We start from the raw sequence: 144,179 nt of genomic DNA, 5'->3' as shown, positions 1-144,179 counted from the left end.
CATAAGAGCCAAGTCACTTTTGAAACTTGAATGGGGCTTATCATACATATATGTATATGACTTCCGCAACTTATGATAACAGTAAAATCTAAAAAAAGGGGGAAATGGGCCCACCCTAATATATAACCTAACATAAGTTTTATGGAAATACCTTTGATTTAATTTTGTGCCCACTTTAGTAAACGTGTACATATTTTGACCCACTTTTATTTTACGGTTGGAAGTGAAGCCTCTCTACAAACTAGCCATCGAGTCCGTCCGTCCGTCATGTCCACAACTGACGTCCATCACACTGGACTTTAATGCCTTGCATACTATATAAACATTATTTGTTGGAATTCTGTTTTATAACTTATGAATATAAATTTTAAGAATATTCTGAGTTGTTTCATCCATTATCAAGTCCAAAACTATAACTTTAATACATTTTTATAACAATTTTTATCCGAGTAAATCTAAACAAATGTTTGTACTTGATATTTTTAATATTTAAGCGAAGCCATTCTTTAATTGTAGCACAAAAGTCTGTATATTTATCATTGATATGGCCAGTATTCAAAGTCCATAATATGAGCATTACTGACAAACCTACAAGAACATCTAAAGAGCAGTTTTACTATTGAAAATACTAACTTTATTTGTAAATGTTTTTAAAACATTCACATTGAATTCAATGTTCTCTCTCTCTCTCTTTATATCTATCTTTTCAGTAAATTTTTAATATGATTACATCATGAATCAAACATATGAAACAAGAATAAACTCTATGTCTAAACTCTATATTATGTTTTAACCCCCTCCTATTGTAGAAATCCTTCCTTTCGATTAAAAACGCTTTACCTACCTATCATTAAAAGTCGTTATTATATAAATAATGCTACGGTCAGAACAAGGACTTCAAACATTAAATTTTGAAGAGGTAAATGATATCAATAGAGAAGTAATTGAATTTCAATTCAGAGGCCTTTATCTCCCCATAGGAAATCCTTAACACCTTGCTAAATCCTCATTTTAAAAATCAAATTAATTGTGTTGAAATGGTTAGAAAAAAAAACATGTCTAGAATGCAATGGACACACAGCAATTTGATGTATCAGATTTTTAGATCATTACAGACGTACGGATGAACACAAGAATGTAGAAAAGCTTCGCTTCTAGTCATATATAATGTAAACTAAAATATTGAAGCTACATGTTATTACATAAACCCACTTCAATTCATATTTTATTTCAAACCATTCATTTTTTTTGAAATTTCGAAGATTTTTAATAAAAATCATCTTTGATATTTAATTCCCTAATGAAAGTCTTAAATATTTGAAGTTATTTTTAGATTCCTATGTAATTGACGCAAATGTTTAGTTAGGGTGGTGAAAAGTGTGGATATTCTGTTTTTAACTCAATTTTATTTAACCCTATTCCGGCGGGCGTCCAAAAATTACCATTTGGGGGGGGGGGGGTAGAGAGTTTGTAATTTTAAGTTCTGTTATTATGTTAGTGATGATTTACGGGTATACCATTATATACAGTAGAGATTCTAAAATTTGACACAAAAAAATTAATAACCTTATAATTTCAAATGTTTAATGTTCATGAAACTGTATATTTTATTAGTAAATCCTTAAATAAAAGTCTATCTGTTATTACCAAAGGATCTCGCTAACCGCTGAACCGACATAGTTCTCCTTCACAATGTAGCTTCTCTTAGGTCCTGGAAATGTTTATAACTTTATTAGGGGATTGTACCACCACCCTTCAAAGGAAATTTTGCCGTTAGAAAAAAATGAACCCCACCCCCGCCAAGAAAAAAATCTAAGTCTGCGAAGTGACAATTCTAGTTCTAGCTATTGCAAAATTAGGCGTAAAAGACGACATTTAAATAATTGCAAATTAAAAGCGCAAGTATTGCCTAACTTTATGAATGCTACTCATCTACTGATAAGATTTACTTAGCTCTTATCTGTGATTTTTTCCCTAAAATTTCGGATCATTGAAAAAAAACGAAGAAGCAGGTTTCGTCGTATTTTCTCAGTAGCTTTACTCCTATTTTTAGCCCCTGTGTGGGGGGGGGGTAGATATACCACACTTTTCTGGGATCTTGCCAGATCAAGTATCAACTGTGGGGAATACCAAAGGATGACTCCATGCAAAATTTGAGCCAGATCCGGCCAAAACCGGCCAGGATTTTTATAAAAAATCGTTTTTTTTTCCGGTTTTTAGGGGGTATCTGTAAATCAAGCCCCTCCTGGGTACGCCCCAATGATGATTTTTGCTTTAAGGTCTGATCTGAATTCCTCAACACTGGATATGACCCCTAGAGTTGAAAAAATGGTTAAAATCCGGTCTTTTGACCGGTTTCCGGCCATTTTCGCCCAAAATTTTTTTTTTTTAAATCAAAATTTCATCTAAAATTAAAAAAAAAATGCTTTAAATTACATTTTTCATTAATAATTTTTCAAAAACCAAAAACCTTAGGTAATGAAGATAATTTTAGCAACTTAAAATGTGAAAAAAGGTTGAAAATTGACAAACTTGTGTCAATTTGAAAAATGTTGGTAAATCTTAAAAATTTGACGGATTTATACATATCTGGTAAGCCGAGCGTTCTCGGCCCACGGGGTAACGAGTTCGGATTCAACGAGCCCTAGCCTTTAAGTATTCTACCAAACAAACAAGCAGGATTCAATCATACAGAAATTATATATTTAAACTGAATAATATTTACAAGTTATGTTTACTATATATATACAACAAAATATAACAATGGTTAGGTTTGAAGGGGGTGTGGGGCGCTAGGGCTTAGCGCCCGACGGTAGACAGGCTGTGGGGGCAGCGGTGGTAAAAGGGGAGGCAGCGCCTCCCGATTATATAAGCGCGTGAGGGACTCGTGATAGTTGCATGTTCAAGTCCCCTCCCCACATTTAGGCAGGCTAGTGTGACCGCTGGGTGCGGGGTCAACAGCGGTCATGAGATGGATAGTGATATAATAGGATTAGTGCGGGGGGTTTGTTATCATAAGTCACAGCGAAGCAACTCTGTAAACGGCCTGTCCGTCTGGGTGTCGTATTACCACAACCTCCCCTTCAAGGGTTGCGTGGCTCCTGAGCCACCAGGCCTTGAACCTGGGGATACGACAGCCGGCTCCTGCGCCGGACAGGCAGTTCTTGGGGCACAGCTCGATGGAGGACAGCTCGGGCTACACAGGCTCCCTGGGACACTCGTTGCTCGGTCTGACTGTGGTTGGTGATCAGCATTGTCAGCTCCTGGTTGGCTTCTAGGCGTGGGTTGGCGACGGCCAGGCCTCGCCGCTGGAAATTTTGCCTCGTCTGCAAGATCAGTTCTGTCGCGGCTGGTAGCTGGACACGGAGGCCTAGGCAGACTCTGGTGGTTCCTAAGGGTGGAATGGTGATGGCAAAGGGTGCATAGAACTCCATGGGGGCGCCTGCTTGATTCAGGTTGCTTGGCCTCCTAGCTCCTACCCGGATGGGGATGGCTGTCATCAGCAGGGGGCACATGGCTTCTTCTTCTTCTTCTGGGGCGGCCTCTTCCATCGCAGTGGCTGGCTCTTCTCCTACAGGCTCGCTGCTGGCCGGCAGGTTCTCCATGTCCGCGTCAGGGTTCCAGATGGCATCTCTGAGTGGCTCTGGAGCGGGCGGCGGCGGCGGTGGTTCGTTGGGCTGCTCCTGCAGGTTTTCCTCCACTGGGTCACGATCTTGGCCGCTAGGCTGTGGGGCGGCTGCGGCTGGCTGGTGCACTGGGAACTCTCCTGGGTTGCTAGCTGCGGGCGCCGCCGCTCCAACTGGCAGCTCGGTGGCATCCTCGTCGCCGTCCATGTCAACTTGGATGTCTTCTGGGATCTGGTGGGCAGTCACATCTCCAGTGTATTTGCGCAGTCGGCCTACATGCGCGGTAACTTCTGAGATCCTGGCTACTGGAGAGGCAGGTTTAATGACATAATGGACTTCTGTAGCTTTCCTCACTACTTTCCAGGGGCCAGTCCATCTCTTGGTAATCTTGGCTGCCTTCCCTGGCACCAGGCGGGGGGCCAGGTACCAGACCAAGTCTCCAACCTCATACTTGGCCGTGCCTTCGTAAGCTGCCGCGCTCCTCCTGATGGCTCCCTCCTCCTTCTGCTGGATGGCATCATACACTGCATAGTAGCGCTGCAAGAGAGCTTGGACGTTGGCTGGAACTGAAGCATATTCGGTCTCTGGCAGCCGTAGCACCATGTCCACTGGAAGTTTGGCCTCTCTCCCAAAGAAGGCCAGGAACGGGGTCACACCAGTGGATCTGCAGGCCTTGGTGTTGTAGGCAAAGGCGATGGCAGGCAGGTGTGGCTCCCAGTTGTTATCGTCTCTGTCTAGGAACAGGCGCATGCCTGTGTTGAGCGTCCTATGAAACCTCTCCACTCGGTTGGACTGCGGGTTGTAGGGTGGTGGATGTGTCAGGCCAATCTCGAGCCTGGAGGCCAGTTCCTGGAATACCTGGCCGGTAAATTCCATTCCATTGTCGGAATGGATCTTCAGGGGGCATCCGAACGTGGCCAGGTGGCGGTGCAACAGGGCTTCAGCCACCGTGAGGGTGCGCTTGTTGGGGATGGCATAGAGGCTGACAAACCGGCTGAATCCATCTTGGCAGGTGAGGATGTAGCGGTTCCCAGCTGGGGTCTCTGGCAGTGGCCCCACCAGGTCGATGAATAGGACTTGCTGTGGATACCCCTGGCGGGAGGGCACGTGGATCCCCTGCTTCAGCCTCTCCTTGGTAACTTTCTGGACACACTCAGGGCAGGTTTGTACCATCAGGCGGACGTCACGGGCCAGGTTGGGCCACCAGAAGTGCATGGCAACGCGGGCGATAGTTGCGTCCATCCCAAAGTGCCCAGCCATGGGGGTCCCATGGGCTAGAAAGAACGCGTCCTGCTGGAGGGCCGAAGGCAGCAGGTATCTTGTCCTCTCTCCTGTCAGAGTCTGGTCAGTGGTGGTGAGGCAGCCGTGCTCGTCAAGCCCCAGGGCTGGGAAGCGGCTGGCGTACTGCTGCTCGTCTCGTTCCTTGCCACGCAGCTCAGCCTTGGTTGGGGCCTTGCCATCAGCCACCCATTGGCGGACACGGAGCAGGAGGGGGTCCTGTGTCTGGGCTTCCAATACTCTAGCTGAATCCAGTCGGGCGGCAGGAGGCCGGCTAGCTGCGGCCTCCCCTAGCTGGCAAAGGTTGTGGATATACTCAGCCTGCTCTGCTAATTCTTCGGCGCTAGCCGTTGGCATGTTGGAATCTTCCCGGCGGCTGAGGGCGTCGGCGTTGGTATTCTGGGTGCCAGGCCTGTGGCAGACGGTAAAGTCTAAGGCCGCTAGCTCCTCCTGCCAGCGGGCCACCATCCCTGTGGATGTGTTCAGTGATTTCATCTGTAGCAAGGCAGAGGAATCAGTGTTGATCTGGAAGCTGCGGTAGGACAAGATGCCGTGGAATTTTCGGATCCCATAGATAATGGCGGCCATCTCTCCCTTCCAGGACGGGTAGCGCGTCTCAGGGTCGGTTGTCTTGCGCCCCACGGCGGCAATCAGCCTCTCCTTGCCCTCCTGGCATTGACTCAGTATGGCAGAGATGGCGCGGCTGCTGAAATCTGTGGTGAGCTGGAACACTGCTGGCAAATCAAACCTGGGCGGCGCTCGGATGGGGGCCTTGCGGAACTTGTCCTTGAGTTGCAGCAGCTGGGCTTCCATCTCAGGCGTCCAGGTTAGGGCCTTGGCCGTCTTCTGCCGATTCATCTCGTAGGTGAGGTCTGCATACTCTGGGATGAACAGGCGGTAGTATCCAAAGAAGCCCAGCAACGCCAGCAAATCCTTGGGGGTGCTAGGGGCTGGCCAGTCCAAGATGCGGTCAATATAGTCCTCTTGCATGGCTATCCCCTCACGGCTGAGGGTGTGGCCCAGATAATCCACCTTGGATCGGAACAACTTGGTCTTGGCTGGCTTGAGGCGGATCCCTCCCCTACGGTGGGCTTCCAAGACCTCTCGGAGCCTGGCCAGGTGGGCCCAGGTATCCTGATGGAAGGTCAGGACGTCGTCAAGGTATGACTGGAGGTTGGCTGTGCCTAGTGGGTTTAGGACCCCTGCAATAAACCTGGAATAGACCGACGGTGCCGTAGCCAGGCCAAAGGGCATCCTTTTCCATTGATACAAGCCCCTGGGGGTGGTGAAGGCGGTGCAGGGCCGGCTATCCTCAGACACACGGATGGTGTAGTATGCGGCCACCGCGTCTAAAGCACTGTAGACCCGGTGCCCGCCAGCTCGTTCCACCAACTGCTGGATCCTAGGCAGGGGGTAGCTGTCCAGCTCCAGACACTTGTTGAGGGCCCTGTAGTCGACGGCCCAGCGGGTGCTCCCGTCCTTCTTCTTGATGGGCACCAGGGGGCTGCTCCAGGCGGAGTCCGACGGCTCTATAACTCCTTCCTGTAGCCAGGTGTCCAGTTGTTTCTCCAGTTCAGCCTCTTGCCGCGGGTTCAGATCCCTAAATCTCTGACGGATCGGCTGGGTCCCTGGCTTGAGGCGCAGCTGCAACTCAACCACATCTGTGCAGCCGGGGGTAGAATTGGAGAAGACGTCCCTGTACTCTGACAACGTAGTCCAGACCTCCTTCTTGAGCAAGGGGTCCTTGCGTAGGAACTCATTGTCTTCCATCTCCAGGGCCTCCCACAACTCCTGCATGTCTATAGGCTCAGCAGGTTCTTGGAACGAGTGGAGACGCGGGGGAGGCGTATCAGAGACCTCTAAAATGTCAGGTTTGACCAGCTCCCCTGCCACTGGGAGGTCAGCATCCAGCAAGAGGGGCACCTCCCCCTCATTGACCACCAGTACTCTAAACACAGTGGCAGAGCCAGGCCTGTGGGCATACAGGCCCTCTGGAATAACAAGGTCCTCCCCAAACCTCTGTTCTGGGGCAGCTAGTTGAATGGCATCCTTGGTGCGATGGCCTACTAGCTCAACAGGGACCGCCATAACCCCGCGGCCAGGCAGGACCACCCGCTTGGCTGTGCGGAGCTGGGGTGGTTGACCGTCAGTTGGAGTGACAGCGCTTAGCCTATACGTGGCTGGTGCGGGGTCAGCCTTGGCTCCGGGACCCACCGGCCGCGACTTGACGGGCTCGGCTTCTGGAGGGGCTGACGTGTCGGAGCCAGGCGTGGCTCCGGGGGCGTCCGGCCACGATTTGACGGGCTCGGCGCTGGGAGAGGCCAAAGTGCTGGGTCCAGCTTTGGCTCCGTGGGCGTCCGGCCGCGACTTGACGGGCACGGCGCCGGGAGAGGCTGGGGCCTGAGAGTTGAGTGTGGCTCCGGGTACATCAGACCGCGACTTGACGGGTCTGGACTCGGGCTTGGCTGGTAGACTGGCTGGAGGTCCCAGGTAGAGGGGGCCAGGTGGACACGGCTGGCCGTTGATAAAAATGTCGGCGGAGAAGATTGGTTCTGGAGGGCTGGCAATCTCAGGAAACGTTGTTGGCAGGCTCTCCCTTGGCACCTTGGGCACTGGGGGCAACCCCATGGCTAGCAGGTTAGCTCCCTTGTGTGCGTTGAGCTCAGCGTCCACCCAGTGTGTGCCTTTCTCAACCACACGCGGCTGCTCAGGCAGGGGGCCTGGCAGAGGCCCCTCATAGCTTAGCTCTCTCTCGGCTGTCTCCCGGTCAATGGGGACGCCACGGAGTGGGATAAACTCCCCACGCACCCACAAGCAAGGTGGTTGCATGTCGAAACAGAGCCTAGTTCCGAACTCCTTGAGAAAATACCCTCCTAAGTTCAGAGGGTGTGAGAGATTCCGGACCACAGTCACGTGGTATAGATGGAGTATAAGAGTTTGTGAAACTGCCATATATAACTCTTTTAATTTTCCGATTACCTGGAGGGGCTGGCCTTCCTCATTAGCAGTCAGGATCTGGGTGTTGTCCGGAATCAACATGCGTTGCACGCCCATCGCGTGCATGAGATGCTCAGAAATTACAGCAGACCCTGGTACACGGTTGCCAGAATCAATCATGGCATCAACCTGTACATGCTGGGCAGGGTCAGGAGTAGGAAACCTCACCCTGACATGGCAGGGGAAGTGGAGGTCCTGCCCTTGAGACAAGGGGGCCTCTCGTTCGGCTGGGGTTGGCAGAAACTTTGGTGGTGGCCGCACCGCAGCTATGGTGGTATCGCTTACCATGGTGGCTTAGACTGTAGCTTCGAATCACTAGAGCTTATTAATTATCACTTGGTCAACAATTTTATATTTATTTTTTATCACTTGGTTGACATTTATACACACTGATGTGTTGTTATCACTAGGAGCTCTAGGTGTGATTCTGGAAGCACTGGCAGCAGGGAATGTCCGTCCTGCAAGGTTCAGAGGGGTGACGGCGGTAGGGAATGACCCGTCCTACAGCGCCGCTGGTTCGAATCCCGAAAAATGGCGGCAGGGAATGGCCCGTCCTGCAGCGCCTCGGGTTCGAATCCTGGGAGGCAGCGGCAGGGAATGTCCCGTCCTGCCGTGCCTGTGGCTCAAAATCTGCTATCCGTCGCAGTGGTAGGGCTTACTTGTGTGCTGAAGCTTCGCAGCCACACATTGCCTTCTTAGGGAGACCAGCACACAGCTGTCTGTCTCGTAGGTTTGGCCTGGGTGTCCTGGGGCTTGTCCCAGCTACACTTGCCAATTTAGACTCAGTTCTGTAGCCGTCTGAGCTAAATTATCCGATTGCCGTGGCTGCGCACCTAGCGCTACTCCTACATGACACGGAAAAAGCGTCTTAACTGGCGCTTTTAGCAGGCTAGATCTGCTTGCCGTAGGCCAGAGGCCCACATATTGCGTTCAAAATGATGGAAATTCGACCTAAAAAGGCCGTCTCACGGGTCAGTTGGCGGCTGATTGTCCCCTTACTTGCCAAAGGGTCCAATCAGAGGTAGAATAGGCTAGTTTCTGTAAGGCTCGATTGAAACACGCTGACACCAAGTTCTGGTAAGCCGAGCGTTCTCGGCCCACGGGGTAACGAGTTCGGATTCAACGAGCCCTAGCCTTTAAGTATTCTACCAAACAAACAAGCAGGATTCAATCATACAGAAATTATATATTTAAACTGAATAATATTTACAAGTTATGTTTACTATATATATACAACAAAATATAACAATGGTTAGGTTTGAAGGGGGTGTGGGGCGCTAGGGCTTAGCGCCCGACGGTAGACAGGCTGTGGGGGCAGCGGTGGTAAAAGGGGAGGCAGCGCCTCCCGATTATATAAGCGCGTGAGGGACTCGTGATAGTTGCATGTTCAAGTCCCCTCCCCACATTTAGGCAGGCTAGTGTGACCGCTGGGTGCGGGGTCAACAGCGGTCATGAGATGGATAGTGATATAATAGGATTAGTGCGGGGGGTTTGTTATCATAAGTCACAGCGAAGCAACTCTGTAAACGGCCTGTCCGTCTGGGTGTCGTATTACCACACATACATTAGAATTTAGGTTGACTATGGTCTTTAAGACACGCCATATCCAATAAAATTGCAATGAGAAGGTCTAAATGTTTTTCTGAACCAAAATTCTACATACCCTGGCGGTTCCAGGGATATATCATTAAGGCCGTACGGCTGGCCAGAAAGCTTTTAACAGGTGGCCGACTAAAAGCCGGATTTGATAGTTATCAACCGTAAAAAGTAGCGATTTTCGTTTTTTTGGCCAAAACTCATGCAGGGAGTTGTTTTTTTGGGATTGACACACAAAAGCAAGTTTGTACAACTTTTTGGGGCAGACTTTTTTTACATACGCATTATCTGCCACAGGTGAACCGTTTGGCCGATATGCGCCGCCAAAGGCACGATTTTTGACGATTTTTCAAAAAATCTTGGTTTTTTGCCCCTTTAGGGGATGACGGAGCAGATTTAGCGACTTAGGACACTTCTTCATTAATGTTCAACTTTTTGAGGCGGACATTTCTTTACTTATGTATCATCCACCTCTGGCGGACCGTTTGGCCGTTATTCGTCGCCGAAATCGCAATTTTCGGCGATTTTGCCGTTCACGAGGTTTTAACGACCATTTTTGAGGGGAAGGAGTCATCCAATCAAGATAGCTCTGAAATGCTTTTCATTTGCAAATTAAATTGGCTACATTTCATGTGAAGTATATTTTTTTGTGCGTCCAACCGTTTTTGTTCCAGTTGAAATTTTAAAAAAAGGAAAACAATTACTAATTACACCAACCCCATGAAATGTATTTCCCCCCCACAAGAAACAAGTTTGGGTGAAATATTTTTTTAAGACGCAGGCTCCAAATTATCTTATTATTGATTATAACACTATAATTATGAATTATATTATCTTACCATATTTATGCATAATAATTATGATTATCTTATTATTATTATTCAGTTATAGTATTATAAGTATTAATTATCATATAATATAACCTATTACAAATCAATCAATAAATTATATGACATAACCTATTTTAAATCTATCAATAATAACTCATATTAATTATCATTATCTTTTTATTACTTATTATTTATGATTTTATCATTATTAATCATATAAAATATCCTATTACTAATTGATCAATACTTATTCATATTGTTATAATTTTTTTTTATAATGTAGTAACTATCACCATTTCTAAATTACTTTATTTGATTATCAATTGAACTTCCTAACCTAATACATATATTATAGTAATTTTTATTACTTTTTATTTTATAAATAATTGCTAGAGATGAATAATAAGTATTCAGATTTACAAAGTAATAATCATTAGAGATTAATCAGATAATTAAAAGATAAATTAAAAATTACCTAGTAGTAAATATCAGTGATTGAAATGTGCAATTAATTATCAAAATTATGATGTACTAACAATTAGTGTTTAATTAGTTTTAAAATTACAAAAAAAAAATAATTATAGGTAATTAAAAAGTAATAATTTTTAAATTTCAACTGGAACAAAAACGGTTGGACGCACAAAAAAATTTACTTCACATGAAATGTAGCCAATTTAATTTGCAAAAGACCGGATTTTAACCATTTTTTCAACTCTAGGGGTCATATCCAGTGTTGAGGAATTCAGATCAGACCTTAAAGCAAAAATCATCATTGGGGCGTACCCAGGAGGGGGCTTGATTTATAGATACCCCCTAAAAACCGGAAAAAACGGTTTTTTATAAAAATCCCGTCCGGTTTTGGCCGGATCCGGCTCAAATTTTGCATGGAGTCATCCTTTGGTATTCCCCACAGTTGATACTTGATCTGGCAAGATCCCAGAAAAGTGTGGTATATCTAGGGGGGGGCTCTAACCCTGTGGGGCAATCATTAACATTTACCTATCCTAACCTAAAATAACTGTCAAAAGCTAATGTGAAAATGCGACGAAACCCGCTACTTTGTTCTCTTTCCATGATCCAAAAATTCTAGTGTATATTCCCTTCAAAATATTTTGAATTTTATTATTATTTTTTTTTCAAAGATTAACCTAAACCTTGAACAATAACATCCTATTCTATAACTTACTATGTCCGTTAACCTGTCTGTTCTTATGTACATAATAGTATAAAGTGCAAATACATTGTCGGACTGTTTGTACGCCAAGATCTCCTGAACGGATTGACAGATAGTTCTACAATCTTCAGAGAAGTTGAGTATTGGTCAAAGACGAGTTTTAGGCCATTTGAGATATGGATCTGAGAAAAATTTTATCTTCATAACAAAAATTTAAGTAGAGCAGGGGGTTACCGCGCCCTAACCAAATCTTTGGGCAAAGCCTCTAGAGGTTAAAAAAAGGAGCAACTGGAGAAAAATGGAATATACTCAGTCTGCTGCAAAATGAAAATGTGTTTGAGCATATACTTTTAAACCATATCATTTCTCCGTCTCTCTGCCCGTCTGTAATATCATTAGTAAATCAGTCTTCTATGGGAAAAAATAGATTTTACTCAGCTGCTTTATGTCCATCAGTTTGTCTGTCTTTCAAAGACCCTAAAAAGTTAAAGTAGATATACTTGGTTGAGTCATTCATGTCATAAATTACCTGTGCCAATTCATGCATCATTTTTTATCTGAAAGTAACTTGGAACAACTAATTTTATTTGAAAATACATCAATAAGGAAATACATAGATAAGGTTTAAAATTTATTAACAAATTAATAAACAACGTATAAAATACATAATACATAGATTTTTTTTTTAATTGTTTTAATAAGGTGTTAGGCCTCCAGGGTTAGACCACACTAAAGTTAGCACACACTGGGCTTAGATACAAAATAAGTTTAAGGTAAAATATTACACTTAAAGGTGCATTTACAGACAGATTGAATTAAAAACTATGATATTCTTGAAAATGAACTTTTAAGGGAAAAAAATGTAACTTTTAGCAAGGAAAAAACAGTTACAATTTTATAGACTAGTAATCTGCAATCTAAACTGTGTATGAATAAGTGTTGTTTTTTCCTTTAACTTATTTTGTATCCCAGCAGAGTGTGAGGACTGGCAAATTATGTCAGGCAAAAAATGTAACGCTTAATTTTCTGTAATACTTTAAATGTTAAGTATAATGTTCAGTCACTATATTTTCAATTATCACATATATCTCTGAGTAAATATTAATAATTATACATATTATCTATATATTTTATACTTGTTAAATATTATTTTAGAGAAGAATAAGCGATACATTTTTAAAGTTAAGATCACTTTAATATTAATAAAATTTGTTTTTATTTATTTACCGGTAGAAAATTAGTTCTGTTAAAGCACATTATTAACAAAATCTTAACTTTCTCAATATCTTTTTTTTTATATATAAATAAATTTTAGCGCCAGGCATTTTTACATAAATTCTTTACTTTAAACATTTACATCAATTTTAAAAAGGAAAAATACATTTTTGTGTTTTTTTTAGGCAGGAATTTTTATTCCCAGTAAATGTAAAAAAAAGCCATCTATATTACAATCGTAAATATAAATATCTAGAATCACCCATCAATAGACTAAAAGTGAGATAAAAAATATCACTTACATAAAATATAAATTTAAAAATCACCTAAAAAGACCACCACAGGACTGAAGGTGGCTCTATGTTTCTGGCACAATTATTTCTAATCCAGGTAAAAAACATGATTGTATAGTCTTTTTATATCATAATAATTCACTTGATTGTCATAGTTGCATTATATTTCTCTCCACATAATAGCTAAAGAAGGAACTTTAATATACAATTTACATTACAACAGCAATTTTAAAGGACTAGAATTGAAAAAGGAAGGAATTAAAAATAAATCACTGACGCTCTTTGCTTTAAAAGCTTAAAACGCTTTCGATGTAACGAAAATAATTCTAATCTAAAAAAATAAAATAGATGAGTCTGTTGAGTTTGCATAAAATATTGGTAGAAATATGTGTTTAGATAATACACAATTTTCAAATTTTTTAAAATGCTTTTCATTGTCTATATAGGGATGGTTAACATCTTGTAAGATTACCTTATTTCATAGCTTTGCTGTAGATGAATGTCATTTTAGTTATGGTAGCTGTTAAACTCTTTTAAAGATGGCCTATTAAAAGTTAAAGCAGGTGGAAAAAAGAAGTTGACTTCTATATTAATGTTCATTTTCATAGCATTGAAGTTGATTATGGTGTTAAAAAAACGGTGTTATTAATAACAGCTGGTAATTTTTATTGCCAATGATCCAGGAACTTCTTATCTTCAGTAAATCTAGCTGTTGGCCTTTATATTAATGACCAACGGATGTTCTTGTTGATTATGATCATATGAAATCATTATTATGACAACAGCTAAATTGAAGATGATAGAACCTTGCAAGGTAAAAGCTGAATACCCCTATACTCATGACCACTTTCATAGCCTTTTTGATGTTGCATTCATTATAGTTGATTTTAAAAGATCATTGACAACAGTTGTTGTTCTACATAGAAGTTGATCCATGAAGACATTGAGCAGCTGCAAACAGCTGTTGATCCCTATACTGATGTCCACTTTGATAACTTTGATGTTGATTAGACGAATAGCATTGTTGATGATGTTGTGTTGTTGGAGGATAAATATGGTAGGGAAGCTGCAACTGTTGCTATGAAGGTTGATGGTGATGGTGGCTGTGCTGTTGTTGTTGTTGTAGATGTGATGGCACTGAAGATTGTTGTTGACCACTGGGTCCACCCATCACACTGTGATCCCTAATTTCAAATTGGATACTTCAACATTTTGATACATTTTTAAAGAAAAAGTTGAAATAGATTTATAAAAAGTGTTTTAGAAGTTACAGAAAGAGCAAAACACAAAAAATACAATTTAAAAAAGATATGAAATTTTAATTAGACAAACCCAGCAGGGTTAAGCAATATGGGTTAAAAGAGTTTTTTTTAAAGCGTAAATTTTTAAACTTTAAAAAAGGTAAATATAAAGTATCCTTTCCTCTGATCAAGTGTATGATGAGTCATGTTACTACTACTATTACTTGCTGTGCTCCCTGAGCCCCCTGCGCCCCCTGCGCCCCCCGGACCACCACTGACTAGACCGGAGCCTCCAGCCCCAGAGCTCGATGCATTATTGTTACCTAAAATAAAAAAGGTAATTTAGTTATAATACAGTGAAAAGAGAAAATAAAGTTTGTACTTTTAATTACAATAGCTTGCCAAAATTGCAATTTTGACAAAAAGGCTTGTGTAAACTAAAACATTTTCAGATAGTAGGGTTAATCTTCTCGGGAATCTTTTTCTTTTTTGTTTTTAAATTGATTTCAGGCAATTTTTTGTCCACCTTTTCCTCATCGATAAGAATGGGGGATGGGACAGTGACTGGGAGGATAAACAGGTGCTTTATTCACACCTAGTGTCCTCCAAAATAACAATATTGCTACACAAGGACTAAAAAACTTTCCAAAACAAGATATGTGTAGTTACCTCTACCAGAAGTGGAGGAGCCGCTGCCGCCTCCACGTTTTGATGTCTTCTTCGTGTGCACCTTCGCATGACGTTTCTTCTCGTCGGACCTGGCAAACTTTCTGCCGCATGTGTCGCATGAAAATGGTTTTTCACCTGAAAAAAAAAAATAATTTGTAATGTAAAGTAGTAAGTTTTATTTGTCTGGCCCTGAAGATAATGATTTCGAAAAATACTGAACGGAATTTGTTGTACTTTAAGTAAGCTTTATAAATATCTTTGGATTTAGGCTATTTAAATGACCTCTCCCGCCCTGTTTAGAGGCTGGGGAAAAACTATTATATAAAATTAATTTAAAGACACATTTTTGCTGCCATCCATAATTTTCCAGCTAAACTATAAATAAAAAGACTGTTAGAGATTGGTTTATTCTTAATTTTAACAAATAAAACAGGTAGGTTGATTTAAAAATAATAATAAAGAAACCTTTTGTAGCACTGTCTACAAAAACATATTGGGGTGTAGTCCTTTTTGTGACATCGCCTCTTAAGGGGCGTTTCGTCGTATTTTCACGGTAGCTTTTAATTTGGTTAGGCAATTGGCCCCGCAGAGTTAGAGCCCCCCGCAGGGGCTAGAAATAAGAGAAAAGCTACTGTAAAAATACGACGAAACGCCCCTTGAAATGTCATAAAATGGACTTTACCCAATTATTGTCATTTCTTAAAGAATTTAATTTAAACTTAAGTATATCTAGATTTTAAAATAACCTGTAATGTTATTTCTAATAAAATAGATATAAAATATTCAGTTCTGTCAATAATACAAAATTCAAATTAAATTGATAAATTAAAAAAAGAATGTACATTTGATATTTGACATAAGATTTGCAATTCCGTCTATTCTATTTATAAATTAAATGCATGATGATATTACAAAAATAAATTTATAATTCTCATAAAATTTGAATATTTGTTTATTATAAGTTTATTATTGTTTATTATAAGTCCGTAAGTAGCGAAGCAATAACAATTGTAAACTGAATTAAATATCTTAATATGATATATTATTAGTTAGCTGGCAAATTGAATTTCAGGATTTCGCGCGATGAAAAATTATATCCCTATCTTCAACTTCTATAGGCCCCCGACCATTACCTCACCTGAAAACATCTTGATTCAAAATTACCACAACTGAAGTTAGAGATATAATTAAGATTAGATTTTGGCAATTGCATTTCATAGGTATAGAGTTGATTTTTTATCCCTCCCCCAATTTGGTTCAAAGAAAGAGTGGAATATAAAACTACCCTTGTACATATAAAGACATTAAAATATATTCCGTCCGCTAATATAGGGATGGAATTTCTAAAAAGATCTACTAGTCTTACTATTAAGGAATTGAAAGTAAAATTTATTGACTTATAAGTTTATTATAACGGACTGACGTTGTGACATAATGTTTAGACACAATTTATAGAGAAACTGCGCAAGTAAATTAAAGAGATATATGTAATTAGGATATTTTACTTGACAAATATCATATAACAGAAATATTTTTAGATTTTGTCAATTTCTTTTTTTTTATGTACGTAAGCAACTACAAAAATATCTAATTTTAAGTAAAAAAAAATAGGATACATAATATTTTTATTATAATACATTGCAGTTAAAATAGATTCTTTCCGTAAAATATGGCTTCAAACTATTAAAAAAATTTGTTATTCATTATAAATAGAAAATATATTAAATAAAATGACCTGAATAGGACGAATTTAAGAAAATTAAAAGATCTATAATCAATATATAAAAGAAACTTTAAAGCAATTTGATTTAATCCAATGTTTCACATTAACCCTTTTTAACCAAAAAGTTACATTTAAATAATGAAGTCTTTGACAGGTCAACGTTAAAAATCATCATTCCATTGCAAAAAACGCGATATTCAGTTTGTTTAAATATTCAATTAATTGGGTTTTTTCAAGAATGTCAAGCGTGGAAAAATTTTTAGAATGTGGGAACCATTTAATTTTCATTTAAATGGTACATATGATTTTCATTTTATTTCATTTTTAGGACCCGTGAGAAAATTTTTTTAACGTGAGAACCATTTAATTTTCATTGAATTTCATTTTTTGCAAGTGTGGAAAAAAAACGGGAGAAAAAATATGTTTTAGTATAAAGAAATGTTCTATCAGTTTCAAACCTTTTTCATTCGATAGATCATACTGACTTTGGAAAAACTGTCAGACCGATTTTTGAAATTCAATCTGTGAAAAAAGATATTCAAGTTTAAATTTTTTGTTTTGAAAATATTATTTTACATGTATTGACGCCATCTTGGATTATGATATTTTTTTTTGTTAGAAGATTTTTTTTCTAAAATATTTTACAAAAATTAACTTTTTACAATAAAAAAAATCTTTGAACTTAAATTGACCAATAATTCAAAGATTTTTTCTCTTTGATTTGGAAGATTTTTTATGATTTTTATTTTTAATGTCAAATGAAAACACAACAGTGAAAAAAATGAAAATTAAATGAAAAAACATTTTATGATTTTATTCTAGAAATTATTTGCTAACATCACCTTTTTGTTGCAATAGAATGTTATTTAAGCAAACAAAATTTAGCATAAATGGATATTTAAATCCCTCGGTATTAAATATCCATTTATGCTAAATTTTGTTTGCTTAAATAACTCATTCCATTGCAAAAAACGCGATCTTAGGTTTGTTTAAATGTCCATTTATTTAGCATTTTTCAAGAATGTCAAGCGTGGGAAAATTTTTAGAATGTGGGAACCATTTATTTTGATTTAAATGGTACATATGATTTTCATTTAAATTCATTTTTTGGACCCGTGAGAAAATTTTTTTAACGTGAGAACCATTTAATTTTCATTGAATTTCATTTTTTGCAAGTGTGGGAAAAAACGGGAGAAAAAATATGTTTTAGTATAAAGAAATGTTCTATCAGTTTCAAACCTTTTTCATTCGATAGATCATACTGACTTTGGAAAAACTGTCAGACCGATTTTTGAAATTCAATCTGTGAAAAAAGATATTCAAGTTTTAATTTTTTGTTTTGAAAATATTATTTTACATGTATTGACGCCATCTTGGATTTTGATAATTTTTTTTGTTTGAAGATTTTTTTTCTAAAATATTTTACAAAAATTAACTTTTTACAATAAAAAAAATCTTTGAACTTAAATGGACCAATAATTCAAAGATTTTTTCTCTTTGATTTGGAAGATTTTTTATGATTTTTATTTTTAATGTCAAATGAAAACACAACAGTGAAAAAAATGAAAATTAAATGAAAAAACATTTTATGATTTTATTCAAGAAATTATTTGCTAACATCACCTTTTTGTTGCAATAGAATGTTATTTAAGCAAACAAAATTTAGCATAAATGGATATTTAAATCCCTTGGTATTAAATGATGAGCTAACGCTCGATCATTTAATACCTTGGGATTTAAATATCCATTTATGCTAAATTTTGTTTGCTTAAATAACTCATTTAAAAAATTTAAATAAACAAGGGTAGATTTTTGGCCTAACCTCTTGAGTTGGCCTACATCTGCACGCCATATTCCTGCAGTGCCCCTACTCTTAGGGGCTACACTGCACCTGATATAACCTAACATGACCAAAAGTAAAATACCAACAAATAAAACTGCCACACAACTTATCAAAATTTATTTCAAAGAAAGGGAGAGGGGGGTATCCTGTGCTTGGCAAGGTGTAAATCGCTGTATGCTGATACAATAACAACATTCTAAAAGCATAACGTGAATCTGTATGTATACCTGTATGTGTGCGAATGTGTGTAGTAAGATGATCAGATCGACTAAATGATCTTAAACATATTCTGCACTGGAAAGGGGTCTGGCCTAAAAATAAAAGTAAACAAGATTAAATTTTATAAAATCTCACCATTTGCAGCATAAATTAAATAGCTCTACAATAAATTAAATGGCTAGAATACGCGGCAATTTAACTAAATACCCAAATAGATTTCAGCTTATAGTATTTAACTTTATCTTAAGTGTATAGTTTTTTTAAAAATTGAAAGTCGTTTCAATATAACAATTTAAATTTACATTTTGAATTTAAAAGAAAAAAAAGACATTTTAGTTTAGAATAGTTCGTATTTCTTTCGTCCAAAATTTTGTCTAAGTACTAAATTAAGATGTTACAGCTTCTTATACCAGTTTATAGTGTGCTATTTATGATTTTATTAAGCTATCTAAGATATCCTTAAATGTACTGAACACTTAGCCTCACGGGATCTTTATATAGTCCATTGCCCCTGCCGGTAACCACGGGATTGAACACACGGGATTGAACCCAACGGGATTGAACCCACGGAATTGAACCCACACGGGATTGAACCCAACGGGATTGAACCCACACGAGATTGAACCCACGGGATTGAACCCATGGAATTGAACCCGCACGGGATTGAACCCAATGGAATTGAACCCACAAAGGTGTAGGTTTCCCCCAATTTTTTTTCTTCAATTTTTTGGGGGGTTTAAGTCTCCTCTTCCAATTTTTTTTTCTTAAATTTTTGGGTGGTGTAAGTCTTCCCCCAAATTATTTATGTTTTCTTTTTTAATTTTTTGGGGGTTGTAAGTCTCCCCCTCCATTTTTTTGTTCAATTTTTTGGCGGGTTTAAGTCTCTGCACCCAATTTTGATTTTTTGGGGGTTGAGAAAAAAAAATTTGGTGGGGGAGGCTCTCAACCCCTAAAAATTTCAGAAAAAAAAATTGGAAGAGGAGACTTAAACCCCCCAAAAAATTGAAGAAAAAAAATTGGGGGAAACCTACACCTTTATGGGTTCAATCCCATTGGGTTTAATCCCGTGCGGGTTCAATTCCGTGGGTTCAATCCCGTGGGTTCAATCCCGTGTGGGTTCAATCCCGTTGGGTTCAATCCCATTGGGTTCAATCCCATGCGGGTTCAATTCCGTGGGTTCAATCCCGTTGGGTTCAATCCCGTTTGGGTTCAATCCCGATAGAACCGCCCCTGCCCTGTACCTGTATGTATTCTTATGTGGCGGGTCAACTCATCACTTCGGGAAAACCGTCGGTCACACTCGTTCACCGGGCAGCCGTACGGCCGCTCGTGCACCGGCGTCTTGCTGGGCCGGTTTGGGTACTTTCGGGCCCGGACCGGCATCAATCTGATTGGCATTGTCGCTTGCTGGTATACCTACAAAACAAAATAGGTTAGACTCTTTTATAAAAACAACTAATGCTGGTGGTAAAGATGGAGGTGAAATAATTTCCTTTCCAGTATGGCTTCGAAACCGATAAACATCCTATTCCTGTGGATTAGAACCGGTTCTCATCCACACTAAAACATCATGTATAGCATCGTACACATCATACACATTCATTTACATAATTTCTTTTAATTTTTCATTTAAATATCAGCGGAAAGCTGTCCATATTATAACGCGATTAACTATTCTATATTACATGATTTATAATGATATTTAAACTTAATTACTTCTTAAATAATACCTTGAAATATTCTATTCAATGAATTTAAAGAATTATATAACAAATAGTTTTTAATTAGGTAAACCTAACAATAGTATATTAAAGAAAAATAAATCTAATTCATATTAATAGTAAGCAGGGAGGGAGGGGACATTGGGCTTTTTATTACACTAGTCCCTAAAGTTTTAAAATAACGTTTTCTTATTCGTTTACTTAACAACTTTGGGGACTTTTATTATATTTTTATTGGTCTGTTAAAGAAGTAAAATGTCCAAACGTTTCAACCACAAATTGTAATCCACAAAAGGGGTAATTTTGTGTATCATCATTTGGGATGTACATCAATTTATCTGCCATTGTCTTATCCCTTTAGATCCCTGAATAGTAAGAGCTTTTCAGCCGCCTATATTTGGAGCAGCTAGATTTTGATTAAACAATGGACAGATTATTTGCAGTTGCAGCAACTACTGTCCAAATAAAGGGGTAACTCGTCTAAGGTTTTGCAGTTGTGTAGCTGCAATTTTAGGGTTAAAAACGCGACTGCCATGCAAGGCAATAATTATGTAAATAAATAAACAAGGAAAACACAATTAATCCTCGATCTAGTTATCTTATGACATACATTAAGTTATAAGATATAATTGTATTTATAGAAATATTACAACTAGTAGCGAAGCTACCCTATACGTAGGGTATGTCTATACGTCCATTTGTAAATGCCACTCACTGAAAATGGCCATGACATATTTGTTTGTTGGCAGATTTTAAATTGTTTCCTTGTTATTGCTGCGATAAATTTTGCATATAAATCTTTGTTTCTTCAGTACAAATACCTCGTATTCCATCGCTATAATTAGCTTTACCTTTAAATAATATAATAAGAAGGGATTAATAAGAGGTTTTTCCTCATGCGAGGCGTTCTCTGTGTCATTGCTATTGCTGTTTTCATTTTCATCAGTTAAAGCCTCCTTTTTAGTGTCTGTTTTCTCCTCTATAGATTCATTTTTTATGTTATCTACATTGTCTCTTTTTTTCAACGATAAATCTTTAGCACCTTCTTCACTTTCAGTGTCACTAATTCTATTTAATCCAAACATTGTTTTGCTTTTTTTTTTAAATATTATATATTTATTTTAACATTGTAGCTTTTTAGTTCATGATTATTTTAACATATTTTTCACATTTTATTTGGAGGATTTTTAAAGTAAAAATCACTTAAAACGATGCTTATTAAAGCCCATTGTCCTATAAAGCAAATGCAATATATATGGTGTATATTGGTTATAGTAGTTGTAAGCTATATGCACTACCACTACAGAGCTAGTAAGTAAGTAACACAGCGTTTTTCAACCAACTATATTGCAGACCAGTTTTACCCATCGGGCGTGATGCAGTCTTTTTTTTCTCCACCATAATTTACCCTTAGAAATTTTACTCATAAAACATTAATCTATATCAGTTAATATTGGATTTTAAGCATTTAAAAGAAAATTTAAGGGTTTAAAAGACTTTATCCTTAGAATTTTTATAATCTAAATATATCCTATAAATTACAAATACTTATAAAGAAACATAAAATATATTTTTTTCTTAATTTTTAAAAATATCAGATCTTATTTTAAATAAAAAATCTTCTAATCGTTCTATAAAATATACTAATAAAATACGTTAATATTTAAGAAAATGTGCAGTGCGTATAACGCGCGTTAATATCTCCTCAGTCACAAAGTGTTATGTGCGTATTTTTACCTCTCTAACTACTGTGGCCAAGTTATAAATTATTATGCATCGTTCGGAGGTTTATTTTGGTTTTGATTATTTAATTTTGCCTTAAAGCCATTTCTTGATAGTACAATAAAATAAAATATTTTAAAAAGACCGACTTTAATACGTTTCTAAAGACATATATATTTTTTATTATAAATATTTTGGACACTTATAAAAATAGAGAGAAATATATAGGGCGCGGAAGAAGAAGGAGAGACATGATAATATGGGAGAAACGGGGGGGGGGGGGGGGTGATAATCATTTTCATTTCATTATTGAGGAGTGGATCTTTATTTAGATTTATTAAAATAGACGTTTTATATGTAAGTTTTATAACAAATGAAAGTATCAAATAGTATATCAAATTTCATGAGTAATTTTTCAAGGATAGATTATATAATAATTTTCTTGAATGAAAACCAATTTTTGAGATGTATCAAATTGTTGCTTTACCAAAAGTTTCTTTTTGTTTGTTTGTTAGATAAAGCAAAGCTTTTCACATTTTACTGTCCGTACGTAAGTCCGACTGCCCGTCCGTAATGTATAGTTAAAGCATGTTAGAAACGTTTTATTGATTTAAAACTTTTCATGTAACAACTCTTTAACCAATTTAAGATTCTAATTCACTTAATTTATGAAATAATGATTTCTGGTACGATTATATCAAATACTATGAAAACCTAATCCCGTCTTAACCCCATATTAACTAAGCACAACGCTTTAGAATGAAAAATTATATGCTTGGTATTTTAAAAGTAGGTGAATGGTTTTGCGTTTAATTTAAGAAAATAATTTTTGATAACAGATTATCTTTAATCATAAAAATTATCTTATCTAAAAAGTATGATTAAAATAAACTTTATATGTATAGTTTTATAATAATGAAAGTATCAAAAAGTACATATATGTATATTGTAAATTAATAATGCTTTTTAAAGAATAAATCTAAAATTAGCCTTGATAATTCTATTCTAATATTATACTGTATTATATTACAGTAGCTGATATATCATTTTTTAAGTAGCTTTTATAATTTCATTCATAAAGGATGGTGTGCAATTATTTCCACATCATATTAAGAGCATAGTTAAATTTTATCGCCAAAATAGAAAAGCATCCATTTGATATTTCAGACGTCTTGTTAAAGAAAAACTATATTGTATATTAGGATTAATCTTATTGGGGCCCCCGGCCATGATTACAATTATATGTTTAGTTTTTATCTTTAATGGAAGCAGCTTATAGTGCCTATAAAATAAATGACGTCATACAATACAAATGATCAGTGGTGGGCCAGTATACTTTTTACTTTTGGTCAAGTAAAATGTATACTGGCCTATCATTGGTAATCTGTAGTAGATAACGTCATGTTCTTATAAGCATAAGGGTCCTAGGACAAACGCAGGAGCTCCAAACGTAGGATCGAGTGGACAAACGCAGGACTGGAAACTTAACCTAACCTAACCTATTTTAGACCAACTTAAATGTTTTATTAAATGCCTAACCCATGCGGGGGGCTTATTTGTACATTCATATCTTAACCTAACATAATCTGTATAGAAATACTTAATTAAATTAATATTTTAACACTTCTGTGTTTGTCCACTCCGACGTTTGGGACTCCTGCGTTTGTCCTGGAACCATTTAAAGTTGTTTCTCTTTAATGTAATTATTTGATATTTTACCATAAAGGTTAATTCACTCACACATATTTTTATGATCTTTTAGATTCTTATATTTTTAAGATTAAGTGTACTATTACAAGGAAATTCATAAACAAACAAGGATGACAACAAAAGTCTAGGAATTAATCTAGCACCCTAATAAATGGGCAAATCTTGATGATACTTGGTTGAAAGATAAATAATATGAAAATATTCAGTCTAAAAACATTTTAACCTTCTATCATGAATAGGAGCCGTAAAAATCACGTTTCCCCTTTATGGACGGACTGAAAACTGAATTATAGAGTAGCATCCCAACTAAAAATAGTTTTCGATAGTCAATAATCAACATTTATATTTTTCTGTGTGATAATCATATCATTGTCTTTTAATATGTTGACTGAAATAAATATTTTATTTTATCTTAACAACACCCATAAAAGCAAAGCCCTGAACCGGTAGTACAAACGGAAATTAAATTAAATTTGTCGCAAAACTGCCTAAATACAAGGACTTGGCTATAGAGATGCTTCGCGCATAACATTGTGCTTTGTTGACCTAGGAATCAATATTCTTAAAATCACATGAATAGGACAGTTATATCACATAAAAATTGTTGCAAAATAGGTTAAAAAACATTTTTAAATGGACGTCTGTTAAAGTAAACATCACTTTCACTTTAATGAAAATTAACATTACTAACCTGTGATAAAATTTCATGCCCTTTACTGGTAGACTGGTTCAGTTCTGCCAGGGTAGCTATGTGTACCTGGTCATCTCCAGGTTGGTTACTACCTGAATAGATAGATAGTTAAGCCAGGGTAGCTATGTGTACCTGGTCATCTCCAGGTTGGTTACTACCTGAATAGATAGATAGTTAAGCCAGGGTAGCTATGTGTACCTGGTCATCTCCAGGTTGGTTACTACCTGATTATATAGATAGATAGATAGTTATACCAGGGTAGCTATGTGTACCTGGTCATCTTCAGGTTGGTTACTATCTGAATATATAGATAGATAGATAGATAGTTATGCCAGGGTAGCTATGTGTACCTGGTCATCTACAGGTTGGTTACTACCTGAATATATAAATAGATAGATAGATAGTTAAGTCAGGGTAGCTATGTGTACCTGGCCATCTCCAGGTTGGTTACTACCTGAATATATAGATAGATAGATAGTTATGCCAGGTTAGCTATGTGTACCTGGTCATCTACAGGTTGGTTACTACCTGAATATATATAGATAGATAGATAGTTATGCCAGGGTAGCTATGTGTACCTGGTCATCTCCAGGTTGGTTACTACCTGAATATATAAACAGATAGATAGATAGTTAAGTCAGGGTAGCTATGTGTACCTGGCCATCTCCAGGTTGGTTACTACCTGAATATATATGTAGATAGATAGATAGATAGTTATGCCAGTGTAGCTATGTGTACCTGGTCATCTCCAGGTTGGTTACTACCTGAACATAAAGATAGATAGATGGTTAAGCCAGGGTAGCTATGTGTACCTGGTCGTCTACAGGTTGGCTTCCTGGATATATAGATACAGGGATAAGGAATGGGAATATTATTTCAGGCCTATTTCAAGTCTATGCCTAAAAAAACAGTTATGGGATGGTGCATTAGTTCGTTATCAACGCTAATGAAATCAGGGGCGTCCAAGCTTTTTTCTTTGGGGGGGGGGGGTAAGAGTTTTTTAAGGGGGGGGGGGTAATTCGTTTTTTGGGGGGAACCGGCTGGTTATTTTCCTCTCCAGCCGCCACCCCTTATTCCGGCAGTACACCGCCACCGCTGCACACCAGTCACTACACCAACCTCCCCTCTCACCAGGAATCTCACGGAATTTTCTCGTTGCCGCCGTCGTCCGTCACCCTGGCAAATTTTTTACCCCCCCCCCCAAAAACATTTTTACTTAAGGGGTAAAATATGCTTGGGGGGGGGGGAGAAATTACCCCCCCTGAAATCTGTAGGCAGGGGTAAATTTTGTTTACCCCACCCCCCAAAATTTAGTACAAGTAAATTAGCACTTGGGTAACATTCTATCAATTCTTCTTGTTCCATGAATAATATTTTGTACTTTTTAGCATATAAAAGTACTGAGGTGTTTCAATCAATTCTGTATAAAGTTTTAAAATTTAAAATACAACATTTCATTTATAAACTACCAAATGAATTATTCGTAGCTACCTACTTTCCAAAAAATAATCACTCTATTTTTGTTTTTTATATATGGTATTTTTTCAATGTAAAACTCTGAGCATATTTGATAATTAAGCTGATGTGATCGAACACCTTTTCTTATTAATTCCTATTTTTACTTAGAAGCAGACAAGGAAAATTTTTTTTCATTGCTGCGTTTTTAGTGGCGAAGCTATTCTATAATTTGAAATGTCCGTCTGTCCGTATGTCCGTCTGTCCATATGTCCGTCTTAGTTTGGGGGAAACGTGATTTTCTCGGCTCCTGTAAACGATAAAAGGCTGAATTTTTTTGACAACATTCCCATTATTAAGGAGCACAATTAACTGTAAAACATCAATGGCGGTAGGACTGCTTTATAGCAGGTTTTAGGCTATTTTTGTATTTTTCACATTTTTCTCCATATCTTTGGTGTTTATGGTCCGATTTCCAAAATTTTTTCAGTTATACTATCAAAATTAAATTTCCTGTCGTTTCAAGAAAACAACTATGACGGTCAGACTGCCTTTAAGCAGGTTTTAGGCTATTTTTGTATTTTTCACATTTTTCTCCATATCTTTGGCGTTTATGGCCCGATTTCCAAAGATTTTCAGTTATAGATATCAAAATTAAATTTTCTGTTGTTTCAAGAAAACATTGTTTGTGCTTTGCTACTTATGGATGTTGTCATCCTTGTTTATACTCTCATCCGCCAATTGTCCATTGGTTGATACAAAACAGGCTGATCCTTATTGGTTTACAGTAATAGCTACTTGGGAGCATCCGCCAGTGATGTTATTTAATTAGGAATTGGTAAAAGTTGCAATATCTCTTTAGAATCTAGGCCGGGACCTAATTAATGGCCAGGTTTCCTATCCCTTATCCCTGGATAGATAGTTAAGCCAGGGTAGCTATGTGTAAAATCATATTTTGTTTGTGAGTTAGAAAAGGTAGCTTAGATCTTAAATAGATAAATAGATAGATGGATAGGTAAGCAGTTGGAGTGGTTTACAGATAGATAGATAGATGAGACATTTTAAGATATAAAATGATTAAGAGGTAAACAGAAAAGAAAATAAGAAAATATTTACAGAAACATATATAAGTGGAATTTTTTTTGTAAAATTTATCTAAATATCAAAATATTGTATTTTATCCTATTTATAACCTTCGAATGTACAGAAAATCATATCTTTAAAGTTAAACAATGATATTTTCATTGTTTCATTCATACTTTTTCTATCGTTTTGTTTTGTGCTATTTCTTTTTATATAGTAGCGAAGCTACTCTATAATTCACTTTGTCTGTCCGTCAGTCAGTCCGTCAGTAAGTCCGTAACGCTATGGGGGAAATGGGATTTACTCAGCTCATATAAAAGATAGAATGCTGAAATTTTTTGACAACATTCCTATTTGTAAGTAGCACAATTAAGAACACAGTAAAAGTGTCTGAGTGATTATGACGTAACAAAAAAAATTAGCCAATGAAAGGCCACTATAAATTTTACCATTGGTCAATAATGGCCTCTCATTGGCTAATCTTTTTTGTTACGTTATAATCAGTCAGACACTTTTACTGTGATCCACAATTAACTACAAAACATCAATGGCGGTCGGACCGCTTTTTAGCAGGTTTTAGGCTATTTTTGTATTTTTCACATTTTTCTGCATATCTTTGGTGTTTATGGTCCGATTTCCAAAAATTTTTCAGTTATAGAAATCAAAATTAAATTTCCTGTCGTTTAAAGAAAACAACTATGACGGTCAGACTACCTTTAAACAGGTTTTAGGCTATTTTTGTATTTTTAACATTTTTCTCTATATCTTTGGTGTTTATGGTCCGATTTCCAAAATTTTTTCAGTTATAGATATCAAAATTTAATTTTCTGTCATTTAAAGAAAACAACTATGACAGTCAGACTACCTTTAAACAGTTTTTAGGCTTTTTTTTGTATTTTTCACATTTTTCTCCATATCTTTGGTGTTTATGGTCCAATTTCCAAAATTTTTTCAGTTATAGATATCATAATTAAATTTCCTGTCGTTTAAAGAAAACAACCATGACAGTCAAACTGCCTTTTTGCAGGTTTTTGGCTATTTTTAATTTTTTCCTTATTTTTCCATTTCTCTTATGTATATAGTACGATTTTCCAAATTTTTTAAGTCAATGATATAAAAATTGAATTTCCTGTCGTTTTAATAAACCAACCGTATTCCCATCTATGAATTTTTGGGCTTCGCTACTTATCGATGTTGTCATCCTTGTTAATTCACAAAAAGACTTTACAATGTGCTCCTAGTTGAAAAAATTGTAGTTAGCAATAAATGAAAACAAAACATTAGTTGATTATTAATGATGTCATATGTGCCAATGTGGTCTTTTTTGACTAAGAGCACAACGTATCATATAAACTTGGTTACTAACCTGAAAGTTGTTGACTTGAATCAATAAATGCCTCTTGTTTAGTGACTATATCAGGGGTTATAAACGAGGGAGAGATGGGGATGGACGAATTTGAGGGCTGCAACGTCGTGTAGCTTGTCAACGACGGCGGGTAGGAGTAGTCCATTTTCGGCGGTTGAGGTTGGGAGGAGTGGTGCGGTGTCTGCATGCCACTCCGGTCTGTGTGGAACATCTGCAGGCCGGAATCTGGATCGTTGCTGGACGTTGGGGTCAGACTGTTGAGGGGAAGGTGGTAACCGACAGGAGATCCCGCGCCCCCGTCCAACTTCATCCCGCTGTTACCCAATAGACTAGGATCTGAGGAAAAGGACACCATTGAGCCGCCCATGTCGGCGGGGCTGAAGTTGAGCAACGAACCGTTTCCACCGCCGCCGCCGAGCCGGCTCCCGTCGTTGTAATGCTGGTGTTGGTGGTGCGAGCCGGTCAGGGTTACGGACGGCGGCGACGAGAAAATTCCGTGAGATTCCTGGTGAGAGGGGAGGTTGGTGTAGTGACTGGTGTGCGGCGGTGGCGGTGTACTGCCGGGATAAGGGGTGGCGGCTGGAGAGGAAAATAACCAGCTGGTTCCGCCGCTGTCCTCAAGATACCTATAAAAGATAGTTTTGTGAAAAATATCAAAATAATTCGGACGGTCGGACAAACATCGTATTTTTTGTATAATAAAATTCGTTCTTTACCCTTTAAGGAGAAGTAAAATTAACCTCTTTATAAATGAACCATCTCTAGTTATTTAAAGATTTAAATTTAATAAATAAGAAGAAAATTTCTAATTTCTACAACAACGTCATGTAAGTACAAAGTCCAACTAAAAGTACCTGTGTTGTGAAAATGCTCCATGTACTCTGTACTGCAAAGGGTCGTCGTCAAGTACATCGTGGCCTTCTAAAGAAAGTACATTATTAGTATAAAAGTACGTTTTAAGTCGCAAATAAGAGAAACAGTCTTCTCAATACTGGATGCGCATATCAGACTTCATCCTAAAGTACTTTTTATACATAATATTCATGTTGAAAAATATAAAATCAATAACAACAAAAAATATTAATAATAAGAAAATTTTCCATACTTTTGTTACCGAGGCTTTATTATGTTTATTATTAAAGACTTTTTGTCTTCCATCCTTTCGTTCGTAAGTCTGTTCTTCTGGTTTAAAGAGTTTCTTATGAGTTCAATACAGAATACTTCATAAAATAACAAGGATGACAACGTTCATAAAAGCGAAGCACTGAAACGGCATGACAAATGAACATTAACACTTGTATAGTGTCAGAAATGTATAATCAGAATATAAATGTTTTCCCAGGAATCAGTATACCAAAAATCAGATTAATCGGATGATTAGATCATATACAATTTTGTTGTTAAAAAAGTAAAAAAATGTTTAAAATGGACGTACGGACGTTCTGGTAATGATTATAGAGTTGTTACGCTTTCTAAATCGTACCTAACTACTACAGGAATCACCATGCAAAGTTTGAAATCGATAGGACAATTCTAACACCTAAATTAACTAAAAAAGCTATCTGTTAAGGACTTTTAAAAAAATATGCAAAAGAAACTAAGACAAGTAAATTAATGCACAACTATTTATTCCCCCAAAAAAGTCAAGCAAAGAAGGCAAAATTTCCCACACAAGAATTGGAGGTAAGATTAATTTACAGTCTCTTTTATCCTTTCCCTGTATAACTGACATTTGAGTGACTCCAGGTAAATCCTAAAATTAGAATTTCCTCGTGTCATCATAATTCTTTTTTTACAGGAATCTATTATCAAAATTTTATAAGGTGGAGCATTCACGTTTTATCAGGGATTTAAGTATAAGAAGAGAGAAGGTTTTAAAGAAATTTTAATCCTATATAATCAACTAGCGGCTACGCCCCCTAGAGGCCTCTAGGGGCATTTGAAGAGGGGGGAGTTAAATCCCAAAACCCAGTTTTATTAAATTGGTCCAATGTATATGTTGCGTACGAGAATATTTTTAAAATTTGTAACTTCTCTTGGGAGGGTGGTGGTACCCTCCCCCAAAATAGTCATAAACCTTCTTGGGACCTATTAGAAGCTACCCTGTTAAGGAGAACCTGATCGGTTCAGCGGTAGGCGAGATCCTTCGGTACAGACAAACAAACAGACATCCTGTTACTTTATTATAAGGGTATAGTCTGTTTAGTAATAAAAGATTTGATTTTATATTTTAAAGTATTAAGTAGCTTGGTAAGGTCTCTCAATATATTTTAAAGGTAAAAACAGAGAAGTCTTAGATTTCAGGCAGCTTTGATCATGTAGAGTTTTAAGTCATTTTTTAAGCATTTTTTTTAGAGCCTGGGTTTTAAAGTTATGGAAAGGGGAAATATTTTTTATCTCCTTTTTAGTCATCCCGTCAATGTGGAGTAGAATGATCAAGGGAAAATAGTAATGCCCCCACATCTCAAAAAAAGAGTCAATACTTTAGCATTTAAATCTTAAGGCAGAAATGTTATAAAAATTACTACCATTGATAACTAAAAAGTTATGTTCTTTTCGACCTTTTGCTTCAACTATTCATTTAAAATTCAATTGATCTTTAATCTTTTCTCTAAATTGATATAAATTAGTTTTAAAACTTTTGTTTTTGTTATCCTTGTTAAATATAAGTATATAATGTCTAGAATTACTGTAAAAGAATATGATGACCAATGAATAAAAAGAATATAAAAAAAACTAAATGAATGAATGAAATTCTATTTTTGACAAAAATGTATTAAGAAAAGGTACACTTCAAGTGCGACAAGAGACAAACAGTGTTATAGTCTTTATTAAAAAACATTAAAGACAAAAAACAACAGTTTTCATAAAAAAGAAAATGAAAAAATTTAAAAGTAAACCACGCTATTTAATTTAGGTGTATCTCGGAACCTAATCTTACTCAATAAAATGCATGATTATATGGCCAAACGCGTTCCTAAGACAACCAATCCTTTGATTACATCACAGATATCTTGAAGTCCTAATAATGCATGGCAATGAGTCGCGCCTCTTTAGGGAAAAGGCATTCCTCTACCCTAACTTTACACGTCGAGCAACGGACAAAGCAGCAGTAGGAATTATTTTTTATGACGCAGTATTGGGCCGAACTTATCCAATATTATTGTCAGGATAATGAAATGAAAACCTTTATACTGAACAAGGATTACCTTGACTAATGCTAAAAAAGCTTAGCATCTATGTTGGATGTTAAAAATGTTATTTTAAAAGTCTTCTTAAGAGACAGACTGACTTGAAATATCTATGATTTCCACTATTTTAATCTTATACTTATGATGAAAGGCTATACTATATATATATCATTAAATAGCTGAAAAAGTGGAAGGGAGAGAGGAGACATTGAACTGTAAATCACACTGGTACCCAAAGTTTTATTTGATGGCTCTAAAAACTTTGGTAATTTTGTGTCCAAACTTTCAAACCAATAATTTTAATTTTAGGAAGGAGCAAATTTGTTTATTAACATTGGGCATGTTCTTAATCTTAGATCCATTTTCTTGTCTTTTTAGATCCCTGGAAAAGTCAAGAACAGTTCTATTTTTTATTATCCTTCTTACCTTGGTAACTCATTGTTCTTCTTTTAGTTATTGATTTATAATGTGATGATGGCTGCGCTTGTGAGGATATTCTTGACGTTGTTGTAGTGCTACTCAGTCGTGTTAGCGTCGTCGTTGACGGTGAGGTCCTAGACAAAATGGTAAATTTGATAATTCCTGCAAGGTTTTCAATTTGATATTTTCAATTTTCTATCATTATAATTAGCCGATGTTTAGTTTAGCTATAAGTAAATCACATAAAACCTCCCGTTAAGTTGTCTTTTTTGTACTAAAAATGAAGATTTAAGTTTTAACTGTGTCATCTCTAAAATATTTTAATTTAGATTTTAAAATAATATCTTATACGAGATAAAAAAAAGTTTTGATTTTAAAAAAATAAACTTAAATTTTAATAAATGCTATTTCTCAATCAAATGTTATTATAATTTCAAGAAGGCATAATTTAATAAATTTTTTTCTTCAGCTCTTTGTGTTACAACTATTGTTTGCAAAGAACACATTATACTTAACTTTGAATGAACATGGAAAATGAAGTCTTCATCTTTAGCTTGGAACTTTCTGTCCGGTGAAAAATAATCGCATTCTGAGGAATAAGAAATTAATATATCTTACCTGTGAATAAGGGCGCTGGAATCAGCAGGGTTGGGTGGGCCAGGCACAGGTACAGCCAGAGGTACAGGTAGGCCAGGAAGGGCAGGTAGGGCAGGTACAGAGACAATTTCTGTCTTGGCGTCTCCACACTCAACTTTGCCCACGCCTGCTCCCTCAAGCACTAAATAAATTATGATTAAAAATTTAATATTGAAATCAAAGCTTTCGTTGTTTGATCCGTTATTTACAAGAAAATACTTTTGATTAATGAATTATTTTAATTTAGATTACTTTAGTGTGGGTTCTCATACCGCAAATTTTATCAAATTTTACGGTTGTAGTGAAAAAAAGGTATACAAATAACAAATGTATAATATATTTGACTTATATACGTACTGTGTATATATTTAGTACATTTAAACATAATAAATACCTTTATGTTTTGGCATTTTAAACTTTTGAAAAAAGTTTTAAATAAAGTTGAATTCTATACATATTTTTAACTTAGCAATAATATTTTCACTTAATTGGTTTGCTGTAAGAATATTGGTTTTTATTTCATTCATACTGTTAATTGTTTATTGCTTATGTTTAGTCCTTTTTAATAAGAGGTTAATATGAAACTAAAAGATTCTCTTTAAACTGTTATTTATATGCTCTTGCTATATAAAGCGCAATAAATAAAATCATATTAAACATATTCCTTTATATAAATTCCTTCATTTTCCTAAATTATCTTTTTTGTATGACGCATGGATGAATAAATTATATATAATTAAGAAAAACCGAAACTCATTTAATGAAATTAGCCAAAGAAGAACTTAAAATTTCCGTAGAAAATGCTAGAGTTGAAACCAACACTTTACAAGAAAAACTAACCAGCCTTGTACCTGACTTACAACAACTAAAACTTCGTTCTCTGCTGACAAACTATCAAACCAAAATTCTTAACACATACCTCAAACAAAAACAAAATAAATTCAAACATCTAAAACAAAAATCTTCTTACAATAACAACACTACAGACCAACCAACCAACACCCCAGCTGCTAGGATCAGAAAAAAACGAAACAGACCTGGGATAAGAAAGAGAAAATACCTGAAAAAACTGCGTGACAGACAGAAGAAACAAGAATTAAATGTGATATTTAACTACTCTAAAATTAAGTTAAATGAAGCTACAATTAAGCTTCTAAACCGTGGACTAAACTTTGCAATTAAAGGCCCTGCACCAACAAAGTCTGAGATAAGAACTGATTGTAGAATGTTCAACAGAAGATGCTTATGGAAAGAAAAAATGTGGGACAACAATCAAGACAATTATATACCACCAATATTCAAAGAAGAAAAAACAAGTATGCCCACAGGACCAACGCCTAGATACTTAACAGGATTCCTTAACACAGTTGAATCAAACATCTGCAACAGACATAACTGGAACACAGATCTCCTTAACCCAGCAAGAAGAAACATTACACAACAAGAATACACTGCTTTACTCAACCTACAACAACTCCAGCACGACCAACAAATTATTATTAAACCTGCTGACAAAGGCTCAGGAATAGTCATCCTTAATTATGATGACTACGTAGCAAGTTGTACTGAACATCTAAACCTCCAACAAAAACAGTCTGATGGTTCAAGCCTCCCATATTACATAAAAGCTACAGATCAGGAAGTAAAACTGGCAAAAAGAGAAATCTCTAAAGCTTTAGAAAATGCCAAGAACAACGGTTGGATCAGCCAAGATGAATATAAAGCAATGGATCCAACAGATTGTGGACCTGGGTACTTTTACCAGCTTTTTAAAGTACACAAGACCTTCCCTGAAGGCTCCATCCCCCCAGGTAGACCGATTGTCAGTGGGAGAGGTTCCATCACAGAAAACATCTCCAGATTTGTTGATCATCATACAAGATCTATGGTCAAAACTCTCCCATCTTACCTAGAGGACACCAGAGACTTCCTCAACATGTGTGAAGAAATAAATTCAGAGGGAGGAATACCTGATGATGCTATTATTGTAACTGTTGATGTCACTGCCCTGTATACAAACATCTGCAAGGAGGATGCCACCAGAGCTATGGCCGAAGCTCTTGCTAAAAGCAAAGATTTAGCTGTCCCTGCAACTCTAATACTTCAACTTCTAAACCTAGTATTCAGCTGCAATTTCTTTCAATTTGGTAAAGATTTATATTGTCAAACAATTGGTACAGCAATGGGCTCTCCCTCAGCTGTAAATTCTTCTACATTAACCATGGGAATGTTAATTGATCCTGTTATGAGACACATGGCAACACAGATTGAACCAGACACAGATCTTATCAGAAAATTTGCAAGATTCTTAGATGACATTATTTTCATATGGCTAGGAAGTGTGGACAACCTTGAAACTTACCTGACAAACATCAACAAAATTCATCCAACAATTAAATTCACCCACAGCTACACCTGCCCTTTTCCATGCAATATTACCGAACAACATGACTGCTTTTGCTATTCTTCACGTAGCATACCCTTCTTGGACACTCTGGTAACCATAAAAAACGAAAAAATCATTACAGACCTGTATAGAAAACCAACAGACAGAATGCAATATCTTCTTCCTTCATCCTGCCATCCACCACATACAATAAATAATATCCCATATTCGTTGTGCCACAGACTAGTGAGAATATGCTCAGAAGAAGACACTTTGATGAAAAGACTAGATGAACTCAAACTATTTTTACTGATGAGAAATTATGACGAGAAACTGATCAACACAAGCATACAAAAAGCCTTAAATCTAAAAAGGAGTGAAGCCCTTCAGAAAGTGACAAGAGAGAAGAAAAACAGAATACCCTTTGTTGTATCCTACCATCCATCATTGCCCCCACTGTCAAAAATACTTAAGGATGCATGGAAATTTATGACATTGAATGACCAACGCCTACAAGAAATTTTTCCCCACCCTCCCATGGTTGCTTACAGACAGCCAAGATCTGCTAGCTTAAGAGCACGCCTTGTAAAGACAAAATTACCATCAAGAAAACAGCGAACTTTACCTGGCCTCAAAAAATGCCAACAACCAAGATGTAATACCTGTAGCTATATTCAAGAAGGTAAAAAAGTTGTTAGCTCAAATAACAAGAAAATTTACATCAACCTACAAGAGAGTGTTACCTGTGAAAGTAAAAATGTGGTTTACTGCATTTCCTGTGACAAAGCTGCATGTAATTTTGTTCAATACATCGGTGAAACACAAGCTAAACTAAAAGTTAGGTTTGGCCAACACCTTGGTTATGTTAGAAGCACAGATCATGACAAATACCCAACAGGAAAACATTTTAATCTACCTGGACACAGCATGACCAACATGAAGCTTTCAGTCTTAGAAAAATGCAAACTGGACTCATCAAACTACAGAAAAATTCGGGAAGCTGAATACATCAATAAATTTGACACACTAAGAAATGGATTAAATAAAAAATTGTAATTTTACTTGTTATTTTATCTAAATATAAATTTACATTTGTTGCTTTGTTGTTAATCATTACTAAACTAATTTTTAATACTTTATTGTTTAATTTATGACAATTTTTCATACACTTTCATATAAAATTAAAATCTTTTCAACACATTCACGTATTTCTGTTTTGCTAATTGCAATATTTTTTTTAAAAAATACAAAAGTTATACAGTACAAAACTTTCATTCTTTTGAACTTTGATTCTTTTAAACCCCCATCCCTTCTACCCCTTCCCTTTACACCAAAACCAGCGGTTAAATTACTCAGTTTCAAACAAACCTTTGTACAGTAAAGAATAATAGAAGGGATAACCATATTCATTATAATACATTTAACTTTTTCTTTGTATTTTCGAGCACTTTTTCATTATTTTGTTGTTTCTTTACTTTAAAATAACCTAATTTTTTTCAAAATATATATCTGATTTTACTATAAATATATGAAATATGGTTAATTTTGTGCAGGTTGACAAGGATTAGATGTGATTTAATCGAAATATATTCCTACAAATTGAGCTGTGTGTTTTTCCTTGGATAGTCTCTTTTCAACATTGCTGCCGTGTATTATTCCATGAATAAATTAAATAATAATATTTTTAATATTAACATGTATGTAATTTTTGTATTCCCTTCTTTTCTTATTTTAAATAATCCACAACCTTAAAGATCCAACAAAGTAAGTTTAATTTAATGTAAAAACCTTAATTGATCAAATAATTGATTTGATTAAATCAAATAATACTTCCTAAACGTAAACTTTTTATTCTCGATAGTCCTATGAATATTTCCCTTAATTTAAATTACCATGGAATAGTTATTTCATTTGTATATTACCTGTATATGTTTTAAGAATAAGAAATTAAAATCAATTTAAACATTAATATCACCAACAAAAGTAAATATTTCTTAAAAATATGAATTATCAAATTATCCTTTAAAAATCCTAAGGTTTTGACAACATCTATATGGGGGCCTACCAAAACAGTCGGTAACAATTGGTTTGATATCCTGTAGGTCATCCACGCTTTCTGGTTCCTCTTTCAGGAAGGTTAGGTCTACATGAGGGGTGCCGGTCAGCTGGGGGTTATGTGCACACCCCGGTGGTGATACAGAGTCTGTGGTGAATAACTGATCCTGTTTTTTTTTTCATTTTTCACTTTTATGGTTCAATTGTACATTTTATTCATTTTTTTGTCAAGGATGTATGGTAGATAAAAAATAATGAGGGTTGGAGAACAACAACTCCCCCAAAAAGAGGCAACACAATTTTTTTTTATTTAGTTTCACCCTAAAACCTCTGAAAACTCTGATTTACCCCCCCCCCTCCCCCCCCCCCCTAGATAATAAAGCTGAGGCGTTCTTTCTCCTCTTAATAAAATTTGAGGTTTTCTTTCAACATATTATACAGTTAGGGAGTTGAATCTATTTTTATAGAAGCAGAAATATAATCTATAATTACGGTTTTGACCCCCTAAAAAACGTAATCTACCATTCCACTTTCCCCTCTCTTGTTGATGATATCATCAACGCCGATACGATTTTAGAAATGTACCACTTCACTTTCAATAGAGGCGAAACTGGAATGGTATATTTATGTTTACATATCAGCGTATTCATAAACATTGATTTCCTTATTTAAATCGACATAATAGTAATAGTATATTCTAGTTATTATTTTTATTTTACATAAAAAAATTTTTATTATAAATAGTATTTTATACATTCCTACGATTAACATAATTTAAAAATAGTTTGTATGATTTAAATTATGTTGATGTTAAAAGTGTAAACCACCATACCAGTTTCGCCTCTCTTGAAAGTGGAATGGTACATTTCAAAAATCGTATCTGCATTGATGATATCATCACTAAGAAAGGTAAAATTTGAATGGTAGATTACAAAAATCATATTGGCGTTGATGATATCATCACCAAGAGAGGGGAAAGTGAAATGGTAGATTACGTTTTTTAGAGCATCAAAACCATAATCATAGATTATATTTCTGCTTCTATAAAATTGGATTCAACTCCCTAACTGTTATAGTTGTTGAATTATATTCTGTAAAGCAAACAAATTTATACAATTTAAAAAAAAAACTCTTGAATTTATTTGGATTTTTTTCTTTAATTACATTATCCCTATATTTTGCAGTTTTATAAGTTAATATATTGAAAATAAATGCTACATATTAAATATTATTGATTTCTCTTTATTAGTTCATTATAGCTATAAGAATATGAAGATTTATATGATTATTACAAAGGGTTCCTAAGAGATCGATTTGCAGAAAATATATAAAAGACATCAAGAAATAGCATTATAATAAATTTAATTAAAACTTATTAGTAAACCAAGGAACTAAAATCTATCCTTATACTAAAGTAACAGGCTGTCTGTTTGTGTGTCTGCGTGTCTGTACCGAAGGATCTCGCTAACCGCTGAACCGTTAGGGTTCTCCTTAAGAGGGTAGCTTCTCATAGGTCCCGGGAAGGTTTATAACTATTTTGGGGGAGGGTACAAAGAGAAATAAAAAAAAGTTGAAAAAAAATTAAATATTTGAGAGACTTGATCGAAACATAAAGATGTATCGTAGAATTTGAAAGCAATAAAGAGGTATCGTATAGACTTGAACAAAAAAACATTTAAATTGCCACTAGAGGCCTCTAGGGGGGGTAGCCGCTATTTTGTAAATAATTTGATGAAGTAAAAGACAGATATACCTAAATTATTAGGTAGCTTCTATGATTTTTTTCCCCACACAAGTCTACCCTGCACTGTAAATAAATATGTACAAAATGCGCAAAAAACATATAGCTTTTTTAAAGACGCATTAATTCTTTTTTAAAAATGATATGCAAATATAATCGAAATTTTTGGAAAGGTTATTCAAATTTTCATAAGAGATTCAATTGAGAAGATTATTATCCAACAATTATTCAATTAAATATCAGAATAAGATTAAGTTAATTTGTGATTATTTATATCTCTAAAAGTAAGGATGAATGAAATTGGTAATTCATATTTGTTTTTTTGTTTCATTCGTTAAAATTTGCATTTATGGAATCTATCAATTTTAATTGTTTACATCGTATATATATTCTATGTCAAATATAGCTTTACTTAAACTATAAAAATAGGAAAATTTTTATTTTGATACCTTTTCGATTTAATTAGTCGTAAAAAATCTCTTTGACAATAAAATTTAAATGTTCTGAATTAGTTTGAGGCTATTTTCTGAAGGAAGAAGAGAAAATATAAATGAAAAATTCCTGTGTTTGAGTATGTGAGATGGCAGAATGCATGGTTGATAATATTTGATTATGACTAATATGACTATGACTTGCAATATGACTATGACTATGACTAGATAAAGAGGAACAAGACGTTGATACGACATTCATTTCATGATGATCCTGTAATGTTTAGTTAAACTAAAGTGAGAATAAAATGTTTTTGCTAAATCAGTAGGTTTATTTTTTTTCTAATAAGGGTAGGTATACCTTACTTCTTTCTTATTATTAAAAACCCAATAACTAAAACTTATAAAGTAAGTATATTAATTAATTAAATTTTTGAAAACATAGTCAAAATTTGGGAATTTGCTAAAAGTGTCTTCTAAAAAACTATTGGCCAAAGTATCTTAATTGACGTCATATTTTATTCTAATATGGCGTCAATCGGAATAAACATTAGAATGAAACATTTGTCTTTTTTTAAGAGACACATTTACAACCTTCTAAATAAAGTACTTTTTTCAGTTTTTGTACTTAAATAGAAGATTTTGTATTTCCACTTTAATTTAAGAATTCCTGAAGATTTAAAGAGCTGGTACAGATTATTTCATTGGCCAGGGTTGTGATAGCCTCCTGGGTCAGGCTACTCGTCACATCATGGTGAGGTAAGGTCACAAGGTCAAATATTTCAGATACTACATGAAAATGTTTTTTTTCTTGGTTTTGTCGCGTAAATTGAATTTTACAAACACACACACACACACACACACAAAATAAATATATTTGTAATGGTTGGCATTTTATTTACTTAATGCACAAAAAAATTTATTTGTAGCTAACCTGGATGTCCAAGGGGGCAGGGGGTTAAGAGGAGATTACCTCCTAAAACCCATGCCTCCCAAACCACGCTTCACTGAATCAGGATTTTTACATTTCCCACCCCCACCAAAAAAAATCACCAAACCCCCCAAAAACTTAAATGTACTCTGTGGCTAATTTTTGAATTTAGTAAAATTTGTCCGTGATAGATTATAATACAATTAGATTGATTTTAAAAGACATGCACATTACACCGAGACAAAAAAGCACAAAAACACGGAGAGTTATTATAGTTTTTTTTTATAGAAAAGAAATTTGCCTAGTTTTTCGTGGTCTACTTCTTTGTTTATACATTTTCTGTTAGAAATAAATTTGCGGTCAACGTTAACTAATCAGTGAAAGTCTAGATGATTTCATAATAATTTTTATAGATTTCTCCAAATTGGTTTGGAAAGTAATGTCTTCTGGCATCGTATTATAGCTTTCCGCGGTTATTTAAATTAAAAATATAAGATTAAAGCAAGTTTTGTTAGTACCAAATAAATGGGCATTGATATTATGATTTATACTTTTGTATTCGTGGAAAATTGTCTATAAAACGATGGAAACCGGTTATAGTCCTGCGGATATCGGTTTCGAAGCAATACTGGAAATCAAATTATAAGCACAAACATGGGATAGTGAAAGTAAAATCTTTAACGCTCTATTTCAGCGCAAATTTGCCTATTAGTCGGCGATGATGGGTTTGAGGGTGATGAGTTTGATGACACGCTCGGTGTCGATATAGCTGACGACATGGACGATCTTTTATGATGAGGTGAGGTCGAGCTATTTTTTGTGGATGGTACTAACACTGTGATCTGTTCAGAAGCAATTTCAACATTTTAGCAATTTCAAATTATTTACAAGATACTAGTAACTTTGGATTTTAGTAAATTTACCCCAAAGTATGCCCAAAAATAACGCTAACGAAAACATCTTGTTTTATAAATGCATAATTTTATTTCATAAATATTTTGAGATGTTTAGGTGGTTTTAAAGAAATAATGATATTTGGAAATTCATTTTCTTTTGGTCATGATAGTTAAAGCATGCCACTGTACAATAAAATACAGGTAAGTTTGTTCCAAGGATAAGACAAGCAAAATAGATATAAAATAATATTGGGGACAGATAAAAGGGTCGTCTTTACTACAATACTATGCCACCAAAATCACGAAAAAATAATCTAAAATAACCAAATATTTTTTTGGATTAAGTTACTTGTTGGTTAGAGCTGAGCTTGATCTCAAAAAAGAGTTTTTTATACTTGAAAAAATGGCTAAAAATGTTTAAAATTTTCCTTTAGGTTATTAATCATGGCTTTAACTAGTTTGTGTTGTCCGCCACTGTCCAGAATCATCCTGATGTTGACGGTGGCCAGGCAAAACTCCCAGTCTGTTGCGTTTATATTGTGTTATGTACATTCGTTGTTCTTGTTCATTTTTTTAAAATGTTCAAAAAAATATTTAATGATTTATAGTACTTTAAAGATTACAATTAAATCACTCTAAAAAGGTAAGAACGAAATTCCTCCTTTAAAAAGTCTATCTAAATCAATTTTTCAAGTTTCAAAAATGTTTATTGACTAATGGCATAAAATTTTCCAAATTTTAATGTTTTCTTCCATCTAAAATAATTCTTAATAAATGTACACAAGAATAACCTGAGGTTTAAAATGATGAATGTTATAATTTACACCTAATTTGTTATTATCAAAAATCTATTCATTTAAAATTCAAATTGACAATAAAATATCAGAGATCAAATTAGTTTGCAGACAAATTTATATAAAAAAAATGTAATTTTCAGAATAGTTGCTTTCTTCGGACATTTTTTTAACCTTTGTGTTCTTTAAGAAATTGTAAGTAAATTTTCTCAAAAAAAAAAATATTGTCAAAATGGTTGCTTATACAAAATGACATTAATGAAAATAAATTATATTAATGTTAAAAAAATATAATCTTTATTTATTAAATGAATAGCTTTTCTATGCCTAAGGTGAACTGAATTTCTTTTGTCCGTTCAATTTTGGCGGCTTTTAACTATTTATTTCTGTAATTCTTTGGCAGTTTGTAAATGTGTAAGGTGTAGTTGGATGGAGCTCTTTGTTTTGGACGGTTTGGGGTTTTCTTTAGTTTTATTTATCCTTGTTTTTGGTTTTATTTCAGAATACAAATATTAACCAATTTTAAGTTTTTCTTTGTTAAAATTTAGCAAACATGTTTCTTATGGGATAATACAATTAACTAGAAATTGATGTAAATTATGACAAACAAAGTTACCCTTTCTTTAGATTAGAATTATCGGTGGACTCTGCTAATGTGCATTAGCCAATCAAATTTTATTACAAGTCTCGTCCCCATTGTTTTTAAGCCAACAAATTAGTAAACGTGTCTAATAAGCAAATTTTCATCCCTCACTGCAAAGAAAATCATTTGAAATAAATTCAGACTTGAACTGTAAAATTTTCAATATTAGTGGCTTGCACAGCGATTCACCAGTGGCGTGTGAAAAGTAAAACATAAGTGGTTGGAAAAAAAGAAAAGGTAGGCCTTTCTAATTTTAATTTTAAGGAGTTGTTGGTTGACACTCCTCTACAATAACCTTTCGCACACCACTTATTGACATTGTACTCTACGCCAGTATCGATAGATTAGATAGAATATTATGTCACAAGGAAGTTACTTTCATATTCATGTAAAGCAAAATGACGGACTAACGTAGCCTAGTTTAAGAAAGCTTCGCTATCTATAAGTTATGTAATTATTGAATAATGTTTTATGCAATTATTTAGCCGTATAATATTTTTAGAAATGGTAGAATAAAGGCAGAAATTAGCAATGTACTTTAATCTGATTTTAGTTAATTTCGTGCAGTTATTTTAACAACATAATTATGTATAGTTTATTGTAATACTAGAATAGTATTTGATTGAAAGTATGTCAGCAATGACTAAATATTACCACATTATCGATTTAAAAATTGTTAAAGATTTCACTGGAATAGTGATATGTCGATAATGTGTCAGCAAATGACCACTATTTAAAATTTAATAAAGTCGACTTAAACCAACATAAAATGGCCATGGCTGACAAAATATTGACCTTTAAAAGGTCCCTCTATAATACAAAGTAGCTTGATGTCTGTCCACCCGTCTGTCTGTCTGTACGTCCGTCCGTCCATTAAGATCTCTGTAACCACTGAACTGATTGGATTCTACTTATCAGGTAATATACCTACTGGTCCTGTGGTGGTTTTAGGCTATTTTCTTTGGGGTGGGACACCCCCAACTCCCAAAAAACAAAAAATACCCCACCCCCTTTTTTTAGGATCAATTTGCTGTAGTGCAGTATTTTTTTTTAAACAAATTTTATAAGCAGCAGTAGGTAGCTTGTAACAGTGCCTATTTAAAAAAAAATCTATATAATTGGGTTGACTTACCCTTACCTCATAGGGCGAAGCCGCTAGTTTTTCTATAAAGTTTTAATCTGAAGCTTGAAAACTAGTGAACTGATAAAGTTTTCTTTTTAAGAAATATTTACATGGGCCCCGGGATGGTTTAATTGAAGGCTTTGCTATATTAGATAGAAGCAATTTCTATCCTCTTTGAATACAGATATCCTAGAAGCTAGGGATACAGCTATATTCATATTACGATATAATGATATTATGTTGATAAAATAAAAGCACCAAGACTTTGAATATGTTCCTTATAAAAGTTATATGGATTTAAATGTAATATATGTATTCTGAAGTTACACTCTGAACACGTACTTTATAAACACTTTCTTTAAGATCTATATGTTATTAAGAATTGATGTTTTACACACAAGGTGTAGACTATCACTGTCACTAAAATAGTTATCTCACGATGGTTTTAATTCCCATGGGAGGGGGATGGAACCAGCCCCCTCCCCCTCCCTCCCATCTAAAACCATTCTTAAACTTTCCGTGAGTGTGTGAATGAGCTAGAAATAGTTTTTTTAGTTTTATGAATGAATTCTATTTCTCCGTGTTGGATGGATGGATAGATAGATATGCTCGGTGTTTGTTGTGTCCGTACACATGATTCTGTGAGTGTGTTGTAAGAGAGTAGCGCTGTATAACCAAACGTATATTAGAGGTGTGTGTATGTGTGAGTACATGACATCATTTTTACGTCACCTGAAGCTTAAAATAGCGTGTGACAGCGTCGTATTTATGTCGGAGGCTGGAGGAGGGGGACGGGGGGCGGCCTCCGTTACAAATATTCACCCACGTGGGCCTGGCCGCTCCGTGGAGCCGGAAAACTTGTTGAATTTGTGGAATTTTTATCCATATGCTTGGTATTATGTTATGTTGATGTGCTTGTGTGATTGAGTGTTGACTGTGGAGTGTATTGGTGTGCTTCTTTGGACAGGTAGATAATATTAAACAAACAGATAATGATAGGAAGGTAGAAAAACACAAAATTTCTTCTTTGATTCACACATATAAATAACAATTTCTTGATATATTTATAAGTAACAAAATTATAGAAAAAAAAGAGGATAAAATGTCTAAATGTATTAAAGCCAATGAAATATATCAGCCTTAAAACAATTTAAAACAAATATCGCACATTAAAATACAATGCTGAAAATTCAAAAATAGCTATTTGAGAAAAGATTTAAATAAAAGGTAGAAAGAACTAATTTGAAAGAAAAATAAAGTGAGAGAAAGAATAAGGCAAAGATGTGAATAAGATAATTAGATATATAGGTAAAGAGAAGTAATGATATAAACAACAGAAAATTTGAGAGAAAGAGAAAAAGAGGAATCATAAAAAATGAGAAAGAGAAAGCGGAAAGAAGAGAGAGAGATATATAGGGGGGAAAGAGAGAGAGAGAGAGAGAGAGAGAGAGAGAGAGAGAGAGAGAGAGAGAGAAATATAGAAAGATAGATGGAGAGACAGGGTGGTTCCTTAATCTTTGACCAGGTGTTCTGTTATTGGTGTCGATACCATGTATAATGCTTTTAATGGTATGTGGAGTTTTCACAAACAAGCAAAAATTCATCGTATAAAAAAGCATTTTTTTTATGAAAGTCAGGGTAAAACAGTTATTTTGTATCTAGTCATATTATTTCAAACTTTTTCATTATTCAGGAGAAACCACAAAAATATATGGCTATAAATTGATAAAAACGGTTAAATAGCGATCAAATGCCTAAGTATGAAGAACGTACATGGGAATCTACACACAAAAAAATAAGTGTTTATTATTTCTAGGAGCTATACAGAAGATTTATTTTGTAGTTTGATTAATAGATATTGTAATATTTGCTGTTATTGAGTAACATTTTTAATGTTTTCTTTGGTTGTTTCAAGTTATATATTTTCATACCAAATATTTTCAGGAATTAAGGGATTGTACATTAGTCGATAATAGTTTTTTATCGCTTAGTACTTTAGACAGCTTTCCGTGGATATTGAAATGAAAAATTATTTTTAAAAATTTAAACCAGTTTTGTGAGACCCTAGAGGCCGAAGGTCGTTGCAAACAAAACAAAACGATTTTTATTTTAATATTTGGAGGAAAATGTTTGTAATGCAATGATAACCATGATTTTTCAGTATGGCTGAGAACCGGTTCAAACCCAGTGGATATCAATCGGTTTCGAAGCCATACTGGAAATGATTTTTACTTCAAAGAATTAAGAATGTGTATAATTCTGACTTTGCTGGTTGCATTTTTTTTTTTTGGGGGGGGGGAAGTAGTCATTGTCCTTTTCCTTCCTGAATATTTAAACAACATATCATTAACCCAATCATTGACCTTCATTTTAACATTAATTCTATTACGTAGGCCCCAGAAAATCAAGTAAATAACTTTTAATTTTGTTAGTAATGCAGCTACTCTATAATAAATACACAATTCAAATGTCCGGCTGTCCGCCAGAAATGTTCTTTTTACAGGAAATTGAACTGTTAATTATTCTGGTCCTCCTATAATTTTTTTTAAATACGCTACCTCATTCGTTAGATTACGTTAAAGGCTTTTATAAAATCTGGATTGATTGGATAAAACTAGCAGTGTCTAAACTTTTCAACCAATAATTTTGATTTACTTAGGATTTAATTTTGTTTTTCATCAATTGGGATGTTCACTAATTTATCGTTTTTTGTCTTATCTCTTAAGATCGATAGATTTCCTTGACCAATCAGCATAACCTCTGTACTTTAAATAACTATGTCTGTCTAACTTTTTTGTTGTTTTATATATGTTTTAATAATATGTTTTGTTTTGTGCTCTCTAATTTTGGATGTTGCTATACTTGTTATTATAAGCCTAATATGGTTAGATTATTCTAAAAATAAAAAGTTAATTTTAGAACACTTGACTTTAAGAATATATATTTATTCATAAGCTTGTCATAAGTAATTAGGAATATTGACAGAAAATATTAATGATGGACAGCTAAATTTTTAGTGAAGATTCCTTTACAAATCAGCAACTTTTCCCAAATTCTCTTTGGTTATCTGTGTGTCCAAAATGTTATAAAAGAAATGGAATTTATTTTCTATTATAATATTGAATTACATAATTTCATCTGACCAAAGATAACCTAATTTATAGCTTACCTTTTTTCCCTCTAATGAATTTAAAAATAAATGTTTTGTGCTTATTTAAGTTTAGGTTAGGTGAAGTAAATGTTAAAATACTCCCTAAGGGATTTTGACCCTTATAAATAAGTTCCACAATGTTAGAGCCAGCACAGGGGAATGAAAGAAAAATTGAAAGTAAGGGTAGGAGGTCAAGAAAAAGGTTTGAGTTAAAGCATCCCTTTAGACTTCTCTGTGGTGTCATTTTTCTGCCAAGTCCTGAATTTAAGAGTTCCCTATTTTATAAACAATGAATGCAATCTCTTTGATGAAAACTTTAAAAGGAGAGAAAAATAGAATTCTGGGAGTACAAATTACATAATCTTTACTCTCTCTCTCTCTCTCTCTTGCTCTTATTCTGTCACTTAAACTTTACTTTCTCCTAAGGATAATAATTCAGAAAAACAATTAGTGTAAAAAAATATAAGACGAATATAACTTTTTCCCATGCCTTCTCCATTATTTCTGAAGACTCAAAGCTTAACTACGAGATTTTTTAATTGGAGGAATAAAAATTCAAACTAAGAATCATAAAATGTTTAACAAATGCAAAAGCTTCGTATTGGTTTTGATCTTTGTTTTAGGTTATAAATAAGAAAGGTTTACTTATCATATGTTGTTTATAGCACAAAACATTTCACAAGAACATAAACTTTTTCAGAAGCTGTGTCACTATTCCATTTTATTCATCTCTCTGAGTAATTTCACTCTAAATTCATTTAAGGAAAACTCCGCTATGCATTGTCTATCCCATTTTAAGTGGTAGGATGTTTGTCAATGTATCTTGACTGCCAATTATTGTCTTAGCTTAGTTTATCTAATTTGATCTAGGGAACAATTTAATCTATTTTATTGTACACAAAAGAATTATCCCCGATCCAAAATTATTTGTTTTGATTAATGAAGATGAAAAAAAATATTTTTAGGTTAATTCACTTTCTTCCTGAAATCATCTAAAGGCTATAGGCGCAGATGGTTGTGTAGAAATAAACAGAATAATCCAAAATTTCTATTTATAAAAAATCCTTTTTTTGAGGTCAGATGATATATTTGTACATTTTATTTATGGAAATAAACTTTAACACACCAAACAAAATTATAAAAAAAGATATTTAAGCTTTGAAAATTTACTAAAATAAAAAGAATAGGAATAGATGTGCAAAGTAGTTAATACTTGGTCATGGCAATCTTTACCAAAGAAATTCACATTTATAAGCCTAAATTTACATATCTTAGATATCATTAACTCTAAAGTAAAATGAATATAATGTTCCCTAAAACTAAAAGTTTTTTCTTCAAAATATTTTAAAGCATCACATTTTTTACCATGCGCTTCAACTCTTTTATTCTTTTTAATAAACTCAAATATAAAGATTATTTAATTGAGAGTTTTTTTATTATAACATCAACTCTCTCAATACACTATTATTAAACATTCATTTAGAAAATTATTTTAAAATAAAACTTTTCTTTATCTAGGTTTGTCGGTAAATGAAAATAGTTAGAATTGTCTGTCGATTATAAACCCTACATAAAGATTCATGGAAAGAAAACGAAGCAGCGGTTTTTCGTCGCATTTTCACAGTACCTTTTGATAGGTTATTAAGGGGAGGTTAGGTAGCTGTTGATGAATGCCCCGAAGGGTTAGCCCCCTGTAGGTGCCAGAAGCAGGAGAAAAACTACTTTGGAAATACGAAGAAACCCGCTACTTCGTTTTCTTTTTATGATCCGAGTCATGTAACAATGAGGTATAATCTTGAAAGTCCGTAGGCCTATGGTCTATGTCAACAAGTTGAACTTTGAATGTTTAAACACCAAATTTGAATGATTTTATATTACTATTTTTTTAATGGTTAAGATTAAGTATGTTGGTTAAAGATGAAATTTAAAATATTTGCTTAGCTTCGTCTTATTGGATATTGATGCCATCCTTGTTGTAAAATATTTATTTTTATTTGAGTTGAGTGTGTGTAATAGGATTAAATTTTGGATATACACGTAATAATGCAGTGATTTTAATTTATACATTAAGTAAGATTCATAATTATGATTAGTGGCTACGCCCCTAGAAGCCTCCAGAGGCACTTGAAGTGCATAACCTTAGCATAAAAGTCCAAATTTATCTAGTATCATTTGCTATCTCTAAAGTTAAAATTATATAAAACAAAATCTTGATTTTCTAATATCCATTTTAAAACAATATATCCCTATAAAAAAATTTAAATTTTATTGTGGGGGTAGGAAAAAATGAATATTATAAAATAACATTTCGGTTTAAAAGTTTTTTTTGATTCCAGTATACAAATTAATTAATGGACAAACAAAAAGATTAAATTTTCACGGGGTAAACCACGCTGCATCATCTATACTAGAAATTTAGAACAAAACAAATTTCGGTAATTAAATTTAATTTCTATAATGAATGATATTATTGTATAATGAAAATACAAACAATTTTCTATTCATTATTATAAAACTAATGAATAATAATCCATTCACTAAATTCCATTGTACATTCATTTTTTGTCTCATTTTCAATAGCAACTCATTAGGTAATTTTTACTCTTTTGTATAGCTGTGTTTTGTGCATTTTCATTCGAAGCTGTAAAAAAGTCTCTTTTCAAAAAAGAAGTCAAATGTTACAAAGTTTAACAAAACTATTTAAAATGACGCCATACAAGAAGGCATACTTCGGATAAAAGTTTTTTAGTTTGTCCCTATTTTAGTAGACACTTTTAACAGCCCTTCATACTCTATGAATTACTATTGTCAAACGCTTTGCTCAAGTCAAATTGTCCAGTTATCTCACATCAATAAAGGTACTAAGAAAGGAGGTAATGTCTGATTGAGCCAATAGGAGAATCGCATCGGTACATGCATTTAATTTCATTGGTTGAAATTGTGTACACATTTTGTTACGAACGCATGTTTTTTTTCATTTCATACATAGATAAAAGTCAGCTGTAAACAGTATATTTTCTTAGTAGAAAGCTTTGCGGAATCAGAATTAATTGCCCAAAAATTTCGTCTTAAATTTAAAAGCTTCAAAAAGAGGTGGATTCTTTAAAAAAAAAATTAGGCTGGCTACTCGCTGGTGAGGCAAAATTATTTTTGTGAAAAATCCTCCAAAATCGAATAAAAAAATTTACAATAATTAAATAAAATCTTAAAAGGGTTATTTACATTTGATTTTGTTTAATTTTTGTAGATTTTTAATGTGCTTTTGGATGATTTTTAACAAAAATAATTTTGCCTCACCATCAAGTAGCAAGTCTATCATTTTTTAAGAATACACATTAGCTTGAGTCGAAAGTAAACAATACTTTTGTCTGCTAGAAATGTTCCTTTCTAGATTTGACGAAAAAAGGGTTCAGAATATGCTTCTATTCTTATATTTCTATTCTCCCATCCAAAGCTTTATATTGAACTACCTTTTAGTATAATAGCTTAACAGCAAAAGAACTTTATAATGGGAATTATTTTTATGTTTAAATAATGTTTTAAGTTTAATTTTTTAACTTAATATAACATACATTTGTTGACATAATTTATAATCTAGGTAAGTTTGCTACGCTTTTTAAAAAACTATCATATTTGTTTTTGTTTTGTTGTAATGGAAATATTACGTCTGTACTTTTATAAGATTTGGATATTTTGCTTTTTCCTTGTCTTACTAGGGCAAACAAACATTCAATTTTGAAGGATTTTCTTCAGTGTAAAACAACACGAAATATTTATCTTTTTAAAAAATATTTCACATTGCAAAAAGGAAAAAAATTTGAAAAACATACAATAAGACAAATCTATAAACAGGCATATGGATATCTCTTTTCTTTTTATTTATATAATACATAATTCAAAAATTTAAAACTGCTAAAATTTAAGTTATGCATACTATGATACTATACATAAGATCTTAAAATAACCCTTTGTATTAAGAATACTTTGAGTATGTCTAAATTTAAACCTAAAAATGCAAGGTAGCAATATCTAAAATTGTTTTAGAAAAACAGTACATACACTATTTTTGAACTTGTTTATTTTACGACATTTTTATGGTTTAAAAATATATTTATAAGGATTTATAATATAAATACTTTTATCCTCAAATGAAATACACCGTAAAATATCATACAATAGGTATATAAAAGTTATGCAACTTAAATCATCCTTAGTAATCGCCAGTCTTTACTTTGGGATTTTTCCTTTATAATAAATTCTTTTTAAAACCTGTGGGAATTTCTTTTACTGTAAAATTACTTAAATTGCCACAAAGAACAATGATCAACCAAGTTTAAAATCGATAAGACAACTATAACTTGCCTTATAATTCCGCTTTTTTAAAAATACTTTGTGCTGTGAAACTTCGAATTGGTTGATATTTGTGGACTTTTTAAAACAAAATATTGTTTTATTATAAATTATTATTTATTATGTGTACTAAATATACATATGTAATCGTATTATGATTATAAGATTATTTCTTTTATATATAGTAACTGCTACATTAAAAATACATCATATATGTAATTGTTTGTTATGACATCATATGTGAAATGTATAAATAGTCAGGTTTAAAATAATAATATAAATATCAAAGTAATTAATACACCTAATTATCTAACAAATTTTGTAAATAAAAACAATTTTGTAATCAACTTTATTAATTTTTACCAATTGAAACCAAGTTCGTGGATAGTCATTTACCATGAAGGGGATTAGTGAAACCTTTAGGAGAAATATCTTAAATTTATTATCTTAGGGGGATGTAGACACCCCTACACCCCTTAAAATCACTCTTTCAAAACATTATCACAAAGTTTTGGTCACTATATGCAATAGTAGCGCAGCTATTCTATAACCAAAATATGTCAAAACGTTACTTAAACATGACAAATAATAATAAACATGAAAAAAACATAACTTGCTAGAGATAAAAAGAATAAAAAAATGTTAAATTCAGTGTTTAATTAACAATACCTTCCAAAACTTTGGACCTATCTTATTATCTGGGCTCGGCAGCCGCGACTAAGCCTCAAAATTAAACCCGATAAGATGCTATGAAATTTTATTCGAAAACAGGGATTGGCATATTTTTATCAGGTTTGAACTTCCGGATGATTTCTCAAATCGTAAAAGGTTGATTACCCCGAGGCTTACAGACGGTTGGCGTACAGCTGCGAGCCCTGCTTTTTATTCTATAATACTGTTATCTTGTCATTGTTGCGATACTCAAGGACTAACTGTCCTTGTTTATACAAAAGAAACTAACCTCTAAAGTGATTTTCTGGCCACAAATCAGACCACTCCTTGAGTTGACCCATCCTGCAAAAAAGAACAATAGTAAATTTAAAAAAAAAACTTAACTTTAGCCTCTACGTGGGATTCAAATATATGGGGTACTATTCTTAGCGAGGGTTGGTCTTATGGTTTTTTTCTTGATATGGCCTAACCTAAAAAAAAGCATTAAAATTACGTTTTTTTTCATTTAAGAGCTCACTTGTGGTCTAGATAAAATAAGAGAGAAACCATAATCATTTCATTAGAATTCTAAAGAAACGAAAGTAGGATATTGCCTAAAATTAATATAATTCTCTTTATATTAGTTAAGGTTCCATTATATAAAAGTAACATGATGTCTTTTTGTCTTATGAGTGACTAATGCGAAGAATCTTGTTTACCGCTGAACTGATTTAGTTCTCCATTACTGTGAAACATTTTGTAGGTTCAGAGAAGGTTTCATCCTCATAGAGACCCCCCCCCCCCCCCCCATCTATTTTCTTATTATTATGATTACTTATCGCCCATCTTATCCCTGATTATATTCTTAAGAACTAAGAAATATTTTCTCCTATCTACTCTTCTAATAATTTTATAATTTCATATAAAAATCTAGACATATACTGTACATAAAATTTACAATTTTTTATATATTAATATTATCTATAACATATTAAATATCATAAAAACAGCGTGGACCGTGTAAACTTATTTTTAACCAGGTATCTTAAAGCATATTAAAGGAATGTAAATTGACGATAGGACCCACCCGCCTCCTCCATCCAAAAAATTTTTATAATAAAATTTCTCCTTATCGTAGATTAAAATTAAAGGTTGAAAAAATTGGATATTGTTTCGTTGTACATCCAAAATAATATTTATTATTAAATCTTTAAAGTTTAAAAATGTATTATGCCAACTCCCTTCCTGCCTACAAGCCATGCTTCCCCTAATATTTATTAGTCAACAAGACCAAAATAACAAATAGTCTGGAGGAAAGATTTATTTATTTCTATTGTACCATTCCTGTATTGTTCTGATTATAAACTTTCTTTTAAATCAATAAACCTAAATCAAAAATCTATTTTTATATATACAGTATGTAAATATAGACGAAGAATTTTGAAAAACACATTTTATTGAATAACTGGAATGAATACCTCTTGAAGAATTCGTACTGTGTGCGAAGCTCACAGATAAATTTCAGAGGTCTGATTTTTTAGTTTGACACCACCGCCGCTTGGCCGTTTAGTGGTGTGTTACATAACATGGAGGTTTAGAAGGGTGTATGAGGTAGTGGACCCCCTGTTGGTTGCAACAACCCCCCTTCTGCAAGCTTTTTCATGATATTTAAAGAATTAAGAGAATAAACATTCAACTGAAATATTTTATTTTAAGCAACCAGCTATAATCTTATTCAGTAAATGATCTATCTCTAATACACACAAATACCTAATCTAATTTATTAGCTTAAACTATTGAAATCTCAGCGGGGTGCCAATGCCATTTTAAGAAATGTAAATGGTTTGGTTAAAATTAACCTATTTAAAAATTTGTTATGTTCTTATATTTTTTCTATTCAGTTTCTACGCAGTTTATTTAGTAACTGGTAGCAGAATATAAATTATTCCATATCAATTGTAATTTAGAAGAAAATGCAATACCTAATATAGGCAAATCTATTTTTTATTGGGTGGAGAAGTTATCTCCCTACAAACCTAATGGACGTTCCTGTATATAACTATTTCCATTTAGATGTACCTATATCAGAAATATAATAGTTTGAAGAAAACCTTCCAAGTAAGAGGTTAAGTCAATGGGTTCGGAAGCCGCGCCTCAGCCGCGCATAAGCCTCAGTTTTAAACCTGCTTGTGAGCAGAAAAATAAATTTCAGAAAGAAGGATTGTTTGCCAAAGAGCAGTTTTATACATCCAGCTAAATTTTATAGTGATAAAATGACGATTTCAGTGAGGCTTACACGCGGCTTACGCGCGGCTTCCGATCCCTGGTAAAAGTCTAGCCTTTGTGTGATTTTTGCCAAAATACTCAAGTCGCTAAACTGAGAAATTCACCATGTTAATAATATATATTAATTATTTTTTAAGCTTATACACTGGTCGCTAACTTTATTACTTTACCCTTTAAACGCTATGCACTAGTCGCTAAACTATTATTTTACCTCTTCAAGAGTATACACATATCGCTAAAACTTTCAATTTATCTTTTCAAGAATATACACTGGTCGCTAACACTATCATTCAACTTTTAAAAGTAACTACTGGTCGCTATCACTATTATTTTACCCTTTAAACAGCATATACTGGTTGCTAATACTATTTACCTTTTTGATAAAATAAATACTGGTCGCTAATAATACATAGTATTTACCTTTTTAAGAGTATACACTGGTCGCTGAATCATTCCTCACATCTCGGCTCCTAAATTTAAATGTTTATTACCATTTTTAAAAATATTAGGGGGGTTGCAATGGGATGAATTGTTTTAAGACTCAAACAAATGTCAAAAATGAAAACACACGACAGACTTTTCAAATATGATGAATAAGAAAGAAAGACAAGTGTAAAAATCTTGTTTTATCTTACAATTACCTAACCCCTAACCCTGATGGACATCATGCATGGTATCTACAAATTTAAAGATTGATTTTACTGAAATTAAGTAATATAGCAAAACTACTCCTGTAAATCACTTTGTCTGTTAACGTTGTTTCACTATTAATATCTACATACTTCGGTCTTTTATAAAATTTATGGTACTAATGAATTCGGAAAAGAGAGAGGTTGGGATTCACTAAAAAAACAACCCCTTGCAATGGAATTGATGGTATGAAACTTTCTTTTTGGGCTATTTATCTTATAAGGGTTGACCTACTCTTCTTTAAACTAGTATTAACCTAGAAATAAAGCATTTTGAAGCTTCTCTGTAAAGGATCTTAAAGTACAAACAAACAAACAATCTACATTTTAGGATTACAATTAATTAATTGATACAAAGGTTTAGTGAATACAAATCTTAAATTTAATGTTTTTGTTAATAATGAATATTTTAGATTGTCATTCATTTTAATTGATTAATTATCAGTCTCATAAATACAGGCTTTTTACTAATAATCTTTTAATACTCATAATTAATCATTTGGTATCATTTCTAATTTGAAATTTGATATACTGTATTACTATAAAGAGAACCTAGTAATAGTGTCTAACTTTTTATCTTTGTGACGTAACAAAAATCGAAGAATGAGTGGGGAGGTGGGAAAGGAAACCCCTAAAAAAGAGATGGATTTTTGTTACGTCACAAAGATAAAAAGTTAGACACTATTACTAGGTTCCTATAAAGACTACTGGTAGATATACCCTAGAGGCCTCTGTGGGCATACCAATGCATTGCAATGTGTATTTTTAAAACTTTTAGTGGGGTAGCAACATTTTATTATTGTTAAATTATTTTAAGTGTAAGAAGAATTTACGGTTAGCGAAATCGTTTGAGCTAGACTAATATAAAGACAAACAAATAGACAACGATATCCTTAACTGTTTACCCTAAGTATGGATAAACCAAACTTTTTTTGCATTTTAGGTTACAGAAATGTAGTAATTATAATTTCTTTAAAAAGAATACTATTCTAATAAAGGTACTAATAATTCTATTACTATTCTGTACTTGAAATTTAACAAAATCCTATTGTCTTTTATTAGATACTCTGCAATTACTCATTCCCTCACTGCTAAATACTAACATATACTTGTGCAAATGAAAGAAAAGTGGTAATTCAAAATCATTATCATAATGAGCAGATGTGCTAAACTATAATATTTGGTCATAATAAGCCTTAAGCTTTCACTTCATAGGCGTGAAATCAAATTTAAATCTTACATTTCAAACAATTTAAATTTGAATTCATATTCCAATACCGTTTATGTTCATTATTAAGAGTCCCTCTTCTAATTAAATATTGAGGCCCAAAGGGGTTATGCAATATTTTTGTCTGGTTTTATCCGTTTTTTCGACGTGGAGAACATTATAATAGAATAAAAACCCTCCGAAGACTTAAATGTAAAAATTAAATAGCCTAAAACCTTCCCAGTACTTATGTCAAATATAGCTTAAATTTAGAGAAATTAATTCGGTTTTATAGTTAGCTTTAGACATAAAAAAAACTTTTAAACTAATTGTTAAATGAGATTAAGTTTTTAGGAGAAAAAATTTAATAGACAAAGCGAATAAAAAGGTCGTTTTCAAGTTAATATTGACCATTTGTTGAATTTATACGGTAGATAGGAATAATTATAGTAAAGATTAATCTCTGCATGTGAAACCATTATTTATTGATTGTTTTAATAATGATCACAACAACATAGCAGCTCTTGCTATAACAAACACACATGTCACTAATTTGCCATATTAACCAGGCAAACAACACAATTTTATGTAAAATCTGATCACTAATCACCTTAAAAGAACTGCGTACACTTGTGGACAGCCGTACACTTGTATGGCTGGAGCCAGGTGTCCGCTGGCAGCCCATGTGTGTGTACAGCTACATATCAGGCTCCACAACTGCTGTGTGTATATTATGTGTATTGTGGCACTAAGCACAGACAACTGCATCAAATTGGCCTAAACACTCAGATGTATGACGTCATTAACATCAACCCACACCTGGTACTATTATAACCATCTATAATCACAATTATAATTCTATTATTTTAACATTATGATATTCATCCAATTTCTTTAAGATAAAAATAAAAATAAAAAGTTTTATTATTATAAAAATATGAAAAAAGTAGGTTATTTATTGGGGTATGATGTCACTTATAGATGAACACCTGGTTTTTAACACTCAAAAATATGTGTCTTTAGAAGCAGGTTTTATACCAATTACAGAAATAAACTTTCTCAAGCGACAAAATAATTTTAGGGTGACACTTAACTATTTAATTAAAGAAACGATACTAGTAAAATTTACAAAATATCTTATATAAGTTTCATATTTTTATGATGTAAATAATAATATGTTATTCCAAATGTCGTCTTTGAGTTGGGATAAAATCTGATTTACGAATAATGATGAGATATAAACACTGTCAAGACACATGTTTATTTTCTATAATTTTAGCTACCACCCAAGTGTGGCCATTTCCAAACAGGAATTTCTAAGCTTTAAGTAGCGCAGCAAAAAAACAAGCTAATTTAAAATTAAAAGTTCAAACAGATATTACTAATAGGGACAAAAAGTAACCCAGAAGACAAATTTTTGATAACAAAAATTCTCGGACATAACTGATTTTTAAAAGATATTGGGTAAAATCCTATAAAATTGCTTAATAAATAGCTATAAAATAGCTAGCCTAAGAGTTATGGTCTTCCTCTTATCTATGTATGGTTAAGTTGATCTCATAGGCTATCTTAAGAAATTTTATAGGAGTTTGCTCATTTTTAACATTTTACATCATCAAAGCCTTTTTAAAATAAAATTCGCCTATAAATAAATGAAAGATTAGAGTTAATTGACTCGAACAGACAGTAGTATATTAGCGCTAAAAAAAGATACTTTTTGTGCTTTAATATAAGCAAAAACAAGAAAATTAATTCTTTTTCTCGTATTTCATTCGAATCCGGTGGATAGGAACCGGTTCTCATCCATACGGAAAAACTATGTCAAGCATCGTATTATATCCAGCTTTCTACGAATATAAAAATATACGATCATAAGATTAAAACCAGTTTTTTTAGCCGGTGCCTTCGGCACCTCGGGGCTAAAAAAACTAGTTTTAATCTTATAATTGTACTTTCCATATCCGCGGAAAGCCGTTTATAATACGATGCAAGAAATAACTATTATTGCTTTTTCCATAGATTTAATCTTAATGTTAAGGAAATAAGGTCTATTAGAGACTACACATTTTAAAGTTTTTTTTATCAGTCGTAGCAAATAACAATACACACTTAGGACATCTAGTTAAGGAATATACGATCAAAGCGTTTGTTGTTTCATTGGTATGAGTATGACCTATTGAACTTGATTGGATATAAAACAAGAATGATTACGATAAATAGTGGCGATGCTGTTTGAAATTAAAGCAAAATATACAGTCCAACATTGATAGGGTTAGTAATGGTGGAAAGTTTTTAAAAAGATAAAAAGGGTAACAGTTTTTGTAAAGCCCTTGGCGTTTTTGTATTCATTTTGCACTTCTATAAAATAACTTAAATCAAAAGGGCCACAATTCTGAAAATTGGTGGTTAGCTGTGATTTTTTTTCTAATTTAGGTAAAAAGATAAAAAATTGTAAAATAGATACAGGGTATACGTGAAATTGTCGTCAATTTAGCTTGCTAATATGGACTTCATTTATTTACCAGGTCGTTCATCCAGAAGGAGGGCTGGGGATGGGGCAAAGATGGTGGGTTGGGGGTATCCTTATTTTAGCCAGCTGTGATCATCACTTTATCAGAGTACATGAAAATCGGGTGCAACATCCAAGTAATAATATATCGATTGGAATACTGATTTAACAATGTTTTTTTCCCTTTACAAGTTTGATTATGTAATTTATTCCACGTCTTAAATTTCCTTAAAAGTTGGAATATTTAAATGATTAATATTGAAAACAAGGATGACAACAAGGAGATTTAAAGAGCATTTGTTGAAAACGATAGTAAATTATGATGAAATGTTAGCAAGAAAATTCAGCCTTCTATCTAAAATAGCAGCCGAGAAAATTACATAATGAACTTACTGACGTACGGTCGAACGAACGGGCAGGCATAGTGATTTATAGAGTAGCTTCGCTATCAAAAAGTTGATTATACATTTATATAAAGAGAGTTTCTTGTATTTCATGATGAATTTTATCTAAATACTAAAATAATCTATTTAATTAAATTTGGTCTCTTAAAGAATAGTTTTAACTTCAGATTTCAATTGACATTAGGTTGAATTATATAACAGAATTTTTATACTAAGATAGGTTTTTTTTGTAGGTAGGAAATCAACAGAAGATATAAATATGGATATATCTTTTTGTCATGGCTTCTAAACCAATTATTATCAGCTGGATTAGAACCGGTTCCGAGCCATAATGTAAGATCATGTATATTATCGTATTATAGCCAATTTTCTACAAATATTAAAATAGAAATCATAATAGTTATGTCAATTTAGTTAGCTCGGGTAATTAACATCCAACAGAAAACCAACAATTTGATTACACGACTTACACGACCTTTGTCTATAAGTACTAACTGTGCATGCCAATGCATTCCCCCTAATCTCACTATTAGTATAACGTGCCAGACATAGCAGCAGTAGGTACCATTTTTAACGTCACTAGTATGACGTGGTGTGGATTAGACTCGACAGCAAGCGCGCAGTAGGCTATCATGAACGCTAATGCAGCGTCTTTTTGATATAATGCAGTTTAAAAGTAAAAATTTTAAGATGTTTTAAAATACTAATTAAAATAATAAAATAATGTTTCCCAATCAGTTACCTTGTCCCTGGCATATCTATAAAAGGTCAAGATGGGAAATATTTTGGAAACAAGAATAAAAACTTTCACATCAGTATAATTTACATTACCAAATAAGCATTTAAATAACTGTCTACAGACAAGGCAAACGACAATATTCTTATGAATAACACCAAACCTTTTATTTATTTGTCTACCTTCTTGTCGGCCAAGGAATTAAACCTACTTTAGATGCTGTGAGTATTGGTGCAAAAAATATGACGTAACAAAAAAAATTAGCCAATGAGAGGCCGTTATTGACCAATGGTAAAATTTATAGTGGCCTCTCATTGGCTAATTTTTTTTACGTCATATTTTTTGCACCAATACTCACAGCATCCCTACTTTACTATGAATTAAATTTTCCCTGTGAAATGTTTGATATATTGATGTCTCTTGTATGACATGGTTTGTGGCCCTGATCGGACCATTAATAATTTTCCTGCAGCTGACTTAAATTACAAATTGAGCATTTAATTTGGTTACTGCTGTTAAATGATATAATTACTAAACCTTGTACAGAAATATAGTGTAGGTGTGCTACAAGAGTGAGACATCCTGTCCATTAACGTCACCATTGTGTACAAATTCTCAGACTTATTAATTGTGACTTTGACATTGGTTTTAAATTTGGGGATGAATTTTAACCACAAAAACCAGAGATTTTTGTTATATTTTCATATAAATTTAAATTATTGCAAATGAAGATTCGAACCCGCCTTATTCGTTAATCATTTTTGTTTATGGATTGGGGTAGGTGGTAGTTCTTCTTAAGTTCTATGGGGGGGGGGGGGGGGTGTTCTGTTGATGCATTCTGTATCACCTAAATCAAGACCCATTTACCAGGAAAACTGTGGACATATCCGTGAAGATGTTAAAAAGTTCTTACTAGTTAGTGCTATTTTGATTTAAAACAGATGGATAGATAGTAATGTTGTACTTCCTTTTACACTTTATATAACCCCTTTCTTTTAGGTATTGCTATCAGGAAAAGAAACAATTATTCAAAAGATTTAATTTTCATGTCTCGAGTATGATATGATACAGGCTCCAACTTACAAGTAAATATGGGTATGTTAGGCGCGTGACATGATAATTGATTACAGGAAAGAAATGCGAAAATTAATTAACACATAAACAACTATAAGTTTATATCATGCACAGTTTGAGTTTCCTGACAAAAGTCGTATAATCAAAGGGTTGATTGTCTTAGGACTTTAGGTTACAAAACCATAAATTTAACTCGGATTATGTAAAACCAAAATAAGACCTTATCATGTACCTTTCTTCTAGAAGCTATGTAGGTTGTAGAACTGCAAATGAAAAGCAGTAGATGGAAAGAATCATATGTTTTCAGATAACTTTATTTGAACATCTATCTCTTTCCCTAATAGCTAGGTCTTCCTTTCTTTTATGGTATACTTCCATTTATATGTAATACGTGCTTTTAACCTATAACCACGCATGGTGGGGACTTTTAGCAGTAACTTTTAAGGGTTTTAAAAGTTTTACAAATGCAATTTCTTATTAGTTGGCATAAAATCTCTGGGTATTTTATTGATTCTTTATTGGTTGGTTCAAACTAGAGAAATTCACATATATAGTATAGGTTTTATATACTTTAGTAGAAAATTTTTAAATAGACTTCAACATTTGAAAATCTAACCAATATTTATCTAGATATCTTAACTATTTACTATCATCTATAAGGTGTTTCCTACTTGCAGATAATTAGCCTTTTTTTTAGCAGAATATTCAAATTTGACAGGTCGTCTTGGTTAAGTTTATTTAGTATATTTTTTTTCTTAGAGAAGAAAGACTGCCTATTTAGAGGCTAAGGAATAACCGCTTTTAATAAAAAAAAGTAGAGGTTATGATTTTTAATACTAATAATTTTTTTAGTGTAACGATAACAAGTTTTAGAATTTTTAGAATTTTTAGATTAATATTTGCTGTTTTACTTTCGAACCAATACTTACACTTACAAACCAACTTAGACACACACACACACACACACACACACTTCTGTGCTACAAGTCTAGGGTAAACGTAAAGTATTAGTATAAACCACCAATATTATATACGTAGTCGGACCTCAACTTTCAAGCTTGTAGCACATAGAAAGATAGAGAGTGATCAACGCGTAATGTGCGCGCCTAACGATCGTGATAATACGTGCACGTACGCTTACGTGCTTGCATGTAGATAGTAATAATGTTTGAAACCATTTGTTTTTCTTGTATTATGTAATTTTAAATGAATTATAGTATTGTTTTCACTTTAGATTTCTCTTTATACATTTTGCTTTATTCAGAAAAAGTTCTTATTTTTCATTTTTATCAAAAATCAAAAGGTCATTTAAAAACATTACAGGAAATAATTTGCCACCTATTTGATAATTTGTAAAATACAAAGTTAGATAACTTCATTCCATATGGATATGACCATAGGCGTCCAAGGAAGGGGGTAATAGGGCGATTACCCCCCCCCCCCAAACGAATTTGGGGGTGCCGTAGGCACCCTTAAAATTTTTTTCATTTTACCCCCCCCCCCCCATTCAAAATTTACCCCTACCCTGGGGGTGCCGTAGGCACCCCCAACCATTTAGAAGGGGGTATTTACCCCCCCAAACAATTTTGGGGGGGTAAATATCCCCCCCAAAATAAAAAATCTCTAATAAAAAATTTTTTTGCGCGCTTCGCGCGCATTTTTAACACTATATATTTAATAAAATTTAAATTACCCCCCCAAAAATTTTACCCCGGGCGTAAATTTTGGGGGGAGTAAACTAAATTTACCCCTGCCAACAGATTTCAGGGGGGTAATTACCCCCCCCCCCCAAGCAAATTTTACCCCCGGGGTAAAAATTTTGGGGGGGGTAAAAAAAATTTGCGGCGCGCTTCGCGCGCCATTTTACCCCCCCCCAAACACGAATCACCCCCCCCCCCAAAATAAAAAGCTCGGACGCCCCTGGATATGACATTTAAAATTCAACATTTTTTTTATTATGATTTTAAAAATCTATTCTTCCATATAAAGCAGTAATAACTTTTGTCTGAAATTTGAAAACTTATTTGGCTGCACTTTAAGAGTTGCTTTATATATGCTATATATACATATTTCTTTCAAACACAGCTTCCCCAAATACATTTTTCCTAGATGCCAGGGTCGATTTCACTCGTATTAATAAAGAAACTATAAAAAATTATTTAGGTAGATTTGATTATTGTATATTTTTCAGTTATATGACTTTTGTTATCCATATATAAAAGTACCATGATGTTTGTCTGTCAGTCAGTCTGTAGCTTAGGATCTAGGGAAATAGAATAATTAATTATACCTCATAACCAAGTATTCAAAACTAACGTTCTAAAAATATATTATACCTAACCAAATTTTTACTGTGCCAAAGTATTTTTGCTGCTTAACCAAAACTAGTAATAAAGGAATAGGAAATCTCAGTAAATAAAATTCTTTTATTATCTCCAATTATCGTTTTTTTTCCATTCCCATAAAAAAGCCCTATAAAAAAATATTTTTTTGTTGTCGGCTGCTTGACAATCATTAAACTTATGAATGAATGAAATATTATTGTTTTCTGATGACGTTGATGATGTCGACTATATTACATACAAAACAGTTTACATTGTTATAATTTTATCGACAAGGCGTTATTAAAAAGATAAAATTACCAAAAGCTTTTGACAATTTCTTTTAGATTGCTGGCCATACATATACTATTTTGCCCATAATTAAATCCGGAACAGCTAATTCAAAATCGATTAATAAAATGCATGTAATTTAAGATAATACATTTAAAATCAGCCTTTTAGCGCGTTTTAGTTTTTTTGGCTACTCAGGTTTTTTTTTATATAGATTACTGTTTCTATTTATATTCAGTCAGCTATTTGCCAGAAGCACCGGTAAACGTTTTTTTTTATAAGACTTTCCTTTGAATTACCAAATTGATATCACATTTTTTTTATTGTCCTATCCATATTATCCCTGTATATGGCATATTGCTAAAGTTTATTTCCGAGATGTGTCATAACTCATATTTACATCCTAAACTTTACAAAATAGTCAGGAATAAAAGAATAAGCAAACATTAAAAAATTCAAAGTTGATATCAAAGACAATTTAAAGAAGGGTCTTGTTAATTCAAAAATGAAATAAGGTACCTAAATTTTTAAGATTCTTTCTTTCGCCTACAAGGCTCTTTACTGTAAAGGAAAGCAATATCGGTCCAGTGGTTAGTGAGATCTTTTAGTATAGACACAGTCATAGGCAGACAAACAGACACCCTTTATTTTTTATAAGGATTCAAATTTATATTGGTATTTATTTTAATATTTAATCAGAATATCACTTCTTACAATATATGTATAATCATTGAATCAAGTACCAAATGTTGCTTGTTTAATTATCCCTTTCTGTCTGACAACAAATACGCTCACACACACTCACAAGTTTAAAAAAGGGAAGTTGACATTTTCATAGAAAAGGATGGAGATTTTAAGGCACAATGGCATATTTGCTTGGTATTTATTTCCTAGTTACTTGGTTGTTATATCTCCTCTTTTAAGCCAAGAAAAAGTTAAAATATTATCAGTTTTAACTTTCAATTCTTCTAATGTAAGAAAACAATATTTTTTTACTGTTCCTTTCTTTAAACATACGATTTGAAAATACTGATTTAGTTTTAAACTTGCTGCTTTGTTTTTTTTTTAAGATATGTACTTGTTTTAATTAAAAATTTAACTAAATCAGTTAGAGAAAAATAAAGTAGGTTTTATCAATTTAAAACCCTTTCCACACAAATAAAAAAGGCAAAATTTCACTATAAACTTTTGGTGTATAAATTATCTTATTGTAATTTATGGATTTGATTTCAGCATTACTTGAATATCTATGCCACTGTGTGAGTGGGCGGGGGTGTGTAAGAGTAAGCACCAATCTTTCAATCTTAGGGTTTCACCATTTCCCCATAAAAGTAAACTGCTCAAATCGATATTACAGCCAAAATCAGAAGAAAAACATATGACTAAATGGTGTTTCAGCCAAAACGAGATTTTTTGTTACAACGCTGGCTATCTAAATATTAAAGTTTTATCAAGTAACCAATTTTCAATGTCTAATCATCATTTTCGCCAAGCATTAAAATGCCACATGTTAAAACCTTTGCTATTAAGAAGCTTCTTGATTTTTTGCTAATTTGACAATTGCAAATGTAATGTAGATGCTCCAATCATAATGATTGTTCAATTTTATCATTTATCTAATCATTTGCCATTTTGAGTGTAAAATAATCTTCTGATTTTGTCAGTTTATCAAATTATTTTTATGCATAAGTGATGGCCCACCTTAAATAGCATTTGAACTTCCTCATCGTTATTTCGTGTGTATGTGTTTGTGTGCCTATGCTGCAAACATTTTGGAGAGCAGTCACTCAATATTTTGGGGGGCCTTTTGTTTGGCACAATCCAAAATACGGTTCTTATTCTGTAAGGTTGAAAATTGAATATTATTGAAAATTGTTTATTAATTGTGATAGTCCCTAAAGTTTTATAATAACGTTTTCTTATTCGTTGGCTTTGCCATTTTAGGGACTTTTATTAAACTTTGATAGGTTGGTTTATTAGGCGTTTATATTATTGAGTGTCAATACGTTTTAACCATTAATTGTAATCTACAGAAGGGGTAGATTGAGTATGTACATCAGTTTATCGTTAATTGTCTTAGCCCTTTATATCCCTGTGTGTCAATGAATTATGTAGACTATATGGTTTTATTAAAAGGTGGTCGTGGCTGATATTGAAATATAAAAATTTTGTTTTAAATTAAATTTTAAGAAATCATTATTAAATTATTTTTTGACTTTGTATAAAAATCCTGAATATTTTTTACTTCACGGAAAGTATTGATATATTAGGAACATTTAAAATGATTTTAAGTTTTTGTAACTTTTCATTTGACGTGTTTAGAAACGTTTGTCACTCAAATTGTTAGTAAAATAATTGTTACTGGTGAATTGTACATATAAAAATAATCAATTTGTATATCAGGCATTCATGTTTTTCATTTCTGTAGAATTTTTATTCGACCTTAGACCAAAGTTATTTTTTTTATCTAGTTCAATGCAATAAAAACGTTATTTTTCAAATCCAACATTGCACATTACACTCTAAGGTTATTAAGCAATAACATTACGGGAATAGCTATCTAGAATATCCCAATAAGACCCAACTTAAGCCACAGTTAGCCACAGCTAGTGCTGAACATCTTACAGGAAGAATCAGCCTTCCAAAGCCACAGTGTGTTTAAGACATTTGCAGTTTAATTCAGGCACAGCACGCCTCACCCGAAGACACAACTGCCGACCCCTGATACATATATCTTCCGTATTAAAAATGAAAAACTGTACATCAAGCTTATTAAGATTAAATAATTCGGAAGATTAGAATCTTGGGCAAAAAATTAGATATTGGATGATTACAAGTTGGGTAATTCATGAATAACCGGCCCAACCTCACTAAATTTATGAGGAGTGAGTTAATTGGTCATTATTTTGACCCCATACCACATATTCAAATTATATTAATAATAGGGAAGGTGGGAAAGGGGAGTATTGGTCAATTTATGAACACCCCAATCTCACATAATCATATAATATTCACAGTTTCACAATGGGTTCAGTTATAGATTTATGGACAGAACTATCCTGGATTAAATCATACTTGATAGATATTTAGACCAGCAATAATGTGAATTTCTCAGGAAGGAAGGAGTCATTGGATTCTCAATTATAGTTGTACCGAAAATCAGTTGGATTAAAAACTTTGGGAATTGGTGTCAAATCTTAATTGGTAATTTCATACTAGCAGTGCCTAAATTTTTTTTATTTTTTACTAAAATTGAAGATGTTCATTAATTTATCGTCCTTACAGGTATAAGGTATAAGAAAATTTAATGATTGAAAATTGGACTAAATATTAAATCCAAAGTTATCACGAAGGAAGGGAGTTTATTTGACTGTAAATTACAAGAAAACAGTAAAAGTGTCGAACTATGACGTCAGAAAAAATTAACAATTAACCAATAAGAAGCCAGTATTCACTGTGGTAAAATATATAGCGGCCTCTCATTGGTTAATTGTTAATTTTTTCTGACGTCATAGTTCGACACTTTTACTGTTTTCAATTACAATGGTACCCAGTGTTTTATTTTCATATTCTCATATTTGATGGCACAAAAACTTTTATATAATTTGAGTGGTTATTTCAAACTTGGAGTTTATCATTTCTTACCCCAAAGACCCCTAGAAAAAGGTCGGATGAATTTAAATTCAACTTGCATTTTCCTCTCACTCCCTGATTTTGTCACATTACTATACCATTGTATATTATGCACTGCGTTGTCATTGCCCTTGCGTGCATGGTAAAAATATAATCATCCGTGTTAAACTACTACGTAAAGTTATGCAATTAAAGGTTGCAAAATAAGATATATTTGTCCACTTGCTTAAAAAAATTTCCACAAAAAATCAAAATGACATACTGGCCTACAATTGATCAATTAAAATGTATACTGGCCTGGCATTAGTAATAAAGTCTGTGTAGTGGCCTATCATTGGTCCTTTGTACCATATGTCGTCATTTTTTATAGAAACTATAAAAGGCTTCGTCGTCATTATTTATTATTTTTTTGAGGTACACTTCAATAATTTATGATCATATTGTTTCTATGAAAGTTGTTATTTTTTAAACTTGTTGTATAAAACCTAATGATCTTAAGAATTGGTCAAGGGTTGTTCAGGAATAATTCTCATAACGGACACAATTTAAATGACTCATTTTATTGGAAGCACAGTTACTATATTACAAGGATCTATCCGTACGTTCGTTAGTCCGACTTATAGTAGAAAGCAGGGCTCGGCAGCTCTATCGGTTCAGGTTTAGACTTCCAACTGATATTTAAAATGGTAAAAGGTTGATTTCTTTGAGACTGGTAGAAAGTACATTGGTTTCTCAGAAAACGGGTCAAGGTATTTTTTCAGTAATAATTCCCATATATTTAAACATTAGATTAACTTTTTCATAGTTTTTAAATTTTGAAAATAATAATGGTATTGAAGACTCTGTATGTAGGGCTCAGCAAATGAGATAATTTTGTGAGGCATGGAAACTGCTAAACGGCAATAGCAGCGGCTGATTGTGTGCTTCCAGTCCTGGCAATTTTTATAAAAAGTAATAGTTACAAAAATGTAGAAAATGAATTTATGATGTATTCATGAATAATTGGAAAATGTAAAAATATTGCTGATATCGGAGACATTTGTTTATGACAACACGTGAAATTCATTTTTTTCCGACAGGGAAGCTTTTCTTTGTGTAGGGGTGGTAGGTCTATACGCTACTCCCTCTATGAGTTATATATAGATTTTCATTTAGAATCTAAGGTCGTCCGGCTATTACTAAGGTACAAGTTAACCTGTATAGCCCCAAGATGACGGGATACACTAGTAGATACTAGATATCTGAACCAAACTGTGCACGGTAATAAATTCCTCTTACTCTAACAATTTAAGTCGCCCATCTCACATAGCAATAAAAGGCACCGTTTTTTAACAAAAAATAACTTCTTGTTTATATTCATTAAATCTAAAATGAAATATAAAAAAAGAATATTGAATATCTTACAAATAATTATAATATTTACCAATAGTATAGATAAAATATATTCAGCAAAAAAAGAAATATGAAGGTAATATAAGATAAAAAAAGTGTCTTGTTATTTTTTCTCTTTCTAAATAAACCTTTTTAATTTGAAATGAATATAATTTAATCCCATTCAACTTTTTGCTTGTTAAATATTTGATAAAGTGTTATTCATTTGTAAAATCTTTCTACATTTTGACATTGCTTTGTTGCGCTCCCTGTGAAAATTGTCATCCTTGTTTTATTTGTTTGATATTAGAAGCAGGGATCTTAATGGATAAATAATTGACAATGATTTATTAATTTTTTACCACCCAATCAATAAAAGTCCCAAAAGTTATTTCAAGCCAATGAATAAGAGAATGTTTGTATAACTTTTAAGAACATATTTATTTTCAGTCCAATGTACACTCTCTTATTCCCTGATTAAATGTTAAATAATAAATGTCACCTAGTGAGAGAATTTTTTCAAATCAGGGATATATGTAATAGGCAATGGAAAATTCATATAGATCCCAAAGAAATTTTGTTACATATAGCGTTAAAGTAAACATACTGACAGACTGACGTAAAAATTTTTAAAGCAGATACCTATAGAGTAACTTCTTTAGTTGTTGGGAACTTAAGGAATGGATAATCTTCCCTTTAACTTATTCCTGCAACCCTGTTTTTTTTATATGGGGTGTCAATCTAATGACTTCGACACAGTAATTATTTAATAGATAGTTACCTAGAATGCAAAAAAACATAACTTATTACATGACTTTCTTTTATAGATAGAAAAATTTAGTAAAGGAGAAGAAATTTGTTTTTTTTATCCACAAATTCTTCTTTATACCAAAGCTTACAAGATATGAAAGACAGGATATTTTGGGGGGTATATTCAAACACCTTTACTTTATTTTATGTCGATCTAGGTGGATGTACTTCTAAAAAATATAGCGTGCAGATTCATGACCATCTAAACTAACATTAATCATAGCAATACTGTTTATTTTTCACATCAATTTTTATAACATCAAGATTATTTAATACTTAAGGTACTTTAGGTTCACTTGTTTTGTATGAAACCTTTGTTATTAAAAAGAAAATTCTCGTCTAAACAAGTATTTAGACATAAATTGGCATTTAAAAAAAAATAGACATAATCCTACCTTTTTAGATACAAAGGTTTATTAACATAAATTACAAGAATAACATTATTATTTTATATAAAAATAGATTTAAATAGCAGACATCAGGCACCTATATATTTAAATTTATTAGTTTTTTAAGTTTTGATATTGAAAACTACAAGGTAGAAAATGGATTTAAAATTTAGTTGTAAATTTAATACAGGAAAAATAAGATTTTAAATTATGTTCTATGTCTTCATTTTTATTTTCAGTTATTGAGCAGCTTTACAATCTGAATAAAATATTCACATACGAATGTCGCTTCTGAAAAAGAATTGTCACTTCCAACACGCAAATTGTGTTCTTCAAAGCTATAGCTGCCGTTACTCATGTTTTTTTATTTACTATTATTATACTATTGAATCATAAGTTTATTTTCCACATACTTTTATTTTTACCATTAAATGATTAATTGTCATATCCTATCATATAAGATTTTCACTTCTTCTGAAGCTAAAGATCTCGAAAATTGCTTGTATGAAAGAGTTGTAAGTTGTGCTTTTCAGGAAAGGTTTTGTTTTGAGTTACTTTCCTGAAATCCCCCGTCCTCCCCTAGGGGCTATGTTTGAAGTAAATAATAGTACATATAATATGCGCTCTAAGTAAATAATAGTACATATAATATGCACCCTACCTTATATTTATTCATTTCTGTTTGGTCTTTTGTTTAAACTTTTTGGCTCTTTATCTTTATAATTTGTCGTGTCGTGAACGTTACCAGTCTTGTTTGTTACCATTGTAAAGTTGTGTTCAAAGAATATGCTGAAGAATGTTTCGTCACTTTTATGTAAATCATTTCCTCAATGTTAAGTATGTTTATAGAGTTTAATATAACTAGAGTGCTCAAAAAAATCAGGGTAGTCAGATAATTAGAGTTCCCCTAGCCTTTCTCTACCTAATTTCAGTTTTAATAGTGATGGTTATATCAGACTACAATTAAAGCTATATTAATGTTCATCCCATTCTTCCTAAAAATTTGTACAAGCTTCCAGCTAGGGAAATGACATAAATTTTAACACCTCCCTTAAACCAAAATTGTGAAGTGGATATGAGCTTAAGTTGGATATAATACAGACAACAAGAGGGGGTGTAATTTTAGTGTCTGAGGGTGGATATATCCCCCTAGATGTCCAAAACCACCCAAAAATAAAATGCGCCAAAGTCAAACAATCTTCTTTTGAAAGGTAAGGGCGGATGTGAGTGTGACTTTTTTTCCTGAATCCCCCTTGGCTGTATTTAGTTTAATAGTTACATTGTTATATACCTTGTGATACCACTACTATGCATGGACTAAAAAAGCAATATTCAGGCATTGGTGCAGTGTTCAAGGTTTAAATACAGGATTTTAGTTTTTTTTCATTCAATATCTATGATATTTATTTATTCATTAAATTTCAGAAAGTTAATCAAGCTATGTAGTGATTATAATACAGAATACAAGTGTTAGAGAATAATCTATAGAAAAAGAGTTCAATAAGAAATAATATCATAAATAAGAATATAGACATTGCTAAAAAAATGGCACAAAAACAATTATTAGTTATATTGAGCATATTTGTGATAATTCATGCGAAATCTATCGACGACAAAGAAGATTTGCAGGTAAGAAATGTTTTTTTTTCAGGGAGGGGGGGGGGAGGACATTGGACTTTGAATTAGACTCTTATCCAAAGTTTTATTACCATGTTTTCTTATTCGTTGGCTCGAAACATTCGGACTCTTGGTTGGTAGTTTTATTCTTGACTTATTAAGAAATCCCTCCCCCCATTTAATGTTAAAAGAAATTGAAAACAAATGGATGTAGTTCTTTCCTCTGCCTAACCCTAACTGTGGGCCAAAACCATGAGTAGAACATACCTGTGGGGCTTACTAGTACCAAATAAAACCTAACCTAAATTACGTAATTCTATTACAGACGATTGTTTGCATGATTTAGATCACAAGACAAAGTTTTCGAGGTGTTTTTTTACCATATGATTTCTATTTAGGTTGATGTGACACGAGAAACTCGTTGTCACGAGTCCAGACAAGCCAGAGTTGGTGACAAGGTCACTGTACATTATGGTGGATTTCTTAAAGACGGTGAGTTAAACTGCTTAATAATACTTTTGTCCTTGTTGTTAAAATAATTTATGTTTTGCTTACATTTAGAATCGGTTTTTAGCCAGAGAAAACAAATCGGAGTCGTAATGGGAAAGTTATTTCTGGATAATATAATACGATACATAATTTTTTATTATGACTAAGAATTGGTTCTAATAATCCTGCGGATATTAATAATCGATTGTAAGCCATACTGAAAAATCATTTGTCGTATCATATTATCCTGAGCACTATATTAATCTTTCGGCCTCTCACGGCCAGCAAAACTGTAATTGTTCTTCAGATTTTTATTTTATATCTGCAAAAATCTATATGTAATACGATGCGATAAATAACTATTCTAATCCTTAATGTACTATTAAACTTAACACAAAGACTGCTAGATATAAAATTTATTACTTAGTATTCATTAAAATATTGAATTATAAAATATTGGCTTTTCTATGAACTTAAATAGGAAGAGGTTAACGTAGTTACTATACAAGTTTATGGACGCACTTTGTATAACGTGATTTTATTTACGAGATCTTAACGAACAAACACACACGTTCACACACACACACACACACACATCATACTAACATACAGTAAAGGATGGTAATATGACTTTTGTCTTCTATAATACAAAGTAGAAAGATGTCTGTCTGATCCCGGTAACCACTGAACCGATTGGATTCTACTCCTCAGGGTATATACCTATTGGTCCTGTGGTGGTTTTAAGCTATTTTCTTGGGGAGTGGGACACCCCCAACCTCCCAAAAATGAAAATTACTTCCCCCCATAACCAATTTTTATATTTTTTTTCTAATTTTATGCCCAGTTCATAAACAACTTTCAGAGGTCGACCGATTTTTTCTGTAGGTCAACCTAAACAAGTACAGCTAACAAATACCTTTATAAAATCGGTCAACCTAAAGCTTCGACCTAAAGCTATGTCTTTTGTGAACTAGGCTTTAATGTTTTTTATGTTTTTATATAATTTTATATATTTTTATATTTTTTTTTACTTTTTTTTATATTTTCAATTATTTTTCTTTTTTTAAAATTTCTTTTCTTCTTTAAAGCTTTGTTTTATCAAATTCAAAAAGATTGTGAAAACTTCCTTCTCCTGTAAGGGCGAAGCCCCAAAAAGGCTAATGGCAAAGAAATTTGAAAAAACAATAAAAAAAGGAAAAATTCAAAGGTTTTAAATAATATAAATCAATATAAAAAGTTATAAAGAGTTATAAAATGTTATAAAGAGTTATAAAATGTTATGAAGAGTTATAAAATACAGAAAATATATAAAAAAAAATTTCATTTTTTTTTAAATTCTGCCCTGAACCTTCAGAAAAAAGAGGCTAGGGGCGAAGCCGCTAGTATATTGATACAATAATAGCATAATAAAGGGTCAATCGTTCCGTAATCATGACAATCTTAAACAATATTCTATAATAGCCATAGACTTTTATTAGAAGCGAAGCTAGTATTTGGGTACCCGTTCATCCGTAACGCTATGGGGATAATATAATTTTCTCGGCTGCTATTTAATATAGACTTCCGATTCTTTGTTAAGATACCCTTTACCATAGAGAATCCATTTATCTGATTTTAAAAAATATTTTCAGACTAAAAATAATCAAATAATCTCTCTTTTTCTTTTTTTATGATCACTGAACATCTGCTATATGATTTTCCATTCATTATTTTTTTGTGCTTTGTTGCTTATGGGGATGTTGTTTTCGATATATTTCCACAAATATTGAGTTTTAAGTGTAATGTATTTTGTACTTAATACAGAAAACCGACGATTCCAGAAAATTACATTCCTTCTTGGCATTTTCATTGACATACACAAAGCTTCTGTATAACAAATCTAATAAAATTATTATTTTGTAGATTTTTTTCTTTATTTATTTGTCAAAGCCCTTTTTTGTGATAATGAGAAGTTGATAAATCACATTAAAATTGTACTTAAAGTCAAACCAAATTAAAAAGCATCATAATAAAGAATCACAACATTCCTGTCGTTTAATAGATCATTCAGGACATACAAAAATCTAAATCTTTCAGTATAAATAATAGTTCTTTAACTTTTTATATTACTCTTCACAGTGGCGTGCGAAGCACTTTGTCTAGGGGGGGGCATTTTAAAGATTTTGTAAAATTTTGCCCCCCCCTAAATCAAAGTGCCCCGGGGGGGCACTTTGCTTTAGGGGGGGGCATTTTGATTATATATACTAATTTTAAATAAGGGCGTTTTAAGGGGTGGGATTATTTGATTGTGGGCCTTCTAGTCCTTATCCCTTCTTCCCCATCCCTATTTCCCATTTATTTCCACCTCTTCCCCCCCCCATCTCTTCTTCCCCATCCCTTCTCCCCCATCCATTCTCCCCACCCTGCAATGACCGAAGGGAAGGGAGCTAGAAAGCATCTTCGAAAAAAAAAGTACAGAAGATAATTTAACCTTCCCCCCCCCCCCCCTACCACAAAACATTTTTTATGGGTGGAAGGGGATGTTATAAATCTCAGCAGGAAGGATGAATAACCCCATTAAAAAAAATTTGGGGGGGGGGAGATAAAAACAATCATTTTGGAAATAATTTACCAAAAATTAACCTAATATGTAAAACTGATTTTAAATATTTCTTTATTGTATGACAACAAGGATGACAACATCTTTAAGTAGCAAAGCACAAAAAATCATTAATAAGAATACAGACAAGTAGATTTAAAGAGCATCTGTTGAAATAAATATATATTTTAGATAGTAAAAGTCACAAATCCTTTTTATGTATGTTGTGTGATGACAGTCAAAGTAAATTACATACTGGATGCTCGAAACAGCGAGAAATTTAATTTTTTTTTAATCTTATAATCCACAAAAAAATTTATCATACCATAAAAACCAAAAATATAAAGAACTATGTTAAAAATAAAAAAAATTACTTGTCCTTTAATCTACAGATATAAAAATCTCTTAGAAATATGGAAAACTTTGGGGTATAGTCTCTTTTGTGGCAACGCCTCTTAAGGGGCATTTCGTCGTATTTTCATAGTAGCTTTTAATAAGTTATTCTAGGTTAAGTTAGGTCAGGTGATTTCCCCGCAGGGTTAGGCAATTGGCCCCACAGGAGCTCTAAATAGGTGAAAAGCTACTGTGATAATATGACGAAATGCACCTTAAGAGGCAATGTCACAAAAGGGACTATACCCGAAATTTAAAAGATACAAAAATAGCCAAAAGCAGTCCGACCTCCATGAATTTTTGACAGTTAATTATACTCCATAATGATGGGAATGTTAACATTAAGTTTTAGCCTTCTATCTTTTATTGCAGTTGAAAAAATCACATTTCCCCCTTAGCATTACGTTCTGACAGCCACAGTGAATTATAGAGAAGCTAAAAAGTTATATCAACATATCCTACCCTCTTTAAATGGCACTTTAAAACTCTGTTAATTTTTTATAGAAGGACGCCTTCAAGAAATACCATGCTTTAACTGCTGAAAGACTGCCATAAGTAGACCCAATACCCCAAATTTAAAGCCTTCAGCTTCAATAACAAAAAAGTTCTAGGCATTTCAAAATAGCATTTTATGTAAAATGAAATTTTTGAAAGATTTCCAATGCTCCTAAAAGAAAAAACAATATTAAATTACGTCGCCTAGACACAAAATTATAACCTTATCTTTCTCTGAAACTTAGATTGCCGGTAACTGATTACATTTTTACAATAAAAACACCACATTTCATAGTCAAAATCTATGAAAAAAATTCAATTTAAATTGCATTTTTAAACAAAAATCATAGCGGAAACAAAGGGGGAAACTAATACAATCTCAGCTGTGATTGGTTGTTGGGCTGATTCAGCCTTCTGATTGGCTACAGTACACTCGGTACAACACAAGTTAAACCTAATTTTTTTTAATGATTTTGACTATAAAAATGGGTATTTTTATTGTAAAAATATAATTAGTTACTGGAAACCTAAATTTATGACAAAAATAAGCTTATAATTTTGTTTCTCATATTCATTCGAATCCGGTGGATAGGAACCGGTTCTCATCCATACGAAAAAACTATGTCTAGCATCGTATTATATCCAGCTTTCTACAAATATAGAAATGTACAAGCATTAGCTTAAAACCAGTTTTTTTTAGCCGGTGCCTTCGGCATCTCGGGGCTAAAAAAATAGTTTTAATCTCATAATTGTACTTTCTATATCCGCGGAAAGCCGTTTATAATACGATGCGAGAAATAACTATTCTAGGCTACGTAGTTTAATTTCAAAGTTTTCAACATGATCATTGCAATTCTTTCAAAATTTTCATTGTACATAAAATGTCATTTTAAAATGCCTAGAACTTTTTTGTTATAGAAGCTGAAGGCTTCACATTTGTATTGGGTCTACTTGTGGCAGTCTTTCAGCAGTTAAAGCGTGGTATTTCTTGCAGGCTTCCATTAAGTGGTGTTTCCAATGATTTATTAGGGCGTTGCGTGAAGCGCACCTAAAAATATTTACTCCCCCTTTGAACTGAAATCAATTAAAGACAACAAGAGTGGCATATTTTATCAAGTTAGGAATATAGATTGTAGTTAGTTTTAAGGGTTTTTATTAAAAATTGCCATAAAAAAAACATGTCTTTTTGTAAGGGTATGTACACAAAAAAAATGATAAACTTATCCTGAAAATAATATGACATTATATATAGTTATTCATTTAGACAGACATACAGTGTTGAGAAAAAGGCTTAGATAAATATCAACACTGCTTCTTTTTTTTATAAAATAACTTTTTGATTAAATATTTGTTGTTTACACATGTTTTTATAGAAATAAAAACAAAATATACAATGTGATAAAAAGCAGAAACCATTTGGAAGGGCGCGAAGCGCAAATTTTTTTCTTCAAATATGCAGGGAGGGAGGGGTTTTTGGGCTATTTATTACACTAGTCCCCAATATTTCAAATAAAATTTTCTTATTCGTTGGCTCAACAACTTTGGGGACTTTAATGGAATTTTGATTTGTTGGTTAATTAAGTCGAGTTTCCATACATTTCATCCACTAATTGTAATCTATATAAGGGGTAATTTTGTATATCATCATTGGGGATGAACAAAATTTCTTTGGTAAAAAGTTTATATCATACAAAATAAAATACTTCCTATTACCTGGTTTGTTATGTTCAATGAAAAAAGATTATAACCTAATTTCTACACTAATTAAAAAATTTGGTAAGGTTAAATGAATAGAAACTGTCTAGTTGGCGCGGAGCGCCAAAAAAATTTTTTTTGAGTATTTCTTGATCTTTTTTTTTTGGAAACTGGGATAGTTTTGCTTTTTGTAGGGTAGGGGGCAAAAAGGGGCATTTTTCTTGACCAGGGGGGGGCAAAATGGGGCATTTTTCAACATTTAGGGGGGGGCAGGGGGGGCGGTGGCTAGGGGGGGGCAGGGGGGGGCGTTTTGGTCGCTAGGGGGGGGCGATTGCCCCAAATGCCCCCTTCGGTTCGCACGCCACTGACTCTTCAGAAAATGTTTTCTATTAACAGTATATCTGTCCTTGTGTTTACTTGAGTAGTTGGTCTAATTAGTTTAATTAAAATATTAAGCATCCTTTTAATCTTTTCCAAGCAGTTTCCGACAGCCACACTTTCAATTCATTTTTTTAGGCATTTTGTTAAAATTTTGCTATTATATCCAGGTAGGAAGGGGACATTGGGCTGTAACTGTTTTATTACACTGGTCCCAAAAGTTTTATAATTTCGTTTTATTATTCGTTGGCTCAACAACTTTTTGGACCAAAGTGAATTTTGTTTTGTTGGATAATTAAGTTGAGTGTTATCACACTCATATAAAATTAGTGGATTTTAAAGAAATATATTCAATAACCAAATAATATATCTCACAAATTTGCATAATTGACAACTATAATCTAACAAACATTTTACTGTATAATGCTTTACTGTTATCTTTGTTAGCTTGTTATACCTACATCGACTTTTGAAATATTATTAAAGTTGAATCATATATCTAAAATATTATAAACATTTTAGTAACTCTGAAAATGCATATTCCTGTAAGCAATTAAAATGTAACTGGTATTGAATTAAATTAGATTAGAATTTATATACATTTATAGATGATTATTTTATGCAACTATGTATAAGGCTTTTATCAAAAGAAGAAAATTTGATAGAATGTATTGATTTTAAAATAGAATTTAATGACTTTCAAGTATTAGACATTTTATGAAAGGCGGCTGACACTGAATTAATCCTTTTCTTTTGTTCTGAATTCACCTTTATTTCGCATTATTGTAATAATGTTAATAAATACATGTACAAAGGTGGGCGCTTACACACAAAGTACCTTTTTGAGCACTGGCAACCCTCCCCCCTTATTTTATTAAATAAATCTAAAATAAGGGGAGGGTAGTTTTCGTTTGATTGTTTATTGCTTAATATAAAGTTATGTTAAGTTTTCAAATATATTTAATATGGGGGGAGGAGGGGAGGGAGTATGGATTATCAGTGCTAAACTGACACTTTGTGTTAAGGCACATAAAGGTTTTCTACAAGTGTAAAAGGTCGTGTTTTATATTGTATCTTTGTATAAAACCATTTTGTGCATTTTTTCAAAGAAAGAATTCTTAATGACGCGCAATACTAATTTTCTATGAATGCATAATTAAAAGAATGCAAACTGAGTTTTAAGATAATGGATAAAATATCATTAGATTGGCACAAAATGATTAAAAAATTAAAAATTGATTAAATGTCCATGTAATCTTTTCCTATGTCACTTGGGATTTTATACTTATGAAACCTAATAATCTAATGATTACCACAATTGTATTAAAATTTATCAATTTATATAATCAAGAACTTTTTAAGACCAAATTTTATTAAACAATTTTTGATTAAAATCCTTTCTAATAATATTTTTACTAACAGTCTTTTTTAGTAGCAAAATATTTGTGAATATTTTTAAACGTGAGGCTTTTCTATAATCAGGGTCGGTACGTCCGTCAGTCCGTCCATACGTCCGAGACGGATAGCTTTTTTCGTTCATTTAGGCATGTTAGAATTGTTCTATCAATTTCAAACTTTGCATTGTGATTCCTGCTACGATTTAGAAAGCGTAGCAACTTTATAATCATTACCAGAATGTCCGTTCGTCCATTTTAAACATGTTGATTTTTTTACTTCGTTTAACAACAAATTTTTATGTGATCTAATTATCCAATTGTTCTGATTTTTGGTATACTGATTCCTGGAACAACAAAGTACCATACTATAAGCAAAACTAATCTATAATCAAGTCCTAAAAATGTAAGTATGTCCATAAACATTATCCTGTATCAAGAAGTTTTTCAACAAATTTACTCATAATTTTGCGTTGACTCTTCTTCATTTATATTCTGATAATTCAGTTCTGACAATATACAAGTGTTAATGTCTGTTTGTCCTACCGTTTTAGAGCTTCGCTTTGATGTCATCCTTGTTTGGTATCAATTTTAATTTTAACTTTAACATTTTTGCTTTTAAGTAGACTGTGTTCAAAAAAATACTCTGGAACCCGCCTTAACATGGGTTTTCCATAGACACAATGCTGTCAGGTTTACGTGGGAAATTAGATGTCATTATTCCTGCAAATTTTTAATATTTACAAAGTAAATTATTTTACTAACAAATATGTCGTGATTCATTATTAGTACATCTTATGTAATGTTGAATCCCAAACCGCTTTTCTCGCTCTTTGCATTGAGATTTATCTCTTTACCACTCATAAAATTCTTGTTATCATGTTTCTTTTATCCCAAAAATTAATTATAATATATTTATAGAAAACTTACTTTTTGAGACTTAATTATATGTCTTGCTTATATTCGTCCTAAGAATAATTATTCCAAAAATTAAATGAATATGATTATATCATATAAAAATGCCAAAAGAGCTAAATCAACATATTTTGAACGGACCTTCAGCCCTGTAATGATTATAGAGTTGATACTCTTTCTAAATTGTACATCTAACTGTTGCAAGAAACATCATGCTAATATGAAATAGATAAAACAATTCTAACATGCCAAAGTCATCGATAAGAGTTACTTGTTATATATAGACGGACAGATTTAGTGATTTGATTGAAAGTCACGCTTATAATATTATTAAATAACTGAATTAAAAACATGATATGATTTTGATTCTATGAATAAAATTTCTATAAATGTTACCTAAGGATTTATTGAAAGTTATTTTTCATAAACTTATATGATTTCTTGACCAAAAATAAATATAATGTTTTAAATATATCCTATATTAGCAATTTCTAACGTAATTCATTTTTAAAATGAAAAAAATTAAAACTATTTTCTATAATCCGTACTTTGGTCCGTAACAGACAGCTCTTATCGTTAATTTAGGCATGTTAGAATTATCGTATCGATTTCAAACTTTGCCTAATGCCTAATGCAACTCTTGCATCCTTACTATAATGTCTGCAGATTTAAAACATGCCAGTTTTTTCACAACAGATTTTTTTTGTATGATGATAATCCTATTAATGTAAGTGATTTTTGAAATAATGATTCCCAGGACAACAAGGTATAATAGTATCGTTATGACTTAAGTCTTAAAAATGTATGTATTTTCGAAAACAGTACCCTGTATTTAAACAATTTTACAATTTATATAATTTTTTAGACTTCTAAGAAAGTTCTCTGCTTATTTGTCGTTATGCTTGTTGTCATCCTTGTTTTTGTATACAGTTAAAATACGCTTTTTTATTGCCTAAAATCTTTAAGCCTTGAAACGGCGTGGCTTGAATTTCCATAGAACTAAGAGACATAAATTAATCAAATCTTTTATATTTAATTTTCATGAAAAGATGTAGTAAAATAAATAAAATTTAATAAAACATTAATGAAATATTCCTGTCTTCTCCCAAACCTGTAGAAAGTTTGTCGACGTTAAAAAAATTCAATATTAGACGTCAAAGGGTGGCGGTAAATGTGTGTTTAACCCACCTTAAACTGTGAAACCCCTGCTGATTTTAACTCCCCTCAAGTACATTATATTACCCACCCCCCTCTCAAATCTTTGTAACCACTAATTTTAACTACTTTTAAATAAAAAGCTTGGACGTCCCTGAAATATGTTCTTCTATATAAATATTTGTAAAATAAATAAAAATAAAGGTTCGACAATTGATTTTTGTTTTCACATACTGATAAACAAGGGACATTTTTTGTTTGTAAAATAGATTATATTTTAAATAAAAAGACTGTTAGAGTAGCTTCATTTAATCAACTCATTTGATTTTGTTTGTAATGACATAGTTTCTTTTATTTAGCTTCAAATGAAATGTAGATATTTTTCACGCTTTGCTAACAAAATGAGATTATAATTCTTAAAACATAAAAGGCAGATAATAAACTAATAAAAGTGAAACAAGGATGATGCTAACACAGTGAAGCAAAGTATTCAAAACACAGTTCAGCAAAATGTTAAGAAATATCAGTAATAAAATCAGCCGGTAGGACAAACGAATATTAATCACTTGTACTATTTATGATCATACTTACATGTTTATGACTAGATTTTAGAGATGCTTTAATTAAGATATAATACATCATTACTCCAAATATCAAATGCAAACTTTAAAATCGTTAGAACAATTTTCACATGCCTAAAATAAGATCTATGACAATTATATAAAAGCTTTGCTTTTAAAAATTATAGAAGCAAAACTTCTGTATCAACCGTTTTAATTATGCGTGGTTCCCATAGAATTACACTTTATATCAACCCTATTTCTTTTAGCCTTTATACACTACAAGCGTCTACGCCCCTATAGGCCTCTTTGGTTTTTCAAGTCTCTACGATACCTACATATGTTGCGATCAAGTCTCTACGATACCTCTTTATGTTGCATTAAAGTGTCTTGCGTCAAAAAAATTAGTTTTTTGTGATTTCTCTTGGGAGGGTGGTGGTACCCTCCTCCAAAATAGTTATAAACCTTTACGGGACCTATGAGAAGCTACCCTGTTAAGGAGAACCCGATCGGTTCAACGGTTATCGAGATCTTTCGGTACAAACACACAGACACACAGACAAACAGACATGCTGTTACTTTAGTATAAGGATTTATAAAAGAGCCTTATATACAGACAAACGGTTTAAATTAGTTATAGAGTAGTGTCGCTATTAATAAAGAAAGTTTCAACCGACAAATGATCGTTGTTAATGTTAAAGTGACTAATAAATCTTAAATTAAGCTAAAATTTATTCTTCTTCAACAAAGATCATGGCTAATAAATTTATGTAGTTATAACTCAAGCAACTAAAGACCATATAATTTCATAAAAACATAAATTTATTTCTCTTAAACTTTTTAAATTTAAACTTTCATACAAAGACTAATATCTATAATACAAAGTAGTAGTCCGTCTGAAGCTTAAGATCTCGGTAACCACTGAACCGATCGGATTCTACTCTTCAGGGTATATACCTATTGGTCCTGTGGTGGTTTTAAGCTATTTAATAGGGAGGCGGGACACCCCCAACCCCCCCAAAAATGAAATTTCACTCCCCTCAAAAAAAAATAGGGGGGGAGTATGGTTCGGGGCACCCAAAATTTTTTTTATTTTTTATTTTTTTTAAAAACTACCTCATGGGGCAAAGCCCCTAGAGGCTAGGGGCGAAGCCGCTAATATATTATAACCTACAATATGCAACACTTAATCTTATGACTTCTGCAGTACTTTTTAGTAGCGAAGCTACTCTATAATTTGAAATGTCCGTCTGTCCGTATGTCTGAAACGTTTTGGGGGAAACGTGATTTTCTCAGCTCCTATAAAAGATAGACAGCTGAAATTTTTAGTGTAGATTCCTATGACATATGCCCATCTGATCTATACATTGTTTTGTCTATCTGTCTGTTGTTTGGGGTGCTAGATAGATTCCTAGATTTTCAAATTTTCGTATTTTTTTGAGTACCTTTTCAAGATAGAGGGCTGAAATTTTCAGGGATTAATCAATTTAACATTCTACATATTTTCACTATGTTTTATTAAGATTTGTCTAATTGGGGTGCTAGATCGATTCCTAGATTTTTAAGTTTTCGTGGTTTTCTCTATTCCTAATCAGGATTGACGACTGAAATCATCAGGGATTTAATATGCTCATAATCTACATATTTCCATCAAGTTTCATTAAGATTTGTCTATTAAATGTGGTGCTATATTGCTTCCTAGATTTTTAATTTTTCGTGATTTAAAGGTTGCGTGATCAAATGTATTGGATGACACTGCACTATAGTTAATTTTCCCCCGATATTTATTCATAATTTTTAGCTTCGCTACTTATGGATGTTGTCATCCTTGTTTATATAACAATTCTATCATAAATTTTTCTTTTAGGAAAGAAATTTGATTCGAGTTTTGACCGTGCCCAACCATTCACATTCACCCTAGGGGTCGGACAAGTCATTCCTGGATGGGACAAGGTAAGAATACGTTTGTCAGGTCATTAGTTCGAATCCCAACCCAAATTAGGCAACATTTAGTTTTGTACCTACTTGATTTGTCAGATACGATATACATTTTTTTAAAGGCAATAGATGAATGGAGAGAACATTGGATTGTAAACAAGTTCTCTTGCCTTAAAAACATTGAGTTAATGTTTCCATTTCTAACATTGATGATGTTAATCCCAAGGGTAAAAAAATCGCAGCCACATTATTCAACGTTTTTAAAACATCAAAAAAATATTCGAACTAAAAAAACACTGAGAAAATAAATCCTCCGATGGAAATTCAAGAAACTTAAATTGGAATGAGGTTAATCAGAAACCATAAAACTAAAGCTTAAATAAAAAACGCAAAAAAATATTATTTTAAAACAACTAATGATTCTATTTTAATTGTATAATATCCAACTTACAAAATGAACAGGCGAAGCTCAAAAATAAGATAACTTTAGGATTACATTTATAATAATTAATTATTCAAAGATAAATTATGAAACGAACGCATAACTCCTCTTATGTTAAAGATTTATTAGGTCTATTATAGTCTAAAGATATTGTAAATGTTAATAGACAGACACACTTTGTGATTAAGTTGTAAAATAGCTCCACTATTATTTTTAACTTACCCTGACATAATTACGTGCATAGCATACTTTAGAAAATCTTTGTTTTCAAAAATTATTAGTTATTAATATAATTTCGTCTTTCTATACAGTATACACAGCTGCATGGCTTCAATTTTGTAATTTATTTCTCATTAAATTATTTTAAGAATACTTTTTATTAATTGTCAGTGATGCCTAAAATAAAATTATTGTGGGGAAACTTTTTTAATATAAAATCGACTTTCACGCTTGACATTTTCTCAATTGTAAGTCACGTGAGCTAGGAGGTGAAGGTTAGTCGTGGTTCGATTCTTAAATATTTCTTTTCAAATTTTGATTAAGATTGTATAGCTTGGATATTAAATTGATAGTGGTGTACTGAAAATTCTTTAGGGGTAATGTCTTTATCCGTAAGAGGGTTTGCCATTGTATTACAATTATTAAAACAACGGGTATAGACATAGTCCCTTTTGAGGCAACGCACCTTAATGGGCGATTCTTCGTATTATTCACAGTAGTTTTTCTCCTATTTCTAGTCCCTGCGGGGGGCTCTAACCCTGTGGGGCCAATTGCCTAACCCTGTGAAGCAATCACCTAACCCAATATAACCTAACCTAGCCTAATTACATAATTTTAACATAGGATGATGTATTGTAAAGACTTTTAGGCAAAAGTTCGTTCAATCAAAAGTATCTAGTGAAACATCCAAAGACATTAAACGACCATATTAAATCCTAACTATCATTACTAAAAATACCAAACGTAAATGTTTTTAGTCTGGTCTAAGAATAATAATACATATTCAATCCTAACAATTATGATAGGTTTACGTGTTTTATTGAAAACTTATCTTAAGTATCAGTCTCAAGTCGTAACCATTCTGAATTCACGCTTTTAGAACATTTTCCTCTTTAGCCTTGGGCGGCACACAACTACATTGTCTTTGTTTATCACAATTATTACCGTGATAACTTTTCCGATGTAGTTCCCAGACAGCCGTGTCATATGGCAGATTTTAGAGTTGTTAACCCCCATTAATCACGGTAGAAAGTTAAGCTTTCCAGCATTTTTTTGTGGTGTAACAAGTAGGAACCACAGGAATCACCGACACTTGTTCCGTTCAATTATAATTGAAGTTTTGACATTTTGGACATGTTCATTCTAGACTTTTCAAAAATCTTCCCTTACTTATCAAATGAACATTTGAAAGTCTTTTGTTTAGTTTATTAAGTCAAAGAAGCTTTATGGTTCCTTAAAATGACGTCATACAATTCGAATGGCCAATGGTAGGCCAACAAACAGACTAAATTGCCAATGGCAGACCAACATACATACATTTTAATTGACCAATGGTAGGCCAGTACGGCTTAATTTTTTATAGGCACTATAAAAAGCTTTAAGTCCAACCCAGCTGGTGAAGAAATATTCTATGTTGAAATAAATTAGAAGTTATATTTAGAGCAATATTTTTTACCTAAATGTATCTTTAAACATAACTCAAGTCCGAACTAATAATTTGTAATGTTTACTTTTTTGTTATTTAAAATCTTAAAATATATTTTAACTATCTTTATTTTATAAATTTAAAACAAAAAACCTTATATGTAATTAAAATGAAACTCAATCCTTTTAGGCATTTCCTGTAAAATAAAATAGATTTTTTTTCATTGGCCTATCAATTCTTAAGAAAAAAAAAAATTTTGTTTCTGTGAATTATTATGTAAATTATAAAATTTTGCAGTCTGACGATTGGTCATGCCAATTTCGCAACTGGAATTTGCATTCATCGATTTTATTTGCGCATCTACTAGTCTACTTTTTAACTAAATAATTTTAGCATTAAAATTAAACTTCGAAAAGGTAAAAGTATAAAATTTGTCATAACCAGCAATGAATACAACTTTCTTCTTTTCAAATTTAACCTTAATTAAATTTGCTTTTAAAAATCAAAAACTTATTTTTATGAATGTTAATTTTACCTTAACTCCATATTACAAAAAAAAACTCATGATTGGGATTTGGTATTATAATAAGTTTCAGTAATTATTAACCTTAATTGAAGCTTGGATACATGAATAAGTACATAATAGAAAATTTAAAAGAAAATAAGATTTAAAAGAATAAAATAAAAATTGATGCTGTACGTATTGGTGCAAAAAATGGGGACAAATTTCAAATTGTTTTGGCGTGTGACGTCATACCCCTATCTCTTTTCTAGGGGGTTTCTTTCCTCCTTCCCTTTTCTTTCCCCTCACTTGTGACGTAAATAAACAGCCCCGTCAAATCAATTTAAAAATTGTTCCCATTTTTTGCACCAATACGTACAGCATCTAACAATTTTACAAATTATCCAATGTAACCATTGAAATAGGTGTAGAATTATAAAAACAAATATTTGTTTATAGGCGCTCCTAATAGAATAATTCAAATAGATTATCCGTTTGCAATTGTTTTTTTAACACGTTACTTTTCTCTAAAGCCCTGCATTCTCCAAGCAAATATCTCTTTCCACCTTCAAATGTCAGATGAGCAATTAAAAATTTTACTCTTCACTGATTTTCTCCCCGCCGGGGTATTTCTTAAAGGGAAGTGAAGTTTTTTTTGTGTATATACACTACGCCTCACCCTGCGGGCTTATAGGAAGCTTATAGACATTCTTTAATGGTGTTTTTTCTTAATAATTTCTTATTTGATAACCTATAATTTCCGTTGGCATTTATATACCACAAATATTTTTCAAAAATAAGATTTTCTCAAACATTATTTAACACTTCAAGCTTATTAAACAATTATTTGAAACCAAAATCTGTTATTAAAGGTTGTCAAGGAAGTTTTTCTTGGATTCTTTGATGCCTTTAGTCTTGTTTGCTTAAATTTTTACAAGCATAAAAAAGTTTATCAAAAGTTTAATAATTATTAAGGTTTCGGATATATATATTTTATGTAGAGCTTTTTTCCCTTTTATCTTCTTAATATCTTGTTTTGGGAGGGTTTTGACAACCCAATACTACCCCCTTTTATATTCTAATTATATTTTAGTTTTCCCCGCTGACTTTCTATTAAAATATTTATTTAGTAAATCACTATTATAATTTGTATTTCATATATCATTATAGCGAAGAAATTAAAGAAATTATTATTTAATTCAACAGACATGATGGTGAAAATTTCTTTGTCTCTGTATTAAGGCCCAGGGATTTAATGGATGGGTTTAATGATGGATTTAATGAGTAACCTTCATTAAATTTATCACCAGAAAACGTAAGCTTCTTATTGTTCGTTGACTGGGATTTAAGAATAATCTACTCTAGATTGTCTATCCATATATTTCTGATGTAAAAGCCGGGTGACGAAATATAATAATGTTAAACTTTCTGATGCATATCAACATCATTGTTGCTGCATATCCAGGACTCGTTAACCGCAACTGAATCCGCATTAATTTTAGCAAGCCGCATCCGCCAGTATATCTTTGTAATATCAGCAGCCACAGCCAAGTCGGACTCTTAATAAATATTTAAGTCAAAGCAGCTAGAATTCGCGGATGTCTGCAGATAATGGCCAAATTTAAACTATATTAGCGCCTTTAAAATCTGCGAATATCGGCTCCTGCTGATTTCTTTTTAATCTATTCGTTGCAGTTTTCCTTGCTATTTATCTCATTCTAATTATAAATTAATTAAGAGGTTGGTTTACACTGATTGCTATATTTTTTAGTGGGACAAAGTATGAATTAAGCTTTAACTTAGTCTTAATGCTTGGTTCACCAAAAACTGGTTATAATCGCCAACTCTGGTTTAGAACTTGTTTAATATAGATTGGGGTTTTTAATCAAAAGTTGTGTGTGAAAAAATGGTTTATTTTATCTTAGGATTTGTCATTTTTCTTGTCTAACCTTTTAATAATTTGATATGATAAGCTACGCTTGCAGCATAGTCCTACTCAATTGCATCCTTGTTAAAAGCCGGCATCATTTAGAATTAGATGAAAATTAAGAACCCAACAACTGTGACATTTTGGCATAAAACCAAAGGAATCATAAAATGTGGTTTTGGAATTTCTTTGTAAAATGATATAGAAATGATAAAGTAAAATCAATTGTATTATCCTAAGTAGCTATTAAATGTTGTCTAAATGGCTCATTAATAATGATTAGAAGATAATTGACTAATTTCAATAATTAGAATATTTTTTATGCTTTTTAAATTTTAAAATTTTTTTTACGTTTTTGAAAACTGTTTTTAATTGTTTATTGCTGCTTGTTCGTTATCAAAGCTACTCTACATCTCATTTGATTTTAAATTTTTAAAACATTTTTTGTAATTTCTTAATTGGAGATTAGTTTGAAAAAGAGTAAAATACCCAAAATTCAATATTTTAATTAATTAAAATCTTTTGTGATAGAAGCTTGCTGTTTATTATGTCATGAAACGAACATTTTATTCAGGAACAGGGGAAATGGCATTCAAGAAACAAATATTTTAAACCTGTCAAAATATATTATTTTCAATATACATTTTCTAGATAAATTACGATTATTAATACATCATGATGATGTGGATTTAGGCACTGATTGCTGATTTGCAATGACACAATTGTTTGGGCTTGCAAAAAAAATTACAGTTTTGTTCTTAAGGTGCCATATGTCCCTGATTTCTACGGATGCTGTTGGTTAATAATTAGTAATTTTCTTCAATGAATAATAAAAATTCGTTAATTTTCATTGATAACAATAAACAAGATCGATAAAATCCAAAGTTCAATTTGAGTTGGTGTTACATTTTTTTGGAAAGATGTTCTAAATATCATTATTTGATGGCTGGAGTCATTCTTATTACTATAAAAATCTATATAAAGTATTACTTTACAACTTACCATAATTCTACTCATAAAAAAAGTATTAAAACATCCATAAAAGCAAAGCGCTGAAACAATAGGACAATCAAACATTAACACTTGTAAAGCACTCTGATAAGCAGAATATAAATATATGTCTAAACAAAATTGTGAGTAATTTTTTTTGCAAAACTTCTTAAATACAGGATACTGTTTAAAATTTGTTTTCAAAGAAGTAAAAAGAATCGGCATGTTTTAAAAGAACGTTCAAATTATGTAGTTGCTGCGCTTCCTAAATCGTACCTTATTGTTATAGGAACCACCATGCAAAGTTTGAAATCGATATGACAATTCTAACATGTTTAATCAACGAAAAGAACTAACCGTTACGGACGTAACCTAATTATCAAAAAGCTTCGCTTTTGAAGATTTATTTACTTTTTTACTTACAGAATTAAACTCATTAAAAAATAATATATCAGTTACTGATGATAAAGGTCAGACTACTTGGCATCGATTATAAACATACATAATTTTTTTAACGGATTATTTCTAATTCAATTATGAAATGCTATTTCGGTAAATTCATGTATGCAGTTACTTATTCAATCAAATTAAACACAGTTTAAATTTAGATTACATAGAACATACTTTGTTAATCTAAACTACTGTAAATTTTAGTTTTGAGCTAAAGTATGATATAAACTTATTCTTCATTAACCTCTAGGGGCACTTTAGATGGGTTATTTTGTTCTAGGGGTGATATTTCTTGGGACGGTGGTACTTCCCTCCCCAAAAATATTTATAAACCTTCGTTTTGTTAAGTAACATCCAGCGGACAACCAACCTTCTGATTGCACGACCTTTGTCTAAAAGTCCTAGATTGGTAATGAGTTGCACCTGATTACTGGCCAAGGCATTCCCCCGTCTTCTTCCTATTAGTGTTACATGTCAGATGCAGCTATAGGTATCCTTTTTAACTTATCTAGCATGACTCAGTTTAGCCCATACTCGAACCCGACAACTCCACAACAGCAAACAGGCACGACATCATTTTCACAAATGCTGTATGTTTATGTAAAGAAGCTACTCTATAATTAATCTTGTTTATTTTTCAGGGTCTGTTGAATGTGTGCAAAGGAGAGGAGAGACATCTGGTGGTACCCTCCCACATGGCCTATGGAGACAGGGGCGCTGGCAATGTTATTCCTCCAGGTATGCAAATTTAAAACAAGGATATTAGAATCTATAATAGTTATTTATCGCATTGCATCGTATTATAAACAGCTTTCCGCAGATATAAAAGTGTACAATTATAAGTTTAAAATAAATTTGTTAAACTTGAGATGCCGAAGGCACGGACTAACAAAACTGCTTGTATTCTTATGTGTGTACATTCTTACATTCGTAGAAAACTGGATATAATACTATACGATACATGATTTTTGAGAATTGCTGAGAACAAATCTTTCGAGCATTTTGTATAGTTTAGCTATGCTAATATATACAAAAGCACTATTTCTAAACAAAATCAATATTTAATTTTACATGTATTGTTTAACTCAAAGTTATAAATACAAGTTTTTAGTTTATTGTTATTCTAAAGACGTTAAATAAAAACATCCTATTGCTATGTAATCAACGTTAAAATAAGAAAAACAGGTTTTGTGATAAAGGTCTTGCAATCAAACACTTCCCTTTAAGTCTAGTCTGGATATATACAATGTCTTGCTTTAGGCGCGTTCATAGCAATTCCCAGACATGGGATTTAGGTTTGCTTTGTGAATAAGGTTTTGTTAAACCTCTCTTTCCGAACACAGATGCATGACACGCAAAGGATAAAATTTTAAATTTAATTCTTAAATTTGTTCAGGTGCCACTTTACTGTTCGACATAGTCGTGGTTGACGTTGAAAGAGTTGAAAACGAGGATGAACTGAAAGAAAAAGAGGAAGAAAAATTGAGGTAAAATATTATGAACAGAATTATGGAGATTGAATTTAATGCTAATAAGTGTTTTGATCTCATTTCTATGGCAGTTTTAAAATTTGTCTGTCCGTCTGTTTTGCACCGATTTGGTTATTTATGTATAAATCTTTTCTTTGAATTGTAGAGTCTACTTTTAACTAGGGTTGGGCCGGATATCCGGTGTGGCCGGATATCCGGCCATTTTCAATATCTGGCCGGATACCGGATATTGAAACTATCCGGCCGGATATCCGGCTCTTTAATTTTTTATACTTTACACCAAAAATCTCTGCTTTTTAAAATTTTAAATGGCTATAATTTTCTTATTATTGAAGCTAGAAGAACATTTTTTCTGAACAAGTTTAACTTTATGTAAATTTATATAAGATTTCTGAAGAAATTTTTTTTTGCTACTTTAGTATCTGGTAATTTGGCCGGTTATCCGGCCGGATATCCAGTAATTTGGCCGGATAACCGGATATTTGCCGGATATCCGGCGTTAGCCGGATATCCGGCCGTTTACCGGATATCCGGCGTTTGAAATCAGCCGGATATCCGGTATCCGGTATCCGGCCAAAAAAGTATCCGGCCCAACCCTACTTTTAACCCCATATTGAGGGGGGGGGATCACCCATACATTCACCTACGATTTCGAGGAAAGGCAGAGGAACAATAGTTATTGCAAACATGTTTTTGCTGCGCTACCTATAGACAGATCATCCTTGTTTTAGAAAGAGGAAGGAAGAAGGGAAACAATAATTATTGTAAACATGTTGCTGCGCTACCTCTACAGATTATCTTTGTTTTATAAAGAGGAAAGAAGAAGGGAAACAATAATTATTGTAAACTTGTTGCTGCGCTACCTCTACAGATTATCTTTGTTTTATAAAGAGGAAAGAAGAAGGGAAACAATAATTATTGTAAACTTGTTGCTGCGCTACCTCTACAGATTATCTTTGTTTTATAAAGAGGAAAGAAGAAGGGAAACAATAGTTATTGCAAACATGTTGTAGCTGCGCTACCTCTACAGATTACCCTTGTTTTAGAAAAAGGAAAGAAGAGGGGTAACAATAATTATTGTAAACTTGTTGTTGCTGATTTACCTATAGATAAATTATTCTTGTTTTAGAAAGAGGCAAGAAGCAGAGGAGGAGAAGAAGAAGCTTGAGGAAAAGTTGAGGAAAGAAGAGGAAAAATTAAAGAAGGAAAGAGAAGAGGAATTGAGAAGAAAGGAAAGATTTTAAAATTTATACAAACTATTAAGTGTCGGTTATAGGATAATGGAAGTTAAATTGATATTTGAAATTAGGCATATTTCATTCAAAATCTTTTTTTCTCATGAAGGTAAGAGTTATTACGATTAAAGGGATAGGATAATGGAAGGTGTATTTACCCTTCCAAGCAAGGACGTCCAAGCTTTTTGTTTAGGGTGTTTAAAGGGTTTGATGTGGGTAATCTTATTAAAGCTAATCACAAACGGTTTATTAGGGACCCCTTAAAAATAAGGGTATCTTTAGCCTTACTTTAGTTTAGGGGAGATAGTCTACCCTTAAATTTAGTAATGTCAAGCTTAGGTAAAGATTTTGATATGAATACTTTAGCCTTACATAAACCTATCATATCAATATAAGGTACTCTAAGTTGTCTTCCTTTGCCAGCCCCCACCCCCTCCACATCTACCCTTTTCAAACGGGTTGAATTTGTTCCACTGGCAAGAAATTTTGGTTTTTTGATAACCCGTTTTACCCCATCCCTTATCCTCTCCCCAACTTTCGCTTTCATTACAAAATTCTTCCATCCTAACTTAACAACGCTACTCAAAAATGTAGCTCACTAAATTTACACATAATGTGACGTTAACATGGGAAATACATATAATTAATTATGAAAATAATATATCCAAGTGCGTCTGTCGATAAAAAGAGAAAGACGCAATCAATCATTTAGCTCTTTATTTTTAATTTTTTAAGTTCAAAAATATTGTAATCGGCTATTCCTTGGCCGATTTAGGCTTTTAATCATATCCTGGCCGAGACAAATTTAGACCATTGACTAATCAAAAATCGGTTCAGTTAGAGGGATACCCAACGTCTCATTTTATTGCTTCCTAAGTCTTATAACTACGTTGTAATAATATGTAACCCCCTAAATTAAGTTTAAATAAATGTGTACTATACATATTTAAATCACGCCCCTACCACGTGGGTTAGTTTGGCACTCCTTTGTCACCAACCTTCAAACGATTCCCCCCCAATGAATAGCCACCATAACACTCACCATTCCCCTCCTCCCCCGTCCCTTGGTGTTCTTTCAATTGGGGTTATATAAAAAATTTTCATTAGCAAAGTTTCATTAGACTTAGAGGCGTTAAAAATTATCATTAATGAGGCTGTATATTCTATTTTAAGTTTTCTACATTTTTTCCCTTAATCTTAATCTTGTTTTTACTAATTAAGAGATTTTTTAGCTGATTAATAAAAACTCTTCCTATCTTTTAAGTAAAAGATTTTAGAATCCCTATCATAAACCCCTCTCCCTTTATGATGCCCCAGCCTTATAAATCCTCCCTTTTCATATAATTCTCCACCTAGGGTTACCTAAGGGTGTCGTTAATTTATTAAAAAAAATAATGAATAAAATTGTTTCTTAGCTTAACAATTTGATATATTTTTTTAACAAAAAATTTTGTGGATTAAATTAAACTTTAATACAATAGAAAAAAATCTTATAGAATCATATAGAACTAAAAGCATACTCTTTGTAATAAGTTTTAAATATAACTCTTTGTAGAATTTAATTTTCAAATCGCCATAGTTGTTCATTCAATTTAACAAAAAAGGATCAAAGGTTCAGCACTTTTTCCATTTCAAATATTTGATTATAAGTCATGTGATTTATCTATATTTCATGTAGTGCCTGTATACCAAGCAAAGAAATCACTCTGTACAAAAAAAAAAAAAATCTTTCTTTATAAATCTTACATCTTTAAAGTTTAGAGAAGTAGCCGCAATTATGTATAACAAATATAGGATGTATGTCTGTGTGTGCATGGGAATTAAATAGAAACTTCATTTGAAACTAATTAAGGCAATAATATTTTTTTTTAATTCAAGCTAAAAGAACGATTTGCTGTTTTAAAAAATAACCAAAAAAATAATAAGGAAGTACAGCAGTACTACAGTATAATTAACCAATAGATATAATAGAACTAGATGGTCAATCGGGATCCATAATTTGTGAGACTTAACCCTTAACAGTTGGGCCCCTTGCCGCACCTTTATCAGTAGTTCAATGCCCCACCCCCCCCCATTATCTCAGCTCCTATTAAAGCTAGAGGGCTAAAAAAAATTGTGCATGTCCCCTGTTTGATAATGAATTTTCGCTTCCTCCACACTTTTATTCAACAACCTTTGTTTTTACATCCTTTTTTACTTAGGGGGGGGATCACCAAAAAAAAACCTAAAAAAAAACTTGGGACAAAATACAACTTTTTGGGAGATATATTTTTCATCCCCTCCATTTTATTTTATTTTGGGGAGGGTTTACTGAACCCCATAAAACATCCCCCCAAACCTGTAGTAGTACATCCTCATCTTTAAACTAAAGTAACAGGAAGTTTGTGTGTCTGTACCGAAGGATCTAGCTAACCGCTGAACCGATTGGGTTCTCCTTAACAAGGTAGCTTCTCATAAGTCCCGGGAAGGTTTATAACTATTTTCTTTGGGGGTGGGATACCCCCAACGCCCCCAAAAATGAAAAATACCCCCCCAAATGTTTTTTTTTTAAATTTTTTAACTAAAATTAAAAATGATGATGGGGGGGCACCCCCCCCCCAAAAAAAAATTTTTCTACCCAACAAAATTTTTTTTTACTTTTTCTTATAAAATATAAAATAAGATATTGGGTAATCAAATTCGACTCAACCTCCTCAAGTGCCCCTAGAGGCCTCTAGGGGCATAGCCGCTAGTAAGAAATATAGGTATACAAGTCAATTTCAGGTTCCATGTATAATTCTGAAAGTCCTGATCCTCCAGGCATAGATGTCCAAGGGGGGGTGAAGTGGGGATTAACCCCCTCAAACAATTTGAGAAGGGATAAATACCCCACCCCCAAATAAAAAATCTCTAACAAAAAATTTTTGGCGTGCTTCCAGTGCATTTTTAATACTAAATATTTAATAAAATTTAAATTAACCCCCAAAAAATTTTACCCCAGGAGTAAAATTGGGGGGGGGGGGGTTAACAAAATTTACCCCTGCAAACAGATTTCAGTGGGGGTAATTACCCCCCCCCCAAGCAAATTTTATCCCCAGGGTAAAAATTTTAAGGAGGTTAAAAAAAATTTGCGGCACGCTTTGCACGCCATTTTTTCCCTCTTAAAAAAATTTCCCCCCCCCCACAAAAAAAGCTTGGCCGCCCCGCTCCAGGTATCCAGAAATTTTTTTAAAACTCCTTTTTTGAAATGAAAGAAACAGAATTTAAAAAAAAAATTTGTAGGGAATTGTGCAAGGTCACCCCAATCCCCAAAAAATTAAAAATTGAAGAAAAAAAAATTTGACAAGAAAAATCTTTTTAGTGGGTGTGGAAGGTCACCCCTTTTCAAACAAAAATTAAATTTGAAATTGAAGACAAAACATTTTTTAAGAGGGTCACCCCATCCCCAGAAAAAAATATTTGTACTGGGGGGTGTGGGAAGTCACCCCATTTCATGGAAGAAAAATTTTAAAATGAAAGATAAAAAAATTTCAGATAAAATTTTTTTACAGGGGTGTGATAGGTCACCTCACCCCCCAAAAAATTCAAAAATAAAAGAAAAAAAATTTAAAAATTAAAAAATTGAAAATGGAAAATAATTTTTTTTAAATTAAAGGGGGTTTGGGAGGGTACTCAACCCCCAAAAAATATAAAATAAAAGAAAAGTATTTTAAAAAAAATTTAAGGTGGTGTTGGAGATCACCCACCCATGAAATAAAAAAGTTGAAAAATTAACAAAGGGGTTTGTCTTATAGGAACCCTTTATATGTATAACAGAATTTGATGCCAGATAGACCATCTAGATCTTAAATATCTATTCATTGGTTGTCAAAGGTGTTTTAAAACAAGTTAGAGAAGAAAGAAAAATTACCTGCTTTCTCATACATTTAAGAATACCTTAATTTATTTAGGTGTCCCTAACTTTTAATGTAAGCCTACCTTAAAGTTTTACTAAAACCTTACATAAGTTTCCTAAGTAACCCTTATCAACCCCCCCCCCTTCCCCTCTCTTCTCTCCTCTACCTGCTTTCTTTCCAATTAAGTACCCTTTAGCTATACCTAACTCTTTATGTGGTTGTTGACAAAGGAGTGCCAAACTAACCCACGCGGTAGGGGCGTGATTTAAATATATATAGTACACATTTATTTAAACTTAATTTAGGGGGTTACATATAATTGCAACGTAGTTATAAGACTTTGGGTAGCAATAAAATGAGACGTTGGGTACACCTCTAACTGAAACGATTTTTGATTAGTCAACGGATCTAAATTTGTCTCGGACAGGATATAATTAAAAGCCTAAATCGGACAAGGAATAGCCGAAAACGATATTTTTATACTTAAAATTTAAAATATAGAGGTAAATGAGTGATTGCATCTTTCTCTTTTTATCGACAGACGCACTTGGATATATTATTTTCATAATGAATGATATGTATTTCCGATTTTAACGTCAGCTCATGTTTAAATTTGGTGAGCTATATTATTGAGTAGCGATGTTAAGATTGGATGGAAGAATTTTGTAATGAAATTGAAAGTGGGGAAGGAGGATAAGGGATGGGGTAAACGGGTTATCAAAAAACCAAAATTTCTTGCCAGTGGAACAAATTCCACCCTTTATGTAAAGCTAGTCTAATCCCCTCCCCCTTTTCAATGCCCCTAACTCATATATCAACCCTTTTAATCCATTTCTCCAAGGCTTACTTATAAAAAAAAGGCTTACTTATAAAAAATAAAGGTTACCTTAATTAATTTTAAAAATAATAAGAATTAAAATTCTTTCATATGCAGACAATTTGATGTCGACTTTGTGTGGATTATTTTTAATTTTAGTACAATAGAAAAAAATTATAAGGCAAGATCTTATAGAAATAAAAGCTACTCTTTGTAATAAACATATCAAATTTGATAATATGTGACTCTTTGTAGATTTTAATTTTAACATCTATATAGATGTTCATTCATTTTAACAAAAAAGTACATAGGTTCAACACTTGCTTATTTCTTATATTCGATTATGTGTCATGTGTTTTACCTATATTTAACATGGTGCCTATACCAAGGTAAGAAATCACTATGTAACAAGGATGACAACATCCATAAAAGCGAAGCTCTGAAATGGAAGGACAAACCAACTTTAACACTTTTAATATACAAAAATTTGTTGTCAAAAAAGTTAAAAATCGACATGTTTCAAATGGACGTACGGATATTCTGGTATTGATTATAGAGTTGCTACTCTTTCTAAATTGTACCTAACTACTACAGGAATCATTATGCAAAGTTTGGAATCGATAGAACAATTCTAACCTGTTTAAATTAACGAAAAAAGCTAACTCTCTGTTAGGAAAGTACGGACGGACGTACGGACGGACCGACCCTAATTATAGAAAAGCTTCGCTTTTAAAAAACATTTTTTAACCTAACTTTATAAATCTAACATCTTTAAATATTAGAGGGGTTGTAGCTATTATGTATTACAAAAACAGGATGCGTGTCTGTGTGTGTGACTTCTTAAAAACTTATGAAGGCTATAATACTTTTTTTTTATTTTTAAGCTAAAAGAACAATTAGCTGTTTTAAATAATAACCTTTAAAAAAATATTCTACCAAGAAAGTACAAAAGTATAGTATAATGAACCAATAGATATAGTAGATCTAGATGGTAAATCGGGCCCAACTTAATAAGGAATTTACAAAGAGCTATCTTTATCCCAAGAAAGTTAACTATTTAAAGATGACTTCTTATATATGTTATGTTGTATGCTTTACATCATGCGAAGGAAGAAACTTTTTAACCATATGATTCACCTAAGCAAAGGCTTATCCTATGAAAGACTATTTATAGCTGATTCATTTTGCGAATGATATGAAAGGATAGTTGCTCTTTCTAACCAAATTCTGTTTACTTTCTAACCAATATATGGCAGATTGATCCTCCCCTGTATTCCTATTGGCTGTATTGGGAGTATGTATCTAGATTATACCTTTTAATAATTCTTACTTGATAATTTCTTTATTGGTGTTCCTTTATTTCTTCAAAACTTGAATGACAGCTTTAAATGACTTATTTTTGATTACATTTTTTTACGACAATTCTTCGCCTATCTATTATGAAGTGTTGATTTAGGGAAAAGAGAACACTGAAAACATTTTTTACTGTGCTAAGAAAATTGCTAATAAAACATCACATGTTTTATTTTAATAAAGCTTTGTTACATTTGTCCCTAACATTTCAAAATAATGTTTTCTTATTTTTTAGAATAACAACATTTTGGACTAGTAAAATTTGATCGGTTGTTTCATTAAGTTGAGTGTTCAAACGTTTCAATCCCCAATTTTAATTTACAGTAGGCGTATTTTTGTGTATCATCATTAGGGCTATACATTAATTTATTGGCCTTTGTCTTATCCCTGCTAACCTTATACCTGATTTATTACATTTATCCCCAACATTTCAAAATAATGTTTTCTTATTCGTTGGCTTAATAACTTTTGGGACTAGTAAAATTTGATTGGTTGTTTCATTGAGTTGATTTTTCAAACGTTTCAACCATCAATTTTAATTTACATTAGGGGTATTTTTGTGTTTCATCATTGGGGCTGTACATCAATTTATTGGCTTATGTCTTATCCCTTTGGATGCCTGTTTTTTTTTAACCTTTCTTTATGAATCTAATATCTTTAAAGTTTGAGGGGTAACTGCTATTTTAAATAACAAAAATAGGATGTTTATCTGTGTGCTGGGAAATCCAAGAGGGGAGGGGTATGTATGACCATTGTATTTACCTTCACTTTTACTTTATTTCTAAAGAAGGTGTATCAACTTTTTTTTTCATAGCTAGCCGGTTCTTTTAGTAAGTAGTAGATGTAAAATTTTTCATAGAATTCAGATATGCAATCGTTTTTTTTGTAGACCTCTTATTTTTTAAGTAATTTAAGTTTTTTAAAAAAATAATTAAGTCGGTTTTAAGGTACTAAAACGCAACAAAATAAAAGAAGAAAATGGCCAGTAAGAACAAAAATAGTAAGATCTTTAATTTGACACCTTACTTTTAAAATTCTGTTGAGTAATTATTGAAAAAATCTATTTTTTTAATCTCGGTTTAATAAAAACTTTAGACCTAAATATTTTCTCAAACAGACATAAAACACATGGGTTCATATATACCTTTAGAATCAGAAAAATATTACGAATCCATTGTAAGCAAAATTGAAAAAAAGTAAAAAAATTAAAAATTAAACAAATGGCCAATTGTATTTTTTGTTCAGGCAACACTATCGTCTTCCCTTTTTTACCCCCTCTTTACCCCCTTCCCATTTTTATACTCAATTCAAGAATTAAGACGTTGCCTGTACAATATAATATGATATTTTCATATAATTCCTTTTATTGTAGTTTATATACTATATTGTAAACTTTTTTTTTCAATTTTGCTTACAATGAATTCGTAATATTTTTCTGATTCTAAAGGTATATATGAACCCATATTTTTTTACCTGTGAAATAATAAAATTAATGTCAAAGTTTTTATTCTCGTGGGTTTAAAAAAATCGATTTTTTCAATAATTACCTGACAGAATTGAAAAAGTAAGGTGTCAAATTAAAGATCTTACTATTTTTGTTCATAATGGCCATTTTCTTTCTTTTTTTGTTGCATTTTAGTACCTTAAAATCGACTTAATTTTTTTTTTTTTTAAACTTAAATTACTTAAAAAATAAGAGGTCTACAAAAAAACCGATTGCATATCTGAATTCTATGAAAAATTTTACATCTACTACTTACTAAAAGAACCGGCTAGCTATAAAAAAAAAGTTGATACACCTTCTTTTAGCGCATATGAAGGAACACAAATGAATAAATCAATCAGTTAAATGTAGATGAAATCAGGGATCTAAAGGGATAAGACAATAGTAGATAAATTGATACCCCGCCCAAATTGAATTTTGAGATGCCTAGGCAAAATTTTTGAATTTTGAACCCTCCTCCCCCCAATATAAAAAAAGCTTGGACGTCCTTGTCCTGTACAATTAGTGGTTGAAACGGATGGATATTAAGATTAATGAACATACCAATTAAAATTTCGAAAAAAGTCCCAAAAGTTATTAAGCTATTGAATAAGAAAACGTTATAATAAAACTTTGGGGACTAATGTAATATTTTAGAAAGCCCAATGACCCCTCCCTCCCTGGATTGAATGCGAATTTGTACTTGCTTTCTACCTGACTTAACTAGATAAGATATCTTTAATATTTTAACTTAAGTTAAGTTTAAGTTATATAGTAATTTTATGTAACCCTAATAAAATAATTAAGAAATAAAATAAAAAAAATATGAAAGATAAGTCTTAATTAGAGCAAAGTATTTTTTGTCTACATAAAAAGAAAAAAAGAAACATCATAGATAACTAAAAGTGTACTCATTGTAATAAATTTTGAATTGTGACTCTTTAAATGTAGAATGAAATGATACATCTATTTTGTTGTTCATTCATTTTAACGAGAAAAAAAATAATTTGCAAATGTTTAGGACACCTGCCCATTTACAATATTTGAATATGATTTGTGTTTTTTATATATATTGGGGGAGGTTAATTTACCATATTTTCTATTAAAAAAATCACCCTATAAAAATATTTTTAAGTAACCATTCTTTATAATTAGAAAAATCAAAAATATCTTTAAAGAGGCCTTAGATGGTTACTTGCTATTATTTATAACACAGATAGGATGTATGTGGCGGAATTTACAAGGAACCGTGCTCAAAAACTTTAAAAAGATAGGAATATTTTTTTATAATTTTAGTTAGAAAAACAATTGGCTGTTTTAAGACATAACCCAAAAGGTACTCGTATATCAAACCTGCTTTTTCTTGACACAGCTTAATGTAACCAAGAACAAAATAGGAACCCCTAGTAAACTTCATAAGGTACCTTAAACCTTTCCTAAGTCTTACTTGACATTACTACATTTAGGAATACTTAACAATAACTAAGAAACTCCAAAGGTATACTTAACTAAAAGCTTACATAAGCCTGACATAAGAAAATACCATTAGGGACACTTATCTTCGTTTGTGATTCTTACTATTATTTTTTTAAAATTTTGTGGGGGGTGAAATGATGGGTCTCAATGTTTGAAGGGGGGTGAACACCCCATTAATTCTATGCTCCCTTAAATTTCATTTCATGACCTATCTATCTCGGAAAAATTTGATTCTTTTAACCCAAAAAACAAAAAATGCATTCTTGAATCTATATGCGGTAATTTATTGACTTGTAAAGCCAAAAATTTTGATTAAAGGAAAGAAGTTTTTATTTATTTATGCTTTATAATATATTTGTTTTTTTATTTCTAACTTAGTAAAGGAAGGTTTCAATATTTACTGTTGCTTATTAAGAACCAAATATCTGTCAATATTAAATTAATCAACAAGATTTATAAAATGCACAGAAGAGTAACCAAGCATTAAAATAAAATTAAAATTATGTCTCTACTTTTCTTTACAATTTCCTGTCTCACAGTAAAATTAAGATTTTTTCGATAAAAAGTATCAAGATTTTTCTTGATTTCTCTAAAGAAAATAGTATTTTATAGGTTGAGTACTGGATTTTAAAATAGGATTAAGATTTAAAAGTAGTTTTAACAGTTCAAAAATGCATCATTCCATAAAATTGATACTTTAGAATTATATTACAAACTTTAAACTTTTAAATGTGACATACTTGTTTATTTTCTATTACCCTAACTCTGGAATTAATAGCCAATATTGAATAAAAGAATAACATAGGGAAAAGAGGTAGGATGTTTGTATGTCTGTCTGCTAAATTTATGCTTATCTTAGCCATTTTTATCTGGCTTACATTTCGCTGAAAGGAACAAAAATAATTTCATGATGTTCTATTTTGTTTACATGTCTGTTAAAAAAAAGAACAGTAATCTTTTTGTTTCATTTTAAAAAGGCAAAAGTTTTCAAGAAAAATAATCATTGTTTGTTTATTATTAAAAACATTGCCGGTATTATCCCGGTTCAGACTTTTTTAATGGCAAAATTATTATTTAGCTTTACAAAGTCAATAATTTTTTCCGCTGTAGCTATAATGTTAAAAATAATGCATGCAATGATTTTCAAATTAAAAAAATCTTTGCAAAAGGAGGAGGAACTGAGAAAAAAACAACAGAAAGAGGAGGAAGAGAGAAGAAGGGCAGCTGCTGAGGAAAGAAGAAGAAAGGTATATTAGCAAACAACAACCAAAAACGCGTTCACTCATTGTTAAGAAATTGAGAGGTTCGATTCTACGCCCAACACCCAATCAAACCTAAGACATTATAATGTTTCCTACAACTGCTAAATGAATAATTATATTCGGGGGGTTTGCTTGGCCAAAACAGGTGCAACTTATTACCATGCACAGTTACAAAGTGTTGGTTGTCTGATGAATGATTGAATATATAACCATGCACATAATTACGCAAGATTTGATTAAGAGATACACCACACTAAGAGGCTTTTTTTAAATTAGAAATTAAACACCTGTCTTATATCTTTTTAAAAATCATTAGCTAATGCAAGTCCATGTGAATTAATATATGTTTCTTCTCTCGTTAAAATGTTGGGGAATAGTCCCTTTCGTGGCAACGTCTATAAGGGGCGATTCTTCGTATTTTTTAAAATTTTCAATAGGTTAATTTAGGTTAGGTTAGGTGATTGCCCACACAGGGGCTTGAAATAGGAGAAAAGCTACTGTGAAAATACGATGAATCGCTCTTTAAGGGGCGTTGCTACGAAAAGGACTATACCCAAATGTTGTTTATTTTAATTTTCTAATGTTTTGTTTCTACAGGAGGAAGAAGAATCTAAGAGGCTAGAGGAGAGAAGAAGAGCTGAAGCTGAAAGGGCTAATGCTCAAGAACAGAGAGCTAAAGCTCAGGAACAAAGAACAAGGGTAAGTCATTTTCCAAACCAGGGAATTAGAAGGAGGTAGGAAGAGACGAAATATTATTATTTTTATTTTAGGTAAAAGAATGAACTAGAAATAAGCAGGAATAGAGGAAATATTATTATTATAAATTTAGTTACAAGAAGGAACTAGAAAAATAAGCAGGGATAGAAGGAATATTATTATTATTTTTTAAGGTACAAAAAGGAATTAGAAGGAATCAGGAAGAGAAGGGATTTATTATTAATATTTTAGGTACAAGAAGGAACTAGAAGGAAACAGGAAGAGAAGGAATATTATTATTATTATTTTAGGTACAAGAAGGAACTAGAAGGAAACAAGAAGAAAATAAATATTATTATTATTATTTTAGGTACAAGAAGGAACTAGAAGGAAGCAGGAAGAAAAGAAATATTATTATTAATATTTTAGGTACAAGAAGGAACTAGAAGGAAACAGGAAGAGAAGGAATATTATTATTATTATTTTAGGTACAAGAAGGAACTAGAAGGAAACAGGAAGAAAATAAATATTATTATTATTATTTTAGGTACAAGAAGGAACTAGAAGGGAACAGGAAGAAATATTATTATTATTATTTTAGGTACAAGAAGGAACTAGAAGGAAACAGGAAGAGAAGGAATATGAATATTATGAAGATTATTACTATGACTATGCCTCTGCCTGTGGAGTTGGAGAATTGGATGTTAAGGTATTTAAATTAGCATTTAAACTAAAAAGTGGCCTTGCAATGTATCAGAAGTATTTAAAAATGCTTGTTTATGATGGTCCAAATCCAATAAAATATCTTAGGCTAGCTAAAGAGTAAGGGTTTCCTACGCCTTAAATAGTCCACTATATCTAAGTTTGGTAATCCTAATTCTAAATTCATGATTTGAGTAAAACTTGATATATAAATGTATTTTGTTTTGATAAAAATCAAAATTACGGAAATAGCAAATATTTATTTTATATTGTCTTCTATATCCCAACTTACAAGATTTATGAAGAGCTCCCATGGCCGCAAGTGATACACATTTAATCTTGTTTTGCATTTATAATTTTCTAAGAATTATTAAAATAAAAACTGTTCTCAGGTGACCTACAAGCCTGGAAGATGTCTGAAGACTGCCAAAAATGGAGACAAACTGACTATGCACTATGTCGGCAAACTCAAGTCTGGAACTCAGTTTGACAGCTCTGTGGACAGAAATAAACCTTTTGAATTTACTTTGGGAGTTGGTCAGGTTAGTAATTTCATTTTTTTTAAAGACTTTTTTTGAAAAAAGACATGCTTTCTCCTCATTTTTTGGCCCTTAGAACCTCTAAAACAGTGGTCTCTAAAAAGTTTATCTGTGTTTTGTTTTGTGTCTCTATCACTTTATGCTTTCCCACGAGAGTCCGATCAAGCACCTTCCCCTGTTTGTAAATAATTCAAAGTACTTTGTCTGTTTTGTTATTTGTATATTAATTCATATAACACAAACATTAGATTAAATATCAAATCTTGGTAATGTTTAGGTTATTGCCGGTTGGGACGCTGGTCTTGAGGGTATGTGTGTTGGTGAGACTAGAGCCCTGACCATACCCCCAGATCAGGCCTACGGAGAGGCTGGGGTGGGTTCTGTCATACCCCCTTGCTCAACTCTAGTCTTTGATGTTGAATTATTAGATATTCAGTAAATTATAATTTTGTGTATATTTTTTTGTATTAGTTAATTAGTTTATATTATTAAATGAAGTCAAATAAAATAAAACAGTAGTTATTAAACTAATTAAAAATAAAATAATGTATTGTTTTTACTTTAGTAGCGGAGCTACTCTATAACCAAAGTATGACTGACTGATAAATAATATAAATTGATGTCATACTCATAATTATTTGATTTTTAAAATATTTTTAGTTAAGTGCTCATGGCTATGGTTGATACATAGCATAAACTTGTTAGAAATTTAAATTTTCATTTAAAAGAGAAGTTGTATGCATTTAGAAAGAGAAGATATTATGTTCAGCCTCCTAACTGAAACATAAACAAGTGTATATGTAAAATGCTGCATAGTGACCTAACTTTTTCTTGACATTTAAAATACTCTCTCTATCTACCTATCTTTCTCTATCTGCTGAACTCTCTTAATAAGCTCCTTGTTGACATTTCAATTATGAAAACTTTGTTGTTTTATGAACGTATGAATTACTTGCATTTGATATAGGAATTAGATAAATAAATACAAACTAAAGCGAGAAGATTTTAGGTACATCACAAGCTATTCAATTGCATTTGATTTGTCTAACTTAAATTTTTTGACCCAGAGAATAAGTGGTCATTAAACTATAAATAACACCGGTACCCAAAGTTTTACTAGAAGCTCGTTGGCTAAATAAACTTTGAGTACTTTTATTGAATTTTGATTGTTTTGTTCCAACCTTGCAGCATCCATATTTTACAACAAATAAATCTAATCTTTAAAAGTTTTGTTTTATTATCATTAAGGATGTACATCAATTTATCGTTCATTGTCTTATCCATCAAGGTCCCCGGTTAATCCCGATTCTTTTTAATATACCTATATATTATTTTTAATGAATCCGTTCAAAGCTTTTTATCAATCACTGCCTGATTATATTGATTAAAATGGAAAATAACCTGCCTAACATAAAAAGAAAATATAACACACTGCAAATGGACTAACAGGCTTATATTTTACTCCACAATTTAAGGTCATTAATAGCCTTGATATTATAATTGAAAACAATATTAATTTAATGATTACTTTTATTAAAAATAGTGTTAAGTAGCCCTGTGACCTTTTCGTTGTGCCGGGCAAAGTTGAGTTTAGCCAGGTACATTTACAATAAGATGACCTTTCCAGCTACTACAAACCTTTCCCTCGCCTCCATACATTTCCCTTTAATCGCCCAATCTCCCTCTTTGTTTTTCTAAGGCTTTAACACTCCTCTTATATGTGTATATGCTTCCCCCCCCCCTCCCCCAACCCCCATATTTTTGTGAAAGATCCCTTCGTCCGGTTTATTTTTAAAAGCAAAGCTTCTCTGCATTTAATTTTATTTCGCTCTTCTGCACGTTATAACAGTCAGATTGCAAGTTAACTATGAGTCTATGGTATGTTAAACAAGTCTTATCGATTTAAAACCTTGTAAGACGATATCCAAAGCGATGGGGTACAATCTACACAGCGTAACACCTCTGTAATCCCGTCAAATTTGAATAACTATTTGCTTTTTCCATTTAATGTACTTGTACATATTAAAATTGTTTTTAAAATAAGGTTTTCGATTATTGATATTGGCTTTTATGGATGTTGCTATCCTTGTTTTCGTGTTTGTATCTGTGTAAATGAAGGGACCTGACTCGAAGCTTTCTAGGTAAACAATTAGTTAGGGGCTTTTCAGGGAAGTTTTTACATTCCCGCATTTTTAAATTAAAAGCATTATTTTATTTTACTGTTCTTTACACCTAAATAGCTATATGTTCGGTGTCCAAGAACATTGACGAAACAACATAATAGATAATTTTAAGGAAAGCTTGTTAATGGTCCTACAGGTTTTTTTTTCTATTTGAGAAGGAACAGAACAAATGGGAGAAAATGTTACTCTTGAATCTCTAAAACCCAGAATTGAACCTAAGAAAATTGAAAGATTTTAAGGGACAAAAACATAGGCAAAAAATCTTTTAAAGTGATTATTAGGAAGTGCTTATATTCATCAGGAAGAGAGAGGAAATTTCAAAAAATTTATCTTCGCTGTTTTCTCTAACACGATTGGTGGAAATATTTATTTGCGCACATGTTACTTCAGCTTTACTTGCTGTTTTATTTAAAACCCTCCTAAGTTCTAAGTAAAATTATTTTTCTATGAGTTCATGCACGGGAATGGGACGCTTAAAGACAAGTGTGTCTTCACTTCTGCATAAAGTCAGATTTCCATTTTATCAAAGTCATGATTTTTTCAAGATGACTTTTCTTAATTTCATCCAAAAAATGCCACATTTACGCATTTTGTGGTCGGGTGTTGTAAGGGGTATTTTGTCTTTTGAGTAATGACACTTGGGTGGAAGATGTAGCACACTTCAAAAGGCCAGTGCTAGGGGATTCTAAAAAAGGTGAAAATGTTGGCTATTGAAAAGGGGAGGTGATGGAAGGGCGGGTCTAAAGGCCAGCCCAGAGACCTGAGGTCCCTTTATGTGCTTGAGGCCAGGGCATTCAGTCAGCCTTTTGCGGTCAGCCTACACTAACAAGAGTACTCGCGTAGAAGTTAATTGAAACACTTATTTTCACTAAGGTAAAACCTTATTATTTTAATTTTCTCATTTTAAGAGCGCATATACTCTAAAATCTGTTTATAGTAACCCGCAACAACACTCATTTTAAATTATTCGTCATGATCATGTCATACTTTAAAGAGAATGCCTTAGTAATATTTTACCCAACATTTTTCAAATTGCTATTGATTAAAAGCAAGAAGTTTTGTTTCGTATTTATTTATTTATGTAATGTAGAATTATTCAGATTTTGTTTATATAATTGTATTGTGTTATTTATATTATTGAATTGATGAAAAACTTATTTTTCTCTCATAATGGATAGCGGCTCTGCCCCTAGCCTCTAGGGGCTTTGCCCGAAGAGGTAATTAAAAAATATAAAATTAAGTACTACTGGTGCTGCCAGTAGTTTTATATGAAGAACTAACTTCCAGTTAACAAAAAAAGTGGGGGGGGGGGATTTTTTTTGTTTTTTGGGGGGGTTGGGGTTTAGCATCTCCCAATAAAATATCTTAAAAACACCACAGCACCAATAGGTATATATCCTGAAGAGTAAAATTCGATCGGTTCAGTGGTTACCAAGATCTTAAGGGAAGGACAGACAGACGGATAGACATCAAGCTACTTTGTATTATAGATAATCTAATTATATGCGGGTTCTTCTAGCCCTTAATTTTGCTACTTTTACCAAATTTGCAAAAAATAAGCATTCTTCATTAAGTATGGTTTATTTGCAGTTGAACCAAAATTTCCTCCAAATATTTTTAGATATATGCAAAATATGCTTGGTAGAAAAAAATATTGCACGCTAAAATTCTTCTCATTCGTGCCTTATATTTCAATTTCTAGGGCAAAAGAGATAAGTTACTTGTAAAAACTTTCATAATAAAAAACGAAGATGCTGTACAACTCTCTTTGTTTGTCAGTTAATTAAAAAGAGTATATTTAGTGATTTGGCAGATATGAATCTACTCTAAAACTCACTTTATTCGTCTGTCACTTTATCTCTGATTCTTTCAACACAGAGAAATATGTCAGAGATTTAAAGGGATAAGAAATAGTCAATAAATTGATGTACATAACAAATGATGATACACAAAATGAAATTAACAATTTTATAGATTACAATTAGTGGTTGAAACTTTTGGACACTCAAATAATAGACCAACCAATCAAAATTCTACAAATATCCCCAAGGTTTAAAGCGAACGAATAATAAAATGTTATTACAATTACTTTGGGGACTAATGTAATAAACAGCCGATTGTCCCCTTCCTCCCTGGAAATATGTAATTCTCTCACACAAGAAATTTGCAATCTGACCTTTCTTTGGAAAATTGCAATTTTAACAAGGAAAATTATATTCTAATCTAGCGCAGCAATTACAAGCTAAGATCATACTAAGTAAGGAAAATAGAGTATTATGAAGTTAAATTAAATATAAAACTGATGACTAAAATGTAATAGTTAGGATACTCATTTTGTCAATAAATCATTTTGTATGACATTTTCTCATTTAAAATTGAGAATATTATTTTTGTTAATACACATATGACTACAATACTGACAAGAAACATGACTGTACTACATACCCCAAGTTATTATAGTATAGCTGCGCAATCAAAATGTTAAGGGTTACATATTGAAAAAATGGTATGCTAATTCAGGGTCCAATTTTGTACAACATATTTTGTGCATAGAAATTTTTCTAGAGAATTCTAAATATTTTATGCGTTTATTTGCTAATCTGTACAAAATAAAAACTTTTGAAACCAAATATTTATTCAAATTTTAGAAGCAATAATTTGGTAATTATTTGACCTGTACTTATTAGACTTGTGTACATTCTCGGTCTACTAGGTTTATGTAATATATTGAAAGGGTTGTAAAATTGGTCCTGCATTCCCGAATTAATCAGGGAGGGAACGGATATTGTAATGTTAATCACAATGGTACGAAAAGTTTTATATCCACTTTATCTTACTCATGGATACAGGATGAATTTTTGACAAAACTCTATTACTTTTATTTCATTTTGATTGGTTAGTCCAAAATTGTGTCTAATCTTTTCAACCAATGATTTTGATCTATTAAAGTTGTAATTTTGTTTATAATCATTTTGGATTCCTGGATATCCCTGCGAATTTATGCATGATACATGCTAACCCTGTTAGAATTAACATTTTAATTTTGGCCATCGATTTGAAGTTTATGTCTTTATGACTGTAAATCGTTTATTAAATCCTTTGTCGCCAAATTTTAACAAAATTATGTTTTTTTTTTAAACCAGCTAAACTATTTCTTGACCTTACATTAAACATTTTTGAACCTATATAGTTAAGTCTATCCACATTATTTTTTTCCCTCGTTTTTTTAATAGGGTTAACAAAGTTCTAATAAAAAAGTAACGGTATGTATATTGAACAGAAAGAAATTATAGAACTCAATACTCAAAAATCTGCTAGAACATGAAACCCAAATAGATCTATGCAATAAGATAAAAATAAACAAAAAAAATATAGTAAATCTAAATTAAACTTCTGAAAAAATAGGAGCAAAGTTACTCTTTAACTCATACTTATTTGTGTTTTTGTTCTACATGGTCATTACTTGGTTGAAGTAAAATATTTATTCTCAAATCTATTATGAAGATTTTCCTAGATCTAATTAAAATATAAATATTCACTTTAGCTTTATAAGTTTTTATTTCTATGATTCGCTTGTCATGAATGTTGTCAACTCTTTTTCCAGATTTGAAACTTATTTTTAAAACATACTTTTGTTATTCCCGCTTTTTATAGATGTTTGTTTTAAATATAAATTTTCTGTTTCTAGGTGTTCAGTACTTTAAAGTGCATGTATTTTTGTAGAAAACAAGGATGACAACATCCATAAAAGCGAAGCACTGAAACGGTAGGACAAACGGACATTAACACTTGTATAGTATCTGAACTGAAAAATCGGAACATAAATGTATAAATGTCGAATCAAAATTGTAGGTAAATTTGTTGAAAAACTGCTTAAAAACAGGATAATGTTTATGGACATACTTACATTTTTGGACTTGATTATAGAGTTGCCTCGCTTATAATATTGTTCTTTGTTGTCCCAGGAATCAATATACCAAAAATCAGATCAAACGGATAATTAAAACACTTGAAAATTTGTTGTTAAAAAAGTAGAAAAATCAACATGTTTAAAATGGACGTACGGACATTCTGGTAATGATTATAGAGTTGCTACGCTTTCTAAATCGTACCTAACTACTACAGGAATCATCATGCAAAGTTTGAAATCGATAGGACAATTCTAACATGCCTAAATTAACGAATAAAAACTATCTATCTCGGACGGACGTACGGACGGACCGACCCTAAAAATGGCAAAAAATATTGGACCAAAATTAGTACAATAATCAAAACAAATGAAAACAAAAAACAAGCAACATGGTAATATTTGGTACTTTTTGATTACTTTTTTCACTTCTAATTTTAAATTGGAATTTTCTAAAATTTTCAATCCAACAAAAAACATACATTTCCAAATCATTTAAGTGTTTGATTTGTAAATATGGGTAATAGGTAAAGGAAGATCAATAGATATAAAAAAAACTTTAATTCTTAGGTCAGTTTTAAAAAATAGGGCTCTGCAGCTGCGCACGTCTTACGCTTGTATTACTCAGGGAAATCAACCTTTTAAAATTTTAATAATCAACTGGATCTAAAACTGACACAAATATGGCCGATTCACTTTTCAAAAAAGATTTCAAAGTATCCAAACGGTTTTAAATTTGAGGCTTAGTAACGGATGACGCGCGGCTGCCGAACACTCATGGAAAAGGTTGAGTTTAAATTTATCATCATTGTCATTTCCTTGTCTAAAAATATTAAAGATTTGGGTATAGTCCCTTTCATAACATCGCACCTTATGGGACGATTTTTCGTATTTTTCACAGTAGCTTTTCTCCTATTTCTAGCCCCTGCGGGGGGCTTTAACCCTGTGGGGCAATCACCTAACCCAATATAACCTAACCTAACCTAAAATAACCTATAAAAAGCCATTTTAAAAATACGACGAATCGCCCCTTATGGGGCGATGTTACGAAAAGGACTATTCCCAAAGATTTTTATCTATCAAAATAAATTCGACTTAAAAATAATATTAATTTACTTAACAGTATCTTAAAGGAACAAAATAAGATTATTAGTAAAAAGTGCTTAGAAACAAACTTTTTATAAAATGGAACTTTTTTTGCCAGATTTTGTTATGAATATTGTGTACTACAATTCCTTTGTTAATATGACAGTTTCATTCTTTGAGATACATTCAATTTGGTTATTTATAATTTAATCATGAATGCTTTTTATGCACTTTATTTGTGCTAGTTTGTTTAATTTGTGTTAACACCTCCTTAAAATGGAAACTTGAGAGGCTTGATTTTGCTTCCTCTAGGCACATTACTGCGCTTTCATAATTTCCTTAAATGATCTTTGCAAATAAGTTTAAATCTTATCCTAAAATATTAGACTTCTTTCCATAATTTCACATTTCTAATCATAGGATTTACATACCCTTTTCTCCGTGGCATCATGACCTAACTATAACAGACTTTACATATGAATAAATATGTTTTTTATAAAAACTATTAAGTTACCTCTCCTAGCTATAGTTAATCCTGCGCCAGGAATGCAGGGGATAATTTATACAAGAAAACTTTGAGGTGGCCTTACTCCTTAGTAAGTTGACTAACAATATCAACTCAACACCTTATGTCGTCCACATGGCTTTTAGCGAAAGAAGCCATAGTTTTTTTTACTTATATCTTAACTACCAAACTATACTTAATAATAATGACATTATTTTATTATTTTTACATCAATATTTAAGCTAATAAATGATTATTACTGATGCATCTATATATCTATAACTAAATGAAGCAATATGTCTTAGAATAGTTTAATGCCAATGGTAAATTTGAATTAATACTCCCGAATCCGAAATTTCTAAAAGAGAAAATTATTTGAATAAAGATATATACATATATCTATTCTCCAGTGTCCAAACTCTTCCATTATTTTAGTGCTACCAATAGAAAAATATTACATTCTATGAAAATGGGAGTAGAATTAATTTAGTGTCCATAGTGCTATCCCTGTATCCCTGTAGGTAAACCGGGGTCAGGTTACTCCATGGGTTAATATTCTTCTGGCACAAGTTGGGAAGCAGTATTAATATTTATACAAACAGGTTAACATACGTGATTTCCGTAGCAGCGTCTCTACTCTAGAATTAATCAGGAATAAGGTGTAACCAACAATCGCAAAATTTTATGAAATATCGAATATCTATATTAAAGAAAGATTTCTAAATTTGTTTAAAGGTTCGTATGACCAATCTTCATTTTGTCCCTTTGACCATCCTTACCGCCTTGGTTTAAATTGAAACTGTGATTTTCTCGGATGCTATTTAATTTTCTCTAGTACCTGCTTTTTTTTGTCTACCCGTCAATATCACTACATTGAAGATAATAATTATTTTAGCTGCTAAAAAGATATACATAGTTCAATACTTTCATGTGAATATTTCCACGAATATTGAGTATCTTCTCTATAAATTACAATTTGAGATTCGTCTGTTTTTTTCTATTAATTTCCGTGAATGATTCGCAGCTTATTGATGTTGCAATCATCGTACTGGTACTATTCATGTATTATATTGAAGTTAATAAAATATTAATCTTTATATCTCTATTTAAAAAATCTCTAATTACGTCAAAATCTACGAAATTTCTATTTCGGTATTTTTAACGTAAAAAAGGATATGAGAAAAATAAATAAAATTAATTTAAAACATTTGTTTTAATTTTTTTAAATTTTTTTATTTGATTTAATAATAAAAACATCAAGTATATAACTCCACTAAAGTTAAAGTCCTTGCTGTTGAATTTTATGTTTTTAGATCTGCTTAAACCATTACAAAGATGAATTTAGATGATTGGGATGTCAAATTAAGGTAAATTTTTTAACAACTATACAACAAACAAACTCAGCGGCTAATAGAAAATTTTATTTGTTATTAGCAACTTTTTTCATTAGGTTATAACTTTCGGAGGAAAGTTGAAGAATGGGAATTTCTCGCATCGTATTATAAACAGCTTTCCGTGGATATAAAATTTTTATATTCGAAGAAAACTGGATAGGAACCGGTTCTGTTCCACCGGATATTAATCGGTTTCGAATGAATACGAGAAAGAAAATTAAAGGTTCTGACTTTGAGTTATGCACGATGTATTTATAAGACTGAAAACGAATGACAGATATTTTAAAAGAATAAAAAGAAGAGCTGAAAAGTGACAAGTGTGACGTCATAAAATTACGTCTATACCCATCTCTTTTTAGGGGTTTCCTTTCCAACTTCTACTAGCAACCCTTTTTAAAAACTATTTTATGACGTCACGCATGACGCTTTCCATTGCTTAGATAAATTAAATATCCTTTTAAAGATAAATATAAAATTTTTGCAACCTTTTTTAGGGAGTTAAAAGAGCGCTTGACACTTGGAAATGTTCATCTTATTCCAAAACAACGAACTTTGGTGCAGGTAGAAAACATATAAATAGTTTCTTTCAATACAGTCGCATGCACAGGGTTTCGAATAAGGAGTAGGTAAAAGGGGTTGCAGTCATCCCCTTGCACGCCAACTTTTTTTTATCTACTTCCACCTTAAAATGATAAATTATATTTTTATTTTAATACAATATACAAACCTGAATTAGTCAATCAAATATATGTATGTATGCTTATTGCTTAAAATAGATAAAATTATAAAATCTATCATAGTTGATAGACATGTCACATTAAGAGATATAAGTTTTCCGGAATTGTAATGTAGGGAGTAGATTTGAAATCTGCATCAAATTTTAAGGATTTTTTATATAATTCGTTTTTTGTATAATTCTTTATCTAAAAGCGGAAATACAAATTAAGTTAATTAATTTTGGCATCCGTGATTGGTGGATTTAAAAAATCTGCGCTCTGATTGGATGTCGTACATCATTCAACCAATTAGAGCGCAGGTAGTTTAAAATCCACCTATCCTATTGGTCAAAATTAATTAACTTAAAATGTATTTCCGCTTTTAGATAAAGAATTTTACAAAAAAACAAATTTTATAAAAAATCCTTAAAATTTGATGCAGATTTCAAATCTACTCCCTACATTAAAATTCCGGAAAACTTATATCTCTTAATGTCACATACCTAAGCAAAAATACTAAATATTCTTATTCTAGACGGTCGCCTTTGAGAGACCAACAATCCAACTAAGTGCACCAATTCAAAGGTATTTAGAATGTGATAATAACATTACAAGGATGACAACATACTACAACAAAGCTAAGAATCCAGATAATCTCATAAATACACTTTTATGAGCAAAGATAGAGCTTATGATAATTAAGAAAATTTATACATCTAGAAACAGAAAAAAATAGTATACTTTATTGCTACAAGAATCCTTATACATGGTCAAAATGAAAAGGCCACTTTTCCATGTATAAATTTGCTATCATAGCAATTTTTTAAAGACTCATTATGAGTATTCAAGCTAGGCAAATACAACAACAAAAAATAATCTACTCATATGAAAGTTTTAATTTGCCTTTTATCAGAGACAATTAGATTGTTATATAAATTAGTAAAAATTGTATAATAATATCACATATAATCAAGTATATACATTTGACAATTAGTAAAAAAGTAAAATAACTGTTTAAAGGTTTCGTGATTTTTCAATACTTTTATTTGTTATTCTAATCAATTTGACTTTAATATTGCAGTTAATACATTTTATTTGGGCTATCGATAATTCTAAAAATTAGATGGTAGAATCTTATTAATTTTTTTTCAGAAAAAAAACAATTACAATAAATTTTTAAAATTGTAGATAACGAATCAATTTTAATAAATTAGTTATTGCAAATTGTTTTAGACCCTTGGCACAAGTACATCAGATAGAGTTTTGTGTGGTTTGTGGTGATAGAGCTTCAGGTAATCTACATCCCTTTCGTTCCTCCAAAAATAAAACCTACCAATGGGTGAATTTCACAAATATAAATGGGAGGACATGATCTATATATATGATCTATATATTGTTGTATCCCTTTAAACATGCTTAAATAATAAACACAAAACTTATTATTACCAATTACCTCATTAAGGCGGTATTCTCCTTCAATTTCAAGTGATCATCACCTAGAGAACCTGCTTGTAATGGGATGCAATACTCTAACGCCCACTGGTGGATATTAGGATAAGTAACATCCAACAGACAACCAACCCTTTGATTGCACTACTTTTGTCTGAGAAGTGCTTACTGTGCATGGTAATGAGTTGCGCCTGTTTCGGTTTTGGGTCGAGATTAAAACCTATCCCACCCCTGACGATGAGCGGATGCGCTACGTGTTGAGCCACGGTCGCGGGCTTAAATATAATCACGTTCAAAACGTGAACCTAAATCATTCATAAATTTAGATAAAATATGACAAACAAGATTTAAGACAAAAATTTAAGATAATGAAGTAATTAATATATTTTAAGAATATTTCAAGGGAAACACCTTCTAAATTTTAAATTTGTATCATCTGACATATTTTACTCAATTTATTTTAACATGTGAGATTATTCATTCCTTAAAGTGTATTTTGATATAAAGACAAGGAAAAACATCATAAAAAAGATTATCATTAGCGCAAATTTTCATAATACATCAAAGCAAAAATTTTTTTACGGATTTTACTTTTTAAGAAGATTATTTGGAAATTTTACGAGATAATTGAGATTTACCCAGATATTATCTATAATACAAAGTAGAATGATGTCTGTCTGTCCGTCTGTCTGTCTGTCCATCCGTCTGTCTATCTGTCCGTCCCTTAAGATCTCGGTCCACTGAACCGATCGGATTCTACTCTTCAGGGTATATACCTATTTGTCCTGTGGTGGTTTTAAGCTATTTTCTTGGGGGGTAGGACACCCCCCACCCCCAACCCCCCCCCCAAAAAAAAAAATCCCCTCCCCCTTAAAAAAAATAATTTTCTTGGGAACACATTAGACCAAGCACCAGTAGTACTTTATTTTTTTATTTTTTATTATATCTGGGGGCAAAGCCCCTAGAGGCTAGGGGCGAAGCCGCTTGTATGGTATAAAGCCGCTGCATTTATTTCCTAGATTTTTGTAAAACCAAGGAACATTAAACAACATATCTGGAACTTACTTTATACGACCGTATGAACGTTTGATCTTTTATTTGTAATTTTAGTGCCGGGACCAATATAATGAAACCTCCAAGTCTTAAAATGTCTTTTTATAAAAGTTTTTCTTTTTTAAGCTACCATTATTGAGATTTGGGGAGAGGGGTATAATTTTCTTTACTCCATCAAAGATTCATATACAATTTTATGCTTAAATTAAATTAAAAATTTAAATTATTTCTTCTTTTAGGTCGCCATTATGGAGCAATCAGCTGTGAGGGATGTAAAGGATTCTTTAAAAGATCCATCAGAAAACAAATAGGCTACCAGTGCAGAGGATCTGGTGACTGTCATATAAATAAAAACCATAGAAACAGGTAATAAATAGAACAGGTTACCAGTGCAGGGGATCTGGTGACTGTCATATAAATAAAAACCATAGAAACAGGTAATAAATAGAAAAGGCTACAAGTGCAGGGGATCTGGGGACTGTCATATATATAAAAACCATAGAAACAGGTAATAAATAGAAAAGGCTACCAGTGCAGAGGATCTGGTGACTGTCATATAAATAAAAACCATAGAAACAGGTAATAAATAGAAAAGGCTACAAGTGCAGGGGATCTGGTCACTGTCATGTCAATAAAAACCATAGAAATAGGTATTAAATAGAAAAGGTTGAACACAATAATAGTGTCTGACTGATTATGACGTAACAAAAAAAATTAGCCAATGAGAGGCCACTATAAATTTTACCATTGTCAATAACGGCCTCTCATTGGCCAATTTTTTTGTTACGTCATAATCAGTCAGACACTATTACTGTGTTCGAAAAGGTTAACATACAACTAGGGTTGGGCCGGATATCCGGTGGGGCCGGATATCCGGCCGGATACCGGATATTGAAACTATCCGGCCGGATATCCGGCTCTATAATTTTTTCTACTTTACACCAAAAATCTCTGCTTTTTTAAATCTTAAATGGCTATAATTTTCTTATTATTGAAGCTAGAAGAACATTTTTCTGAATAAGTTTAACTTTATGTAAATTTATATAAGATTTCTGAAGAAATTTTTTTTACTACTTTAATATCTGGTAATTTGGCCGGTTATCCGGCCGGATATCCGGTAATTTGGCCGGATAACCGGATATTTGCCGGATATCCGGCGTTGGCCGGATATCCGGCCGGTTACCAGATATCCGGCATTTGAAATCAGCCGGATATCCGGTATCCGGCCAAAAAAGTATCCGGCCCAACCCTACATACAACCAACCCTTTGTTGAAACAACTTTGTCTGGATGTCGTAATTGTGCATGGTAATTATTTGCGCATATTTACGATCCAAGGCATTCCCCCTTCTCTCACTATTAGTGTCACGTGCCATAAATAACAACAGTAGGTACAATTTTTAACGTCTCTAGTATTTGTCTAGCATTTGTTATGTTTAGGTGTCAACATTGTCGACTCAAGAAGTGCTTGGCCATGGGAATGAAAAGTGATTGTAAGTTTAAATTTCGTTTATCATATTAAACACAGGGTAATGTTTAAGAACATACTTACATTTTTAGGACTTGATTATAGAGATGCTTTGCATATAACATAGTACTTTGTTGTCCTAGGAATCCGTATTCCAAAAATCCAAGAATTTGTAAAATTTAAAATTCAAAATGTTTAAACTGGACGAATATTCTGGTAACGATTATATAGGTTGTTATGCTTTCTAAATCGTACCTAACTACTACAGGAATTACCATTCAAAGTTTGAAATCTATTATAGGGCAATTCTAAAATACCTAAATTAATGAAAAATGCCGTCCGTTCCAGAACGCTCGAATTATAGAAAAGCTTCGCTTTGAAAAATGGACATGTACTGTTTGGACAATTATGTCTATAAAGATAATAAATTATAAATTTGAAGCCAATAAGCAGATAAGTTTACCATCAACCAATGAGGGAAAAGTTTATATATATTAACCAACAAGAGGACAGAGCTATACAGCAGGGATCTTAATGGATAAGACAATGGCTGATAAATTGATGTACATCCCCAATGATGATACACAAAATACCCTTTTTATATAGTTAACAATTTTTGGTTATACGTTTGATCACGCAACTTAATCAAAACCAACAACAAATCAAAATTCAATAAAAGTCACCAAAGTTGTTTAGTCAACGAATAAAAATATTGAAGAGAAAAGGACAGGAGAAAACAGCCAGACATTGTTACTTAAAGAGTAGCTGAATAATTAATTTTCATTTCTTCTGTAAAGAATCCTTCATAAGAATGATATATAAGGTTTTCAATAGAATTAAGGATGTGAAAATAACTACGCACATTTTGTAAAATGTATTTTTCGAAATATATGTATAATATTTTTTTTATATAAGACCTTAAAAAAAATTTTCTAATAATTTTAAATTCATCATAATTTATATTTAAAGTAAAAAATATATAAACTTAAATTTAATCAAATATCTATATGATTTTTCTAAAGCTTATATTTATACACCATTTATATGCAATATCCTTTTTAAAAATACTTGGGGGTGGGGGGTACTTCAAACGCCCCTAAAATGCCGCCCCTGAATTAAAAAAAATAACGGGCGAAGCCGCTAGTTATTGAAGAGTGACAACACTATACTAATGCTTTTGTTGTGGGATAGATTCTATTATATTGCAGCTCCGCGTGTAACAGCTGTGCAGGGTGAGAGACGACCTCACAATCTACTCCAACAACAGATTGAGGGGCAACTACCGACCAGTAAACCACAGGATGACAAAGAGCCAATCTTTCAACCAGTTCTACAGGTATTGAGAAGACATGTGGTTGCTTATGATCATCAAAATGGCCAATTTTATATTTCAGACACATTTCAGAGAAAAGAATGAAGGTATTTATTCTTTTTCAAATTTTAGTGGAATTTATCGCATAAAAACATAAAACCTCCCAAAACCTCAATATAGTTATCATTAAAATTATAGACTACTCAGATTTTGCATTTTCAAATCCAGATAACTACCTGGATCTAGTGTTGGGGACCTTTTTCGTGGGCTAGCAAATTGCTTTATGCTCTTTTGTAGCGACTTTGCTATGTTAATATTTCCGACACTATTGGCTGCATATATTTAAATATCCAATTGAAAGTGGCAGAAGGTCCACGGGTTGGGGACTTACAGTTATTTAACCTCTTTCCTCTCTATTGTTTTTACTTTTATTTCTAGCCTTCTGTAGCTCCAGATGGAAGTACAAACCTGGATGATATTGCTGTCAATGAAGATTCTCTGCCTGGTTCTACACAAGAAAGGTGAGGAAAATATTAGAAGCTACAATACAAAAATCTGTTTCATAAAATTTTAAATAACATATATTTTAAAACCTGGGTTTGTGCCTAAAAAATATTATTTGGGTAATTAAGCATATTCCCTATGAGTGAATTTCTAGCGAATAACCCCCCCCCCCCCACCCTTTAAGTTAGTTTAGGTTAGACTATATTAAGTATTAGTTAACCAAGAAAACAATATTTAAATATTTAGGTACACAACAGAGCAAAGACTTTCGTTGACTGAATCTATCCGTGGCATATCAAGTCTATTAGTAAGGTAGTTTGTTACACTTTGAAACCAACAAGGATGACAACATCCATAAAGAATAGTAGAGCGTTAAAACTATAGAAAAGATTTCTTTTAAAATTTATTTCAAAGGCTCACAATATTATGAGTTAGATATTTGGTCCTTTTCATTTCCTTCTAATTTGATTAGATAATTCCATTTTAACATTGTTTGTCTGTCTTGATATAATAGCCGGATCTATCATTGATTTCTGTTGCGCATACACTTATTTGGAAATCTAATAATCTTATCTTTTTAAAACAACATTTTATTCAGAATATATGTATTACAATAAGAATATGACATAGTTTATGTATGAATATGAACAATAAATGAGAAATAAAGTTGCCTCTTATGGAAATTTAAATCATTTTGTACACTATTTGTAAAACACAATAAATATTCAATCTATAATACAAAGTAGAACGATGTCTGTTTGTTTGTCTGTCTGTCTGTCTGTTTGTAGCGAAGGATCTCGCTAACCGCTGAACAGATCGGGTTCTCCTTTACAGGGTAGCTTCTCATAGGTCCTGGGAAGGTTTATAACTATTTTCTTGGGGGGAGAAATTGGTTTGATTAAACATCTTGGGGCAAAGCCCCTAGAGGCTAGGGGCGAAGCCGCTAGTGTAATATAATTGACCAAATCCAACAAATAACAGACGAGTTTATTATCTAAAAATAACAATACTATTTGTATTCAGAAATATGGATTGGAACATGAAAGAAGATAACTCTGTCCCTCCTGTTCCAGTAATTTTTGACCCAAGGTAAAAAATATAAACAAATTACCTTAGACAATAAGTTTAAAATGAACTTACGGAATTTCTGATAATATAAATAGAGTTGCGACGCCTTACACATTATGCCTACGGGTTACAAGAATCTTCTTGCGAAGTTTGTAATTGATGGAAAGTTTCTAACATGCCTGGAGTAAGGGCTTTGACTTTCCATTATACAAGATTACAAAGAAAGAATTTTTTTTACCCTTTTGATAAAAAAATATACAAACAATTACAGATTTGAATTGAGTCCACCTTTGTTGACAACAAATAGCCTGCAGTTTATTTGTGAAACTGCTTCAAGACTGCTGTTCCTCACTATTAATTGGATCAAAAACACTTCACCTTTTAAGACATTCAGGTAAGGAAATAACTTTGAATTTATTCCACCAAAGTGGCTTGACGATCACAATTTTAGGCATCGCGGGTGCTTGCAAGGGAAAGCATCCCTATTAATTTTAAATTGTCAAAATCTTTCACATTGGTGAAACTCAAATAATAAAGTGCACGATAATAGTAATGTTTGAAATCGATCATCTGAGCATTCGGTATCTAGATAGATATGGAAAAGATTCTTTTGACTAATAAAATATGATGTTTCAGATCAGAGCTCCAAGTAGAGTTGTTAAAAGGTTGTTGGAGCCACGTATTTGTGCTAGGACTGGCACAGTGCAGCCAACAGGCTAAAATTCATGAACTTATGCTGGCTGTCGCGGATAGTTTGCAGGTCAGTCAACTTGTGCTTCAGTTATTTATCAGGGATTCGAAGCGAAAAGACAATGACAGATAAATTAACTTTGGGGCTAAAATAACTGGTTTTAATCTTATAACTGTACATTCTATATCCGCGGAAAGCTGTTTATAATACGATGCGCGAAATAACTATTATAAGACTTTGGGGATTAGTGAAATATTACCCCCTCCCTCCCTGGTTATTCATAATGAAATTTGTCATTTGTCTGCTCATTGCTAATTACGTCATACTTTAAATTTTTTTAAAAAATTGTTCTGGGCAAAAGATTAGCTGCTGACTGAGAATTAGTCTCGACTAAACCATGACATAACTAAAGTTGTTAAAAAGGTACAAGTGCTACGTCAGGCGTGACATTTTTAATTTATGATCCCGGGGTTTTTAATTTTAAATACCAAAATCATAATGATAAAGTTAGCAATCCTAAGTTTTGTTCGATAATGGGTAATATAACCAATGATATTAAATGGTTTTATGAATAACCAAAAATATCTAAGATGAAAAAAAAACTAATCAATTTTGATGTAAGTAGTACTTTTTCAAAAGTAATAAAATAAATAAAGTCTAATATTCTATTTCTGTCAAATAATATGTTTTAATAGAAATAACACATTTAATATTTAATATTACGGTTATTATTGACGTGTATATTGTTTCATTAGGAGTAGCTTCATCAGTACTTTTAAAAAATTGTACTTTAGTGTTGACCATAAAAAAAAATTAGCCCAAATCCTATAAAAAATTCTTAAGAAACTTCAGCCGGATATTTTACGTTTTCAAGTAAATGAAAAATATGCTATTTTATACTTTTTCATAAACAGAATTATAATATATTAAATTTTTTTCTGTTTATAAGTCAAAAATAAATTTACTTAGCATTCTTGTAAAACTATATTGCGCTTTTTTCCGGATTTTTTCTTCAAGGAATATAATATTTATAATAAGTGCATTACTGCATATGATTTACTTTTAAACGCCAAAAATAAAATTTCTTTACGTTTTCATATATTTATTATATAAAAAACGACTAAACTGAAAAGTAAATAATTTCTTTTAATTTTTCAACAATGAGATTTTAGGAAAAGTAACAAATTTATTTTTAGGGGCGGCTAAATGAAGAATGTTTGCCAGTAGAGAAGCTAAGTGAAATGATAGAAACATCAAAGAAGGTTTTTCAAGCTGCCCTCTTTATTTCAAAGGTAGTATTTGATTCTTCAAGTTAAAGTTGATCATAAAGGAAAACTTTAACATTTTGATTTGCATTCTGCATTCTGCAACCTTATTAATTAACTATTTGAAAATCTTATAGTAAATCTATTCATATTTGTATCTTTTGCTGTATCGAATAATAATAGCTTTAAATGATTGCAAATTATGTAACAATATTATGTAAATATATTTGGTGTACAGGTTTATTTTCATCAAAATTTTGTCCAGGTTCCACTGAGTGACGTGGATTACTCGTACCTTAAACTATCAACTCTCTTCAGTTTAGGTAAATTTACATTTAACATTTTCTTAAAGTTATTCAATTTAATCAGGTCTCATAAAAGCGAATTAAAAATGTTTTCTCAAATTTCAGCTCCTTAAACACACATATTTATTCATTGTTATAAGTTATTCAAATTGTTATTGTATATTTTGAATTCATTATTCTCACTCTCAATCATTATCATTTTAGTAAGGAATCGGTAGAGATGAACAATTTATTTTACTAGGGATCTAAAGGGATAAGACAATGGCCAATTAATTGATGTACATCCCCAATGATGATACACAAAATTTCTTTTTCTGTAGGTTACATTAATTGGTTGAAACGTTTGGACACTCAACTTATGATCAACCAATCAAAATTCATAAAAAGTCCCCAAAGTTGTTAAGCTAGCGAATAAGAAAACGTTATTAAAAACTTTGGGGACTAGTTTAATAAACAGCCCATTGTCCCTTTACTTCCTACTTAATAAGAGTATGAATGTTAAAAATTTAAATTTTAATTTTGAGAGGAAAATATGATATATTTTTTAGATCAACAGCTGAGCAATACAGAAGACATAAGCACGATCAAAGAGGCAAACAAAGCCCTGTCCGCTAGCTTCACTAGCTTTGTTCATAATAGGGTCACCCTAAATCCTACTGTCAATGTAGAAAGATCAATTTTTGAAACCTTCCAAATTCTTCCTTTGGTCAAAGGTAACTTGAAATATTGATCTTCACCAACAAAAATTATTGTTAACAGAAACTAAGACTATTACGACCAATAACAGCAAAATAAAAATGATAACATTTTTGCAAGTATTATGAGAGATTAAGTATAAAAAAAAAGAAAACAGACGAGAAAAAAAGTAGAGAGAAAGACAAGCAAAAAGAAAAAGGAAGAGGGAAAATGTAAAATAAAAAATGGATTATAGTTTGTTCTGACCTAAGCCTAAGCTTTACAGAATAGAAAAAAATTAAAGATTATCATAACTTCTAATAATAAATATTATTTTTGTACCTTAAATTTAAAAAAGAATGAAAAAATAATTGTACCGCATTGTGATTCACTGCTTTAAAAGTAATGAATCAAGTAAAAAATGGTTTTGAAAATAATCTAATTCATTCATTATTTAAGGATTGTCAAGCTGGTGTTTGGAGGAAATTTTCTTTTCTGGTATGGTAGAAAATGTTCGAATTGATACTGTTATTCCGTTTATTCTTAAAATGAATATACCAACCACCTTAAATTCAAACACTCAGGTATGATTATGAACCTAATGTCGTATTTTAAAATTTAGATTTTCATATTTGGTGATCCCGTAAGTTTTCTTTTCTATAGAGAAGGATATCTTTAACCACTCAACCGATATGGTCGCCCCTTACAGTGAAGCTTCTCATAGGTCCTGGGATGGTTTTATGCTATTTTTTTTATAAAAATTTGGGGTTTAGTTTTAGGCTATTTTTCTTTTATTCTATTTCGCTTCAAATGTAGAGCCTCTTGATACTATGGGCGCAGCCGCTAGTAATCTTATAGTCTAAATATAACAAGACCACATACATTCATTACACGAAAATATGAAAAAAACTTTTGAAATATAATCATTTTGGAATAAACAAAAATAATAGGTAAAATTGTTAGTGAATTAGTTATGAGGGGGGGGGGGGGTAATCGAAATGGAATAAATCTTTTTTGAATACACTTTGTATTTTAAAGAAATTACATTCGTAACTAGCTGTAACAACTGAAATGTAATTTGATTTCCAGGTATCAAGTATTGAAGGCACACCCCTGATGATCAATACCAATCCATCTATACAACCTTGCCACCTAATAAGCACTGCACCTTCCATTCTATCTTGTAATAACATACAATCTCAGAATGGCCTTTCTGTTTCGACTCAACAGTATTTGGAGGATTTGTCAATACATGAAACTAATAATAACAATAATGATAATGATATGACTGACGAAAATGATAATGATGTTAAGATTGATATTTTAAACAATATTTAATATCATTTAATGATTTTATATCTTTTTGTACTATTTTATGTTATATGAAAAGAAGAAATATAAATGTTTTGTATTATTTAAATTATTTCTTTAACGCAAAAAGCTGTAAGGTTTAACTAGAATTTATATGCCTACACTATTTCTTTCTGTGATATGTATCAAATGCTCGCATTAAGTCTAATTAAACTAAATAATCTAACTGTTTATTAAAAACTCAAACTGAACTTGAAGAAAATATGTAAAAGGTAGGAAATAAGATTTTTTTAAATTTCTGGCCTAGAACTTCATTTAGGTATAAAAAATTTAAAGTATCTTAACTTAACTAATCAATAACATGAGGATATAATAAAGAATAAATAAAACATATTAATAAAATTTATTAGAATCACAATTCAAATATAACTAAATTTTTAATGTTAAAACGGTGATAACAATACCTGAATGTATTTCAAAGTTTAAAATGATAAAAATAATATTATATTCACAATTATTTGTGCATTATAAGTATTGAACAACCTTAATGATTAGCGACTATTAGAAAAATACCGAAATTAGTCAAACTATTAACAATTTAGTTTACTTTTTCATTAATATACCTGTGATATATATTCTATATACTATACAAAAAGGATGGCACCGTCCAAAAGTAGCGAAGTATTTTTCAACATTACAAGGCTAATCAGACAGACCGTTAAAAATTGTTTAAAGCAAATGCTTAAAAATCAGAAAAATCTTCTAAAATTATTCAAAAGGCATTAACTGAAAATGTAAATTGGAAAAATACAGACAAAGAATACCATGTTTCCTCAATTCTAGAGGACTGGCTTTATTAGTTAAAGAGTAGCTCAACTTCTAAAATTAAAAATTTAACAGCTGAATAAATGTGATAGGTAGATACAAAAATCATGGCAGTTGTGAATGTTGTATTTCTTCCTGAAAAAAAGTATTTAAATATTATATTCAAAAGTTTTGTCATTACTTTAGAGCATCGCTACCCAGGAATAAGTTTTATACAACAAAAGGTCGTCCAGTATTAACCACCCCCCCCCCCCCAACGACAGCTGAAAATCACGTATAGGTTTCGTGATTTTTTCCCGAATTAATTTCTTTGTTGGTGAAAGCTACCTAGTTTCTATAGATTAAATTAAATTTTTTGGAGAGGGCTGTGCTTTGACGGTCCATTTAAAGGGCCTAAGAAAAGTGGCTAAATGAAATCGGTCAATTCATTTGAATTGTTTGATATCTATCCCAATCTTTTTTTCAGCAGAATCAAAAAAGTGTGTATATAAAGAATATAATAAATATTACCTGACGTGATTTAAAAGTACAAAAAGCATGAGAATTAGATAGAATCCAAGTATTAGAGCTAGATAGTACATCTAAACAAAAATTAATAATATAGAATCAGATAGAAACCTAGTATAAGAGCTAGATAGCACATCTAAACATAGATTAACAAAATAGAATCAGATAGAAACCAAGTATAAGAGCTTGATAGATAGTACATCTAAACATAAATTAATAATATAGAATCAGATAGAAACCAAGTATAAGAGCTTGATAGATAGTACATCTAAACATAAATTAAAATATAGAATCAGATAGAAACCAAGTATTAGAGCAAGATAGTACATCTAAACATAGATAAATAATATAGAATCAGATAGAAACCAGGTATTATAGCAAGATAGTACATCTTAACTTAGATTAATAATATTGAATCAGATTGAAACCAAGTATTATAATAAAAATATACCACATTTATAAAATATGAATTTCTAAGCCAATTTTAGTTTCCATGTATGATCCTGCAGGTTTCCAGGAAACTTAGAAGGCTGCTGTGCCTGAATTTTTTAGTTTATCCCAAATATTAACTGTCATATATAAATTTTGTGAAGATCTGCGGTCGCTGTTTTCCCGTCTACTACCAACGGCTGCGTCTTTACAGTATACGATCGAATCGACTACTAAATAAAGGGGTTAAATTGTGAAAAAATTACTTTCTTTGCTTCTAAAGTAAATACAGAAGTTGAATCAACTAAATTGATTACAATTAATAAATAAATCCCTGGTACCACAGTTTTTATTTTGTTAAACCTATGCTTTCCGCGGTGAGTAATATTACATGAATTGCGGTAAAAACATAAAGTAAAAGTGTGGAAAAATAAGATAAACAATCAAATTAAATTAAACATTGAATCTGCGTAATCGAATCAAGTGTTAAAAGCTATTTTAGAATAATGAAAGACGATTACCATAAAAAGTACAGCCTAATGCCGCCAGGATCAGAGAGAGAGGGGACAATGGACTGTTTATTACACAAGTCCCCAAATTTTATAATAACGTTTTCTTATTCATTAGCTTTCAAAAACAGATATGAGACTGAAAAAAGATCTTTCCCCTCCTTCCTGATTTATCAGGGTTAAGGATTTCAGTTTAGATATTTTTTTCTTACAATGTGCTACGGTCATACCTTATTTTAGGCTTTGTTGCAAATTATGATTATTATTCATTAATTTTAATATTCCTATACTATTAGTACTCTGAACATTTTGTATAAAAACAAGAATAAAAAGCAATAACATTTTTATTTTACATATTTTTTCAAATCCTTATATTACACATTCAATGAAATAAAATTATATGAAATATCTTGTTTACAGAGTAGCATGTCGATAAGTCAGCCACGGCCACTTCTTATTAAATCCATTGATATTGAATATTAATCATTTCAGATTTACAAGGAAGAGTACAAAAATAAAAAGAGATATCCTCACGTTACATAGTTACAGACAGCTTAAGAAAACCTATGCTATACAGAACACGTTTTGTGTGTTTAAATTATGCGCAATAGACCTTCTGCGCAAAAATATTATAGATATATTATTATTGATATTAATGGTATTGATTGACGTCATTTTTTCTTCAAAATATATTATAAAATCATCTCTCTTTTACATGTTCATACTAGTGGACCTCAGAATTCGGTTATGTTAGAGTACATAGACTCGACCATAAAATATGAAAGCTAATAAAAAAAACCGGATCATGGAAAGAAAATGAAGTAGCAGATTTCGTCGTATTTTCACAGGAGCTTTTGTTATTTGAGTTTAAGTAAACGTCAATGATTGCCCCGCAGGGTTAGAGACCCCGCAGGAGCTAGAAATAGGAGAAAAGCTACGACGTTTTTTTCCATGTTTTTTGTACTGAAACATTCTTGAAATTCAGACATATGATGTACAGAACGCAATAAAGACATACTGTATGAATGTGATGCTTTATAAAATTGTACAAATTGGTTATTCTTATTTTCAAAGGAAAAAAACAACAACAATCTGATAATTGCATATTTGGCCTATTTCTATCAACATATGTATGTACTTATAGCGATAATTCAAACATACATCATACAGTTGCAGTAGTTTCATTACTTGTAAAATTAAGGTAAAACTACCTAATATAGCTAGAATCATAAATATTGGGCATACTTATCAATTGTATTTAAATCTATCAGCTGGTAGACAACCAAACCATTAGTTGCATAACCTTTGACTGGAAGTCGTAACTTTGTATTTATTAATTATGTCATATGCCAAGGCTTTCCTTTTATTCAATAAATATCACTTTCAAAGAGAACCTTTAAAGGAAGCCTGCAAGAAATACTACACTTTGACTGCTGAAAGACTGTCACAAATAGACCCATTACCCCAAATTTGAAGCCTTCAGCTTCTATAACAAAAAAGTTCTAGGCATTTTAAATTGAGATTTTATATACAATGGAAATTTTGAAAGAAATTTAATGCTAATGTTAGAAATTTTGAAATTAAACTACGTGGCCTAGAAACAAAATTATAAGCTTATTTTTGTCATAAATTTACGTTGCCCGTAACTAATTATATTTTTACAATAAAAATACCCATTTTCATAGTCAAAATCATTAAAAAAAATTAAGTTTAACTTGCATTGTACCGAGTGTACTGTAGCCAATCAGAAGGCTGAATCAGCTTAACAACCAATCACAGCTGAGCTTGTATAAGTTTCCCCCTTTGTGTCCGCTATGATTTTCGTTTAAAAATGCAATTTAAATCGATTTTTTTCATAGATTTTGACTATGAAATGTGGTGTTTTTAATGCAAAAATGTAATCAGTTACCGGTAATCTAAGTTTCTGACAAAGATAAGGATATAATTTTGTGTCTAGGCGACGTAATTTACAATTGTTTTTTCTTTTATGAGCATTGGAAATCTTTCAAAATATCAATGTACATAAAATGCTATTTTGAAATGCCTAGAACTTTCTTGTTATTGAAGCTGAAGGCTTCAAATTTGGGGTATTGGGTCTACTTGTGGCAGTCTTTCAGCAGTTAAAGCGTGGGAGTTCTTGCAGGCGTCCTTTAAATTCAAGCTTAAAAAGTCGTGAATATCCCCTTACTATCAATTCCTAGCTGCTTAGAGGCTTAAGACATATACTTCGCGGCGGCAAGGGATCAGCAACGGTGAGTCAGCCGTCACTAAGCCTCAAATTCAAACCCGTTTAGATGCTTTGAATCTTTTTTTTACAGAAGGCTTGTCATATTGTTCGGTTACATGTTTTGACTTCAACCTTTTTTTTTTACAATTGATAAAGGTTGATTTCCCTGAGACTTTAGCTCGGCTGATGCGTTGCTGCCGAGCCCTGTTGGCAGCTAATATAATTGAAATACTTACTGCTTGTGATTCTTTTTTGTCATGTGAGTTTATAACATTCGTCAGATTAAGACCAGAAAGATAGTCACCCTAAAAACAAATTATTTAAATTCATAAAAAGTTCTCGTTCATTGCTGAACTGATATGGTTCTTCTTGAAGCAAATATCGTGTAAGGTCATTAAAAAGGTTTGTTAGAAGCATCAAAACTACTCTATTATTAAATTTCTCCGTCTGTCCGTCCATCCATTAGTTCCTAGCGCATAAAGGGAAATGTGATTTTTTCTGCTGTTGATTTTGTTTGTGAAGATAACTTATTTCATAAAACATCGAAATACAGGTCACTTAGTCAGTTAGTCTGTCGGTAATGCTATAAAGTACTTATTTTGATAAAGGTTTCGTGATTTTTAGTTATTTATCATATGAACACAAGAAAATGCATTTATGAGTTAGTTTAAGAGACAGTGTTAAATGGTAATACAATTTCTCGTATTCATTCGAATCCGGTGGATAGAAACCGGTTCTCATCCATGCGAAAAAACTATGTCTAGCATCGTATTATATCCAGCTCTCTACGAATATAGAAATGTACAATCATAAGATTAAAACCAGTTTTTTTAGCCGGTGCCTCCGGCACCTCGGGGCTAAAAAAACTAGTTTTAATCTCATATTTGTACTTTCTATATCCGCGGAAAGCCGTTTATAATACGATGCGAGAAATAACTATTAAAATATTTTTTAGAGAATCTTATTCTTGCAGATTTATTAATGTACTATGTTATTTACCTTTCCATCTCTATTTTCTTGTGTGGTTGTAATTCTTCCCATTACAATAGTGCTACCATTGGACATCTTTCAAATTACAATAGTTCTACCATTGGACATCATTCACATTAACTGCTAAAGGGGATAGTTCCATGATGGGTGTTATAAGAGTTTAAGATTATTTTTTTATACAGGTTATTCTTTTCCATGAAGCTTAATAGTAGTTTTTCAACATTTTAATCTCCCCCAAAAGTGATATATGTGAAATTCTTTTTTTTTCGGATAAAAGGGTTGTAAATTAATTATACCAACAATGTCCCCTCCATCCCTAACTCAATGAACTTTTTAAAAAAGATAAGGATCATGGAAAGAAAAAACGAAGAAGTGGGTTTCGTTCTATTTTCACCGTAGCATTTCTCCTATTTCTAGCCCCTGAGGGGGATTCTAACCCTGCGGGGCCAATTTCATAAACCTGATGGGATCATTAACATTTATCTAATCTTAAATAACCTACCAAAAGCTACTGTGAAAATACGACAAAACCTGCTACTTCTTTTTCTTACCATGATCCAAAGGTAGTCTTACTACTCTTATTTTTTTATATTGACAAAACTCTAAACCCATCCTCTACACGCCCCTGATCTAACCTTTTTTAATCAAACCTTGTCATGGAAGTTTTCCTTTTTCATAATAACATGTTTTTTATAATTTTAAACAAGAATTCTAAGATTTTTTTCTCATTTTTTTAAGAAAAAGGACGATTAAAAATATATTACAAGTTTGATAGAAATTACTTGAGAATTTCACTTCATATTTTTATCTGAAACTTTTAGCAAACAAACATTATAATAAAATTGATATCTTTATACAAAAAAAAATTTTCTGTAACATGAAATCGAACTTATATACGCATAATAAAATTGAAAATAGCATAAAAATCTTTCTTTTTATTTTTTTATGGTATATATTAAACAAACACTTATCAAATTAATTAAATAATCCATTTATATAAATAAATGTATATGGCTTTATCACAATAATCTTTTCGTAGTTAAATTATATGAAAAGGCTGGCTACCTTTTATAACAGCTGAGATATTGTAAAATGTAACACCAAAATAGTGCGGCTAAAATAATACATTGCGCTACTCAATAGATAATCTTTACAAAAAATTATATCATCAATCCGATCAGAAAAATACTAATTTGAGCTTATAAATATCAAATAAAAGAGTTTTAAAATGGAATCTTAGATATTCGATTTTGAAAATAAATTAGATTTTGTGTCTTTTATACTAGACTTCAATAGGAGATCATTTCAGCCACTATTGATTTTTCACCTAAAAACTTTTGCATAATTTGTTATACATATAAACATTAACGAGTGAAAACTGATAACAGAATTTTCCTCGCATATACTTGATGGTGTGCATACAAGTACGTGTATAATCACATCTACATGTTACGTTTCATTATTAAAGGGAAAAATATAGCAAATCAATTAGAGGTGGTTATTGTTTAATAATCCTAATATAAAGTTTTGTGTCTGTAGCTTGGGATTTTAATAACTACTCAACATGTTCAGTTCTCCATTCAGGGGAGCTTTATTCAGATGCCAGTATGAATTTATACTATTTTCATTATAGATTTGAGTTTTAGGATGGTTTTAGGCTATTTTTGTGTCTTCACCTAACGCTTTAAACACAGGGTCCCTTGATTCTATAGCGCAACCACTAGTAGCAAAAAATAAATTTGACGGTGTTATTTTCAACAGCGTTTATTAGGCAAGATTTTATAATGTATTGATTTGCGGAAATGAATTAGCACCATTCTTGACCCCTCTTATTTCCCTCTACCCAATTAAAAAGGCTCTTTCTCTTTTTTCCCTCCCTTTCTGTAAATAATATATATTTCTGTGTTGCATCAAGTTATAGACAAAAAAAGCCGAAAACTAATTTTGGGATTAAATTCAGTTATTTTTTGAGACCTTTAAGCATATCTAATTTTAGTTTAAATACAAAAAAAACACTAAGGGAAAGTAACGAATACTAGACAAATCACTCTTTGTTAACATCTTTACTTATGACACGATGCCATCCAAAACTTAGTTACTTTGATTTTTACTAATATAAAATTACAATATTTCAATAAACTAAAAATCAATGATTTTTTTCAAAAATAAAAACAGACAACTTAAAAATGACTTTATCCGTGTGTATTCTATTGCTTGTATCCTCTGTTTACCCTTGCAGCGGGCTATCACAACAAACAAAAGTATTTTCGGCGTATAAATCAAAATAAAACTCATACGAATATTCCATGACATTTTATACAATTTAACACAAGTTTTGTTAAGGTCAAATTGTCCATTAATAAAAAAGGAATTTTTTTTAAAAATATTAAAAGTATGTTCAGAGGTTTAATTTTTATATCCCTTATTTTACTACAAAAATATTCTGACTATGTTTTTTTGGTTTTTGTCCTTTAAGATCTCGATTATTAAGTTGGTGAGGCTTTACATAGGTTCCGGGATGGTTTTAGGCCACTATATTTCAAAGTGGAAGGATGGTTTTAGGTAAATTTTCTTTCCTTCCCTTATTAAGGTAACCAGGAAATTGTCAAAAACAATTTTAAAAATAAAAACTTTAGCTTCAGACAAAAACTAACTACTTAACTTAATAATGTAGTCTATCGCCTTTAAATTTTAGTATAAAGTTGTATGTATCTTATACCAAAATTTAATGACATATTTTTTTCAGTAGCAGCATATATATTTCCCAAATTATGTGGCATGGCTGATCTCTTAATAACAACGGCAGATAAGCAGTTTCTTGTCTGATTTCTAGCCGCTTTTTTTTACTTTTTTTATTATTCAGCTTCTGTTAACACCAACCTTAAATATTTATATGTAGATTCTCCCAGTTTAAATAATATGCAGTAAGTCAAAATAACATTTGTGCTGGTCAGTTATAATTTGATGAAACCGCTGAGTTAGCAACAACTATTATGTTAGGCTCATGACAACCTTAATATAAATGTTTGTTTAATATTAAATGGTTAGCACCTCTAGACAAAAGTACTGAATTAATTACTGTAAAGACAGATCATAAATCTATATACTAAAGTGACAAGATCTGTGTGTGTGTGCCTGTCTGTACCAAAGAATCTTGCTAACCGCTGAACCGATATGCTTCTTCTTCATAATATAGCTTCTCATAGGTCTTTACTTAAACTTTAAATGGGATGGGGGTTGATCGACCGCTTCCTCCCTCCCCCTTACCAACAGTGCTACCCTAAAGGCTTATAAGGGCGTATCCGCAAGTAGTATATAATGTATGGAGCTTAACGGACATTAACACTTGTATAGTGTCTAAACTGAATAATCAGAATATAAAAGTTTAAGAGTCAAAGCAAAATTATAAATAAATTTGTTGAAAAACTGCTTGATTTAGGATAATGTTTATGGACAAACTTACATTTTTAGGACTTGATTATAGAGTTGCTTCGCTTAAATATTGTTCTTTGTTGTCCCAGGAATCAATATACCAAAAATCAGATCAAACGGATAATTAGATCACATAAAAATTTGTTTTTAAAAAAGTAGAAAAATCAACATGTTTAAAATGGACGTACGGACATTCTGGTAATGATTATAGAGTTGCTACGCTTTCTAAATCGTACCTAACTACTACAGGAATCACCATGCAAAGTGATAGGACAATTCTAACATGCCTAAATTAACCAATAAAAGCTATCTATCTCGGACGGACGGACCAACCCTAATTATAGAAAAGCTTCGCTTTTAAAAATTTTAGCTTACATGGCATTGAAAAATCAAAAGTAAATTTGCTACAACCATAGTTTTATGTCATTGAGACCTAATTTTTTGCAAGTATAAAAGGTATGGACTCAGAAAGAAAAAAAATTGCTGTAATATGTCATCATATTTAGTTACACTTTTTGTATTAACTAATGTTTCTAAGATTTTGTTTCTCTAAGTTTTTATCATCTCGTATGTGGGGTTATGGGTTGTAATCTGACTATGATTGTATTTACATTTCTGGGCAATTCATCTTTTGGGAGATGGAAAACCTAATAGTTATTTCTCGCATCGTATTATAAACGGCTTTCCGCGGACATAGAATGTACAATTATGAGATTAAAACTAGTTTTTTAGCCCTGAAGTGCCAAAGGCACCGGCTAAAAAAACTGATGAGAACCGGTTCCTATCCACCGGATTCGAATGAATACTAGAAAACACTTTATAGTGTGAAATATTTCTAAAAGTGATTTGAACCCCTTTAGATTAGTTGCAGAAACTTTAGTGAGCGAATAGAATCCCCTCAATTTTTAGGCCTAAGAATCATTTCAATATTTTTTCCATTACTAATATTCCAGAACTCTTTTTCTAATCAATATCTGCAATGTTTGTTCTTTACAATACAATAAATGATATCAATAATTATTGACATTGTATATAATAATATTTGTTATAAATAATCATTATTATCAACCTTTAAGACTAAAAATATGTTTTATTATGTAGGTCAAATATTCTATTAACTGTATGGTGTTTAAAATTCGAACTATAACCAATGTCCATCCATCCGTTTATGAAAAAGCTTTTTCCGTATATTTGGATATGTTAAAATAGTCCTGTTGATAATAAACTTTATTTACAGATTCAAATAAATGTGGTGTGAACTTAGAAGCGTAGTAACTCTTAAATCATTACCAGGATGTCTTAAAGTTAGGTTACGGGAATGAATTTATATTAACATTACTTCTATTAGATTACTTTCTGTTTTTTTTAAATTGTTAAATATTGCTTTAGTGATTTGCTTACTTTTATTTAAAATTCTTTTTTTAATCATAAAGATTAGGTTGCGAGATTTTTTAGGAAAAATCTCTTCCGTTATTTTAATTTTTCTATTTCATAATCAACAATGTAAAAAAGAATAGTTATTTCTCGCATCGTATTATAAACGGCTTTCCGCGGATATAGAAAGTACAATTATGAGATTAAAACTAGTTTTTTTTTGCCCGGAGGTGCCGTAGGCACCGGCTGAAAAAAAACTGGTTTTAATCTTATGATTGTACATTTCTATATTCGTAGAAAGCTGGATATAATACATGCTAGACATAGTTTTTTCGTTTGGATGAGAACCGGTTCCTATCCGCCGGATTCGAATGAATACGAGAAACAATATTAAAAACATTAAACATTTATTCGTAAACAAGTAACAAAACATCCATAACAGTCCAACAATCACACAAAATTTACTGAAATCACCAAGAAATGATTCATCAGTGTGTTAACCCAGCTCAAATACTCAAGCACCTTTGCCTAATTTTGTCCTTGGTAGGACAAAAGAAGTCATTTTTGTATCATTAGTTAACTATAATAATCTTATGTGACTCAAAGATTAGAATACTAAATAATGATTGCTTGAGACTTGAGCCGGGTTCAAAGAACCTTCACCAAAAAAAAATAACAACAGCAGACTAAAATACACTCATAATGAAAACAATAGAAAAAGGGTGCTCAAAAAAGATACAATACAATAATGCGGTAACATAACAATAACAAAGGTTGTCCATGTGGTTTATTTGGTCTTGTAAAATATATAAATAAGTCCATGAGATTTCTGTTCTAATTTTGTCCATATACTTTATTTTTAAACTTAAAAACTAAATTTGTTAGCTACAGTTGTCAGAAGCTAATATTATGCCAGTTGGAATCTTAACAAAGTCAAGATTATTTTTTTTTCTCAAAGGCATTTTAAAAATCCGCGAAAATTCGGAGAAAAATAACTGGGAGATTTTTTCTTATCTGACCCAGGTATTGGCAACAATGAGGGCCTTCAGAATCTTGCCGAAGACGCCCAGCTTCTCGTCATTAATCTCATCCTGGGTCTTCTCGACGGCCTCCTCCTCAAGATCCTCGACATAGTCCTCATCCTCGTCCATCTCAACGACCATGCTGACCTTCTTCTTGTTCTTATTCTTGTTCTTGTGGTTCTTCTTCTTGTTCTTGTTGTTCTTGACGACCTCTTCGACAACCTCTTCGACGACAGAGTCAACGAGTTCGTCTAATTCTTCCTCCTCTTCATCACTGCTGCACAGAGACTTGCACAGACCAGAATGTTTATTCTAAAACAAAGTTTATGAAAAATAAAAAAAATAGTTATCTCTTTAGCTGTTAGTAGACCAATACTATCTTTTGAAAATTAAATTTGATTGAGATTCTCCTTTAAGTTAAACACGAGAAAAGAAAAGAAAGAGGGAAATTGAAAGTATGAGAAAGAAAGAATGAGAGAAAGAGAGACAGACACAGAGACAGAGAGATAGATAGATAGAAAGACAGACAGACAGACAGACAGACAGACAGACAGACAGAGAGATAGAGAGGAAGAGAAAATAAACAAATATTCAGAAAGTAAAGGAAAAAATGAACAAATAAGGATAGAAAGATAGATAGCTGAGATGCACAAAAATAGAAAGAACAGCAAAGTCAAAATATACCAAAAGGTAAGCTTAACATAATCATATGCCTCTATATAATACTAGAACCCCACTAGAACACTTATGATTAATATCCGACCTTGATTTAATCACTGGTAAATTTGATTTCAACAGAGCTGTACCAGCCTTTTCAAACTCTTCCTTATTATTAATTTTCAGGGAACAGTAAATTGAAGATTTATTTGATAAATATTTATAGAAAAAGAAACTACACTTGGTCCTTTTTAGGAAAAGATTTGGAGGGGGGTTAGCATTTTATTTTCCATTGTCCTAAGCATATATCCCTGCTAATTTTACAGCAGTGTAAAATTAAAACTTAGTGCAAGCCATCATAATAATAGAATAATGACATGATGTTTAATCTTTTTTGTACACTGTACAGTGCAATTTTAAGTAGCAGAGCTTCTCTTGTATTTCTTTTATATTTTATAAAATTTTATTTTCTCTTCTCTTCCACCCTTGAACTAAGAAGACTGATTTGTATTTAAATGCTAGAATGTTTATAGAAGTGTGGAAAATATTCACACAAAGAACCTTATTGAGCACTGATAACCCCAAACAATCCTATTTTTTTTTTTTTTTTTTTTTGGGGAGGGGAGGGAGGAGGAGTGTTAGTTTTTGGTTTACTTATTTTTTGAGGTTAAGTTAGGTTATAATGGGTACTGTGTAGCCCCCACAGGGTTAAAGCACACAGAATTGATTAAGTAAGTAAAAAGTCCCCGTTCATCTCCTTCTTTCTAATTCTTTTAAGTAGGTGTGTGGTTACCAGTACTCAACAGGTCTTCTGTGTAAAAGCACCAAACTAGTTTTAAAATCTTACCCTGAAGGTTTCGGCATTTTTACACTTATCACAAGCTCTCTTCTTGTTCTTCTTGGAGGAACAGGCTTTGCAAAACAACTAAAATAAAATATTTATTATTAACCCAAGTAAGGAAAGCTAAACAAGGGTGCTATGATGAACACTTATATAAAGATAGCATTAAATATTAAAGTTTGTTTTTAAAAAGTAACTTCTGATATTTTTTTAGCTTATATCTTTTTAAGTAAGGTAGCATTAGCCATGCAGGTCTAGAGCCCTAGGAGCTAGGGCTACAAAAAGAACTATATAGTTAATTTATGGCAGAAAATGTTCACCTTGTTAGAGGACTTGAAAACATTCTTTGAACAGCTGTCACAGCTCATCATCTCCTCATCTTCATCAGCTTCAACCATCTCGGTGTCCTCGGATTCTTCTTTCTTGGCGTTATCCTGATGATAATAGTTTTTTCGATGATAATATAGAAACAAGGATGACAACATCCATAAGTAGCGAAGCGCAAAATCTATTATGAAATAGACAAACGAACAAAATGAGTTATAGAGCAGATTATCTGTTATAATAAAAAAGAAAGAAAGAGAGATATAAGCAATTAAATATGCAAAAACTTAAAATGACTAAACCATAAAAAATGAAGGTTTATGTCTAAAAGTTTAAAAAAGAAAAGCAGCTAAAAAGTAGCCTAAAAGCAGTAAGACTACCATAAATTTTTGATACCTAATTATGGAGCATAAAGAAGGGAACATTGACAAGAAGTTTCAGCCGTGCATCTTTAGTAGGAGGAAAACCTGTTGAAAAAGTAAAAGCGGCTAAAAAGCATTCCGATCGCTATTGATGTTTTATAATTAACTATGCTCCATATTGATAGAATTATGACAATAAGTTTCAGCCTTCTGTCATTCACAAGAACCGAGAAAATCAATTTTTAAAAATAAAAGCGGCTGAAAAGCTGCTTAAAAGCAGTCTGATCGCTATTGATGTTTTATACCTACTTAATTATGCTCCATATTAATGGGGATGTTATCAAGAAGTTTCAGCGTTCTATCTTTTATATTAGCTTAATTAAATCCCATTTTCCCCATAGCGTTACTGACTAAATGTCTTACTGACTGACGGACAGATGGACGGACAGACAAAGTGAATTATAGAGTAGCTTCGCTACTAAAAATGATGAATTTTAATTATGTATTATGCAAAAACAGCCACATTATGAGAAAATATCAGGTATCTAAAGAGATAAGACAATGACCAATAAATAAATGTACATCAATAATGATGATACATAAAATTACCCCTTCTGTAGATTAAAATTGGAAGTTGAAACGTTTTAACACTCAACTTAATGAACGAACCAATCAAAATTCACTGAAGTCTCCAAAGTTGTAGATTCATAGAATACGAACTTTATTATAAAACTTTGGGGACTACTGCAATAAACAGCCCTAACTCTGAGAAAATATAGACATTTTTTACTGAATAATTCTTGTCTTCCTAATGGGTATTTGCTAGGTTTCATCTATATATTGTTAAGATTTAAAAACCCTTTAGGAATTCGAATTATGTAACAAATATTATTTAGCATGAGAATAGTTTTTGCTTGTCATATGAAATGTAAATTCAAAGATTAGGCAATTTACATATAAAATCATGATTTGGGAATTTCTGTTGTAAATATGTACTTTTATGCCATTTTTACGGCTTGAAAATGTAAATTAAGATATAAAAATTCTTTTATCGTAATTATTTGATGTGATTTTATAATTTTAACTTGAATTGTACCTTTTTCTTCATCTTTCTTGCCTCCTCATCAGCAGCAACTGCATCTTCAACACTGTCATCCTCAACAACTGTGTCAACTGGGGAAACATCAACCTCGTCAGTTTCACGGATAGGCCTAAAAAAGATTAAGGTTAATATTAATTCTGGTAGAACTTTACTAAATTAAAACTTGTGACAGGTGACTGTAAATTTAGGGAAAAGTAGCTTTTTAATTAGGACTGTATATGTTATAAATAATATGTTAGCTTACAATTTTATAATTAATTATAGATTTATCAAAAAATTAATATTTCGAAATAGAATCACAAAAGACAGAAATGATATGATTATAAAAATGGGTAATATGCAGGGGTTTTTGCGGTAGGACAATAAACAATAATCCCTCCCGTTGAAAGTCTGAAATAATTGTTGTATACGTATATTAATTCAATGGAATTTAATCCTCCCTCCGTGGTAATATATGATATCTAATGTGTATAATAATATGAATTATATCAATTTAAATCTATTTTGATTTACTTCCTAGATTAGGCCAAATCAAAAGGCACTTCCCTTCTAAATTGAAACTCATTCAAACTCAATTAATCAATTGTTTCCCCCCATTCAATTCACATAAAATAACCCTCAACAATACAGTTGTGACTATGAAACTAACTCTATATAAGTAAAGATAATAATCTTTTTTTATACTTTTTTTAACTTCATGTATAATCAATACCAATTAATTCCATAAATTTATTTTTATCATATTTTTTATTGGCTCATTATTCTCTTTAGATAAACGGATATTTGCAGACCTAACTACTGTGTTGGGTTAATTTATAAAGTAGATAGGTATACCATTTTTGAAATTTGAGATCTACATTTACAAAGCGTGTTTTATAGGCTAAACTACAAAATGCCTAAAATTTCAAGGCTAAAATGTGAACAAAAGTTCAAATTCAAATTACTCATACATACACAATTTTAAAATTTAGTGTTCAATTGTTGTTGCCTTTCATTCCTTTGTACTCAATTCATTCGTTTTCTAGGAAGTTATTTAAAGTTTGAGGTAAGGAAAAAAAGGGGAGGGGTGTAATTTTATGTTTCTCTAAATTCAAAATTTCATCCTTCAAGACCTCTAGGGGCACTTGAAGAGGGGGGATTTGAATTAGATAACCTAATTTTTATTTTAGATTAAAAAGAAAAAGTAAAAAAAATTTTGGGGGTGAGGATACTCTCACCAAAAATAGTTGTAAGCCTTCCCAAGACCTATGAGAAGCTACCTTTAAAGGAGAAACCTATCGGTTCAGCGGTTAGCAAGAGATTCGGTACAGACAGATAAACATCATGTTACTTTATTATAAGGATTTGAAATGCGGAGAGTAAATTAAACTAAATGAAATTCACATTTTTTACCCATTTTTCATTTATTGGCCTTAAACATAACAAACTATGATTTACTGATTTTTAAAAAAGGTATTTACAAAATTTTAAGCACAACCATTAAATGTCTCTGTGTTGTATGGAACGTCACATTAGATAATTTTAACAATCTTATCTTGAATAATGGTTTTTACTATATGTGGTGAATAATGATTTTAACGATGTCAGAGAAAGATAGAGGCAGAACGCAGGACGAAGATAGAAGCTGTTTCTTCGATTCCCCAGAATATCATATAAGCGTAGAGTTTCATATTCGCAGTAAGAGTTTTTATAGAGAGTATTTAATAATGTTTCTGATGACATGGAACATAAGCTCTATAAAAAAGATTGACATTCAATACAAATGACCAATGATGGGCCAATACACTGACTAAATTACCAATGGTAGGCCAGTATACATTTTAATTGACCAATGGTAGGTCAGTATGACGCCATTTTTTAGAGACGCTATAAAAAACTTTCATGGTACAAATTAGTAAGTGAGTGAACACTAAAAAAGGACAAAAAGGGAGAGTGAGAGAAAGTTAAAGTATTTTAGAAGGGGAGGTGAACTTAACAATCAAAGACAAAAAATCGTACATTAATACGTTTACAAAAGAATCCTGATTTTCAAATATTATCCTCAAAAAATTCAAAACAAATTCAATCTTCCATTTATTTATTAATCTTTTCTAGGGCAGCCCAAGCTATTTTAATAATCGCAGTATAATCCGCAGTTTATTTGAAACAATCTGCGGCTGCAACCGCCTTCTCATTTTATCAATTTGAACTAAAGTCGTCTTTCTTTAACAAATATGCAGCCACAGGCAACCGCATTAAAATAGAAATGCGGCTACGAACCCATGAAAATAATCGCATAGCTCAAAGCCACAACCAAAGTGCATTTCCTACTACACAAAGAAATATTTGTGTCATGGATAGATTAATGAAATATAAACTAATATTCTTTTGAAGCTAACGTGCTTGAAAACATTATACAATACATTTTTTCCAGAGAGAGAGAGGGGACAATGGGCTGTTAATACACTAGTCCCCAAAATTTTATATTAGCGTTGTTTATTCGTTGGCTTAACAAATTTGGGGACTGTAGGAATTTTAATTGGTCGGTTCATTAAGTAGAGTGTTCAAACGTTTCAACTACTAATTTCAATCTACAGAAGGGGTAATTTTGTGTATCATCATTGCCGATGTACGTTAATTTTTCGGCCGTTGTCTTATCCCTGATTATTTCTATGTATATAAAAATCTCCTATTAACTTACCCCTGTATCCCTTTTATAGAATATCATCATTGTTTAAAAGTGTAATACATTAATCATGCAAACAATGGGTAATTTAAATCTACGTTTAGTCTTTTAAACCATGTATAGATTATTGGATTACATTAATGTAGGTGGAATTGAAAGCTTAGGTCACAAGTTGGAACAAACATTGTCAAAAAAAAACATTCTACGAGAATCATTTTAAATAATACCTATTTATTTTTTTTGCTCATATTAAATTGAGGTATATCGATAGTCAAAATAATTTAAAACCAAATATAAAGGATGTAGAAGCTTTAGATTTAGATTAGCTTTGGACTTAATTTGTCAATAAAATATTATTTTAAAACTAGCTGAAAAAAATCACATTGATATGAAGAATTTTTTTCTCTTTATTTTTTTCTAAATAAAGATGACCACATTCATAAAAGCAAAGCTCTAAAATCAGAATTAAGGATAAACGAACAATAAATCTTGTAGAGTAAATACAGGATACAGCAACTGAGCATACTATCTTTTTTGGGGTTATGATTTCATTATTGTACCCTATTGTTCTGGGAATCGGATGAATTGGATAATTATATTATACAAATATGTTGCAAAAAAAGTTAAAAAATCAGCGTAAGTACGTACGTACGTTGTTTCTGGTAAAGATTATAGAGTTGCTATGCTCTTAAATCGTACCTAACTGTTATAGGAATCGTCATGCAAAGTTTGAAAACGATATTGCAATTCTAACATGTCTAAATTCAGGAATAGTGCTCATCATTACGGACAGGCAGACCGACCCTAAATGTAGAGAAACTTTGCCTTTAAAGATATGAATAATATTCTGAGCCAACTTTCTAAATAATAACCAATGATAACTAGTAACAAGAAAGGAACACAAAGCAGTTTCACTTTTCATCCCATTAATCTTTCTTTAACAAGCTAAAAAAAGAATGGAGAGGGGGTGGAGGGAGGGGGGAAATGCCATGAAATAAGGTCAATTTTTTGGTAGACTGGGTCAAATACGTACAATAAAAGAAATTAAGGTTTTTAAGGATTTTATATATGAATAAGTTTCATTTTTTCTGTTAAAATGGTTCTATTTTTATGTTTAAATATTCGTAAATTCTAACCTATTTCTAGCGTGGGCGCCAGCGGCCAGAGTGGCGAGTACAGCGAGCACAAAGAACCACCTCATCTCTGTATAAAGTGTGAGCACAAACTGTTGATTCAACTCCTATAGAAGAGAACACAACCATCCATTCCGCGCTCACCATTCACTTTCCACTCACAAACTTTCTCTTTCCTTACAAGGGATTTTAGACCCTCTTTCTTTCTTTCCTTCCATATTTTTCCCTCTACATATAAAACCTACCCTCCCTCCCCCCATTGGGTACCTATAGGTTCCTTGTTTTTTGGACCCATTATACACTATAAAAATATATACTTTTTTGAGTTTCAAGAAAAACATGATGAAATTTTAAGCATCAAAGTCAAAGTAAGGAAAAAAGGCATCCAATGAAAAGTTTTATGAAACGTTTATGTCAAAATATTTTGTTTTCGCATGTTAACGCAGTAGAAAAGAACAATTCAAGTTACTTAATTGTCAAATAATGACTCAATTTTAGACAGAAAATTTCACCAGCAGTAGAACTTAGAAACAAGATTTGATTAATATCAATCAAATGGTGAAATATTCTTATTAACCAAATACATGATGCAAAAAGATTACCTAGTTTGATTAGTTTTTTTTATCTATATCCTGCTTTAACCAAATAACAAATAAATTATTTTTATATGTATTTAAAAGTCTTGCTAAAATATCTTTTTCATTTGGATACAGAAATATTTAATCTTAAGCTAGATATCTTCCCCGAAAATAAATTGTTGAATTGTTATACTACTAGCGGCTAGGCCCTCTAGAGGCCTCTAGGGGCACTTAAGAGGGGAGTTGAAT

At 32.1% G+C, this 144,179-nt stretch overlaps 4 protein-coding genes and 1 long non-coding RNA gene across 8 annotated transcripts; 2 read left to right on the top strand and 3 right to left on the bottom strand.

The window, feature by feature from the left end:
* Positions 1-12,119: 12,119 nt before the first annotated feature.
* LOC145313707 (uncharacterized) lies at positions 12,120-56,798 on the bottom strand. 2 transcript variants are annotated; one of them, XM_080153256.1, is made up of 13 exons: positions 56,644-56,798; positions 54,558-54,607; positions 52,162-52,214; positions 32,682-32,841; positions 32,070-32,197; positions 29,307-29,373; positions 28,453-29,078; positions 24,549-24,640; positions 19,946-20,120; positions 18,713-18,796; positions 14,920-15,054; positions 14,434-14,573; positions 12,120-14,195 (listed from the first exon to the last, which is right to left on the bottom strand). In XM_080153256.1, the coding sequence occupies exons 3-13, from the start codon at positions 52,211-52,213 to the stop codon at positions 14,088-14,090; spliced, it is 1,767 nt and encodes a 588-aa protein (XP_080009382.1). In that variant the 5' UTR covers position 52,214; positions 54,558-54,607; positions 56,644-56,798; the 3' UTR covers positions 12,120-14,087. The 2 variants fall into 2 exon arrangements, with proteins under 2 accessions (XP_080009382.1, XP_080009383.1); XM_080153257.1 differs by lacking the exons at positions 52,162-52,214; positions 54,558-54,607; positions 56,644-56,798 and adding an exon at positions 37,151-37,394.
* Positions 56,799-70,994: 14,196 nt separating this feature from the next.
* On the top strand, positions 70,995-104,590 carry LOC145313706 (peptidyl-prolyl cis-trans isomerase FKBP10-like). Its single transcript, XM_080153255.1, has 11 exons — positions 70,995-71,200; positions 71,587-71,680; positions 83,108-83,193; positions 89,776-89,872; positions 90,531-90,621; positions 91,754-91,858; positions 102,035-102,110; positions 102,723-102,824; positions 103,423-103,530; positions 103,916-104,065; positions 104,340-104,590. Exons 1-11 carry the CDS (start codon positions 71,117-71,119, stop codon positions 104,499-104,501), a joined length of 1,155 nt encoding a protein of 384 aa, XP_080009381.1. The 5' UTR covers positions 70,995-71,116; the 3' UTR covers positions 104,502-104,590.
* A 2,432-nt stretch (positions 104,591-107,022) lies between these two features.
* Positions 107,023-125,052, top strand: LOC145315164 (nuclear receptor subfamily 2 group C member 2-like). 3 transcript variants are annotated; one of them, XM_080155202.1, is made up of 18 exons: positions 107,023-107,118; positions 113,057-113,110; positions 113,632-113,698; positions 114,389-114,438; positions 115,087-115,145; positions 116,595-116,721; positions 117,795-117,847; positions 119,031-119,158; positions 119,573-119,655; positions 119,885-119,950; positions 120,662-120,727; positions 120,978-121,100; positions 121,343-121,466; positions 122,594-122,689; positions 122,928-122,985; positions 123,516-123,680; positions 124,102-124,226; positions 124,732-125,052. In XM_080155202.1, exons 2-18 carry the CDS (start codon positions 113,079-113,081, stop codon positions 124,978-124,980), a joined length of 1,671 nt encoding a protein of 556 aa, XP_080011328.1. In that variant the 5' UTR covers positions 107,023-107,118; positions 113,057-113,078; the 3' UTR covers positions 124,981-125,052. The 3 variants fall into 3 exon arrangements, 2 of the variants coding, with proteins under 2 accessions (XP_080011328.1, XP_080011329.1); XM_080155203.1 differs by lacking the exon at positions 107,023-107,118 and adding an exon at positions 112,323-112,402; XR_013877968.1 differs by lacking the exons at positions 122,928-122,985; positions 123,516-123,680 and having other exon boundaries at positions 124,732-124,870.
* Positions 125,053-125,341: 289 nt separating this feature from the next.
* Positions 125,342-130,598, bottom strand: LOC145313705 (uncharacterized). Its single transcript, XR_013877471.1, has 4 exons — positions 130,450-130,598; positions 129,687-129,755; positions 126,289-126,359; positions 125,342-125,913 (listed from the first exon to the last, which is right to left on the bottom strand). It is a non-coding gene; the product is annotated as an uncharacterized LOC145313705 (long non-coding RNA).
* A 5,038-nt stretch (positions 130,599-135,636) lies between these two features.
* On the bottom strand, positions 135,637-143,555 carry LOC145313704 (uncharacterized). The gene is made up of 5 exons (XM_080153253.1): positions 143,356-143,555; positions 139,549-139,663; positions 138,087-138,200; positions 137,773-137,850; positions 135,637-136,580 (listed from the first exon to the last, which is right to left on the bottom strand). Exons 1-5 carry the CDS (start codon positions 143,418-143,420, stop codon positions 136,257-136,259), a joined length of 696 nt encoding a protein of 231 aa, XP_080009379.1. The 5' UTR covers positions 143,421-143,555; the 3' UTR covers positions 135,637-136,256.
* Positions 143,556-144,179: the final 624 nt, after the last annotated feature.

Source organism: Acartia tonsa, chromosome 3 (assembly GCF_053477335.1).
Source record: "Acartia tonsa isolate MP-2025a chromosome 3, ASM5347733v1, whole genome shotgun sequence".
Lineage (NCBI taxonomy): Eukaryota > Metazoa > Arthropoda > Copepoda > Calanoida > Acartiidae > Acartia > Acartia tonsa.
This window is presented reverse-complemented; position numbering and strand designations above follow the sequence as displayed.

What these genes read in the sequence shown, in the direction of transcription:
- LOC145313707 (XM_080153256.1), bottom strand. Translation starts at nt 52,213, where the DNA reads ATGGGTCAACTCAAGGAGTGGTCTGATTTGTGGCCAGAAAATCACTTT. An exon ending in TTCAAGTCAACAACTTTCAG is followed by an intron (nt 24,641 to 28,452) that starts GTTAGTAACCAA and finishes CTATCTATTCAG; the next exon opens with GTAGTAACCAACCTGGAGAT. An exon ending in CCACATAAGAATACATACAG is followed by an intron (nt 18,797 to 19,945) that starts GTACAGGGCAGG and finishes TTTTATTTTTAG; the next exon opens with GCCAGACCCCTTTCCAGTGC.
- LOC145313706 (XM_080153255.1), top strand. Translation starts at nt 71,117, where the DNA reads ATGGCACAAAAACAATTATTAGTTATATTGAGCATATTTGTGATAATT. An exon ending in ACGACAAAGAAGATTTGCAG is followed by an intron (nt 71,201 to 71,586) that starts GTAAGAAATGTT and finishes ATTTCTATTTAG; the next exon opens with GTTGATGTGACACGAGAAAC. An exon ending in AAAGAGGAAGAAAAATTGAG is followed by an intron (nt 90,622 to 91,753) that starts GTAAAATATTAT and finishes TTCTTGTTTTAG; the next exon opens with AAAGAGGCAAGAAGCAGAGG.
- LOC145315164 (XM_080155202.1), top strand. Translation starts at nt 113,079, where the DNA reads ATGAATTTAGATGATTGGGATGTCAAATTAAG. An exon ending in CTAAGTGCACCAATTCAAAG is followed by an intron (nt 114,439 to 115,086) that starts GTATTTAGAATG and finishes AAATTGTTTTAG; the next exon opens with ACCCTTGGCACAAGTACATC. An exon ending in CCAGTAATTTTTGACCCAAG is followed by an intron (nt 120,728 to 120,977) that starts GTAAAAAATATA and finishes AAACAATTACAG; the next exon opens with ATTTGAATTGAGTCCACCTT.
- LOC145313704 (XM_080153253.1), bottom strand. Translation starts at nt 143,420, where the DNA reads ATGAGGTGGTTCTTTGTGCTCGCTGTACTCGCCACTCTGGCCGCTGGC. An exon ending in CAAGAAAGATGAAGAAAAAG is followed by an intron (nt 138,201 to 139,548) that starts GTACAATTCAAG and finishes TATTATCATCAG; the next exon opens with GATAACGCCAAGAAAGAAGA. An exon ending in TTTTCAAGTCCTCTAACAAG is followed by an intron (nt 137,851 to 138,086) that starts GTGAACATTTTC and finishes ATTTTATTTTAG; the next exon opens with TTGTTTTGCAAAGCCTGTTC.